The sequence below is a fragment of the Alosa pseudoharengus genome, unplaced genomic scaffold (genome assembly GCF_046254945.1).
Source record: "Alosa pseudoharengus isolate Yale_2024_CS ecotype anadromous, Long Island Sound unplaced genomic scaffold, YU_APseudo_1.1 YU_APseudo_1.1_scf_5, whole genome shotgun sequence".
In the NCBI taxonomy this organism is placed as follows: Eukaryota; Metazoa; Chordata; class Actinopteri; order Clupeiformes; family Clupeidae; genus Alosa; species Alosa pseudoharengus.
Genome location: NW_027468837.1, coordinates 26,900,570 through 27,042,904, shown reverse-complemented (window position 1 = coordinate 27,042,904; position 142,335 = coordinate 26,900,570). Strand labels below are relative to the sequence as shown.

At 41.0% G+C, this 142,335-nt stretch overlaps 11 protein-coding genes, 2 non-coding genes and 1 pseudogene across 18 annotated transcripts in view; 4 read left to right on the top strand and 10 right to left on the bottom strand.

Annotated features, from left to right (window-relative positions):
• The window catches only part of LOC143104867 (ly6/PLAUR domain-containing protein 1-like), a 2,258-nt gene extending 1,643 nt beyond the window's left edge, over positions 1-615 (top strand). The window contains exon 2 of the mRNA XM_076269200.1: positions 368-615. Coding sequence (XP_076125315.1) covers positions 368-615 — 248 coding nt within the window. The remainder of the gene's footprint in view (positions 1-367) is intronic.
• Positions 616-1,784: 1,169 nt separating this feature from the next.
• On the bottom strand, positions 1,785-4,123 carry LOC143103758 (N-alpha-acetyltransferase 80-like). Of its 2 annotated transcripts, none has more exons than XM_076267570.1 (2): positions 3,912-4,123; positions 1,785-3,246 (listed from the first exon to the last, which is right to left on the bottom strand). In XM_076267570.1, the coding sequence occupies exons 1-2, from the start codon at positions 3,926-3,928 to the stop codon at positions 2,379-2,381; spliced, it is 885 nt and encodes a 294-aa protein (XP_076123685.1). In that variant the 5' UTR covers positions 3,929-4,123; the 3' UTR covers positions 1,785-2,378. The 2 variants fall into 2 exon arrangements, 1 of the variants encoding a protein (XP_076123685.1); XR_012982942.1 differs by having other exon boundaries at positions 3,130-3,246; positions 3,828-4,123.
• Positions 4,124-5,814: 1,691 nt separating this feature from the next.
• On the bottom strand, positions 5,815-17,300 carry LOC143103917 (interleukin-5 receptor subunit alpha-like). The gene is made up of 11 exons (XM_076267784.1): positions 17,263-17,300; positions 15,492-15,632; positions 13,565-13,668; positions 13,362-13,482; positions 13,023-13,140; positions 12,588-12,775; positions 12,311-12,447; positions 11,928-12,072; positions 6,737-6,854; positions 6,424-6,496; positions 5,815-6,268 (listed from the first exon to the last, which is right to left on the bottom strand). The coding sequence occupies exons 2-11, from the start codon at positions 15,583-15,585 to the stop codon at positions 6,203-6,205; spliced, it is 1,164 nt and encodes a 387-aa protein (XP_076123899.1). The 5' UTR covers positions 15,586-15,632; positions 17,263-17,300; the 3' UTR covers positions 5,815-6,202.
• Positions 17,301-26,371: 9,071 nt separating this feature from the next.
• tmbim6 (transmembrane BAX inhibitor motif containing 6) lies at positions 26,372-42,436 on the bottom strand. The gene is made up of 10 exons (XM_076268973.1): positions 42,326-42,436; positions 39,259-39,361; positions 37,448-37,556; positions 34,613-34,733; positions 34,339-34,387; positions 33,342-33,439; positions 31,629-31,708; positions 29,601-29,701; positions 29,362-29,437; positions 26,372-28,306 (listed from the first exon to the last, which is right to left on the bottom strand). The coding sequence occupies exons 2-10, from the start codon at positions 39,312-39,314 to the stop codon at positions 28,283-28,285; spliced, it is 714 nt and encodes a 237-aa protein (XP_076125088.1). The 5' UTR covers positions 39,315-39,361; positions 42,326-42,436; the 3' UTR covers positions 26,372-28,282.
• A 1,486-nt stretch (positions 42,437-43,922) lies between these two features.
• LOC143105301 (small nucleolar RNA U13) lies at positions 43,923-44,019 on the top strand. Its single transcript, XR_012983417.1, has one exon. It is a non-coding gene; the product is annotated as a small nucleolar RNA U13 (small nucleolar RNA).
• LOC143103845 (uncharacterized) lies at positions 43,954-48,897 on the top strand. Its single transcript, XM_076267686.1, has 6 exons — positions 43,954-44,910; positions 45,697-45,846; positions 46,143-46,229; positions 47,218-47,305; positions 47,590-47,695; positions 47,988-48,897. Exons 1-6 carry the CDS (start codon positions 44,821-44,823, stop codon positions 48,397-48,399), a joined length of 933 nt encoding a protein of 310 aa, XP_076123801.1. The 5' UTR covers positions 43,954-44,820; the 3' UTR covers positions 48,400-48,897.
• Positions 48,898-48,939: 42 nt separating this feature from the next.
• On the bottom strand, positions 48,940-62,939 carry avil (advillin). Of its 2 annotated transcripts, none has more exons than XM_076267938.1 (20): positions 62,686-62,939; positions 61,579-61,749; positions 61,116-61,190; positions 60,159-60,355; positions 59,812-59,920; positions 59,425-59,535; positions 58,600-58,805; positions 58,100-58,178; positions 57,650-57,748; positions 57,221-57,374; positions 56,374-56,474; positions 55,719-55,856; positions 54,643-54,801; positions 54,057-54,236; positions 52,140-52,291; positions 51,717-51,861; positions 51,041-51,229; positions 50,318-50,386; positions 50,114-50,224; positions 48,940-49,726 (listed from the first exon to the last, which is right to left on the bottom strand). In XM_076267938.1, the coding sequence occupies exons 2-20, from the start codon at positions 61,636-61,638 to the stop codon at positions 49,613-49,615; spliced, it is 2,448 nt and encodes an 815-aa protein (XP_076124053.1). In that variant the 5' UTR covers positions 61,639-61,749; positions 62,686-62,939; the 3' UTR covers positions 48,940-49,612. The 2 variants fall into 2 exon arrangements, with proteins under 2 accessions (XP_076124053.1, XP_076124052.1); XM_076267937.1 differs by having other exon boundaries at positions 61,579-61,684.
• Positions 50,568-50,664, bottom strand: LOC143105303 (small nucleolar RNA U13). The gene has a single exon (XR_012983419.1). It is a non-coding gene; the product is annotated as a small nucleolar RNA U13 (small nucleolar RNA).
• A 1,457-nt stretch (positions 62,940-64,396) lies between the features above and the next one.
• ctdsp2 (CTD (carboxy-terminal domain, RNA polymerase II, polypeptide A) small phosphatase 2) lies at positions 64,397-83,602 on the bottom strand. Of its 2 annotated transcripts, XM_076268299.1 has the most exons (8): positions 83,003-83,602; positions 75,616-75,767; positions 74,087-74,125; positions 72,928-73,029; positions 70,918-70,974; positions 70,071-70,163; positions 68,818-69,003; positions 64,397-68,610 (listed from the first exon to the last, which is right to left on the bottom strand). In XM_076268299.1, exons 1-8 carry the CDS (start codon positions 83,061-83,063, stop codon positions 68,485-68,487), a joined length of 816 nt encoding a protein of 271 aa, XP_076124414.1. In that variant the 5' UTR covers positions 83,064-83,602; the 3' UTR covers positions 64,397-68,484. The 2 variants fall into 2 exon arrangements, with proteins under 2 accessions (XP_076124414.1, XP_076124415.1); XM_076268300.1 differs by lacking the exon at positions 74,087-74,125 and having other exon boundaries at positions 83,003-83,599.
• Positions 83,603-89,304: 5,702 nt separating this feature from the next.
• Positions 89,305-92,392, top strand: LOC143104613 (HIG1 domain family member 1A, mitochondrial-like). The gene is made up of 4 exons (XM_076268738.1): positions 89,305-89,415; positions 90,149-90,241; positions 90,599-90,733; positions 91,065-92,392. Exons 1-4 carry the CDS (start codon positions 89,322-89,324, stop codon positions 91,127-91,129), a joined length of 387 nt encoding a protein of 128 aa, XP_076124853.1. The 5' UTR covers positions 89,305-89,321; the 3' UTR covers positions 91,130-92,392.
• Positions 92,393-92,458: 66 nt separating this feature from the next.
• On the bottom strand, positions 92,459-108,762 carry slc11a2 (solute carrier family 11 member 2). Of its 3 annotated transcripts, XM_076268735.1 has the most exons (17): positions 108,415-108,762; positions 108,086-108,178; positions 105,783-105,919; positions 104,952-105,071; positions 104,442-104,561; positions 103,699-103,805; positions 103,508-103,578; positions 103,101-103,168; positions 102,549-102,704; positions 102,112-102,270; positions 101,136-101,222; positions 100,757-100,876; positions 100,142-100,291; positions 99,701-99,774; positions 98,164-98,317; positions 97,932-97,985; positions 92,459-94,215 (listed from the first exon to the last, which is right to left on the bottom strand). In XM_076268735.1, the coding sequence occupies exons 1-17, from the start codon at positions 108,467-108,469 to the stop codon at positions 94,144-94,146; spliced, it is 1,797 nt and encodes a 598-aa protein (XP_076124850.1). In that variant the 5' UTR covers positions 108,470-108,762; the 3' UTR covers positions 92,459-94,143. The 3 variants fall into 3 exon arrangements, with proteins under 3 accessions (XP_076124850.1, XP_076124851.1, XP_076124852.1); XM_076268736.1 differs by lacking the exon at positions 92,459-94,215 and having other exon boundaries at positions 95,973-97,985; positions 108,415-108,753; XM_076268737.1 differs by lacking the exons at positions 92,459-94,215; positions 108,086-108,178; positions 108,415-108,762 and adding an exon at positions 107,018-107,226 and having other exon boundaries at positions 95,973-97,985.
• A 13,652-nt stretch (positions 108,763-122,414) lies between these two features.
• LOC143104042 (EEF1A lysine methyltransferase 3-like) lies at positions 122,415-124,206 on the bottom strand. The gene is made up of 3 exons (XM_076267954.1): positions 123,883-124,206; positions 123,682-123,793; positions 122,415-123,185 (listed from the first exon to the last, which is right to left on the bottom strand). Exons 1-3 carry the CDS (start codon positions 124,036-124,038, stop codon positions 122,791-122,793), a joined length of 663 nt encoding a protein of 220 aa, XP_076124069.1. The 5' UTR covers positions 124,039-124,206; the 3' UTR covers positions 122,415-122,790.
• A 2,671-nt stretch (positions 124,207-126,877) lies between these two features.
• Positions 126,878-132,680, bottom strand: cyp27b1 (cytochrome P450, family 27, subfamily B, polypeptide 1). Its single transcript, XM_076267793.1, has 9 exons — positions 132,465-132,680; positions 131,656-131,846; positions 129,690-129,886; positions 129,173-129,373; positions 128,783-128,946; positions 128,224-128,390; positions 127,751-127,832; positions 127,179-127,376; positions 126,878-127,054 (listed from the first exon to the last, which is right to left on the bottom strand). The coding sequence occupies exons 1-9, from the start codon at positions 132,675-132,677 to the stop codon at positions 126,941-126,943; spliced, it is 1,527 nt and encodes a 508-aa protein (XP_076123908.1). The 5' UTR covers positions 132,678-132,680; the 3' UTR covers positions 126,878-126,940.
• Positions 132,681-136,214: 3,534 nt separating this feature from the next.
• Positions 136,215-136,311, bottom strand: LOC143105294 (U2 spliceosomal RNA; annotated as a pseudogene).
• Between the last annotated feature and the right edge of the window lie 6,024 nt (positions 136,312-142,335).

Sequence of the window (142,335 nt, the reverse complement as noted above, 5' to 3'; positions counted from 1 at the left end):
ACTTTTAGAGGGCTGAAATGTGGTTAGTTCAAAGATGTTTGTAACCCGGTAGAAAGAAAAAACAATATTCTAGCCTCTGTAACTCTGTGCCAGTACATCACACATTAATTCTGATTGTTTCCTAAGGAACTACAGGGTCTAAGTTTTCTACAGAGGTCAGGCATTTGATGGTAGGCTAAAATAGGTGGGAACAGTGCCCTCTGAACTAGGCATAATGCAATGTCAGGGGGAAAAGCCTAGAAATGGCCCACCCCAGATGAAGTTAAAACTGTGTTTTGTGCTTGAAATCAAAGTTCACATTGTTTCATTGTTGTCATGTAACACAATGTTGTCCCCTTCTTCCCTGATTGCTGTCTCTCTCTGGCAGGAGTGGTCACCTACCGTAAGCAGTGTGCGTCCTACAGCACGTGTCTGATCACCTCTGCTGGGTATCAGTCCTTCTGCAGCCCGGGGCGCCGGGGTTCCATCTGCATCACCTGCTGCAACACGCCGCTGTGTAATGGCCCGCAGCCCCCCCGCTACAACCCCGCGCCACGCCACGGGCCGCCCGCTCCCAGCGTCCTGCTGCCGCTGGCCACCGCCATGGCCGCACTGCCCCCCCTCTTCCTACTGTGAGGCCAACTGGCCGACTGCAAAGCCACGGCTACACTAGCTTTCTCTGTGCTTGTCAAGAAAAGGCAGACGAAAGAAAACCACACACATGCTCTCTATCTCACACACACACACACACACACACACACAACAAAAAATTCTGTTCCTGTTCTGAAATGTCTTTTGAAACTCCTATGTTGTCTTATCAGATCAAGCTTTTTGGAAGCCAGTCCTGTGGGAAACTAACAGAGATTTGACAGAATCTGTTTTGTGGGAAACATTTTGACACCATTGGAGTTTTGGGGGGATGGGGAAAATGCAACCCACTGGAAGCCATTTTCACACTGTAGCTTACTTTGTCTCAAGACTACACCATGGCGGCAAAGACATGCTTTTCACTTTTCCAGCACTTGTTTGAATGGCCAGGGACAAAAAAACAGTACATTCTATAAGTTTCTCACTCACTCATTCATTCACACTAAATGTGTCAGTAGCCTCTACTTCAGGATGTATGTTCCCTCGTTATGCTCTGTATACATCACTTAAAGTAACACCAAAGAGTTTTGTGTATCTTAAAATAATGTTTCCAAAATCATTTCAGTGGTTCATCAACTCCTAACAGGGTGAACTGCACTTCTGCATTCGCTTCGCGGCCCTCTATCAGCTATAACCGCACTATGTAAGTTTGCCAGATCGGATAGCGAATCTGTAGTTCGATGGAATGAGACATAAGAAACTACAAATTTGACTTGCATCTGATGTCGCAATACATCGTACTTTCATAAAATCATGCAACATATTCTACCTTATCTGTGGACATCGTTTTTTGCAAAGCCAGTGCTGGATAAACAAATAGCGTGCGTGCGACAGAGGAAAAGTTATTTGGTGTTGCTTTAAGAGCCCATGACATGCTGTTCTAGCCTCGTCTGACATGGAGAATGTTGACATATTAAGAGTCATTTGTGAGCTTTGTTTTGTGTATATAGGACACTGGGTTTATTTTTGACTATGTGTAGTCATCTGCTTACTGTACCAACAAGGTACATTTTGTTTGAAGGAAATATGATGTCATGAAGTTTGGTGTGAAATAAAAAGAAATATGTCTGCTGAAAGCAGTCGCTGACAATGTGTGTACAGTGCTGGTGACTACGAAAGCAACACAGTTTTTTTAGATTAGCTAAAAACCTGAAATGTAGAGAAATCCACTTTTAATGGACAGCCCAAGGCACATGCTAGGTTCTATTCCATGTTCTATATTCTATTGCATGGTTCTATTCGATTGTCATTCACTAAAAATAAATAAATCCTTACACTAAAAGCATGTTTGGCAACAAGGCACATTCACAGTCCTTAGGCACACTTGCAGTAGGGCCTCTAAATAGCAAAGTGAGTACACTCACTGTGTCCGTTCTCCTTGACGTGAGAGACTGGCCCATTCATTTGTTTTCATTCACTTAGTTACCTGGTAGATTTTCTTTGGAAGGCCATACAGTATAAATGGTATGTGGACATCTTTATAAAATGTACATACTGTGCATGTATAAATATAGTACAAGGGTGTGTTCAAGTATGTGTATTTGGGAGTGGCATCTGTTTGAAACCAGTCCAGAGGCTTAAGCCACAATTAAGCATCGGAAATCAATGGGATATCCAACCCACAAAACTTTGGCTCTGCAGCTACAATGAGCTCAATTACAGTGATGCTCCACAGCATGGCTTTGCTCCAACCTTGTGTTGTCAAATGGGAGTGCAAATAGTGGCTCAGCAGTCCAGTGCAGCGGTCCGTGTCAGATGTCTTTGTGCATCCAGAAGATGGCCATGCCTTTGGCGTCTCGGTACGGCGTCACATCGAGCGTCTGAGCCCTAGGAGGTGATGTGGAGGTCTTGTGGGAAGTGTGAGGTGGTGGTGGTGGAGGAGGAGGTGGGGGGGTTGCAGGGGTAGAAGTGAGAGCAGAAAGAGAAGGTGGTGGAAGACCAGGAGGAGGAGGAGGAGGAGGAGGAGGTGGTGGGGGAATAGAAGGAGGGGAAGGAGGAGGTATAGAGGGGGGAGGTGGTGGAGGAGGAGGAGGAGGAGGGACAGAGCCTGGTGAAGGGGCTAGAGGAGGGAGGTTGGGAGGATCTGCTCTCCTAAAGGGCGGTTTGGAATGTCCCTCCTCCGCCTCCTGGTGCTGCGGCACCCGGCAAAACTTGTGCAGGAGCTCCGTGGGCATGATGTTGCCCAGGTTGCCCACGTTCTGCACGGGCGTTGACAACACGTAGCCCAGGTGCGCGTAGAAGTACTGCTGATCGTGTGTGGTCAGACACAGCCGTGTGTACCCCTTTGTGCGCGCGAACGCCTCCACCTCCTCCATCAGTGCCCTCCCAAACCCCTTCCCTCTCTCCGCCTGCGATACAACCACCGACTCCACAAAGAGGCTCCGAGAGCCCAGGACCCGGGAGAGCCGAGCGTGGCCCAACAGGGCGTCCGGTGTGCCCGCATCCAGAGGATGGCGGCGCAGAAGCAGCAGGCACACGGGGAAGGCCGGGCAGGACTGGCGCAGGGAGTGGACACGGGCTCCGTGACTCCTGGTCCACTGGGCGTTCAGGAGCTCCGCGCACGCGTCCACCAGCTCCCAGCGCTGGTGCAGTGGGACCACACACAGCTCCCTATCACTCCTGGGGTGGCAAAAGGGTCACAGATGGGTGAGCACAAAGCTGATTAGACGTCACCATCATACATTAGCTCTCAGTGCAGTTTCTGCAGTTGGAAATAGGCATGATATGCTTTTGACATAATAGCAATGAATCTGTTTGTACGAGTCTAACTATTTATCCAGTTCAAGTGGGTAGGTCAATACATGTGTTCGAATATGTTGTCTAAATTGTTCAAACTGTTGTAACGTTCATTATATAAGTATTAGATGATTAGTCAAATAGTCCATAGTTTCACACAACTTATTACAACATATTCCCACGTTTTAGAAACCATCTGAGCGACTAACATTCTATACAACTAACAAATCCGTTGACAGCCACATAGCCAAATAAGGAAACACACGAATGGACGTCTCAATCCAACACGACCACTGGCCAACTGCATGGTAACGTTAATAGCCTACTAGTTTTTGTATCAGTTAACCATTTAGCCTACGTTTTGAGACCTATGCCATGCAGAGTATACGCGTTAGCAATGCTGATATTTCAGCCAATTTGTGTACAATAACTTTGGTAAACCCAGTATGTTTGGACTTATCTACCTGTAAACCTGAAAGTTGCTTCTGGGCTGATGTTAGCTAGAAGGCTAACTGGCGTGCTAAAATAAGGTGCAGAACATTACATACATGGTAGTCTCTCTCATGTAGGCTAGTGCCGCTATCGCAGATGGAAAGTAGCATTAGAGTGAAAAGGCCGTAGATATATTAAACCTCGTCACTTGAACGCGTTCAAAGTTACTTTTGGCCATTTCTCTAACCAACAGTCGGCAGCCGTGTCAGCTGTATCTTGTATCTTGCACGTCTGCTACGGTACATTTCATGACTGGAGACGACCAGACGACGACCTCTTGCTTCCACTTTCAAGACAAGCTTGCAGTTTGTCAAAAAGATACAGAGGAAGCGTATTGCCATCTAGTGGAGAGAAGAGAATAGGACTTTTTGGTCTTTGTATTTTCCAGATGTTCATCAACTTATCTACCAGTCATCATCATACAAGTTTTTTTTCTGCACAAAATACTTTTATTTTTTATTGGTTATTGGTTATTTTAAGAAATTCATGCAAGTGCAAATTTCATGCAAGAGCATGATAAAATTATGGTAAAAGAAATCTTGAATCATGAAGACACGTGGGCACTTGTTGCCATAGCCTAAAATGCGGAATACTAGCCTAGGCCTACATCTATGCTGGCTTTACGTAAATACAGCTACCCTGGCTGCAAATTACATGTGCTGTCGCTGGGGTGTGTCTAGATTTCTAGGCTAGCTAACAGCATCAAGGCATGTAACATGTGAGCTGTTTGAGTTTATTTTTCACTATGTATGTTGTTGCCGTGTGTTTTTCCAAGTCAAAACACAAAATAGCAATTTCACTGAGACAAAAAAATCAGTCTACATCGGGTTGTCTCTCTCAAAATTTTGTCTACATCACATGTAATGTCCTAGTTCAAGGCACCAGGGAAAATATATTCTGGAATGCCGTATCCAGGCCTGACATGACAATATCCCCACATGTAGACTGATTTTTTTGCCTGTAAAAGGGCTATTTCTTTCTCTTCTTACCCTTCCTCTTCCCCCTCCTCGTCCTCCTCTTGCTCCTCCTTATCCTCTTCCTCTAACTTCACCTCCTTGTCCTTGTCATTCTCTCCCTCTCACTTCTTCACCTCCGCGTCCTCTTCCTCCTCCTCTTCACCTCCACATCCTATTCTTCGGCCTCCTCTAATTTTTACTCTTCTCACTCTTCCTGCTCCCTCCATTGTACCCTTTGTACATTACCTGTGGCTTATTTAGATAGATAGATAGATAGATAGATAGATAGATAGATAGATACTTTATTGATCCTCAAGGGGAAATTCAAGAAGTTATATTTATAGTGCTTAGGCTGATTGCAAAGTGAACTAATCATCTAAAACAGTTTTCACATGAGAAAGTGTGCCAGAGAGTTGGCAAAATAGTCTAAATAATAGCTATACATATAGCCCCCCACAGTGAGTTGTGTTTACAGTTCCGAAAAAAGAGTGCTGTGCAGTGGATTGGGCCTACAGTTGTGCAAAGTGTGTGTTACAAAATTGCAAACTGAGTGCAAAGCAGTGTTTGTGCTTTTAATTTTGCGAACGGTTTTGCTATAAGTATTAATAGTTTTAGAAATTGTGCTATAAGAATCACGGTTGTGTTTAAGCATTCAGAAAAAACTGTAAATAATAATCATAATAATAAAAAATAAAAGGGGAAGGTGGAGGGGGGGGCGGTATCTCTGGTTTGGAGTTGTGTATGGGATTGGGTTGAGTTGAGTTTGCGGGAGCAAGGAGCGAGTTAGGTTTGGGGAGCCACTAGGGGAGAAAGCTCAGTGGGGCTGAGGGAGGAGAAGAGGGACATAAACAGATCCCAACTTGAGTGGAAGTGGTCTGCTTTATTTTGTATTCTGTGTCTCATTTTCTCCAGGTGTAGGAAATTCAGGAGGTGTATAAAGGACGGTGGCTGTGGGGATTTCCAGGCCGTAGAATCAGCCTTTTGGCAATTAAAGTGGCAAAAGCAATGCATATTGTTTTTATAGGTCAAATCAAAATCTCAGGTGAAAAACAACCTTATAAAGAGATCGCAGATAAAGTAAAAGCAATTACAACAGAATTGTGTATTACAAAATCACAGTTCTCAACAGAACAGAGATCACTGGCCAACCCTTCCTCAGAAGATATCTTTAGAGTGCTTCACAATTCCCCATTTTAAAAGATGAAGGCACACTTAAAAATTCATAATCCATGCCACACTTGCTTCAAAATTCACAGAACATGATTAAGCCACTATGACGACACACCCATCAACATGCTTAGCAACATCAATACCAAAAATTATTCATTGTACGCTATTTTTGGAGTTATTTGGTCTTGTTATTTCCCCTCCTTCAGATGTCAGCTCATGGCTTATCTTACGTCCATTTCAGTCACATGCTCAATGCAGACCTCCTCAGCTTGTTTTTCCGGCACTTCCTGTGTGAGAACAGGAAACCATTTTAAGATACCATTTCCTCATTTCTCCTGGATAGTTTTGTGCATCTGTTGAACTCATGGGGCAGCAAATGATGTTAATTGTCAGAGGCAGTTGTACAATACAATCTTTGACATCATACATCAGACATCTTTACCTGGATGCCATCATCTTTCTCGAGAAGAATTTTGACGCGAATGTGAGGTCTTGGAATTGGTGGACAAATAATCCTAAAAATAAAATACAATAGATACAATTCGTGATAAATAGTACAGTATTCTGTGAACTCCAAACAAAAGCATCACCAGATACCTCATGCCAACATCTGACAGACATATATATAAACTGCAGTGCATTTGTGTATTTTGAGCAACTGTGTCTGGCCATGCTGAGCTCAGTGCTTGTATCAAATTGGTCACATCATCCTTCATCTGTCGCCTGCTCTGAGAGAGAATACTACTTCACCTTACCTGTGCAGCTTACAGAAAACAAGAAGGAAGACCAAGAGAATCATGGGTAGTCCGAGGACAATGGCCAGAATCATCACAGTGCTATATTCAGGTTGGGGTTCCTCGTCTGGCCCCACCACTGGTAGGACATAAGCAAGCATGACAAATAGGAAACAGATTAAAGACATGTTCATGAATATATTAAATACTAATATGGACAGGGGCGTCATGCAAGGCAAAATTCAGAGGGGGCACAATCAGGCAAATTTTTTCGGGGGGGGGGGTTCCTGTTAGAGGGGGGCCGGTGATTTCTCCCCCAGTATGCTGCTAAACATACCATTTCAATGCAGTTTGGGAGGGACAGAAATACCTTAACAGAGCAAGCAGCAACCATCCTCTATGCTAAAGTATCTATTTTGTAAGTTAATGTAAAACACATAGGTTGGTGAAAGAACTGTAAGCTCGAATTCAGCTCATTAAAGCATGTTTAGACACACACATTTACACTTAGGCCTACTACACATGATTTTAAAAACAGTATCATGCAGTTGTTATGATTTGATTGATATGTGACCTAAGAACAATCTTACATTAAAAAAAGTTGCTGAGGTCTGACTTTGTGGTGCTCAGAAATTGTATTATTGTAATCTTAATTCATGTGATGAAGGACTTTGAAAGAAGTTTGACAGGTTTCAGTGCTGAGTAAGGTTAACCCTAAATATTTGAATATTTTACTAGTAGGCCTAATATATTTTCCATGACCATTATGGCAAGCAATTAGGCTACCTCATTTGTAAGTTGCTATCTGCAAATCATGAGCAAGTGACCTGATAATAACCTAAGTTATGAGCACGAGAGAGACTATTATACTTTCTTGCCCTCTACATCACGGTCATAGCGATCCTATATAAAACAACTTTAAGCCTCTTGAACGGGTAGCCTATCCCTTTTCATTACATGGATTAGCAGCCAGATACGTGAAGAGAACAAGTGGAGAAACATCCAACGCAATTCCTTGGTAGGCCTAATGTTATTAGGTTGGATTTTGTAGTCACTGCAAATCTAACACCCTCGTTTATGAAACTGGAAACAATTGAACCAGGAGACTTTGCCAAATATTTGTAATATTTGTAAGAGTAGCCTAGGCTACGTTATACTGACACCATGTAGGCTAACGTTAACGGAATGCTCTGAATTCGCGGTCAACATCAAATCCATAGTTCTATTTGATCAAGTCAAAATTTCCTGGTCAACTACAAATAATTCCACTACTTTTTATTGCTTAGCTAGACTACTTACCACTTCAACACTGTATCTGTTTAAACTGTAACTATAACAGTTCAACTGTTCAAACTGTAGCCTAAAGTTAACTGTAGCTGCTAACAGTTCAACACAAGCAAAACATTGCGAGCTGAATGCACGTGTGAGTTGTTACGGGAACATACACAGACAGCAATTTTAGGAAAAGGGCTGTTGACTGGTCTTCAGCTATTTTGCTACGGGTTATTACACATCTAGAAGAATACATTTGAGTCGTTATAGGCTCTGGCTTATTATGGAGCATAATAGGAACAAAGTTATGATCAAAAAAATTATCAAGGACGAAAAATCCGAGGGGGCACGTGCCCCCTTAACTTCAATGGGCATGACGCCACTGAATATGGATGTAATGGACCAGTGGAACAATCATTTGAGATAATTATGTAGCAGCCTGTTAGGCCATATTCTCATGAACCTTACACTGGCCTGCAGTCATTTCATTTCCAAACACAAATTAATCCTGTGGCTGAACCATGTTGCAACATAGGTGCCAACTCTCACGCATTGGCCGTGAGACACACGCATTTGATTAGTTTCACACGCTCACACGCCACACCCCCGATTTCTCACGCTGAAGTGTCAACCCGGTCGGTCAGATGCCTGAAAAATGAGTTTAGCCTATCTATAGATCTAGGCTACCTGTTGAGCCACGGTTATGCTTTCAGAGACGGTGAGAGGGTTCAAGAGCACCCCCTGTCTGTGGAATTTTCAAAATTTTCTCTCATTTGCGATGCTACTTCAGAAGCCATCCCAGGCGTATCCGCCCCGCATTTCCCCGGCTTCAGGTATGCTTTGAGTATTATTGAGTATTTTTCACGCTGAAGTGTCAACCTGGTAGGTCAAATACCTGGCAGATGAGGTTCAACTAAACTAAACCTATACATATGATATCACACATCACGTGAACGTGCGGAAGCTAAGCTTTCCAATGATATTGGCGACAAGTTGCTGTGATAAATGGTTCGCGAGAGAATTAACATTGAACCGACGTGCAATTTAGGCTAATCATATTTGCATTTACCCATTACTCTCGGTTTAATATTTCACTAACCCTTCACACAACACGTGGAAAACCCTATTTCACAATAAAGAGCAAACCTACCCAATACGAGGATATAAAGCATGCCTCTGTGCAATAAGTGGTCCCTGAGTAATCCGGTTTTGAAATTGCAACACATTTCTACATAGCCTCATTGGGGCGAAATTATAATGTATTCTAATGTAAACTATTTGTCAGTAGGCCTACATACATTTTTGTAAATTGCTCAGCCATAGATTATCCCACTATCATGGTTCTTATATTGTCAGGTTCCAGCCAATCCCATTACAGATAAATGAATATATTAATATTGGCATGCTTCCTTGTGACATTAATGCAAAAATATGAAAAAAAATCAAATAACGAGACACAAATATTGATATAAAGCCTGACATAAGCCATATGCAAACATTCACATCATGCAGATATGGGTACATCCTGAAAAAGGAATAGCATGTAGGCTATAGGCTATGGCCATTACAATGACCAATATATTATCTTAAATAAACTAGCTGAATAACACAGGTGACCACTTCTGCATAATTTCATGGAGTGCTGAAATGTACACACATTTTTGAACATTTCTGAACTGTGAAATGTAGCATATGTTTTTGTGGTTGTGAACTTATTGCAATATCACCATAACTATTCCACCTGTGTGTGCATGGTTATAATTCTGAAGTGCAAAATAGCTTTTTAAAATTGTTAGTTTGGACCCCCCCCCCCCCCCCACACACACACACACACTTTTGCCGTGCGAAATACCAGTGCTGTTTTCAGCATCTGTTTAGTGCTTCATTGTCATTTTCATTGGATTCTCCCATTTGCGCGTAAATCGCTCATAAACTTTTTTTTTTTTTTGTTACACGCATTCTCCCATTCTGCTTCTGTCACACACACACAGTGACAAGCGCCAAATCCCCCGCAGTGTTGAAGAGATCACTTTTGATAAGGTAAAAAGCCTTATAGGTACGCCAAATAAATAATAACCTATAGGTTTATGCTAGGCTATGTAAAACTCCCCATTAACAGCATCACGTTACTAACCACAGCTAAGACTGCACAATCTCTATTCACTCTGTTGGATATCTGAAGCCAGTTTGTCTACTTAGATACTGTAAATCCTCAAATTATGGCCGGGGTCTTAAAACAAAGTACAGGCCTTTAGGGGCAGGATTGTATTCGAGACAGCCCTTTATTTCTTATGCGAGTTTTATTTTGAGACATGCATTTCTTGGAGCGGCATACTGGTAGGCCTTCAAAAGCATGACATTTTCGGTTTAGTTTGATATTTAATTTACTTTTGGACTGTTTGATTATATTGTTAAATGTTGGGACTGATGGGCACTGAAATCTGGGAAGGTATTTGATGATCACTATTGCGTTCCATGTAGTTGAAAGACTGTCGGGATTTCAAACAAACCATCCGCTTTCATGCGTTCATTGAACGTCCGCGGTGCTGTAATGGAAACCTTATTGCGTAAGTAGCCTATTGAGTTATTTTTAAATTATGCATGATTTACTTTTTATTAATTTCGTAGGCTGGCTTTATTTTGTTATATAGAAGTATCTAAATAACCTGTTAAAATGTACCAGAATTGAGGAAATTGCATCTAGTCCAAAAAAAAAATTCTGGGGGAGGACCCCCATACCCCCCGCTGAAATGTCCCATCCACTTTCACAATGCCTCAAGTAGGCTAGATCCCTTTGATACCAATGTTCATATAACTCTGGGACCCTGGTCCCAGGGATGGATTACTGCATGGGCCTTCCGGGCCCAGACCCAGGGGCCCAAGGTGTCAGGGGGCCCTGAAGCCCAAGCCTTTGCATGGAATCATTGCCTCAATATCAACACATCAGGATGTAGGCTATGAATCTGATTGAATTTAGTATTGCCCATCCCCAAAATGCACCAGAATACAGGAAATCACATTAAACAAATAAAAAAAATTCTGGGGGAGTACCCCCAAACCCCCCTTCCACATATGCGACAATTAGTGGGGAGCCCTTAATACATCTGGGCCCAGGGGCCCGAAAGCTCATAATCCGTCCATGCCTGGTCCCTACACCTGAGAACCACTGATGTACGTTTTTTTTACTGTACGGTATAATGCTGAATGAGCCAAACAAAAATGTATGCAGCAAAATTTTGGTTGGCCCCACCAAATCTCACTCCAAGGTTTTTTGAAAAGTTGGCAGCCCTGTTGCAAGGATCTTACAGTTTTTAACATGAGGGAAAAACAATTCTGCAAATAATCACCCCCTCATCCCAGACTGCAAGTACTGACAAATCATTTGTGAGCCCTTTCTGGAAACAGAGTGAACTTCTGACGTGCTAACCATATCGCTTTGACAATCTTAACAGTTGATGATGATGGACTAGTCTATGATTATAGTCTTCTCATACTGTCAAGGTTGTCAGTTATGTCATCTCACATACATACACATAAATAAACATAAAGCCAACAATGCCATAAAACATGTAAAATGTATTATATTCAAATGAAAGCAAAATGTTAAGCCCTCTCACTCTAAAACCTGTTATAAAATGCTCAACTGATTATTTATCACACAATGGCGGTAATCCAGCATTATAAAACCTCCACAAAACGCCTTCTAAACAATGTGTCATGATAGGGCATTGAAGAATGTGCTGAAGCATAAGCATTACTCATATGGAAGAATGCTAACCGTTTAACAAAAAAATCAACAGTGTTTATCCATAAGTCATATTTATAAAACTCTGCAGTACGCATAGAATCAATATTTTGAATGAGGTTACATAGCAAGCAACAACCGCAGCCCTTTGTAGCTGATCTGATACAAATGTTCAGAGAGCATTCACAATCTCACCTGTTGGTTTACTCCAATCACTCCAGGGACCCATGCCCATAGTCACGCAGTTCCAGGCCACTCTCATCCATACAGTGTATGTTCTGGTCTGGTCTATGTTTGGCTCAAGGTGACTAAACTTCTGAACTTCGTTAAGGCTTATATCCTTTATAAATATAAACAGCGTACATGTTATAGGCTACTCATGGTGTGTTGCAATGGTAATCCCACTCAGAAGAAAAAAACACTGGTTCAGACATACACATAAACACATCAACATCCATACATACAACTCACCCACAGATTATATATGTATACATAGTTATCAGTTTCACTCCTCACATACACATCCCTTGCAGTGTGCTTGTGGACAGACTGCTTAGACAGTCCTGCTTATTGCGTACCTTATCATTTATCTTGATCTCATGGTTGAGGCACCTCGGGGGTGTCGCTCCAGGGTTGTCCCACTGGATTTCCAAGCTGCGATTTCCTGACAGCCCTTTGAAAGAGGTATTTGTGATCTTTGGTGGATCCAGTTTTTCTATGAAACACATGAAACACATTTTAAGTACTTGTCATATATTAATATATTGATAGCATTTTGATATGATTGAAAATGAAGTCTTTTCATGAATACAGGCACATTATTGTTTCAGTTAAGATATTAACAACACGTCTCACCAATCTTCTTGCTCTCAAATAATTCAGTGTGGATATACCAGAATCCACTGAGAGACACATTGACCCGTATAATTATTTTGGAACGGTCTTGATGTTCAGCGGTCTTTCCATGACATCCTGTGAGGTTTCCCAGGCTATATGTAGTACAGTTCCAGGACGTCAGGACTACATCTTGCATATTACAGAGTCTAGAAAAGCATACAATAGAAATTTGATAACAGAAGAATACATTTAAAAAATTAAACGCCACCTACTACATAGTACTACGACAATGAGCTTTTTCTTGTAATAATTCTGAACTTTCACCTTTATTTAATTAGCCAATGTAAATGTTACCTCTACAATCTCCAGAAAGAAAAAATGTAAACAACTACATCATATTGATAATAACAACTATCTAATAACCAATAACTACGAGAAGTGTTGCGTCCTTACAAACCAGAGGAGGAATACTGAGCATCATCAGGGATGACTGCTGTGTCCCAGCTGCAGTTCAAATCATTCTGAGACTTTAGCAAACAAGATATATTCAGAAAAAAGCCGCCACCAACACCTGAAAACACCACCACAGAGACAAAAAATAAATTAATTAAAAAATCAAAGACAAAAAACGGAGTGCAATAAAATTATATAAAATAATATATTACTCATTGCTATTCTGCAAAAGTCTAAAAATAAGTGCAAGGACTGAGAACAGTTCCATAATGTCAGTTGCTTTCTATGTTTATTAAATCATGCCCTGTCAGAGAAACACCGAACCAAAGAGCAACCTACTGGCAGGAAGGTGAAGACCACTGTATAAGGATGCCTCTTCCGGATCTGTCACGTCTACATACTCACTTCTGCCATGTTCCATCTGTCCACTGCAGCTCTTTAAAAACAGAGTGACTGCACTCTGTAACACACACAGAGCTCTCATCCTCTAAGTAGTCATGTCTTTCAACAGAAAATATTTAGAGGTTGGATTTGTACCATACCTGTTCATCCAAATACATGTTTTCACATTGTTCTTCTAAATTCCGTAGAGCCTTGTATTTTGTATCGGAAGTCTCGCTTGGAGATGGCATAGGCAGACATGTATCTGTAATCAGTACAACTCAGATTAAAACATATTTGTCCAAATAAAAAAATTTCTAAAACAAGTGGGTAATATATAAGATAGCAAATGTCTGACTAATGACCAATGTATTAAAATACCTTCACACTCATGCAAATATTTAAAGGAACCATATGTAGGATTTTGGCCAAAACTGGTACTACAATCACTTTCAAAATACTGTAGAGCGGTGTACACCGCAGATGTGGTGACTAGAGCAGAGCTGGCAACCCAAATGCTAAAACACTACTGACTTTGTGATTACTAGATAGGTGGAGGGTGGCGGATCAGGCTAAAACACAAATATGTAAACATCAACATCAGTTGAGGGCTGCAACTTCACTTTTTTAAATGACGATATCCTGGCCGGACTACTGTTGTCAGTGATATAAGTATTTGAAATTAGCATGATTTCCTAATGTCTAGTGACAAATCAGAGCCATTTTATGATTAATTGAATTACATTTCTTACATACGGTTCCTTTAATACTCAACAACATATTTCTACAAAATAATCAGTAGTAGTATACAATCCCCCTTTCACATGTTAAGTCAGGGCTGTCTATATCATGTATTGATGAAGATCTATTGGCAAAGAACAAACTTGTAGAATGAATAGGCCTACTTATTGGGTAAGGACCTTGCTATTAGGACAGCAGTTCAGTACTGGAACACGGACCTGAGTAAAAAGGGTCTAGTGACGCCCCTGCTAATGTAGAACAAAATTCTGGCAGAGGACATGTCTGGGGAAAAGAGTAGGCCTACGTCTGGTCACCTTAGACTAAAGGTGTGAGAGAGGGAGGTAACGTTAAAGCTATTAGATTGTAGCTCATGCTTTAGGCTACTTTAGCAAGAATCGAGTTCACTAGGCTACATTTGTTTTTGTATTGGCAAGTAAGCTGTAACCTATTACCTGCACTGGTAGTTTAGTTACCCGTTCATCACCACTCACCTCCACAGCCAAGCAACACTATTGGGCTGGGCGCTGAGTGGAGCCGCCTGTCTGCCTGACATAAAGCCTGGCTATGACTGCGTGTGCTCATAGGTTTAGTCAGAGTTTTCTTTTCTTCCGGGTTTTTGTTTTTTTCTTCAGTAATTTTGTGTCAACGATTCCCGGGACACTGAAAGACCGGGGTGCACAAAACTTATTGGGCATGTTACCCCACAAGGATGACACCAAACCATTGTTTTTCACCATCGGGCCCCCCGAAAGGAGGGTAGTCCGGACACATAAACACACCCACACACACACACATAAAAACATACACACATGCAGGCAAGCAGGCACATGCACACACACACACACACACACACCATTACCCCCACATACACACTCACAAGCGAACACACTCTGAAGCACACGTATACACAACAACAAACACTTCTCACACTATGCACACACTCATTTACATACACAAAAGTTGTAAGAGTAGGGGCTGGAGTAGGAGATGGAGACAAATTGACAAGCATGATTTATTTTTGCAGAGATAATATGCAGGACTGTGCTGCGGTCATATTTTGTACCGCTTTGCAGTACATCTAGTTATTTTCACAGATAGTGTTTAAAACAGCACACCTCTTTGCTCATTGTTTTTACCCATTCTTTCAAAGTCCTGACACTTGAACTAACCATTGAGTCCCTGGAAAGCTTAAAGAGACAGAAAACTATGATACGGCTAAATGGATTTTAAAAGATATTCTATCCAGAAAGCTCCTTTAAAAAGTTGTAAATTAATCACTCTATATGATCTTCCATTGGAACCTGGCAAAGAAATATCTGTTTCACTGAAAGTAAGTATTTAACAGACCTGCATCTGAGTCTTCTGCCTGGATGTACATGGTGCTCCCCAGTAGTCCCAGCAAGAGGGCACAGAGCTGGAGCGTAGCTGACCTGAAGGACATTAATTTGGCCTTGACCCCAGAACCTTTCTCTCCAGAGCTCTGCTTTCCTGTAGAAACATCCATTTTAGGCCAACACTTATACAGGGGATTTAATGAGCAGGAAGTCACTTGAATGCCATGTGACTCACAATATATATACAGTTTATATATACGGAGTGTTTATTTACACCCCTGGTACGAATAGCCTTGGCCACACAGCTGAGCTATTCATACACTGTGACATAACAACAAAAAGACGTTCCTCACATGCACAAAAAACATGGCGGACATTTGTTTATTCGTAAGCAGAAAGAAGAATTCTGAAAGGTTTCGGCACTATATCTGTTCAGATTAAGTTTTAGATTGAAAAGTTGTGTTTTATTTTCATAATCTTGGTTCAGTGAACACATACAACCGTCAGTTTGTTAGTTAACAGAAATTTCGTGAATATGACGTTCAGGCCTATAAACTATAAGTTTACCTGCAAACACTATTTCCTTGTGGAAGCAGATAGTACAGTGGTCACAGACAAGGGCTAGCATGCGGGAGACCGGGATTTGATTCCCATGTGATGCATTTTGGCAGATTGAGTGTGCATGTGTACCAACGTGTCTGGAGAGAAGGCACGCAATTTGAACAAGAAATTGGTAATCAAACGGAAGTTTTGATTGCAACAATTGGCTAGTTTATGCACCAGGGTGTAAATAGCATGCAGTAGCCTACTATAAACACCAGGGTACGAATAGCATCCACATCTAACTGTACATTGATGAAAACAGCATACCTTATTCAGAGTGTCTATTACACAGCTGAGCTATTCACACCCTGTTACGTAACAACAAAAAAAACATGTTGCTTGTTTTTTTAAAAATATATATATATTATTACATTGTGTAATCAATATGCCAGAATAAATACACAGGGGTGCAAATAGCATACACTGATATTTGTAACAGACGGGGTACTAATAGAACACATTGCTGTGTGCACCGGGGTACGAATAGTATACATTGATATGTGTACCAGATGGGGTACTAATAGGACACATTGCTGTGTGCACCGGGGTACGAATAGAATTCACTTCTTATTGCACCAGGGCACGAATAGCATACACTGCTAATTGTACCAGGGGTGCAAATAGCCCCTTTCAACAATAAAAACAAAAACAATGCTTGAACGTTCTATTTGGGCCCCAATCTACTTCCTCTGCATTAAGATAACATATGGAATGTTAAAAAGGAAGTCTTGTGGGGCCAACGATGATGCTGATAATGGAACTCTATAGGGTCTATATATATATATATGTGTGTGTGTGTGTGTGTGTGTGTGTGTGATACACAGTTCAGTAGCAAATCAATTTAATGACATTTACTGTTCCTCCTCACCATCATTAGTATCACCGCCCCCTCATCCCACAGACTCTGTCAGTACAAGGCTGTAAATGTCACACCTCAACCTACATCTACAAGATTCAACAATTCAAGAATAACTAATAATCCATCGAAGATGTGTTTCATGTGAGAGTGTGCTCCATATACTTTAAGATACCCTTTCAGACTCAAAATCATGAACACAAAACCTGGTCTGAGGGAGGTGGCTATCTTCCCAACCATTACATCTTCACAGAGCCTCCTGAATATAAACTCTCCTCTGACTGCTCTATTAAACTGTATTTGCGACACTCTGAAAACTGCTTACCTGTAAGAGATTCTGAGACCTAGTGTTGTCCTGAAGAGGAGGCAGCATAAGCAAACCTAATCTAGCCCATGGCTTTAATGAGGTCAGATAGGAGGAGGGGGCGGTGAAGGTGACATAAACAGGAAACATTATGTCCTCTTTTTTTATCTCTTTCTTCATGCGTAGGCTACTCTCATGTTCATTTCTTTCTATAATTTGGATTTCCCAAAGAACTTGATTGTTGTATACAGAGGTGCTCTGCAACATGTACACACAGCAACAGTAAAATCTGTGTTGCCACTTGTTTCATATAAACTCAATTTTGTTTAGGCGCTCTGCCTTGCGATATCACAGACATAAGGGGGATTTTGGGAGGATTTCAAGAGATTAAATCTTGATCGTCTGTTCATTCTGTATAACAAGATACCTTGGTGGCTGTTATACACACATCTTTTAATTAAAGTATCCACACAATTGCTCCCAGTCTCAGTGCCTAGAACAGTGTTTTTCAACCACTGTGCCAGGGCACACTAGTGTGCCGTGAGAGATCATCAGGTGTGCCGCAGAAAATGTCACTCACTGGTCCAGAAAAGCAACTGTTGCATCAAAGAATTTATAACCACATGCTCTCATTGATTGTATGATTGCACTATTTGTGGGATGCAGGCATTGTACAACGGGGGCCCCATATCCAGTATTCACAGAATCATCACATATCCAGTTCATAACAACAATTAAATTAGATATAGTCACCTACAAATGAAACAGAGGGCGCTTGTTTTATTGAGCAGGTCTTGCATAGAAGCCATAATAAGGCCATATCTGTGTATTATTTGAAATTTTAGGCTATGGTATGTTTATTTTTTCTTCACAAAGGATGTTAGTGTGCCGTGGGACATTTTAAGTGTCAAAAGTGTGCCGTGGCACAAAAAAGGTTGAAAAACACTGGTCTAGAACACAAAACTCGGCATTTAATACAATCAAACCTGTTACACTCATCGCTAAGCTGGAAGATCTTGGACTGCATTCATCTCTGTGTAAATTGATTTTCAATTTCTTGACTGTTAGACCCCAGGTGGTAAGGGTGGGTAACCACACCTCTTCATCACTGATTACTTATTGACATTAACCATTTTGATTTTCAGTAATACTAACCCACTCTACATCTCTCTTTCTTCCCCCTTGCCTCACTTGTGAGGTATATCATCACCAGTCATCAGCCATCCATGTGGTTGGCCCTCTTCTCATTCATCTCACCTGAAGTCCCATCCCTATGACTGCCCTATCATCGCCTATTACTGTCCCCCTACCTGGATTCCTGGCCCGTACAGCCTAGCGACCCACCACCTGCCTATGACAACTCCTATTCCCCTGGACAAATCAATTTCCTACGCTGGACTATTTGAACTTTCTGACACTAAATTAGGATTAATGCATTATCATACCGGATATGTAATCATCCCACCTCTTGTAACTTTCACCTCAGATGGCTTTAAACACCATGTCCTATTCTCTACACCTGACTAACATATGCATTTGTCATGTATACAGACCTTACTGTCCTGTATCTGACCCTAGGCAGATGGGTCAGTCCCTTGAGTCGTGGATCTGCTTGAGGTTTCTTCCTATATGTATCTCCAATTCTAGGGAGTTTTTCCTTGCTCCTGTTACCCATGGGCCTTCTTTTCTTTTCTTTTCTTTTCTTTTATCTGATTGTCTAACACTCTATAAAGTGCCATTAGACATGTGTTACGTTTTGGCGCTCTATAAGTACAGTTAAATTGAAAATCCCTTACCCTCAACACAGGAGCACCACAGGGCCGTGTTTTAAGTCCACTGTTGTATTTCCTTTACACACATGACTGTACGGCAGTACATGACTCCAACATCATTGTTAAGTTTGATGATGACACAGCAGTAGTTGGCGTCATTTCTAAGAACAATGAGCAGACTTACTTGAATGAGGTAGACAGACTTTAAAACTGATGCCAAGACAACAACCTACTCCAGACTAAGGAGATGTTTATAGATTTCAGAAAGTTTAACAACCACTCCAGATCAACAAAAGGATAGAGTGTTTTAGGTATTCATATTTCTGAAGATCTGACTTGGAAACATGTTGATTCACTGGTGAGAAAGGTACGCCAGCGTCTTTTTCACCTCAGACACCTGAAGTACTTTAGGCTACCTCAGCAATTACTTCAGAACTTTTACAGAGCCACCATTGAAAGTATTATTACTGGGAATATAACAGCTTAGTATGGAAACAGCCATCAGCAAGACTGTAAAGCCCTAAAGAGAGTAGTGAGATCAGCTGAACGTACCACCAGGAGTGCACTACCCAACCTAGAGGAAATATACACCAGGAGCTGAAATGTTATCGCTGCCTGAGGGCCAACACAGAGAGAATGCAGAGAAGTTTTTATCCCCAAGCCATCTGGATACTGAATGAGGAATGTAGCAGGAGCACAAGCATGTTGAAAACAATAGGTCATGCACTTTAGACATTTCTTCTTCTCCTCCTCTTCTTTTTCTATTTATTTCTTTATTTATGTACACATTGCACAGCCATGAAGACAGTGGACAAAGCATTTCACTTCATATACTCTGTATAATTGTATGACTAATACATTTGAATTGAATTGAATTGAAATCTACATGTACACCCAGCTTTATATGTCGACCAAACCGACTGCCTCCCTTCCTCCTGCTGCGATAACTGCCTGTCTGCATGATATAAATCTGTGGATGACTAACAACTACCTAAAACAGTAACAAGACTGAATTACTTGTTGTTGGATCAAAAACAACGCTGGCAAAGATGGAAAACAGACTCTTCCTATCTGTAGATGGCTCCAACATTGCCTGCTCCACCAAGGTGAAGAGTCTTGGTGTTATACTAGACAGCACACTTTCATTCACTGCCAATATTAACAGTGTGTCTCGCAGCACCTTTTTCCATCTGCGCAACATCACAAGACTGCGCTCCCTCAGTCAGCAAAGTGCAGAAGTACTTGTAAACGCCTATGTTACATCCCGCATTGATGACTGCAACTCCATCTTCTCTGGCATTCCACATAAATCACTACATCGCCTCCAAATAATTCAGAACTCTGCAGCCAGGATAGTAACAGGCACAAAGTCCACAAGCCATATAACACCTGTACTGTTGCAGCTACACTGGTTACCAGTTACCCAGAGAGTCTAGTTTAAGATCCTACTGTTGACATATAAGGCCCTGCTAACCTTGCTCCCAAATATAACCCCTTCCCGCTCGCTGCGATCCTCATAAGCTGGTCTGCTCAATGTGCCCAAAATGAACCTCAGCACCATGGGAGAGAGAGCGTTCTCCCACACAGCCCCAAAGCTATGGAACTCACTTCCAAATGACATCAGGCAGTGTGAATCCACTGCCCAGTTTAAAAAGGAACTGAAACTATGGACTTCTGAAGAGATATGGACTAAAGGCATTTTTAAATAAAATGTATTATTATTATTATTATTATTATTATTATGTAAGATGATATTTTAAATTATAAGTAAATTCCACTGGTGGAATCAGAATGTAGGGGTAAGAAAATGTAATCAAAAAATAAAAAACAAAGAATCACTGACATTTCAATAGATTTGGCTAATTTGATAATCCTATGTGCTTGCAATTACATGTAATTAATATAGTCTTACTGTTGGCATGGTTGCTGTTTGTTTTCTTTGTCTGAGTTGAACTTTGAGCCAAATGCACTCTTGAGGGCTTAGAATGTCTCTTCCGTAATTAAGTCATGAATGTGATGCAGACAGTAGTGGTGTAACTGCAACATTGACAGATTCTAAACCACATTCACAACCAGTGTTGTCCCTATCTGGATATAGAGATGTGTTAAAAACAACACAAGTTGTGTTATTTTCAACACATTTTGTGGGAGGCCTTTGATTATTTCAGAATCCCAGGTAGCATTTAAAGTCTAGTTAAAGCATACTTTCTGGATATTCAACTATGTTTTACTACAGCTGAGTACACCACATGGTGGCAACAGGTTGCTGGATAAGTTACAGTTTTTCTCAGTCGCTTTGGTGCTTTTCTATTACAGTAAATAGCAATCTGCAATGGGCCAGAATGAAGGTGAAGCAAAGTAAGTCTAGGAGTCTCTCAATTGTTAAAGGGAAAGTAAAAAGTTTGCTATAAATAAAGAGGTGATTCCCACAGTTCTGGAGAAACCAGTGACGAGTTGGGGAAGGTGGTATCATGGCCCAACTCGAGGGGCGGCACCAAGCATGAATTTTTTTTATTTTATTTTTTTTTCACTGCACGCAATTGGATAACACTACGACCAATTACGCGTTCATGGACATCGGAAAAACCTTTTTCCCAGTGAAAACGTCATCATTCCGCATCATTCACGTTATGTCATTTGAGAGTCAGAGGTCGGAAACTGGGGCTATTTTGCTAACAGAGTTGCCCAGATAGGGGCTCCACTTTTGTTGTACGTTGTAGTTCGTTTGTAGTCCATGTGTCCAATGTATATTTAGTATTCAGTTTTTCAGTATCATGTTTATCTTCTACTGTCTCTATTGTACAGTGGAGTTTTTTTATTTGTATATTACTTTTTCTGCTGTAAGTGCATGTGTGTGAAGTCTGTATGCTACTGAGACCTTGAATTTCCCCTTGGGGATCAATAAAGTATCTATCTATCTACCCTATCTATCTATTAGCCGAGGCAATAAACCAAACTGCAGACACCACAACTTAACTTTACCTGGCAGTCCTGACTTGTCAATTCTTGCAATAATTTGCCTAGTGTCCTGTCTCAAGTCTTCAACCTGTGACTCACTGAGGCTTGCGAGCACCCCTAAAAATAGCCTAAACTCGCCTGTGGTCTTGATGCATCGTAGGCTAACCATACTTTTTGATCACCACGTTAAGATTTCCCAGTCAACCATAAATCCATGACTTTTCAATATCTTTTAGTGAACTATGTATCGACGCTCTATCGATTATGGCAATATAAACTATAAACCGATGTTGTTTTGATATCTCTCTTATCGATATTCATGCACTGTCGGTTTTTTTTAGGATTGTAATGCTGATTCAATGTCTATTTGAGATTTCAAACTCAACCAAAATGATGATTTGGATGGAAAATCAACATCATATCAATGTCACCTTACTATCTAGGACTTTTTTTCGCTTAAGACAAAACATGAGTGTAAATTTCGTGAGTATAGACATTTTTGATTTTTCTCACGCTGACCTGCACACAAACGTTGACCCAGTTCCAGCAGCAACACCATGATTGTATCTGGGCTGAGCGCAAACTAGTGTTGCACGGAAGTGCCAGATAAGAGTTATAAGTAGAATCTGAAACCATTAGTTTTTTTTCTGAATGCTTAAACCCTAACCGTGATTCTTTTACCACAATTTCTAAAACCATTAATATTTGCACTCAGTTTGCATTTTGTAACACACTGCAAAACTGTAGGTAGGCTACAATTCACTGCACAGCACACTTTTTGCTGAACTGTAAACACAACTCACGGCTTTACACTCAATTTCCAAATGATCTACACACTCCTAGCAAAACTACACATATATGGCTATTATTTACACTATTTTGCCAACTATCTGGCACACTGCATGTGAAAACTGTTTTAGATAATTAGTTCACTTTGCAATCAGCATAGCACTATATAAGCAAATTGCAAATAATTCCATAAGGCTATGAGAAATGCAGGTGTGCAAATGAGGATATCACCACCTTCCAAAACATACACAATGTTAGCATTTCTGTATTATGTTGTGTACTTGCCCGCAACAGAATCTGAATTAAACAAATCTACAGACTCCCTTTTGAAAGAAACATTGAACGTGTAAAACAACTGCAATGTGACTATGTGCAGGTAAGCTATAGTATCATTGGTACTGAATCTGGAAGTCCATAGGCCTACTGTAGTGCTGTGCATGGGCCTGCAGTGCTGCATTTGTTTTGTCTTGTCCAGAGTGATGAAGCTAGAGGCAGATGCCATGGGTCATGAGCTGCTTTTTGTGGATGAGGTTTTACAGTAACTTCACCAAAACAAGGAGACGTGGCAGGAACATTACTGGACACCGTGCCATAATCAAAGTCCCAAGACAACGTGGTGGTAACATAACTACCGTAAAACTTCAAATAATCGCCGAGTCCCTAAGAGACGCCTGTCTCTTTTAAACGCCTGGCGTGGCTACAGGTTTGGGTTAAAGGCCGGTCTCCAGTAAAAGCCTGGTCTGTTTTTTTAGTTTCGGGTTGTATTTAATGTTCTAAAAACCCGTCAGATCGTCTGTTTAAAGATTCGCAATGACACGAAACCGTTACAGAAAGGAGGTTACAGCAGTGTGAATTAGATGTTGCACGTCGTTACAAGCGTCGCAAAGCATTCACATGTCACAAGTTGCAAGGTTTTAGAATGTTGCATCAAGTTGCTGCTCATCTCGTTGCGAATCTTGGGTGTGATTTGGGCTTAAGTATGGCGCAGACTGCGCACGTTATGATTAGATGGCATTAAAAGACTGCGGTGGGGAAAAGCTAGAGTTCCAAATTGTATAACTTTTTTTCCAATATGAACTATGCCTATATGTCCGACTTCGTCATCGTTCAATTCATCCCTTATGTTAATTTGCGAATAGGCCGATGGTAGCTTGTTTTTATGCTGGCAGCAAAACCAGAACGGTTCGCGAACGTTATTCTTTATTCTAAATGCCATGGCGATAAAGAGAAAGAAGTCAGAAAAGGAATTTACCTTAGACTAGGCTATATCAGAGCCCGTCTACGGACATTCTCTGGCTATATAACCTACTGAAATAGATTAATGATGTAAAGTCAAGTGCGCTTCTATGGGACTGGTGTGTGCGCGCACAGTTTTTATTGATGAGTCGGAGTGGCAAGTGCTGCGCATAGTTGCAGTGGAATGTGGCTGCCCAGGGCATTATAAAACTTCTCACTCTTAGACCTACTCATACACGGCGGTGAAATGGCGTATTTAGCTGTCTAAATTCGAATCATATGCTGGGGGAGAAATCGTCGGACATCCATGATTATTTTGTTATTCAGCACCCCTGGTCAAAAATATGTTCCCGTGCGCCTGGAAGTAGGCTAGGCTATGATTTGAATGTAGACTGTTGTCAAATTTGGCAAATACAAAACGGGAGAAACAGTATGGTTCATGCTTTCTCATGCTGTTTCATTCCTGCCGAAAAGGAGGGAGAATGAAACATTAAGCACGTTCCACTTTTGCATAAATAATTCCTGAACGGTTTTGGTCTGGGCTGATAATGCAACTGTATTTGACAAAGGACCAATATAGGCTATTTGCTTGTGACAAAATATGAGCTTTCAGTGTGATACGATCTCTTTGTAGATTACGTTTAATTAAAACGTGTTTCATCTGTTCTGGCTATCCCAGCTATTTGGATCTTACTGTATCTCACTCAATGAACAACATCTCAACACTAAATGAATGATGATCCGTAATTGTCATCAGATAGCCTAGTCATATAGGTAGACATTCAGTGTGTTTGAAATAATGAATTCGATAATATTTTCCATCTTTGCAGAGGAAAAGTTTTGTGTAAAGGGAATTAAAGGCCTGTCTCTAATACTAGCCGGTGCAGTTTGGCGATTTGGGAAAATAAAAGCCCGGGCTATTATTTGGAGTTTTACGGTATGTATGCAGCTAGTCAAAATGGTGTTGTGCACCATCATGCAACCCTAGGCCCATATAACACTCCACACATTATTACATTCCTGGACACCTTGCATGACGTGCTCACTAATGTTCAGAGACCAGAGCAGATGACATTTTCAGGCCCATTGTCTGACCCTGTACTGGTTCAGTGGGCCCTGTGTTCCTCCTGTTTCACAACAATGGCTGGCCACATGTGTGCAGGCAGTTCCTGGAGGATGAAGAAATGAAGGAGCTCAGTGATGGCCGTGTCAACATCTGGGAGCAGATCCCCCAGGACACTATCAGCCGTCTCATTAGGAGCATGCCCCGACGTCATCAAGCATGTGGGGGCCATACAAACTACTGAGTACCATTTTGAGTTGCTGCGATGAAATTTAGGCAAAATGGACTAGCCTGCCACATAATATTTTCACTTTGATTTTTGGGGGAGTCTGAAATCAGCCCTCTTCCAAAACACGACGTGGCATCCTTTTGTTCCGAACACATAACCCAGTCCATATCAGTATAGATATCCAGCATTATGTTTTTTTGCCATTGAGATCTGATGTGTTTTCAAAGTGTTTCTTACATTTTTTTGAGCAGTGAACTTCAAGATACCATTTCAGACTCAAAATCATGAACACAAAACCTTTGGTCTGAGGGAGGTGGCTATCTTCCAAACCATTACATCTTCACAGAATACTGACTGCTCTATTAAACTGTAGTGGTGACACTCTGAAAACTGCTTACCTGTAGGAGATTCTGAGGCCTGATTGTTGTCCTGATGAGGCAGCATAAGCTAGTTGAGTCCAAGGTCAGGTCAGGTTAATGAGGTCAGATAGGAGGAGGGAGCGGTGAATGTCAAACAGGAAACATTTATCTTTATCTCTCTTCGTGCATAGGCTACTACTTCATGTTCATTTGTTTCTATAATTTGGATAATTTCCCAAAGAACTTGATTGTTGTATACAGAGACGCTCTGCAACATGCCCACACAGCAACAGCAATGAAATCTGTGTTGCCACTTGTTTCATATAGACTCAGTTTTGTTTAGGCGCTCGGTCTTGCAATATCACAGACATAAAGGGGGATAGGTACCTTGGTGGCTGTTATACACACGTCTTTTAATTAAAGTAGCCAAACAAATGGTCCAATTTTCAGTGTCTAGAACAAAACAAAAAATCACAACCTTTTCAGATACTGAAATCTACATGTAAGATGACATTTTAAATTATAAGTAAATTCCACTGGTGGAATCAGAATGTAAGGGTATTCAAAACTAAGGGATCATGCGAGGAAACTTTCATCATATCAAGCTTTCAATGTTTTACTGTGCAACCATCTTTCTCTGCGGAAATCATCCCTGATAGCTCCTCCAGTCTGTAGACTGCTTGAATATTCTAGTGTGTTAACCACAGGTGATTTGACACAGGTATCATGTAATCAAAGTTTATTTTAACAAATTTTAACTCTTACATTAATTTATCTGAATTACAACAGCAATCCCTGGAAAAGCAAATAAAATAACAATTAATAAGGATTATCTTCACAGTTTAAGATATGCCTTGTTCACTGAAAGTCACTACAGACACTACAGTTAATTAGTAATTTGCTGATGATTCAGTAATTCAGATTCAGTATGTTGTTGTACTTGGCACTTTCTAAGAAAATAAAGCCTTCTGAATGAGACAATCACTTATGTCTACTGGGTGGATAAATAGGGCTGAATTGGGTTGGTATCAAAAATTATTTGTGGATAAACTTTACAACCCATAAAATAAAAACGGAAACAGCTGTGGTGACTGATGCTTTAGCAACTATGCACAGCGAGTGCAGTGCAGTGGTGGTTGAACAAATCCTCTCAAATGCGTCAAATAATTGGTCAAATTTACAGGATAAACATCTGGAAAAATATTACACTTTTCAAAAAAAAACGTGTTATTTCATTTTCATCACTTTCTCTACAGCATTGTGGACTACACCAATGGAAATCTTCACAATAACCACAGACATAAGAAAGTCCACAAAGTTTAAACAAAAAATAAAAAACAAAGAATCACATTTGAATAGATTTAGCTAATTTGACATTTCTATGTGCTTGCAATTACATGTAATCAATATAGTCTTATCAAATGTTGGCATGGTTGCCATTTGTTTTCTTTGTCTGAGATTAACTTTGAGCCAAATGCACTGTTGAGGGCTTGGAACACTCACACGGTGCTCAGTGATTTGAAGGGGGCATAAGTAGCACACAGAGAGGACTACTCTTCGCCAAATAAATAGAATGTCTCTTCCGTAATTAAGTCATGAACGTGATGCAGACAGCAGTGGTGTAACTGCAAAATTGACAGATTCTAAAGCAGCCTGTGAAACCTATAGGTTATGAACTGATTGGTAAAACTGTAAAAATATATATTTCTAGCTGGAAAAAAATGGTTGTCTTAAGTTGGTTACAAATATTAATAATGATATTAACAAGACATGGCAACAAAGGGTTAATGTCCTTCATTATGTATCATAGAATTCACTGTTCGAGACATTTTGGTCAAGCAAATAGTTAGATGAGACTGCACTCTTAAAACAAATGTGTTAGAAACAACACAAACAGTGTTGTCCCTATCAGGACATAAAAATTAGTTATTTTCAACACATTCGTATTAAGAGTGTGCTGACAATAATTCGTTTTAAGAGTGTGCTGACAATATTTATTGGATTTGTAAGGTTGGATGGCAATTGGAAGTCACCAAATTGCGGTCAGACGTGTCCTTGATGTTATATACAGTGGCAAACAACAAACAGAGGCCTCTAACTACACTAACTGGTTAAGGTGTTGGTTTTTAGGATCCTGCTATACAAAAAAAGAGATGTTTTAAATATGATTTGAGGCATTATTGTCCTACTCAAGGTTAGGATTAAATAGAGGCATTTAGATGTTAAGAGCTAAACTGTTCTGTTTGCGTTTCCCCTCAGAGGTCTCATAAAATAAAAAAACTCATTGGGGAGAAACACCATTAGTAGTAGTAATTCAACTACCCAAATAATTTTGCTTTAGTTCACATCATCATTTACACCATCCCTTCAAAAACAACTTTAAAATGCTACATCACAGGGACCTTTTCACATCATTACATCTAATCTCAGTCATCAACCTTAGCCTAAAGCTCAAACCCAAATCTTATCACTGATAATAATAATAATAATAATAATAATAATAACAATAATAATTAAGACACTATATTGAAGTAATTCAGAAGAATGAAACTCATAATGAAGCATTTAAGTGACTGCACCAGCAGTGTTCTCTGATGCCACGTTGGCTCACAGGTGGCCTTGATTCCAGTGATGTCTACTTCTTCTCCTTCTTCTTGTCCTTAACGAGAGAATAATTAAAACAAAAATTAAAACTAGTCAATCAAGAAATCAGTGTATTTACCAGTAAATCAACTAGATGTACTGCAAAGCAGTACAAAATATGACTGTTGCTCAGTCCTGCACATTCTTTCTGCAAAAATAAATCAAGCTTGTCAATTTGTCTCCATCTCCTACTCCAGCCCCTACTCTTGCAACTTTTGTGCAGTGTTGGGAACGTTACTTTAAAAAAGTAATTAGTTATAGTTACTCACTACTTGTTCCAAAAGGTAACTGAGTTAGTAACTGAATTACTCTAAAAGTAACTCGTTACCAGGGAAAGTAACTATCTGCGTTACTGTTACAACTGTTCAATCAATGCATAGTAACGCACCGCATTTAACGTCCAGTAACGTTAACGGCGTTGTAACGACGGGAAAAGTAATTAGTTAGATTACCCCGTTAGTGAAAAAATAACGTCGTTACCTAACGCCGTTCTTTTAAACGGCGTTATTCCAAACACTGCTTTTGTGTATGTAAAAGAGTGTGTGCATAGTGTGTGCTTGCCTGCATGTGTGTATGTTTTTATGTGTGAGCGCGTGTGGGTGTGTTTATGTGTGTGTGTGTGTGTGCGCGCGTGAGTGTTTGTGTGTGTGAGCGTGTTTATGTGTGCGTGTTTATTATGTACCTGTGATTATAACGCCTCATTTTTGCTTTTTCATTTTTAACTAGGTGGCGCTATACCTCAAATGAGACCAACATACGAAAAACAGTTGTTCATCCTAGGTGCCAGGTGAGCGACAGATAAAAACGAAAAACAATGGTTCCATGTCATCCTTATGGGGCAACATGCCCACCAAGTTTCGTGCAGCCTGGTCTTTCAGTGTACCAGGAATCGTTGACACAAATTCATGGAAGAAAAAAAAAAGTCCGACTAAACCTATATGACCACTACGCTAGCTACACTAGAGGCAGTCATAATGAATAAATGGATACACTGACAACTCTATAGTATCACATAACCACACAAAAACCATATTACTCTTAAAACAACCAAGCTTCAGAACAACCCCATACCTTCTCATTCATTGCCAGGATGACCATGAGCTTCCTAAAGATGGTCACAAAGTCCAGGAACAGATCCACACAGTGCCTGAGGACATGAAACATAACATGTTATCTGTCAACGTATCAGTAGGAATGTCAGACTGTATCAGATAGCTACATAGTATTGAATATGTCATATGTACTGAGCCCAGCCAAGCTACACACAGTGCACAATCAGCACTGAGCCCAAAAAGAGATGTCACACACACCAGATGTAATCCTTGTCTCCCATCTCAGCTTTCTCGATGATGAGTTGAGTGTCGAAGAGCACAAATCCACACATGATGGCCAGGCCTAGGTACACATGGGCCTAGATAGGGGGAAACCAAAATATCAGAAAGTGGAGTACGCATTCAAAGCAAAGTAGGCATATGTGCAAGCCAACACGAGCAGAAGAGATGTTGGTGATCAACAGGACGACTCGATCAAAGCCCTGGCATTGAATTGAAACAATAGTGGATTGAGTATTTGCTTGAGTGTAGATTTTTTAGACTTAGACATCTTTAAATTTTGCTCACGCTGACCTACACGAATTTCCCCTGGGGATCAATAAAGTATCTATCTATCTATCTATCTATCTATCTATCTATCACACATAAACGTTCAGATGACTCAGTTCCAGCAGCCACACCATGATTTTATCTGGCCTGAGCGCAAACTAGTGTTGCACGGCACAGCCCGGACATGACATGACATTTCACTTCTCTGGCATTTCAAAGTGATGCAACATTGCCAGATAAGAGTTATAAGTAGAATCTGGAAAAACCCCAAGACTTCCAATGCCGCTGGAACATTAAAAAAAACCTCACCCTCACTTCCTGTGGCTCATGCACACATGCCCCGGTAATGACGTGGTAACAACTAATGAATGGTACAAAATTGCCATAATCTTACAATCAAAAGTTTGCATCTCTGCAGTTTTCAGCTGAATTTGTAATCTTGATGATTTTGTGGGACGTGGGATGCATGATACATCAACACAACAGTGACCCCAGGAGGACAGCTCTAGGATTACACAGCACCCTGCATATTCAAGGTTCTGCTGCTATTTGTTTGTTTGTTTGCTTGTTTGTTTATTAAGGCCATTTAAGGCAATTTCAGCAACTAAGGCCATTTAATGGCCAGAGCATTGTGTGTTAGAAAAGTTTAAATATGTTTTTTTTTATTATTGCTAGTAAGATATTCTAAAACCTTCAAAGGTGGGACCTTATTAAAAACATCAGCTATAGAATTTTGATGAAAAAATTGTTGTCTTTTGGTTTTCAAGGCAGGACAACAGATCAAAATATGTCTCACCGACAGGGGCATTTTGGATAATGGAGGATCTTCACCACTTAATTCAAAACTATGAGTGAGAGTGAGTATAAACTATTTGATCGTGTCTGGATTGAAAAGAAAAAAAATAGTCTCTTCTTTACAGTAGGATGGATATTGTATAGCTTGTTGTTGGTACATTGGTCCCATTCAGATTGCCACTTATCTGTAATGTAAGAATTCCATATAGATTGAAGGTCTGAGGCAGGGATTTGACATTCTGTGACTTCTTCATTGAGGGCTTGCTTAGCAACACTGTCTCATTTCCCCTCAGACCACCTTGCTGCTGTAAACAATTTGCATGTTTATAGGTCATGCTATTGTTTCTGACCTAATAGGGGTCAGCTCAATCCTTTTACAGTGTTGGGTGGCATGGGTAAAGGGTAGAGATGGCATGATATCACTTTTTCATGCCCAATACCAATACCAAAACCTTGAGTATATGCGGATAGTACTGATATAAATGTGATTGTGGGCAGCCGTGGCCTACTGGTTAGCGCTTCGGACTCGTAACCGGAGGGTTGCCGGTTCGAATCCCGACCAGTAGGCACGGCTGAAGTGCCCTTGAGCAAGGCACCTAACCCCTCACCTCTCCCCGAGCGCCACTGCTTCACCTCACTGTGTGTTCACTGTGTGCTAAGTGTGTTGGGTTAAATGCAGAGACCAAATTTCCCTCACAGGATCAAGAGTATTTATGATATTTATTATGATGATAGTCTTTTCACAGGACAGGACTTAGCACGTTTTCCTAACATTAAGGAAGAAATAAATGGCTAATCTAAATCTAAAAATGGCATCTGGTTCATTCACAGCAGCCACAGCATAGATACCAGTTCACCAAAAATAGTTGATATGAAAGCATACCATTTTTGGTTTGTGTAAGCAGTAATGGAAGTGGTAGCAGCGGTGTGAAGGTCTCCTACCTTGAAAAGCATGACTGAGCCTAAGAACATGTTGAGGAAGGACACCAGCAGAAGAATGGACAGACCAGACATCAGAGAGCCTGCAAGAAGGAAGAGCAGTGTTGGTGTTTGGAGTTGTTGGTAAAACCAGTGAAGGAACTGGGCTGCATCACAGCATTATGGGTGTACACTGCGTCATTAAGAATCATAAGGCCAGGAGAAGGAACCATTTATAGTGCATCTATAAAATGTAGATACTGTATGCTTTAATCTCTGTCCAGACAAAGGCATTTTGCACTTTTTCCACTTGGTGGTTTTAAATAAAGCAACATCTTAACTGTCTGTACTAGCATTTTCCATATAGGGGTTGGACAGATCCTGGTGATATTTCAAACCCTGTATTGCCTAAGTCTAAGTTTGGACATAAATAAGAGTCCCAATGGTACATAAATCTTATATACACTATGGGCAAAAGTATTGGGACACCTGCACAGGAACTTCAACGATATTCCACTCTAATTCATTGACAATAATATGGAACTTATGGAAGCCTTCCGCCAGCCCAGTACATAAATAGAGAATATGCTAAATGGCTCATTTATTCCTCGCAAATCTGACTTCTTTTCATCGCAATTGTGAGTTTTATTTTTCTGTTCTTCACAGGAAAGTTTACAAAAATGTCAGCAACTTTGCAAACGTTAACATCACATCATTATTGGCTGATTTGTACGATAGTCATGCATTTTTACATACAGTATGTTCATGTCTGATCTTCAGGAACCAGGTGCTGGCGCTTCCCCAATGCCCATCCCTTGTCCCCTATTCCCCTTGCAAATGAGTCACCACTAACCTAGGCTACTATACTGTTATTTCATGATAAGTCGTCACTAGCTACCTAGAAGCGATGAGTGTTTACCACAACAAAATTCCAAGATGCATTCGGCAGCTGTTAGCTTATGCATTCAGATCAGACGAGAGGTAAAAAATGTTTCGGATGGTATGCTGTTCTCGCGGGGCATCTGTCATAACAGGGGGAATACTGATTTTGTCTTGCCTGTATCTGTGTGTGTATCTGTGTGTATCTCTGTGTGTGTGTGTGTGTGTGTGTGAGAGAGAGAGAGAATGAGTGAGTGATGACGTGGGGTGTGTTTGCTTGGCAACAGTAAACTTCTGCTAAGTATGTTCGACCTGGGGTTCAATAAAGCACTGGAGCTGGATTGGGAAGCGTCTTGGAAATTTTACTTTTTACTACATTTTAATTTTACTACATTTAATGTTGAGGTTACAACAACATCAGACATGGAACTATGTAAATATGCATGACTATCATGCAAATAAGTAGTAATGATGTATATGTTTGCCAACAGCACTTCTGAGGCAGAGGTGGCCTACATTCAAGGAATGAAGTCACAATTGCAAGAAAAAGTCCCAATTACGAGAAAAAAAAGTCAGAATTGAGAGAAATAAAGCCGCAAATGCAAGATTAAAAAAAGACAGAATTGCGAGAAATTAAGGATTTGCAATGGGATGTCATTGAAGTGTGTCTAAAGTCATGTTAGCATACCAACACAACAAAAAACGACGAATAACTCAGGACTGAAGGCGAAACTCAGTGACAGAAACTGTATGTTCAATAACATGGTGTGTCCATTATATTGTCCAACCTGTGTATAAGCAATTGATTATCTTTCAGGTGATGATTGTGTTCAAATGAAATGGTGGGTGTTTGTTTACCTCCCAGGAACAGGTAACTTCTGCGCTTGGCATAGAGAGCACTCAGGGTGAAGCAGAGAAAGATGATAGAGGTGCCCAGGAAGGCTGTGACAATGATGCTGCAGAGGGATAAAAGGGGAGAACATCAGAAAAATCACAAAATCAAAATGGCAAAGGGTCCAATCACAACACCTTTCCTGGCTACAGAGCCAATCAGACACCTGAATTGGAGCTGAGCGCCAATCAAAATTATGCTTTGTTTCAAAATCATGTTTGACACACATCTGATGGAAAGTTAAAAAACAGGGTACAACGCTTCACCATCACTAGACAAAAAGACAGGAATAAGGAAATGGGGTGTCCGTGCTCAGTCTGGACAGAGAAAGAATGTCTCTACTCTACCACATCAGTAGTCTGGTTACTGGCATATCTACACAACTGCTACACACACACACACACACTGCTACATGTGCCAGCACAAACACACAAGACCAATGACACAAATCACCCCATTCACTGCAGTGAGGTTGTAAAAGTGGCACATGGCACGTGGCATGAATAGCCTGAGCACATGCCCTCTGCTGTTTTCCTCAGGCATGGTTAATGAACTGTCGGACTGAGCAGACAGATATATGGCAGATAAGCCTCAGTGGACTCTGGCCTGGTTTCCTGCAGGAGGAGGGTGTCGTTTACACTGCCCTCAGGTTAACACCAGTATTATGCAACTTAACCGAGTGGATGTCCAGATCAGTGGGCAAGACTGAAGAAGTTAACCTCTAAAACCGCTGTACTTGGGAACATCAAGCATTCTAACGGTGAGTGTTGTAGACCAGTAACTGCATGTAGACAGCAAGCAGCTACTTTTACCCATATTTATACCAACCATGCAACATTTGGGGAAGCCAGAGATTCTGCATTCTAATTTGAATTGTGTACACAACTCTGTTGACACAGTTCAACAAGCTCTCCCCATACATTTGGCCTCAACAAATCACATGGAATTTCACCATACTCTTACCTTGGGTTAATGGTGATGACATAATCCATAGCAGGCCCAAGACCAACTCCTACAGACAAGGGAAAGAAAGACAACATTGAGACACAGCTGAGCAAAAGAGATCAGCCAGATGTAAGGATCTCTGGATAACCCTAGGTTAAATGTCCTTAATTAACCTATGCACTTAGTAATGGGTCTGGGACAAAAACACAAGCAAAATGAATAGATTGTCAATGTTGGATGATTTGTCTGACTCCAGCCAACCATGTGGCTTTTAGGCAGGTGTTGGTCTCACCTGTTAAGAAGGCGAAGCCGGCCAGGATGGCCAGTCTCTTCTGCTCAGTCTGCGGTGTGTGGGGAGTTATGGCCAGCCAACCAATCAATGCCAGCGACCCAAGCATGGACAGGATGCCAGCCTGTGGGAAACGAGATCAGTAAATTAAACATGTACAGATATGTGGCCAGAAACAAACACAGCATCATTACAAAAATGCACACAGAAAGATTTCTAAAAGGCAGATACAACCGATATAACAAGGGAAAACCAAAGTAAAGGTTGCTTTATGGATTACGGTTGTAGTACACACTAGAGTGTGGCTACCCGACCCGAGCCCGACGGGTCGGATCGGGTTCGGACAAATATTTAGAAATTGTAGTCGGGTTCGGACACATGGGGGCGATATGCATTGGAAGCTTTACATTTAAAAATTCCTTATTATGTTGGGTAACCAACAGGTCTGCTTTACATGATGCAAACGTTTGTTTTTTGAGAATAAAGTAAAATGTAAAAAAGACCTAATAGCTTTCTTCCTGTGTGCAAGATTTGTTTATCGTGACAACGCATTTCAGGCATGGCGCCTGAAATGCACACGCGTTGTCACGACTACATAAACAAATGGTTATGCACATTTTGCACATATGCACATAAGCACAGTCTTGGGTGACGTTAAAAAAAGTTGTTAGCTATCAGAAGATTTTAAGCTTATTTGCGTTGCATAGGCTACTGTGGTAAAGACAAAGGCTACCGGTAGGCTATAAGGTCGTCTCGTTCAACTGGATGAGGATTTCCTTGAGTTGCCCCAATTAACGTCGATATGGATCAGTGACAGAGGCACTGTAGTTTCAAAGATTGTTGCACTTCATTTCAAGACTTTTCGTCAATGGTAAGACAAGAATTCTATTTCAATAGGCTATGCTTGCTTGGGCCTTGTGTTAGTGTGCACTGTGTGTGACCTGCATGCGTGCACGCTCATCTGATTCTGTAGACAATTTGTTGTGCGTTTAATCACTAGCATGGGAATAACTGAGGCATCATCTGCGTCGGGCTCGGGTCGGGTTCGGACATAAAAAAGAAAATGCCTGTCGGGTTCGGACGCAACTCTGTCGGACGCGGGCCGGGTTCGGACAGAAATTTGCGGCCCGCACAACCAATTATTTATTCAAGCAGTGTCTTTCAGAAAATAAAATGAATGTGCTGTGCACACTGCTGGCATAAAGTCACCAAGATGGCTGGACTTGGTTGGCTGGAGTACTTCTGAGAGACATTCCTTTGGTTCTCACACATGCCAAAACTAGAATGTTATCAGGGCTCCAGACTAACTTTTTGCACTGGTTGCACTGGTGCGCCACAGCACAAAAGTTAGGTGCACCCAAATTTTCAACCTCATTGCATTTAACACCGCAGCAGGTTCACTTTTTTTCCCTAATTACTGTCCTATATAGGTTGTCCTATGACTTATGATTTACAATTCTACAAGAAAAGTAACTTAATGAAGTGTTGGTGCTTAAAGTGCTTCACTGAGCTAAAATTTAAACTTAAAACATCTCAAGATGTATTAAATAAAAATAACAGTGAGTAAATTAACTGTGCACGTCTTTTAAGGGCTTCAAACTGCACATCTCATGGCTCAATGTTTTACATACTATCCTTCATGATCTTTAGGCCTTGGCTAAACCAGCTCGCCATGCTAGCATCTTCCATAGAAATGTATTTGAGCACAATTTAAAGAGATGTTCCAAGTAGCCTGGGGGATTTCTATGTGATTTTGCAATGATGATTGCAATAATCATTTGACAGCGCCACAATGCAATTTACTTTTTAATTTTAGTATTTTTAAATTTTCAATAAGAACATGGTTAATGCAGTAACGAAATGGTAGGCCTATTATTATAGGCTATTGCAATGACTTGCCATGCTCGATCTAAATGTGTCCATTCAATTCACCGTACACAATGACCACTGTATACACGCAGGGAATATTCGGGCTTTAAATGTAGCAGCGATGTTCGGTTTGCTCCAAATACCGGATTAAATTGATTGATGCCATCAGAATGAGTTTACACAACTCGCGCGCAAAACGAATATTGCTGTTGAAAACCTGGTTATTCCCTGCATGTAACTGCGGTCAATGACACACTCCCTTTTCGGCGATATCTGTATCTCTGTCGTTCGCGAAGGCCTTGTATGCATTGTTCACAATTTTAAGACGTCTTTTCATCTGCAATGACTCCTACAAATTTGGCGCAAGTGGCATTCCTGTACGTCGGCTTTACGTTCAAACAATTTTTCTGGTGAATAATTATTTCGGACTGAACTTGGTGAAGGGAAGTTTCACTAGGCCTATCGTAGGCAACGATAAACTTGATCATCATCTCGGGCTCGTCTGATCGGTTTGCTGCTGCCAGCCGCTGAAAGGCAGTGGGGAGAGGGGACATTTATCTCGGCCTATGTGACCACACTGTATGCAACTACATCCACTCTGTTTATCTGACGGGTCTCTGACCTCCCTCTCTCTCTCTGCAGCACACACATTTTCAAATTTACACACAGGCACTGCCACCGCCAATCAGAGGGGAGGTCCCGCCCTTCCCGCCCTTGTTTAAACCACGATATTGGCCAAATATGTGTCTGTTATTGAAGCAAAGGTAGAGTTTCAATGCGGACACTTTTTCCTCTCTCGAATAGCTGGTCGCACCGGTGCGACCTCCGATTTTTTTTAGTCGCACTTCTGAAAAATTTGGTCGCACTCTGGAGCCCTGGTTATATAAGTGCATTTCAGATTTCAGACACGTTGTGAGGGTGGAGGTGTAATCTAAAGAGCCTGGTCCACTTCACGCAGTGATCCCGTACCTGGAAGATCCTGGTGACGACGTGCACATAGGCTCCAGCTGCCGCCACAAACATGCACACGGCCAGACAGGAGTACACATTCTTCAGGTGCTGCTGTGTAGAACGAGAGCTGCAGTGAAAGACAGAGAGGGATATCATGAGATACAAACATAGAAATAGAAAAAACAGGAAGGCTTTTTTTTTTTATTTGTAACTGAGTGAACTATTTTTTCTCCAATTTAAATTCAGATCAAGCCAAAGCAGGTTCTTGGTCAACACCCACTTTTCTCCACTCGGTGTGTGAAATATGACGGAGTCATGCAAATACAGCACAGGACAGAGCATGTATTCATTACTTAACTTATTGAGTGCCAAAAACGTAATATTACGTTTTTTCTTCCCATGCGTTGAGTGCCAAAAACGTAATATTACGTTTTTAGCTTTTTTTTTTAAATTACGAAACTAGACATTCTAACACACCTTATATGTGATTTTGGGAACTCTGTGATGAATGGAAATTAAATATGTGACGATCGCACAATCTGGACATTTTATCTGGACATTTTATCATAACTCGTTGCTGCTTTGGGTCGAATCACTGACGCATGCACGTCAGGTCAAAACCAGGCCATTTTCATGGGTCTATCACTAGGTGGCAGTCTCGCCAGGTCTCGCTGATCACTTCCCGGAAAGTTTACAGGGAACACTTCATATTTCATGAAAGACCATATCTCCATTTCTAAAAAAAGAAACAGCGATTTTGATGAAAACTAGCCACTGTTTAGCTTGGGATTTCTCAGGAACAGAGGCGTGTAGAAATACACGGTTTGCACCCACTGAGAGCTTAAAGTCTCACCTTTTAAACGAGCCATTGTATGTGTTCATAGCTATAACACAGAATATGCTGTGGCTGTACAAAAATCATCAACAACGGTCTAGATTGCTGGCACTCTAGGACAAAGCTTCCGAAAACAGCTTGGCATTCAATGAGTTAAAACTCTCAGGGTGCGCATAGCCTCTGCTGTCGATCAAAGTCTTCTAACAGTCCAGAAGAAGAAGACAAAAACAACCCATCACATCAATCAAAACATCTGCCACTAGACTGCAGTCTTTTGTAGCTGTGTGGGTCCTAGAAAACTTCAAGTCAGTGTAGCTATGTAAGAAAGTCAAAAAAGTAATGTGTAGCTGGTTAACTCCTTAAAGAAAGATTTCAAAGTAGTTAATGAGTTGTTAATGCGTTGAGTATGAGTAGTTAATGCGTTTTTAATGCATGATTAGGCTATATCCTCTACATTTACATTTTATTTACATGTATTAATTTAGCACTGTTGTCCAAAGTGACTTACATGTCAGCTATATTACAAGGGATACTTTTATATTACATTATTATTATTATTACTACATTACTGTTATATTACATTGACCCCAGAGCAACTTGGGGTTAGTTAAGTGCTTTGCTCAAGGGCACAGCAAGGGAAGCCAGGAATTGAACCTACAACCTTTCAGGGTACTGCCACTAGCCCAGCTCCTTAACCACTACACTACCACTGCCCCAACATGAAGCAGGTAGGTGCAATATTGTTCTATGACATGTTGTTCCCTTAGAATTATGTGGTTCTATTTGTCAAAATTGAGTCAATGCCATATTCTTACTCTGTAGCAACGTCATGAGGGGAGATAAGGTTTTTCTTGAAATTATATGCATTTTTGGACATATCTAAAGAGGCTTGTTCAACTAAAAATTTGAAGCTCAATATCTCAGAACTGGTTTGAGTACTTGGGGTATTTTGCTAATGACAAAAAAGTGTCACAGTTAACAAGTTCACACTTACATTTGAGAGAATTTAAAAAGGGCATCAAAGTTGATGTTGCGGTCAAATACATTCATCTTGGCTTTCCCTCTGGACAGGTTCACCAACGTAGAATTGAAGCAAGCTGGATACAAAGCAAAGACATTACCTACATATAAATACTTTACTTACAATGGCAAAAACTATCAGTCAATATCAGTTTCTTCTCCAATAACATCTACCTTATATACTACAACCCCAAAAACAAAAAAAGTTGGGAAGTTGTGTAAAATGTGAATAAAAACAGAATGTAATAATCTGCAAATCTCTTAAACTCATATTTAGTTACAAAAGGGACACAGACAACATTAAATGTTGAAAATGACAAATCTGACTATTTCATGGAAAATATATGTTCATTTTGAATTTGATACCAGCAACATGTTTCAAAAAAAGTTGGGACGGGGGTAACAAAAGGCTGAAAAAGTTGTGTAATGATAAAGTAAACTAAAGGAAAAAATTTTCACAACTAATTAGAGTAATTGGCAACACAATTGGATATGAAAAAGAGCATCCCAGAGAGGCAGGGTCTCTTAAAAGAAAAGATGTAGGAGTGTTCATCACTCTGTGTAAACCTGTGTGCACAAATGATGAAACAATGTAATTTTCATGCTTCTTAACATGAAATTGTGAAATATTTGGGGAGTGCATCATCTACAGGACATACTATTATTAAAACATTCAGAGAATCCAGAGAAATATTTGCAAACAAGGGAAAGAGCTCAAAAACAAATTGGATGGCCGTGGTCTTTTGGACCCCAGATGGCACTGCATCAACACCAGACCTGTTTCCAGATCAGTCATTGTATGGGCTCAGGAAAACCTTGGATAACCATTGTCTATGTGCACAGTTTGATACTCAGTTCAAAAACTCCAACCAAAATTAACAGGTAAAATTGTATTGAGACATGATACAGGAAATACCACCGTCTCATCTGGGCCTGAGCTTGTTTAAAATGGACTGAGGTAACATGGAAAAAGGTCCTGTGGTTAGTCCAATCTTTTTGGAGATCATAGAGTCATCTGGGCTAAAGAGGAGAGGGCCTATGCAAATATCCAACCCATCCAACTTGTTTTAGTGTTCAGTTCGAGACCCAACATCTATGACGGTGTGGAGGAGTATTACTGCCTACAGCATGGGCATCTTGCACATTTGGCAAAGCACAATCAATTCTGAATGATGTATACAGGATTAGAGCAACATATACTACAATCCAGACAATGTCTTTTCCAGGGAAGACCTTGAATATTTCAGGAAAACAATGCCAAGATGAATTCTGCACATATTTAAATATTATTTCTCCATAGAGGAAGAGTCCATGTGCTAAAATGGCCTGTCTGCAGTCCAGATTTGTCAAATTATGTGCATAATGGAATGAAAAACATGACTAAGAATATCCCATGTTGAGCAACTGAAATCTTATATCAGGGAGTAATGGGACAACATTGAATTCTCAAAACTAGCAAATGATCTCCTCAGTTCCTAAACATTTACAGAATTTTGTTAAATGAAGAGGTTAAGCAGCACAGTGGTAAACATGCTCCAGTCCCAACTTTTTTTGAAACATGTTGCTGGCATCAAATTCAAAGTTAATATATATTTTCCATGAAATAGTCCAAATTTTCATTTTCAACATTTGATATGTTGTCTATGTCTTTTTTGCTGCTAAATGTGAGTTTACGAGACTTGTATTTTATCACATTCTGTTTTTATTTGCATTTTACACAACTTTTTCTGTTTTGGGGTTGTAGAACCGGTTGAACTTGTCATGCCATTCAAGACTTGCTGTTGTTGCCTTTCAAGTTTTCTTGTCCCGCTGATCTTGAGGAAATCAAGTATGCTTAAGCAGGAGAGATAACTGAACCTGGATACGCATATGTAGTATCGTACACTTACACAAGAACACATATTAATTCCTCGCGTTTAGATTAGGCTACATAAGTGCGACTGAGTTATGATTTCAATGAAAAGCTGGATTGGTCTAGGCCTGGTCTCCCTTTACAGAGCTAGCAACCTGACCTAGCAAATTATTTAACTGCAGTCTCCCAGTCCAAAAGCTTAACGTAAGTCAAACATTTAAAGCAATGTCAGCAATGCTTAATTTAGAGGCAAAGATAAAGAGTAAAGTTAGTATGTGTTGATGTTCTCAATCGATCTAGTAGGAACCAACACACAAATTAATTTTATGTGCAACTTTCACCTTAGGTTTGCACTGCCGTTGAATAATCTTACAATACAAGCTGAAGTCGTCGTCCTCATATGTTAACAGTTCGTTACCTTAACGCATTAGTCAAATATATTGTTAACAAACTGACAATAATTCAACTATAAAAGATTCGTATCTAAATGTGAACTATTTGCATGCTAACATTAGCCATAAGTTCCGGGGGGCGGTGGTGATGATTACGGTCATCAAGCTTCCTTGGGAGAGGCAGTTGTTGTTTGCTAATCGACATGCTAAAAATAATAGCACTCATATGCTAGTTAGCGTTACATTTAAAATACCCAACCTTATCCATCACGTCGTGGTAATACTCAGATGATTGTGTGATGGCTAAAAAAAGACGTACCGGTAGTTAATTCTGACAAGTTCCGATGTGGTTGACAACGTATCGCTGACCTCAAACAAACTCAAAACGAAGGCAACTTAATGCTAACGTAACACCCACCGCTCGCTTGGCAAGCGAACGTAGTTTAGGCTAGAAGCTAGCTAACAACGCTTTGCGTAATAGCTGACACACATGGTCAACCAAATCGTCGTTTACAACACATCTTGGACACTAGAAGGTTGTTTTTTCAAGTAAATCGGACATTCACTTCTATATAATGCTGCGGGTTAGGCCTGTTAACTTAACTGTCAGTCACGTTAGCTTACGTTAGCTAACCTTCGCAAGCAAGCAAGTGTTCACAAGCTAACGTTAGCAAAGAGATTCGAGATTCATCCCTTCTAAATGTACGACTCGTGCAAATCAAACAAAAAACACAAATCTATACCTTTACAGAATACTTAACTCGTTCTAAATAAATTGTGTGTCGAAGATCACTTACACGGGCGAAAAAGGCCTTTCTATAAATCCACTTTCGACTGTTGCTCCGTCTGTTCTTCTTCACCGTCTTCTTAGCTTGACACGTATGTTTAGAGTGTACGTGATGACATCATAATTATGTGCACGATGGAACTAGAGGCAGAGCCGGAACACTCCAGAGAATGTACTCCCAGCTAGTGCAACAGTTGATGCAACCACATTCTCTGATGCAACATAACGTCAACATAACATAACAAAGTTGAATGTTCTTGAACTTTCGCGAATTGGAAATAGCTTGGCTTCAAAGAATAGGTAACATATAGGCCTTTGATGAATCTAATCTAATTCCATCTTCATTCATCTAATTTTGGTAGGTTTAGCCTAACGCTGTCTGTTTCCAGATAGAAATTGTGATTTCAGGATTTGGACAATTTCCACAAAATAGGCCGTTTTAAAACATAGGCAGGGTACAGTGTCATGAACAAACAACGAGTCGCGGAATTTTCTAAATGTAGGCCTACTAATATGGCGAAATACACCACTACCGAAATTGGTAGGCCTACAGTAGGCTACTGTATGTTTGATCTAGGCTATGAGCATTTACGAACCAACAATCCTACAAAAAAATAACTGCACTATAATCTACGGCAAGTGTCAAAACAGCAGTTTTGGAGAAATTATTTGCAGTATGCAGGAAATGCAATATTTTGGACATTAAAATATTATTGTAGGCAACTGCAGTATATTTTGAATAGTAAAACTGCAGTTATTTTTTTGTAAGGGGTAGCCTAGGCCTACTTTTCCATACAAAGTAGCCTACACGGACACGGAGTGGGGGCATGAGATATAGCCTAGTCCTAAAGTAAGCTCGCTCTAACGCCTAAGTTGCATCATAATTGAGACATTTTGTCAATCTGTGATATCAAGTCATCATTTGCTTTTGCATTCCCAGAATAAATGTTAAGGTGACGAAAATACCATGCCATAGAGCAGTGTTTCTCAAACTTTTTCAGACCAAGGACCACTTAATCAATAAAAAAAACCTCACGGACCACCTAGCTAAAAAAAAGAGTAGACCTACTTAAATAGTTACTTACACAATAGGCTTACTCACTGAGCCACGTTGCTTATTTTCTTTGCACCTTGCTTATTGTGTCAGAGGATTCATATGATTTAAACTGGCATAACTTACATAGGCAGCGTTGCAGAACTGTTTGGATTTACATACATGTTGGTTCAATATGGCAAACAACTCATCTATATTATATTTTACCACGCCTGCTCGCGGACCACTTGGGATAGCTTGCGGACCACCAGTGGTCCCCGGACCACACTTTGAGAAACACTGCCATAGAGCAGCGAGCAACAGAGTTGTCCTACTCGTTATTGGCCAATCCTGGCCTCCCACAATGCATCTGTTTCTGATATCTGTTGTTTCAGACCACGGATCTCTTCTTTAAAATTCACAATGTCAGCGAACTCATTGTGCGTAATGTTGAGAATTATACATGGTAGCATGTGTGTGTACTTAGACCTTAGTATTATATAGATATAGAATCACCCTTATGCTGACGCTTATGTATTCTTATAAATATGTCCTCAGCCCTAGCAGTCGTCCGATCCTTCTAGGTCATACACGTGATGATTGGTCGATACACGATGTTTTCGTGAAATGTGCAGCCTTCTTGTTACGCTTGGCACACGACCCTTCTGACTTAAAATGTGAAAGGTAATGATTTGTGAGGTATAATGTGTAGGTGTAGATTAAATCTTAAAAAGGGAAGTAAAAATGTTTCCGTTTTTACTAAACGTTTAATAGCACTCTACCATCAGTGGGCAACCTTTTCCCTGTTTTTGTCTGTCACTGATATTACGCGAATGAAGATAGCCTATCAATACATCGGACAGAAAATAATGTGGCATGAATAAATAACCAACATGTTGCGCTTTTGTTTTCAGGCATCCACTTTAGCCGCATCTTTCTTAGTGCACGGTCGGATCTTCTTGTCGGCTTAATTTAAAAACGTAAAAAATGTAGCCACCAGGTTCAGAGAAAGCGGAGATAAAAAGTCACCTGGCATTTTGCCTTTCACTTTGCTTTTCACTGACTTTTGCTTTCTGCCCGCAACATAATGCTCGTGTTTGTGGTGGGTGCCTGCTGACCTTCCAACTTCCTAAATAGCCTTATTTCATCTATTGCTCACATTTCCATCAGCATGACAGACCACCGTTGCCTGAATATGAAGACTAAAGATATGCATCTTTATTCTTTCATTCTTTAAGTCTGTCACACCCCCCTCTTAAGTGCACAAGGAGAGCCCTCTCTATAGTTACAATACAGTAAAGGAGTGGATGGGAGGGGGAGTCTGCTACTCTATCCTTGCTTTCCTGTGATCATGTGTATGCTTTCATATTTGCATGAGGAAGTGGAAGTAGCATCATTCATCTGGGTTTGTATTAGGCCTTGAAAGGTGCAATTGAGAAACAGATAGAGGGAGTAGCATTGAAAAGACAAACATGTCAAGGTCTGGATTAAGGGGGTTTAGCACATATTTGTCAACCAGAGAAAATGGCCTCCTCGTCAGCTTAATTGGAGCAGACTGCAGTGTGAGTATCACCAATTCTGTCTTCTCCCTTTTCTTTTCCTTATCTTCTTTTCTTCTCAGTTCCTCCACAATCTCATTTTGGTCAATACTTTCTTCTAAATGCAACATTAGAAATACTGATTCACTAGTTGTTGATTAGTTGTAGGGGTCAATCAAAAATCCAACTATTACATGAAAGTAAACCACTGTGCTTTCTGTTAAACAAATAAGGAATTGAACACTAAAACTTACATTTGAATTAAACACATAGGGTCCGTTAGAATTTGCTTTTTATTTTGTGGCCTACTAATAAACTTGTTATAGGCCTATCTCAGTTTGCTGAGGCAAAACCTGTTGGATTATTACAAGAACAATAAATCATAACTTTGTTAAATTCCTTTAGAATGAATGTGATACAAGTTGTCATATCCCTTTCTCTTCTGCTGATCTGTTTTTGGACCTAATTTGCTTACTGATTAGTTTGACTTCCTGCTTGTCTGGGTTTGATCATTTAACTGACAAATAGTTTGACATTTAAATAAACTGATGTATACTTCCATCAGAACTGAACACTATTGCATTCATATATCTTTCATATGTCTATATCACGTATAGGATAGTCTGCTTGTACCTCAATTTTTTCCATTTCTTTGTGAGTATAACTTATTGTTAAAGCAAATGTTTACCACAGACTAGATATTACATTACCACATGGGTGGATGTATGAATGGCATGTTGGCATTTTTGTAAATATGTTATGGGGGTGGGGGGTTATCTGCATTTGTAAACCTTTGCATATGTTTTTCAGATACTGGCATCTGCAGTAGTCCAGCTTGTATTGGTCAGCCCTGCTCATAAAGGTCAAAGGTTAGCATGGAAGGTCCATGCCTGCGGGGTTGCATGTTTAGTGCAGGATCGAAATGTGCACTCTGCATTCATACGCCTTTACTGTGTCAAGGTCAGCATACTTACTGATACTTACATACTTACTGGTATTTATATTCATCCGAAGCTTAAGCTGTAGAAAAAGCATGCCACAACTTATTAGCACTCAGCGTATAATGTTATGTATCAGCACTTTGTAACTTCAACATTTTGTAACTTGGTTTTTGAAAAGTGCTATATAAATACAGATTATTATTGTTATTATTATTATTATTATAATTGTTTAGTTACTATGTGTTATTTTGTGTTCATGGATGGTAGCATAAACTATATGAAAATCATTGACTGTAACTTTCTATTACCCTTTAGAAAGCTAAATTGCTATGGGAACAGGAGGTCTACACCCCTTTTAAGTACTCAGCACCACATCCGTATTTCCACAGTTTCCCGGGAGACGTGAGTGACATACTTCAAATATCAATGTAACAACACAAAAACAAACAAGGAAAACAAAAATGTCTCAGTCTAGCCTGGGAGAACTCAGACGAACCTGTTAGCAAATTTTAATTTGCTCTGCAGGTCAGTCTGGCAAGGAGGCCATTGACACCCATTTCCAATGTTCCAAAAACCCAAGCACCAATCACAATCGCTTATCTGGCATGGGGCGGGTTTTATATGATTACATTACATTACATTACATTACATTTAGCAGACACTTCTTGACCAAAGTGACTTACATATTATGTCAGCTATATTACAAGGGATCACATTGTCCCCGGAGCAACTTGGGGTTAAGTGCCTTGCTCAAGGGCACAACAGTGGAAGCCGGGAATTGAACCGACAACTTTCAGGCTACTGCACGCTAGCCCAGCTCATTAGCCACTACACTACCACCGCCCCCATATGATGACAGATAGAGCAGTGCATTCAACACAACCAATGACAGCACTGATGGCCACAGGGTTAAAAAGATATGGATGTGTATTTTCTTTTTAATTGAGTAAACAACTGCCTTTAAAACCTTTGTTTACAAGAGAGATTTAATTGCTGCACTTCTAAAATTATTTGGTAGGAGTTAAATGCATCAAATTTAAAAGTTTAATTTCACTGCTGTTAAGCCCCTGGAAGTCGGAAGTCAGTGAAGCCTTTCCAGACCCACGTTCAATCTCATTTGAGATTTGAGAAGCAGTCTGGTGTTAGCCAGGCTAGTTTCAGTCTCTTCAGAGTGCCTATCAGCATCACCTTCGTTTTATCTCACATTGTACACTTCTGTATATGCTGCACATTGTATATTGCTTGTGCATACTGTTTGTATAGCAGCCTATAATACGTGCCCCAATTTCCCTCACAGGATCAAAAGAGTATACTATACTTTTTATATTTTACTATTGTGAAGTTGTTGGTGATACTGCCATGTCAATTTTCAACTGGGTTCTATGGGCAGGACTGCAATGCTGGATTGAACTTTGCAGATGAGGAGGAGGCTGAGAAGTTCCTGTCTGCTGTACAAACATATGTCGACAGCTGCATAAGTCTGTGCACACCAACACATATACACATATCCAGACACATTTACATGCATTTGTTCTTGATCATCTATACGTAAATTGTATACAATATCAATATCATACACAGTTATGCAGTAACATGATTGTCCAATCATGTCACAAGAATTTATTTCATGAAATCTTAGGACTTTTATTCCATCTGTGACAGCATTTGAGGTTCACATCTCTGAAGTTATGTCTCTCTTTCTTTTACAAATACCTTTTGATGCTCATGGCCCTCTGTATTTCAATACTGTTGTGTACTGCAGCTCGGCCTCAGGTGCTGATAAGGACCCAGAGTCTGGACTCCACATCAGGACGACTTCTGTGGGAGAACAGGAACAAAAGTCAGCTGAATTCACCAACAGACCACATGTGAGCATCGCTGTCACTGCGAATATGTGCGAATATGTGAAACATAGTCTTGTAGATAAATGCAGTCATAACCATGCATCATATTTACAATATTATATTATCTCATATTTATATATTTATAGTTTCAGGTGGAAATCAAAATAGACGTGTACACATTTGAATTATTGATGTATCATGCAATACAATCAAACACCCAAATATCTTATGCCTTCTTGATTTGTGACAAATGTCACTAATATGTGATGTTACACTTAACAGTATAATGGGTGGCTGTATGTCTTGTATTTTTAAGGCCAGCACCTGCTTCACCACAGAGGAGAATCGTGTTCACTCTCCCTCCAGATGTCACAACAAGAACACATTCTGTGGAACATGTTCTATCTAAACCCTCCACACACCCTCCACACACCCTTCCCAAACCCAGGAGAGAGTCTTTGCCCTTGGCAATAAGGAAAGGCCCGCTACCCTCTGTGCCAGTCCATGCCAAAGAAGCCTCTGTGGGCAATAGGAACAGAAGAAGTGAAAATGCTCAGAGCTCAGCCCCGGGGAGCTCTCTGCCCTTGCCACAATGGGTGCCACCCCCACCCTCTCACCAGGCACCTAGGGCCCCATGTTATAGCCTGCTGCTCAGCAAGGACACCGGTCACAGGGCCCTCACTGGAAGGGATGCTTTCTCCATGGTGAAGCGTTTTGACAAGGAATGATCTGCAGTAAGTAAGGAGCTGAAACTCAAGTGAGTGAAGTGAGTGAGGATCACTAACCCTCTCAGTCACATAAAAGTAGATACACGTTGACCTTATACTGTTATGTAACAATTAAATCAGCAGTAAGGCTGTGCATCCATGCTGAGGATAAGAAAGAGGATTGACCTGATACATTCTTTTTTTATATTGTACACAAATAAAATTACATATTTGTTCATCTTTTTTCTCTCTTGAACCCTACAATTTGTCCTGTTTCTCTACACACAGAAAATTATTTTAAATAACAGAAGTCAAGACCTATAATATAACTTCAGCTTCATACACAAGAGATACCTTTATTATTTTGTAATGGTTTTATGAAAAGTAATAGTTGTGCTTGCTTGCGTAGTCCTTGTGAATGAAAATCATGGTGCTTTGTGTAAGAAGTTTTCTGTTGAACAGAAATTCATCTATGCCTGTTGAATGACTTAATGCTACTTGAGAAGACTAAACAGACCTCTGCTTATGTGAACAGAATAAAGCACCATATCACCCAACTGAATCTTTTAATTCTAAAATACTTTATTTGTGTAAAGTGGAATTATCCATTTGATGGGCAGGTGAATTCACAGTGTGTAGCGCATTATAAAGTTATCACTTTTCTGATATTCATTGTTTCCATAATTGAAATGGAGTTATGGGATCAAGTGCAGGTCGTTCAGTGGACCCTCCTCAGCATTCATATTTCAGTAAAATAATACATATATCAATCCAGATGCAGTTTTATTTAATTATATTAATATGATTCTATCAACAAAACCTGAACAGAATTTGGCAAAAGTAGGCTAACAAGGAAATCATTATTTAAATGGCAAATTCAACTATATCACTCCTAAAACTCAGTCACAACATATGAGAAAACATAATGTAGGTTGTTAGGGCAAAGTTATCTCTGAAGCTAGGTGATCTAACAAACATGATACAAGATGATAGAATAATAAGGGAATATGTTCCATATGCATTCAGTTAAAACATTCATGCATATAGTTATTGGCATGTTGGTATGAAGAGGAAAGAGGGAAATATCATTACAATAATGTTGGCTTTACATAATGAAAAATGAATCTCTTGATTAAAATAATCAAAATGACATAGAATTACAAACACATTAATAATTAAACATGGCTGTCACAAAAAAAGATGAATTGACAATGTTCCATTACAGTGCATATGACTAGAACAGTCCTTTCCCCTTCTTCAAGCTGATCTTCTTCCACTGTGGAAGTTTGACAAACTGGTCTTTAGCCATTCCAAATATAGCCTTGAAGTCCGTGTCTGAAAGGTGTTTCTGTGAGACAGACAGAGGTTGAGAGAAGAGAAAACAAGTGTTTGAGAGGGGAAGAAAATGAGAATTTTAAATAATAAATTGGTTTAGAATTCATGCTTTTGATGCACAATGCTATACAAAGACATTCAAATATAAATCCTTCAACCATGCGAAACCAAAGTCCATGCAAAAACTTTGACAGGATTCACTCTCCTATCAGGAACACAAACAAATGACTAATACGAATTGCTATCCAAAGGATTATTAATATGTTTGTTGCTTTATATTCAGAGTATCTGGTCAGTTCTCAGTTTGTCAGTCAGCATAACCTTTTGCTTAATCAATGTACCAATTAGAAGATTAGGAATAACTGTTGCATCTCCATGAAATGAAAATAAGAGAGCTGACCTCTTTCTGGGCAGGGTCCACTCCCTCAGGTAGCTCTTCGGCTAGCTTGTTGATAAGATCATCAGCAGGGAAGCTCTGGTAGGTGATGTTTTCTGTGCTGCCATTCTGTTCCTGCAGTTAGTATAGGTTGTAATTACTTTGTTTACATTCCTAATTGTGTTTTAAAGCATGTAAGTGTTGCAAAATGTAGTGGGGTGTCCTTACAGGTACAACTCTGGTCAATGATGTAACTTCCCCAAGTTCCATCTTCAACTGCTCATATGTTTTCCCTCCCTAAGAAAGCAGAGATAATTTTCAATCAATTACTTTGATAGGGTTGAGAAATTTTACCACCCACACACACACAATCTCTCAAATCACCTCTGTCTTTTAAATAGACACACACACACTGACATATTCATACGTGCATACACAGGCATGCACATACTCTCTCCATAATGTTTCACATAACATTTATCAGATAGGTCTTGTGCGTGGCGTAACAATAAGGCAGCACATATCATGAAAAATTCATGAGATGACCAATCATCATGAGTATGACCTAGAAGGATCAATTGATACCAGAGATCGGGAAAGTCTATGTAATGATATGTGGGCTACTACATAAGGGTGGTTAAACACAAACACTGGTTTCAGTATATAAATTACTGATGAGTTTTATTAAATCATATATATTATGTCTAATGTATTCAAACTTGTTGAGAATTTTAAAGAGGATCATTTTGTTTTCAAACAACTCACAGAACAGATGCATTCTGGGAGACAATGACTGGCTGACACAATTGATGGTTCAGGCACAGAGATTCTACCAATCTGCTGCATGATTCAAGTCTGCTCTCAGTATAGGGTCAGGCCTGGATATCAGGCCAACATCCCAATCTCTAATGCAGTCGCAGGCTCACTGAACGTGGACCCTTATTGACTCACGCTCCATATGGTGGGGTCCCAGGCCATGAACCAGCCAGTGAAGGTGGGGGGCTCGAAGCCCTGCTTGACCAGCAGGATGGGGGTGTCAGGATCGCGGGAGCCAGGGTGGGTGCGTAGGTACTCCTGGCAGGTCACCACTGACTCCTTACGCTCCTCCTCATTGGCCTGGTTGCCCACCCACAGGAACACCTGTGGCAAATGGCAGCACAAATCACAATGGAGACCTCTGCCACAAAAGGATCATTTAGAAAGATACAGTTCTGATAAGCATAGCACTGGTGCATGTGTGCATTATCTATGCCAAATCATGGTTGAATTTATTTTGAGCATTATACTGTCTGGGAGTGTTTTACCATTACACCATATGTACTGACCAGTAAAGGCTATTTTTGTATCCATCATCATGTCTAACTTTTTAAAATAAACCACTTGAAAACAATAGACCGTTTACACTCTGTTCTCATGAGAGCTATTTTGGAGGCCCAGTGGGATTATAAAGAGTTTATTCACAGGTAGTTGAAAGATAAGCGAAGTGGACAGAGAAAGGCTACTTTCTTAAGTTAAGGGAAACATGGACACAAAACCAAAGATGATGTTAAGTAATGGTGGTTTGTAATTCCACTTTACTGGTTATTTGGAGGTGATTTGGCATAACATTTCTTTCAGCGTGACATACCTGATCCCATGTGTCTAAAAGCATTACGTCATCCTCACTGAGGTCATCTTGAGTGAACTGCGTAACCTCGGAGACAGTAAATCGGCCTGTCTTATTGGAGCATTCAAAGAGGCGTGGTTGATGATCCATCGAGGTCTGCTGTAGTCTAAGGAAATGAAGAGACTCTTTTGACTAAATGTCTACTGACATCAGACCTCTAGATCACTTGATATAAAGTCTGAAATTAACAAACTTTTAAAGTTGTCTTTCTAAAAGAGCCTTATATCATGATTTAAAGAGACTTAGAGTAGAGATAGCTACTTCCAATTAGTAACTAAATTTCCCTTTTGAAATACTCAATGTTTTTGATACTTGACTCAAACTGAGGTAAACCTAAAAAGCAAATTTGAGGTAATTCCTGCACCTGTCCATCAGGCAACGTACCTCTTATCATTTGCATATGGAGTCTTGCCTCCCAGCAGCGTCCAAAACTCTATGGGCTCCTGTCCCTCGGCGATTATCTCCACGGCAGCAGTGTCCGGTCCGATGACCGTACTGACCTCTTTGGCCATGGCTCTCTCGTCACCACTGGAGCCCTGCAGGGTGGAGGGAGAGCAGTGAGCAGTGGAAGGAAGTGGAAGTGGAAGGAAGTGGAAGTGGAAGAGGCAAGCATGCACTGATGCAGCTGCAAGCCTTCATTGTCTGCATATGAATAACTAACAATAACCTCTCAAAGTGCTATAATGTTAACTGAAGTGAGCTCTGACCATTGACTGAACTTCTCAGTCTCACACAAACCTACATGCTGAGTAACAACATTTGAAAAGTCAATTATAAAATAATCTTTATCAGATGGGTCTTGTGCTTAGCATAACAAGGAGGCAGCACATATCATACAATCATCATGTGTATGACCAAGAAGGATCATAATTCACAGGGATCAAGAATGTCTGTGTAATGATATGTGGGCCCCTACATAAGGGTGGTTAAAAACGCCAACACTCTGGCTTCAGTATACAATTTTTGATTTTTGTTTTTTGCAATTTAATCATATCATAATGCAAAATGTATTCAATCATTTTGTGAATTTTAAAGAGGATCATTTTGGATCATTTTCAAACTACTCCGCGAACAGATGCATTCTGGGAGACAATGACTGGCTGACACCAGTGGGGTGTACTACGAACCTCGATTAGTGGGTTAGCGAGGTATGTTGCGCTCAAAGCCAGGCTATGCTGTGACACGAAAGTGGATCTGTTTTAGTGTCGCTATATCACCATGGTATCTTATGCTGTCAACCAAACCTGTGGGGTGTACTACGAATCTCGATTAGTGGGTTAGCGAGGTATGTTGCGCTCAAAGCCAGGCTATGCTGTGACACGAAAGTGGATCTGTTTTAGTGTCGCTGTATCACCATGGTATCCTATGCTGTCAACCAAACCTAGTCGTTATGTGCTAAGTTATAGCTCAAATCGTGTAATCTACCGCACACTGACCAATCAATTGTCTTAAAAACAAAGTTATCTCACGTGTAGGATTCTGTCATATATCTTACAGGTGGAGCTCCGCCTCTACTAACATTTTGGATCTCGAATGCGCTTTAATAGTGCTGTGCATGCAAATATCCCACTATGGACGTGCATACCATACAACAACTGATGACAATTGATTTATTTGATGTTATAGGTTAGACACAAAAATCACGGCAGTGTAGATTAAGCTATCGCTCATGAAGTAATTGTTTTTAAATAGAGGCGGTCTTGTGCGTCTCCACGTTACACGATTGGCCAAAGTCATCCCAACACCGAGAACGCGCACAGATCTGAGCTGAAAGCCTAGTTTGACAAATATATCACATAACTGCAATCGTAGTATCACTTAACGTATACCCCTGAGTCAAGGCTTTGTCAAGCCTCGATATGTCTACATAGCCTAGATATGTCTAACGTGCTTCGTAGTATACCCCACTGCTCTTTCTCTCTCTCTCTCTCATTCTCTCTCTCAATTCAATTCAATTCAATTCAATTGGCTTTATTCGCATGACTGTTCTTTTACAGTGTTTCCAAAGCAGTGCTGTATAAAAATAATAACATAGTAATTGCGATAATAACAGTAGTGATAATAAAAATAATGACAGTGGAAAAAAACAACAACAATAACAACCAGCAGACAATAATAAACAACAAACTCTCTCTCTCTCTCTTACATACACACACATACACACACACACACACACACACACACACACACACACACACACACACACACACACACACACACACACACAGAGAGTAAAAGTTGGCTAACAAACAAAACTCATATAGAAAAGTCACATTCAGTCACACACGTTCCTGCTCGCACCTTTCCACACCACACGTAAACACCAGTCTGGCTCTTCAGCAGAAAAACATCATTGGAGTTGAGGCAACCAGCCAGGGCAGGGACCTCGATGGCTTTGGTGTTGGACTGGTCAGAGCCGCTGACCTGGAACAGTCGCACTGGCGGCTCCGGATCTGAGCCCCCCTTCCTAGAGGTGCCACCCTGAGAAAACATGCAATAGATAAATTAAACAGGATCCATTAAACAGGACCTGTGGTATCTGATGCCAACCGCATATCAAACAAAAGGCTTACAGTCACACTTTGGAACTGGTTGAGAAAGAATTCAAACTTTTGTCACACAACCTCTGATGACAAAGTGGTCACATAAAGCACATATGGGCCTCTCAATTCCTCTTACACAATCTATGCATTATTAGGCACACCAGATCCAGTGTAACCAATTGACATTGTTGTTAGTTTAGCAAAATTAGGTGTATCTTTCTTATATATAAGAGTGCCCCTGAGGAAATCAGACAATAGAACACACAGAGCATGGGGGGCGTAGGAGCAGAGTGCAGGACCACTGAACATTTAGGAAGGTGATGGTTTAATGCTTCTTCACTCACCTCAAATATGACCATCTTGCCCTTGAACATGGCCATGAAGTGCCGGGGCTCCTTGCCCATGGTCACTCTCACCTGGACAGGCTCGTCGTTGTACTTCTGGTCGAGGTCCACAGCCTGGAAGGCACTGGCTGCCAACTCATCCTGGGTAGCATGTCGGCCCTGTAGACAAAAGCCACCATCTGAATTCCATTTTGTGAATTTTGCATTCAAAAGTTCCCACATTGTGTCATTGTGCCACCCAACTCCCTGTATCCCTGTTGAAATGGTTGGATTCAAACTTGTTTGGATTTACAACTGTTCAACAAATTCAAACATGTTACACCCCAAGTGGCAGCGGACACTTGAAAATAGCTGGCTCAAGAACTGGCCCTAATGCATCAGCTGCTGTCTGTGACCTCTCTCATGTGGTGTTTATTTGTTTACATGCTCAAACTTTTTTGCAGTAGTGCAAGATCTGGACTGAGGGTTCCAAGCCTAACACGAGTAACTAATCTAAGCTCCTCTTTTTGGGGTCATGACTTGCACTGACTTCTGCTAAATGAATAAATGTACAGTACACTACCATTCAAATGTTTGGAGTCACTTAGAAATGTCCTTGTTTTCATCATGTTGTAAATTTCTGTTGTAGAAAGAAATTGCTGATCTTTAATGCAATATCTACATAAGTATACAAATGCCCATTATCAGCAACCATTCATCTAATGTTCCAAAGGCACATTTTGTTTACTAATCTGATTTCATTTTAAAAGGCTAACTGAGAAAACATTGGAGAACCCTTTTGCAATTATGTAAGCACATAATGTAATCTGAAAACGGCTACCCTGATTAATTATTATTAATGGAGTGGAATGGAAAGTTTCTAAGTGACCCCAAACTTTTGAATGGCAGTGTAAATGTAAAAGTAACTTTAACTCAGGCCAAAACATTACAAGCCTAAACTTAATCTCATATTAAAAAAAAATGTTTAAAATTCAACTAAAATTTTTTCTTTTATTTCAATGTTAAACCTGGACTTAAATATATCCGAAAAATAAGTTTTTGTGTCAAGTGCATATCCAGTGGAAGTGGTCTGTTACCTGCCATATGTACAGGATGTAGTTCCTCTTGTTGTTAACTTGGTAGGTGTACAGGATGAGGTAGCAGTCTCCGCCATAGAAGTAGCCATGCCACTCTGGCTCCACTGGGACCAGCTCCAGATTCTCTATTCGCCATACCTGTGTTACACAACAGTGAGGCAGAGGAAGGATGTTACACAAAACCACTACTAGTCCTGTTTCTGCACTGTCACTTCCTCTGCACTGAGTGAACTTTAGGGTCACCTTTTTCTGTTTACCATCTTTCAGCACTCACACGTCTTTTCTCAGTACAATAGTTTTCTCGGAGGATCTTCCTCTTGGTCTTGTGCATCTGCTCTTCTATGTCTCTGCTCTTCCCCTCCTCACTGTTCCCCTCCTCACTGTTCCCCTCCTCACTCTTCCCTTCTTCACTGTTCCCCTCCTCACTTCTGCCCTCCTCACTGTTCCCACTTTCCTGTTCCCCTCCTCACTCTTCTCCTCCTCACTGTTCCCCATTTCCTGTTATCTCCTCTCAACGCCCCTGTCCCCATTTCTGCTCTTGCTCCTCGCTCTCCCCATTTGACTCCTCTTCTCTCCTCATCTCTTCTCTTCTCTCCTCTGCTTTTCTCCTCTCTCACCCTCCTCTCCTTTCCTCTCCTCCGCTCTCCCCTCATACCTCCACTGTTCCGTGTCCATCGTCCACCATGCGCTCTTGGGCTGCCACCTCCGGCATAACGTGCATCCTGGAGGCATCAAACTTCTCCTGGGTCACTGTGGCTGCAGACGTAGAAAGGCTGAAGTGAGCTCAGCATGTACAGTGGTGTAACTGCATACATGGCTACCATACATGAATACAGTGATCGTTGAAATGTGTAGATGTATATGAAAACATTAACTCATTGGACCACTTTAAAAAAACATGCTTATCAGTGCACACACACACACACACACACAAACACACGCACACACATGCAGACACACACACACGCACGCACGCACGCACGTGCACGCACGCACACACACACACACACACACACACACGTAAGCAGGCTGTCATGGTCTGGGAGTAAAGTATGTGGGAGATGGCCATATGACAATGGAACATGTGTTGTGCAAAGCCCATGACAGTGCAGATTCGCCATGTAGCAGATGACTCCTGCATTATCTAGCGAGGGAGCCACACACACACACACACACACACACACACACACACACACACACACACACACACACCAACACACCCGTAAGCAGGCTGTCATGGTGTGGCAGTAAAGTGTGTGGGAGAGCTCTGTTCCGGTACGTATGGCACCAGAACATGTGTTGTGCAAAGCCTGTGACAGTGCAGATGTGCCACACTGCAGATGACCACTGCATTCTCTAATGAGAGAGCCGCACACACACACACACACACACACACACACACACCAAAAGTCTTATGTTAACCATACCAAACCTCTCCTCCTTCCTAACAAGTGTGCTGCTGTGTAAAAGCATTCTCCACTACCACTGCCCTGCACACTCACCAACTCTCCCCATGGTGTGGGTCTTGCCAAGGCCAACTGTCTGGTCTTTGACCCGCCAGCTTGGAAAGAGCTGCTTGAAGAGGGCCGACTCTGCCCCGTCGTTCACCGTCTCGATGTTGGTGGTGTGGGAGTACCCCTTCAGCTTGATAAACTCCTGTTAAGACAGGACAGAGAGACAGAGGCAGAGAGAAGTCATATCATGTCTGACCGTTTTATTTTGTGGTTGGTTATAGACTTCTTCCCCTTTTTTGAGTTGGGTGAATTATAGGCGCTTTGTAATGTTTAATCAAAATATACTGTGGTATAGGGAAGATAATGACAAACAATGTGTCTAATTCCCTCTCACAAAAAGGAACTGATCCAGGGACTAATTCATCCATTCAGTATTTGCAGTTTCCTCATTCTTGTACTGATGTCCAGTAGACCTACCACAGCTCTGGACATGGCGGCCTGCCTCTCTGCCTTATTGGCTCTCTTCCCTTTCCACACAAACACCTTCACTCCTCCCTGGTCCATGAAATAGCAGTCCTGGAACACACAACATTATAATGATTATCACTGAGCTCATAGGACTATTTGGATAATGATCTGAAGTAAACAGCAACCAAATGAAAAACAAATTATGAAAATGGATATGATCATGGATCAAGAGATCATAGCTCGCTGAGTGGAACAGCCTCAATATCACCCTTATTTGCTCTACTGAAAAACAAACCAAGGCTCCACTCCATAAATAAACTATATTGTTAACGTTAATGGGGTAGAAACTGTTTGCATTCAAATAATTGGATGCTGTATGGCATTACTATGTTCTAAAACACTAACATATACCATTGTGTGAATTATAGAAGAATAAAGTGAATACTTGAGCATCCATACATCATGATTTAATAAATCCTGCACTAGTGGCCGTGTCCCGATTTCTGTGACCTTCATCACGCCATCAGCATCTGAGACACTGGGAACAGAGAAGAAGCACTTTTCTCAGACATCATAACACAATAGGTCACTATCAAAAGTAAGCTGTATGAAAAATATGTGTTGACGTGCTGTAGTTTTAAAATAAAATGTCAATTTGATTATGAAAATGACTAAAAGATGTGTTTTGTGCCAACAAATAGTGATCTTGCACTTTTAAGTCCAGTCATTTATAATAACACACAGCTATCCAACATAATCACATATGTTGACGTAGACAGACATGTATGTGGATAATATCAAATGCTTACTCTGATCTGACCCATGTAATGGCCAGTAACAGTTGAATTGTATATCCAATGACTCAATAGGCTATAGTAATATGGAGAACAATAATTTGAGATGATAATGTGAATGCGTTAACGTAGACACTTCTGAGCAGACTCCCACACTTCTCTTACTGGTAGAGAGCGAGCTGGGCCTTCTGCTCCTGGTCAGGTGTGTCATCGGGGACTGCACTGGACAGCTTGGCTTTCCGCTCTCCCAGAGTGCTTTTCAGGACCTCCATTAGGTGAGAGCTGTCCCCCTCCGCATCCCCCTCGATCACCCCGATCTCCGCCCGACCCCCCCTCTCTCGGTCACGGATGTCCTTGGCCAACTGCATGCCCTGGAGGTCAAGCAAAGCAGTGTTGATAGTTACAGGACAGCTTTGCATTTTCTATTTACATACATTTACATTCCATCCAATGCAAGCTTCTCAAATCCCTACTGCCATTCCACGGCGTTCCAGAACATTCTGAACCTGATGTGCTGCCAAAATGGCAGCTGATCTCTACACTGTGGCAGCACAAATCCCATTATGAAAACTACACCCCCACCCCCCCACCGTGCCTTCTGTAACAGGTTACACTCCACTATTCTAAATATCTGGTCAGTGGTTATGGGAGAGGAACAAAACCACTGTGCTAAACACTTCGGTTAGGTGTTATTAGTTGCTCTCACTTCCCCCATTGGGTCTGCTTCTGTATTCTACTCCAAGAGCCAGTCCTCCTACTTAATGTACTTTTTGGCATTAACTGAAAAACAGATCAATGACTCTATTGGAGACTACTGCATACTGAGTGAAGCAGTTTGCAGGACAGTACAGCATTCTGGACAGCCTAAACTCATTATGTTCGATAGGATTTGCTTTCGGAAGTTCTAATATACTGCAGTGCCCAGACTAAATGGCTGAGGGACGGCTTGACTGAGATGGAGCAGGAATCAGGAAATAAAAAAGCCGTCACCTTCAGCCTCTCCTGTCTGTTGCTCTCTGGGCCGTTCCACTGGATGATGACTTTGCCCGTGTCCAGCAGGAAGACGTCTCCCAGGTTGAAGCTCTGCCACGTCATCTCCACCTGGTCAGATAAAACACAACACAGGAGAGCAGTACAAACAAAGTCAGAGTGGTCCACTGCATGTGAATAAATGCATTTAGTTGACCATTTGAAGAGAATGTAAAGTGATACAGGGCTAATTTAAGTCTAGTTCTGTAGACTGTCCCACTGGGGTTTTAATGGGATGTCATAATGCTCTGGAATCAATAATCCCAATAATAATGTACGGGAAAGTGGAAGGTTTGGGTTTTTTTTACAGAAAGGAGATGGAGAGTCATTGAGTCATTCCTGCTGTACCTCCATAGCAGTCACCCTTCTCTTCCCCTTCACATGCAGGAGTCTCTGGACGTCGTAGGAGTTTGTCTCAGTGTGCCTCATACCTGATGCTACACCACCCTTCTTGTAGCTGATGGAGCAAAGACAAACAGACACATCCTCAAGGTTCACCTGACTTGACTTGACTTTACTTGACTTTATAGACACACACGATAGCCATGACTCATTTTCAGAGATAGGGAGTGTAGACACAGCGTGAGAGCTCATGTCCTGTATTTGCTAAACAAAAGCCTTTTTGCATTCTCAAAAAAAAAAGAAAAACACATCACCGTGTCAACGTATGCTCAAATTCACCCCAGAGGCCTTACATGATGCCCTGTTTGAAATATCCTCGGAAGCTGTCGGATTCATGGCTCTGGACCTCGCGATGCTGCACCGGACCGGACCCCAGGAACTCGTCCAGCTGCACGGTGTAGACGGCGGCCGCCCCTTGCTCATCTTGGCTGGACTCGGAGCCGATCCAGTAGTGGATGTCATAGGACACAGCACTGCCCACTTTACGAGTCTGAAGGGTGGTAAAGCAAAATAAGAAATAAGTGTGTGTGTGTGTGTGTGTGTGTGTGTGTGTATGTGTGTGTGTGTGTGTGTGTGTGTGTGTGTATGTGTGTGTGTGTTGTTGTTGTAAAAGTGTGTGTGGGTGTCTGAAGCGAGAAAGATTCTTTTTTACAGATCAATATATTAATGAGTGTGAGTGTAAAGGTGTGCACACATACCCAGGTGTACACAGGTAGGTATTTGGAATAGGGAAGACACAGGCAACATGGGGAAATAGACCAAAAGAGGAAGAGAGAGAAAGAGTGCTAGATGTAGAGAGAGAGAGAGAGAAGATGGAGAGATAGTGGGGAAGAGGAAGACATTAATGAGAGAGAAGCGAGTAGAGTGCTACATGTGGAAGTGAGGGGACTGCGGTGAGATAAGAACACATGAGGAAGAGACTGCAATTCAAATTGAGATGATGAGAGAATACACATACAGACAAACGCATGAACTGGGGTCAAAGTGGAGCAGGACAGGTAAACAGCTACAGGGAATGGGAAGATGGAAATGAGGAGTTGGGAGAAAGGGGAATTACAGCAGAAGATGGTGGGAGAGAGAAGCACACTGCTGATATAGATCTCGGGCTTCTGGATAAGCATGCAAAGCAGATGGAAATACAAACAACTACAATAATAAGTCTTTCCTCCGGTCATTGTAAACTAACATGACATATTCACATGTCATGTTCACATTTTATGTTGCCTTAAAAGGTCACACGAGGCACTTACATAAAGGAGCACGTAGCAGTCACCCTCAAAGAAATTTCCATGGGATTTCTCCGGGACCAGAACCAACTCCATTTTCTATCAGATATATCAAGACAGAGATAAAGCTTCCATAATTCTCTTAAGCAAAGAGCACTTTTGGATGTTCTATGTCACAAAGTAGTGAAGTGAATCTGAGGAAGACTGCAAGGTTGAAACGTCATGTGCCAAATGAGAAAATAAACTCAACAAAAGAATACCAAGGAGTGTGCAAACTTTTTTCCTAAAAAACTATGTCACAAAGTACCCAAGCACAATATCAAAGTTGATGAAATGTTGTGTTGATGAAATGAGTCTTTGGTATAACATTCAACACTGACTTTTTAAGCAATACTATGTAGTCACATGGTTCTGTATAGCCAAAGCATTACAGTTTTCCAGTTTTTGTTGGAGACAAGTATTTGATATGGTGTCAGATGAACTGTACCTCTATTCGCCAAATAAGAATCCCAGGAGACTGGGTGACAGCCCGAAATGTGTACTCCATGATGTCTTGATATCTCAATGTCCTTGACACGGCCTGTTAATAGTTCCTGTTGAAGTCAGAACCCAGAGAACTTTGATCAAGGCTGTGTGCCGAAGTGAACCTTGATAAAGGCTGTGTGCAGAAAAGTTGGTCTTTAATAAATATATTAAGAGATCAGACTGTGTGGCTACTCTATCTCTATTCTGATGACCTCCTGGCCAGCACTTGGGTGTACGTTCCTCTTCCTCGCTTTTTCAAAGACCCAAACAGGAAATTAGTCATTGCCACCCTGAACTCCACTAACCACTAACCAACCTGTCAAGCCAATGCAGAAATATTCTCTGCTTTTCACACAACGATATCTGATTACTTTGAAACATCTTTTAGGCTTTTATTTCAGAAAAAATATCTAAACTGTAAAATTACATTAATGTTTGGGATGAATTTCATATTTACATAAATTCTGTTGCAGACGGCAAATATCCATTAGTAGCACTGTCATTCAAATGTTCTTTCCCATCATGATGAGATTTGACCTGTTATAATTTCAGAAGTGACTCATCATCACCAAAATGACCATTGTTAATTTAGCGAATGGTGGATTTCAATCAGATGATAGCCTGCTGATAAAGCATTAAGCTCTGTGTCTGTGATGTGTGTTAATGCTCTCCTGCCAATCAGGGTGCAGACATTAAGAATTTGCAGAATGTCATCTATTAAGTAAAGGCAGTATCATTCATGTTAATTAAAAACAAAAATGATGTCCCCCATGTGCTGTCACAGGGAAAGGTGATGCCAAATTCAGAAGAGAACTATTGAAAACACCCTGGGGCACCAAAACAGACATACTCTCAAGCCGATTTCACATGGAAAACATTAGTGAACACTGATATGTGATCCCAACAAATCAATGTCCTGAATGTAGCACTTCACACAGTGATGATACCCTGCAGTTCATATCTTCAGCTTAGTAGCTGTACACCATTCAAACAGCAGTGTGGTAGGAATCGAAGCAGAAAAGTCTAGGAACGTCAGCTTTAAATCAAAAAGTGGAGAGATGGAGCTTACCTTGGAAGAAAAGAGTGATGGGTCCAGTAGGTGTAGAGCAGGCCTGTGCAGGACAGTGCTGGATAAATCCTATCTGTCGCTTTGGCTCTCACACTCCCTCACTCAATCTCTCGCTCTCTCTGTCTGTCTATTTCTCATTGGTTCTGTGGATTGGAACACGAGAGTTCTGGATCTCAAGGGTCATATTCAGAGCCCATCATCTTCCTCCACCGCTGCGCTTCAGACACCCACCCACACACACACACACACACACGCACACATGCACGCACATGCGTGCACACACACACACACACACACACACACACACACACACACACACACACACACACACACACACACACACACACACACACACACACACACGCACAAACTCACTGCATTTGGTTGGATTTGCATGTTCCAGGTTCCTCTCTCTATCGCCTCGTCCAATCACGGAGCAGGTTTGTGGGCAGATACACAAGCCAGCAGGCAAATGAGACCCAGGGTGGGGGTGGGGTGGGGGCATATTCAAAGGATGGGGCCAGTTGAAGAGCAGTATTAGCAAGATTGGTGGCCAAGTGTGGAGAGGAGAGGAGAAAAGAGAGGAGAGGAGAACCGAACACCCTCTGGGAGAGGGTGGTGGCGGGCAGCTGGAGCATCCTCTGCCAGTAAACTGCACTCTACAGTGCGGGAACGTGGCCAGAGATTTATTGATTTTGTGTGGTTATATAGTCGGTTGGCAGTGGATTTAAAGGGGCAATACATACAGAGAGATGGAGACAGAATGCCATTACAGCCCATTTAAATCCGCTTTTGAGGCTCCACTACAGCTGGCTAAAGCGTCAGCCAAAAGGAAATAATCTATGCTTCCTAACATCTAACATCCACGTATTGATCTGAAAGAATCACAGTGTTTTTTGTTGGGTTTTTTTTTGTAAAACATGTGTAGGGTATGTTGAGTAATCATATAAAGCCAAAGGAGAATGAGAGCCCAAGCTTACACAAGCAGCAACGGATGTCAACTCAACACACTGTGAGAGGGGACATCTGAGCAATACATTTGCCAGTCAAATGTTAGGGATTTTGTTTTGTGAAGCAAGATGTGTGTTGTGATACCCCCAAAAGTATCTATACACATTAGCAAATGAAATGATGAATTAATTTATTGTTAACCAAATATATACTTGAAGAGCTTTTGAATTTACTATCACTTTCAGTTCTAATTGAGTATACATATGAGGAAAACTGTATGTTGAGCAATAATTCACTGTGTGGTTGGTGAAATTGTTTTGATGAAGAGTTATTGAAGATCCTTGACCCAACAAAAGAGCAAATTGGAAAATAAACAGTTAATTTCATAGCTACAGTCTGGCATCTTGCGTCCTCCAAGGGGGATATTTAAACACCACAGAGGATGACCGAAACAGACTGGATGGGCCAATAATGATTCACATCGGAACAGTAAACCTTCCTTTAACATTGAATCATGATTTTTTCAATGTGATAATAAAATCTCTAAATGAAATGCCGTCTTTAGCAAAACTACATTGAACATTTACACATTCCATGTCAATAGGGAGACACTTTCATCACATGAAATGTGCAACAGGTCACCTCTAATTTGTTTATGAGCTTAATTATTATACCAATGCAAATGTTCTGTCAAAAGTGAATGTGTTGGGAAACAAATTATGTCTAGTCTTTGTGGAAATCAACAGACAGTGGGAGCTCAAACAGATAATCAATGTTTTTATTTTCAATTTTCAGAGTTTCTAGTCGAACAAAGGAAAAAAGAAAACAAAAATAAAAAAAGAAATATGTTGAAATCTTGTGTACTCATCTTCAAGTTTTTAAAAATAGTATATTTGCAAAACAAAATTTTGAACTGAAAAAGAGAAGAGATTAATAAATGATTTTCTTTTCTTTTTTGTAAAGTAATGTACTCTTTCCTTCTGCATAGCTATTATTGGCATTATTGTTCATGGTGCATACCTTGATCAAATATTTATATAAAAAAAAAAACTTGACAGACTCATGACAAATTATTTTTTCCCCCTCTAAACTAAGGCTTCCTCTGACCAGGCACAGGAGAACATCTGTAGGTCCTGGATTTCATTCATCAGATAAACACTCATGTCCACAAGCTTCAACACTGAAGTAGATTTGCAGGACGTTTACATGTCACAAATACAAACCATGGGAAGGGAGTCACCTCTCTTGCAAGAAACAAAATGCCCATCAATATCCCTCGAGACACTTTTTATTGGTCCACTTGGCAGCGCCATGGAAAACGTAAATTCTGAAGTCGCCAGAAACCGAGAGACAGGTGTTTCACCTGGTTCCGTGGTAGGTGGAAAACTAAAGGCAGCACCCCAGAATACCTCAGAAAGCGTGATGGAGGGCAAGGCCAGCTTGCTGGTATTTAATCAGTTAACCAAGTCTATGTGAACACTAGGCAGAAGAAAACGGCATAAATGCCCTCAGAACTCATGACATCAGCATCTGCTGTTAATTAACTAGTGACTGGTCCTTAATACCGGGTTACAGTTTGCAAAATGCAATGCAACACAATGCAGTACCAGCTTAGGCTGAGAGCTGCCCCATGAATTTGTAAGATTGTTCTAGCTATGTGTCGAGTTAATGCTACCACAAGAGGAGGTCAAAGTTGGTGACAAAAAGCACCCTTGATAGCAGTGGTGGGTTAGTTACTGCAAAGGACTGAAGTGCAGATGTGATTTTCCAAAACTTATGTAAAATTCTCAAAGGAGTACCAGAACTTAACAAATAATGTCACAGGCTCCAATGAGTCAGAGATACGTGGTTGAATCTGACACCAGACAGTTTAAAAGCTCAGACACATCCCCTGCTTTCTTTATAGTCCTGACATACAATAACAAGTAATACAACAAGAACACATGTAAGAAAACAAACCTGTGTGTGTAAGCGTCAACCAGCCCTGAAAGACAAGACACACCAACCGACATTCGTTTTTTTTTTCATAATTGCACATACAGTAAAAACCAGCTTCTTGTATCATTTCCATATCTGGGTTGTGTTTCCCCTAAAGTTCTGTTGTGCTACCACCACACAAATGAGAAGATATAATTGTGAACGCTTTTTTGTTACCGCTCAGTTGTGATGGGTCAGAACACTACAATACCCAAGGGACTCCTAACCCTGTTCCATTAAAACTGAGTATCAAAAACAACTTTTCTTACTCCCCCATCTCACCCTGACTTAATTGTCAATCATACAGTAAACCTGTCTTAATTTGTGGATGCCCTCGAAGTGGGTTCATTTGGGTTTCATTTGGTATCCAAGGCCAATTTGAATGCAGAGCCTGTGGCTAGTAATTCAGGAGTCATATCAAGAGGCAGATATAATTTTCGCTCCAAAGCTAATGAAATCAAGGCAAAACTCAATCATTGTGCTGTGTCCGATGCCTCTATAGATTAGTCTGGAAAATGGCTTTGGCAGATTTGTATCTCCAAAAGCTTTAGTTTATCAATTCAAGATGCTCCAGCATACACACAAAGACAAAGAGATGAAGAATCTAAATGACCCATGAATTAGGCAAGTGGATATTTTATCCTCAGGAATATACACAAAAAGCTAGATGAAGAATGAAATGGAAAGCTAGAAAGAAAGAATAACAGAAAAGAAAGACAAAAGGGGGAAAGCAAGAAAGAATGATAAAACAATGAATGCAACGACATCCAATCAAAGACCAAAACAAAAGATAAAAGAAAGCCATGGGTTTATCACTTTGGAAAGAATTATTTTATGGAGCGATTCATTTGCTTGAATATGCAGCGTACAAGTCCACAAAAATACACTAAATCTGATGGTAAAAGAAAACAAAAGATTTAGGAGTGGAGAAAGAGTCCAATTGTGCACAGTCAAGGCACTTCATTTGGGTATTAAGAACAATATTGAGGCTTTTGGCAAACAAAACAAAACAAAACAAACAAGAATGCAAGAGAAAGAACAACACAACAATGACAAGAGAAATGCAGCAGATGGGGCTTGCCTGGGCTGGACATACTTTCAAGCTCGGATGTTCTCACATCCACCAAAACCAACCAGGCACCTTCTCCGAACGGAGAAACAAACAGGTCCTTTGCTTTAATATGCTGTTACGCAAATTAATTTTCCTGCCCTACTACAATTTGTAATTCTATTCTTAAAGGTTGCTTTTTTTTTTCTTCTTTTTTTCAAATAAGCAATACTTTACAGTTAAATGCTGACTTGGTAGAAAGTAATGATAAAGATCCACGTTTGGTTTAGCGGGGTTTGGGTGGTAGAATTACACCCATATGCATAGCACTAAGTTTTAACAACCATCTACACCCAACCCTAAAATAAAATCAGATTGCTCAGAACAGCCATCTAAGATACATACTTGAATACTGTGGCTGCAATGCGTCAATGGCAAATTTAAGTCTAATTCCCAGTAGGATCTCAAAATAATTAAGGCCTACGAATAGGTGAATTGGATAAAGGCCAAAAAATGCTTGAGAAAGACTGAATTGAAAAGGTGTGACAGGTAGATTTGCATATCTAGGCAAAGTGAAAGGTATAAAACTACCAGAACACACTGAGAGTGGTCTTGGAAAAGGAACTGATTGCGATGGTCCCTATTGGCTGAGGATGATGTCACCACTGGCAAAAAACACTGAGGTTTTCTTTTTTTTTTTTAGACAGATACAACCAGGAAGAGAGGCTATCAAATTGTATGGCTGTTCTTCCTCAACATCAGAAAAAAAAATACAAAAAATATCTATATTTTTTTTAACATAGAGAACATCAAAAGACATTTAGAAAACATATATAGAAAAAAACTAACTATTGAAAAAGAACAACCATCTCTTTTAGGAACAAAGCTTTTTTTTCTTCTTTCCTTTAAAATTTGTCCTCTTTGCTTTTTTTTCCTCTAAAAAAAAAAGGCACGATGATGGAGACTCCAAGCTCCCGAATAAAGGTCTGGTCGTAGGTCACTGTGTCTTTTTCGTTGAGTGTCGTGCTCGGTCAAGTTGCTTGGGTCTCGGGCGCCCGTGGTTCAGCATTAAGGGCGTTTCCTGAAGATAAGATTTCCCAAGGGAAACTAGAGCAGTATTTTGCTTTTCTAACAGGAAGTCTTTAAACAATGTTGCTGCGTGCCAGTTGGCATACATCGATGAGGGTACTGGGTTATTAGGGACTGTGCGTTCCTATTGGAGAGTTGCAGAGTGAAGGTCTGTGGGAGAGATTTGGCATGGGTAACGTTCATACAGTAAGAGAGTCACCAGTCACGTTCAGGGGAAAGAAGTGTCGTGGTGTTGTGGATTAGTGCTATATGAATATAAGGTTCATTTGGAGGAGGGGAAGAAAAGGAGGGGTTGCTTCCTCCAAGTAGGAGTGTGTGTGTGTGTATGTATGTATTTAAATGTGTGCATGTACGCAAGCGTGTGTGTGTGTGTGTGTGTGTGTGTTTGTGTGGGGGAGGGGCTGCAGTGCTCTTTATTAGTGACAACCTGTCCGATTGTTACCGCTTCTGGAACTGAAAGCACCAGGCACAGCATGGGCAGTCTTTGGGGGAGATTTTCTGTGTTTGCGCGGGTGCGGGTGTGGGTGTGGGTGTGTGTGTGTGTGTGTGTGTGTATGTGTTTACATGTGCCCTCAGTGTATGTGTGTATACTGATGTGTCTGTCTGTGTTTGGCTTTGTGTATCCTTAGTGTTGCCTCTATGCATACATGTTTTTTTTTTGTGTGTGTGCAAACCAATGTGTGGGTGGGCAGGCATCATTCAGACGGGTCGGGTGCACAGGTGCGAGTGTTTGATCAGGGTTCACGCAGCTGCTTTAGTTTGGCGTAGACATCGTCCGCATCACTCAGCTCCTCAAACGCGGGCAGCAGGTTCAGCAGTTCTGTGTCCTCTAGGTCGTCAAACCAGGACACCACAGGCACCTTGTCACACACACACACACACACACACACACACACACACACACACACACACACACACACACACACACACACACACACACACACACACACCAGAAAAGTATGTTACCAATCTAACTTAACATCTGAATAGTTTCATGGAAGACTGTTATAACTGTTCAGTGACACAGAGCAGCCGCCCGGTGATGGACCTGCGCGGTGTGAACTCACAGCATTCTCGGGGTGGAAGATGTAAGAGGCGGGGGAGTTGTCCAGGATGAGGATCCTGTTGAGATCCCGGCCCAGGCGGCTCAGGTCCTTAACATAACAGCCCTGGTGGAAGACGCAGGACTCCCGGAAGAGACGGGCCCGGAAGACCCCACACTGGTCCAGCAGATCCGTTACCGGATCTGCATACTGGAGCAGAGACAGACAGAGAGAGAAAGAGAAAGAGAAAGAGAAAGAGAAAAAGAAAGAGAGAGAGAGAGAGAGAGAGAGAGAAAGAAAGAGAGAGCTAAGTATAGAAGTCTAGCTTTCACACAAACTGAATGTTCAAAAACAAAATCTCAGATTAAATCATACACTCTTTTCTTGTTTTCTTTTTCTGGCTATTGCAGAGTATCGCTCTTTGCCGACAAGTCTGGAAGAGTGAGGAAATCTTCCCTTTTCACCTGCTGAAAGACTGTCTGATCACCTAAAGGACTTTGTACTCAGTTGCTCACCCTATCCTTTTTTCTGTTGAGGGTGGTTTGACTTTTATCATGTTGTGTATGCATTTTTTATTAGATTATTTGTAGTTAAATTGAAAATTGAATAAAGTAAGCTATATTTTGTACTGGGATACCATCTCCTGTTCTTCCATTAAAGCAACACCAAAGAGTTTTTTGTACCTTAAAATAATGTTTCCAAAATCGTTTCAGTGGTTCATCAACTCGTAACAGGGTGAACGGCACTTTTTGCATTCGCTTCGCGGCCCTCTATCGGCTATTACCGCACTATGTAAGTTTGCTGCATCGGGTAGCGGATCTGTAGTTCGATGGAATGAGACATGAGAAACTACAAATTTCACTTGCATCTGATGTCGCAATACATCGTACTTTCATAAAATCATGCAACTTATTCTACCTTGTCTGTGGACATTGTTATTTGCAAAGCCGGTGCTGGATAAATAAATAGTGCGTGCGACAGATGAAAAGTTCTTTGGTGTTGCTTTAACACAGGGAGTTCTATTTTTAGGGACTCACAAGTCAGAGACCAGTAGCAGTGCCTAGGTGTGATGTTGAAATGATGCATTCGTTTTGAAATGCAGGGACGACAACAACAACAGTGGCTGTGCTAGAGCTAGACAAAGTTATTCACACAGAAGTATGATCCCTAACAGGTGCAATGAAATTTAGAAACATCACTTTGTGGGGAGTTCTGTTCTGTTCTGACACAGGAAAGCATTTCATCCTCAAGACTGACCAAACACCACACCACTGTACCTTGGCTAGACTGGCAGTGAAAAGGACACACTCAAACATTTCCCCCATTCTCTGCAGAAACTCATCTACGTGAGGTCTCTTCAGAACATAGACCTGAAACACAGGGTTAGGTACATTAGCATCAGAAGATAATCAAGTTCAAAACATAATAACATTTCTTTGACAGACTAAATACACCACTAAAACATGTTCCATGAGCAGACGTACAGTTTGTTCTCATGCACCCGTGATGTTCCTCTAATAAACATTCCTCGCAAACCAGTTCTGGAATCCAGGTGTCGTCATCTGTCCCATGGGGTTGTGTGCAAGAGGCCTGCTCCTGAAACAAGTAATCGAGAATAGGCCGCACTGGTGGAAAACAGCCTATCCTGGATTACTTGAACCAGGCCCAGGCCAAGAGATGAGGGAGAGAGCGAGAGAACATGAAGAGTGATGGCTAAAGAGGTGTGAAGAGCCAACCTGCTTCACCGGATTTCACAGAGATGGAAGAGCTTTCACTGGAGTTTTATCTCAGTCAACTCTACAGTACGCAATAATCTAACGACACAAGTGCAATTACATACTCATAAGCAAGGCAATAATGGCAAGAGGACCATTTTGTAGCTCTGTGCTACATTGTTCTTTGCCGTTCCATACTGGTAACAAAATTCACAAATGCAAAAGGATCAAAACGAATACACTTAATCTACACTACAGTGGTTACATAAGCATTCATTGCCTCATGCTGATTTCCTCTTGAGAGATTGCAGTACTACAACTGTCCAGCAGAGGGCATGTGGCGACCATCCTGTTTTTGAAAGATACATGTTCAGTGACACGAACAGTGCTTCAACACTACCAGCCTCACCTGGTGCGTCGTCCCCTCAATCTCCACAGGTACAATGAAATCAGCATTACTGATTGGCTGGAGAGAGAAAGAAAAGAGTTTTTAAAAATGTATGTCAAAATCACAAGAATACCCCGATGCATTCCCTGTATCTGACAATTATAGATATTCTTTCATCTGTGATAGAAAATAAGTTTATTTAGATAATGGCGATAACAACTTGGGTGGAGAGTTGTGCAGCACTAAAGTCATTTTAAATGAGCATTGGCAGTACATGTAGGTTGTGCCGTTTCATTGATCTGCACAATGATTTGTTTACGTTCAAACAGTCTCCGAGGCCAGCAACAGCCATAGCGGGCACCACACCCGGCAGTATCTGAGATAAACAGAGCTAGCGTGATCACAGCAGAGCAGCAGCTCCCAGGTCCACCCACACACTGCTTCGCACTACAAGCAGGAGCACATCTGCACACTCAGGTATTATATATATATATACCATTATATGGTATGTCAGGACCCACCCAACCAACATTAATCAGAATGTACAAACCCACCACTTGTACTTCAGTGAGACAGGAAAAGCACCATAAAACCTTCAGACACATAAGCTGTAGGTTGGCTAGTTGCAAAACACCTGAGGTGCGTTCAAATTTGGCAAACAGTGGTGAACGTTCGTGGTAAACATGTTTTCTTTGAACAGTTAAATTTTAACGATTTGGTGTTAACATTCCATTGTAACGGTAATTGCATTGTTGCCTTCGTCAAACTCACGTCCAGTTTCACTGTATGCTCGCGGAAAACTGCCTCTTCAGACTGCTTGCGATTGTTTGCAAAGATTCGCCGAAAACTCAAGGCTAACGGAAAACTGTTTGCAAACGTTTGTCTATGTTTGCGAATTTGAACGCACCGATTTACCCGAAAGAGAGGGGCAGCTAGTAGAGTACAGATCCAGGTCTTGTTTGCTTTGCAATGAGAAAAATGCCTCTGCAGGAATGCTGTCATACGACAGGCGCAGATACAGCTACTGATAAAAACGACGGCTCCAAGCATCGTCACTCAAGCAGCAGATGGGATAGATAAGGTTAAAGCTACACTGACACGTTCCACTTCTGTAGTACAAAGAGCTGCTTTGTTTCGTCAAGTGGGAGCCAAAGCCATCTCCCTGGGTGTTCTATATAGACCATGTCGCTTTAGAACTGCAGGTTTGTCTTTACTCCATGACCCCTTTTCTGTTTGCAGCTTGAGCCATGTTATCAAATTACTGTTTAACATCTTACGAAAACGCTTCTGTAACTGCATTATCTGCTTTACAGGTCGCTCGTCTCTATATATCCTAAATCCAAACTGCATCCCTGAAGTAAGTCATGCAGGCATGCCCCTCTCCGCCCAACAGAAGGTTTAGCATACCACAAACTGGAATTTTTGATTCTTATCAAACTGCTGTAGAAATCCAGATTTTAAAAGGTGCAACAGCTGCCCCGAGGGAGACATTAAGCCATTATCCATTTTACTTAACAGACAGGTAACGACACTCACTGAGATCACCATCAGCTACTTTAGATAAGCAATCAGACTACAGCAGAAGGGTGGCCACGGCCAAACTCATTCACTAAATAACTTCTGGTATTTCTCCAGAGGTTAGGCTGATATCTGATAATTCCATGATAAAGTAGCTTTTAACAAGGGCTGTGAAGTGAATCACTGCCTACAGAACCAGAGGGATCTGGATCTGCTGTACTCCATCCAGCCCCAGTTGTGCTCATACTACAAACCTGATCACATTTTAACCTCTGTCCACTCTGACCAGTGTTTCCCTTTTGAGATCTACATAGCCATTACAGTGATGACCACTGATGGCTGACCAATTGATTATGTATTGTCAATTGGCCAGGCACTGCCCTCCTCCCCAAATATCTGCATCGGGAGCTTAAACACTCACGTTGACCTTTCACTAATTACCACCTCCGGCTACCCTGTGCTTTCAGTATGATACCACCATGCCCTTCAGCTCCTTCCCCTGCACTCACTCACCTTGAAGGAGCTGTGCACCAGAGTCTCGTCCAGGTCGATGACCACGCAGATCTTGCCCTGGTCCTGAGGGGTCACCTCGGGTAGCAAGCAGGTCCCTGGGATCTGTGGAAGGTGGAGGGGTGGGGTGGGGTGGGAGTGGCAAGGAGGTGGAGCAGGGGGAATGGGGGTAGGGGTGGGGTGGCACAGAAATATGACAGTCAGTTTCCTGCATCTCAACTGTCACACCACCCACCAAACTGGACTACACTAATCCAGAACTGTTTTTATCACATACTTCTTTGCAAGGCCTTCTACACTAATATTACAATTATGTCGCTCTATAGGGTCCAAATAGTTTGTATGAAATAGAAAGGTAGGATGTGTACAGGAGATACTTAAGGTTTGGTACATAAATATTAATAAAATATTAATACATTCAGACTCTCACATTTATCCTTCTTATTAAAGTGTGTCAATCCAAGGTGTATTAATCCATCCTCTAACACTAAAATAAACAAAAAATAGTTTCAGAACCAATTCATTACTACATTTACGTCACATTTACGTTTTGCGGGAAACCCGAAAGGGACCAAGACACTAAAAATATATAATGTTCCAATGAAGCCAGCAGGAGGTGCTGTTTGCCGAAAATATGCTGACTGCTTTCAGGGCCCCAGACGTAAGATGTCAGGTCCCTTCAGCACATGTCTAGGCTCCATCAATCGGAATGATCAGGACACAAACTGATCCTAGATCTAAGGACTAGGGCAATCCATTGGCTGACTAGACCTGAATTGGAGCTTATTAAAAAATGTTCATGTCAACTGCAGCCATGAAATAATTACACAATTTGATTCAGAACTGACATGCCAGAGGCTAAATTCCAAATAAACAAACAACTTTAACAGATCATAAATAAAAGAGGAGGCATTTGAGAGTTGTGGTCAAGGCACATTCTAGTATCAAGAGTATGTGAAGACAATAAATTCTAAAGTAACAAGTTGAGTAGAATAGGGCATGCATACTTTAAAAAAAAACAAGAAGCTATTAGCTATAAGGTTGTTTAGTGCTAACAGAAAAGAAAAAAAGAACAAGGCATTAGCTAGCCTATATCTCATCCACTTGGAGCCTGGCAGAAGTTCATACACGTTTAAAGTCAGTGATCTGGGCCTTTACGTACTTGGTGATACTGGTAGCGAAGAGTTTGGAGCAGATCATACTAAACAAAGAGACGAAAAGACAGTTAATGACATTTCTCCCGCCCATATCCCCAATCTGGTGTAGACGCCCACCCCAAAACTGAGTCCTACGCCACACACACACATCTTACAGATGAACAAGGTCCAAAGTTTCACACAGAGGCTTGTACAGCACTCCATGAAGACCGAAGTCATGAACAATCAAACGAACACACACACACACCCACACACACACCCCTCTACCCTACAGGCTGTACTCACACTGAAGTAGTGACAGGAGAGTGACCTGGAGTCATATTGAAAGTAAATCTCAAAAAGTCCCTCCAGCTGGCACATACCAAGCACAGCATAGCAGATGCAAATTTATGGGAATATGTTTTTGCTTTAAGGGACGTTACCACCAAGCAATTCCTTTGGGTCCCCTTATAGGATTCAGGGTGCAGAAAGCGAAGCACCACAAGACTTTGAACTCGCAAGATGTTCAACTTGGTTTAAAAAAAAAAACATTTTTTTTTTTTCACATCTCTTACATAACACCATAAGTAATAAGCCCATGTAATAAGAATAGTTTCTAAATAATCTCTAAGGGGGTGTATTACACAATGTCCTACAAGGAGTTGAGTCTAGCTAGGTCTCTACTCACAAACTACTGAGTTACTCTGAATCCCTACAGATCATGTCTTACCACAACCCATCTGAAAACTTTGGAGGGGGAAGGAGTAGAAAAAATAAAAACAAAACAAAAAAACATTGATGTTTCAAACATAGGACCTCAGAAAGAAATCTAGCTGCTTTGCAATCAGGGGACATCTGATGGCATACTTTATTTTAATACTTCCAAGACATTTTTATTGCTAGTCCAGGGTTATAATAATATATTTCAATTATTCATGTCAAATCAGATATAACAGCACCGCCTCAGCTTCCTCTCAGTGTAAAAGCACAGTGTTGTGAATGTTTCATAAGCTTGTCCTGTCGTGCGTTCTTCTGCGCCCAGTGAATTTACACAAACGAACAGCGGGGAGTCCGGGCTGGATAGCTAGTCCAATTAACAAGGACAGTGATCTGGCTCCAGGGCAGACTGCTCATAGGCCTACTAACCCAAAAAAGCACCCGTGCCTGTGCACGGCTCTCATTAGCAGGTGTGATGAGAAACTGCCTGCGTGGTCAGTGTTTTTGGCTGCAGTGCGAGTGTGAGTGCTGTTTGGCATCTAGTGCGCCAGCACCATGGAGTGAGTGAGAACACTTGAAAGTGTTCTGGGTTCCAAATGGAGATAGAGCCAAAACAAAGGCCAGGAAGATGAGTTTCTTTGCACTTCCTATTTAAAGTTCTGGAATCCTAAAAGGAGAACACTATTAACCCATCAGAGAACTTCTTTGAGCATTCCAATGATGCATTATAATCTTATATTCTTGCTTATTCACATTTCTGCCTGGGGCACTGAAAATCTGGTACATACAGCCCATCTTGACACTGATTGGGAAAATGAGGAGGTGTCAGGGGTGTTACCTTGGCGATCGTCCCATTGTCCTCAGGAGGCAGCAAAGTATCCTGGGAAGGGGGAGGAGACTGGGGGACATCCTGTGCTCGGAGGCAACAGAAGAGCGCTTTGAAGATATTCCGGCTCCGAGGCTTCTTGGGGGAAGATTTGCTCACCTGGCCTGTAGAATCAAGAGCACATGCAGAACAATCAGGTACAAAGGTAGGTACACACACACGGTACTATACGACACTTTTAGGACCACACGTAACAGCCATCCAACACACACACACACAAGACTATCACACAACCTGCAGTTTAAACTTGCAAACACTGTGATTGCATATGCACTCATTTCCTATGGGATAGACACTAGTCAGCCAACGGCTACTTCCAGTGCTGTCACTCACAGATCCAACACACACACACACACACACACAGGATTGTTTAATTGAAAACACAAATTGGTCACCACTTAAAGGATGAAAACTGCTACAAGCTCCTTCCACCCCTCCCACTTAAAAACTTAAAAAGTTTAACCAAACTAGTTCAGAGCATACCACCTAGTCATCAAATCATAATTTCCTCCAGGCTTGCTAAATAAAATAAGCAGATAGAACGCTAAAAAATGCAAATGAAAAACTAAATGAAGCATGTTGTTGCAACTGCAGCCAGCTCTATACATTCAAATGTGACTTCAGCGAACCGCCACCAACCACCCATGCTGTCAGCATGGGAGGAATTCATCAGGCTTCTGCAGCCTCCCCCCTGTGTCTTCATTTACCATCACAGGCCAACAACATGAGAGCAAGGGGGAAAATGGAGACATGTCCACAGGATCTATTTCTGTGTGTGCCTGTCGGTCTTTCCTGTCAAACAGATAGCTGTGCTATTCTAGGGATTGAGTGGTTTTAAAGGGAATCTGCAGAGTGGCTTCTCAAAGCACATCTCTCTTCTGGCATTTATTTATGTATTTATTTAATTATTTTGCCGCCGATTGAAATACTGAAAAAGCCTAGCCTACCTACAGCACCTAGAAGCTGACATGTCTGAGAGAACAGGTGACATTTGATCACAGGTTTAAAAAACTACACTAACTAAATGAAAATAACGACAACCTGAAATGGAAACTCAGAGTGAAGGCAGCTTTTTCACAGGGGAAGACCTCAATAGATGTGTTTTTTCCACATGAATTTACTAGTTTAATTCAGCTTCTAAGATAAAATGACAACATGTAAAACTGTGTGCAAATGCCTGATTGTTTTTCTAAAATGTTTGGAATGAGTTTGGGTTTATACTTCTATTTCCTGTGGAAGAGGTGGAGTCACCTGTCAATCAAATGTCACAGTTATGGAACAAAAAAGCTCAAGAAGCTTACTATTAGCCCTTTTCCACTGACAGAGAACTGGCTCTGTTCCCCAACATTTGAACCGGTCGGATCATTTCGACCAAACAAAATACGGTTCGGAGCTTGAACCAGAAAATAGTTGTTTTTTCCTGCGAACGGAGTGGGTGTGTCACTTTACCGTTCAGAGGGGAGAAGGCTTAAACCATGTGTTTTCCCTCCTTATCAACTGTTGCCATGAGTAAACAAAACTAGTCAACTAGCACTAGTCTGCAAATGTTAAATAGCATTAACACAACAACTGGACAACTGTCATATCATCCTCTCATTCATGCATATCATTAACTTTTGTTTTGCATGCAACACCCATTGTTAATGACGCACAATTAGTTTGTTTCAAAACTGGTGGAAATACGGGCTGGTTCACTAGATAGTACCAAGGTTCAAATAATTCTGAACGGAACCGGTTCGCTGTCGGTGGAAAAACGTCTTATATGGGGCATATGTGTGATATTTTAAAATGTTACGAATAACAACCGCACAATAAGTGACAAAGAGCCTTATCCCTTTGTTTGTTTGTTTATTTGACATTTTCTTGCTGGAAGGATTGAAGCCTGTGAGGCTACAGCAGGTTTTGTTTCACAGTCTCTCTTTTCATCTATTAGTTAGGTAATCTTGCTTGAGTTTCTTTTTATATTAATTTTTTTCCCACAGAAAAATTCAGCCTAAAATCTCAAGTAGTTCTGGGGATGTGTCTGATAACAATTTAATAATGTTTATCTAATAAATTGCATCCATTTTTTAAAAGCCCTGACACAACACTGTAAAGCCAAGTCTACTACATTTTTGTGAGATTAAAATGTAATAATAGATGTGAGAAGACAGATTTGAACAGACAACATAATTCTGTTGCCAGACAGACACCCACACAGACAGTAAATAAACCAAAAGAGTAGTTAATTAAATATCAGCACAAAAAACAATGCAGCCTTGGATGTCATAACAAAGGAACTTGGGAAAGAGCTGTAAGTCAAGGCATTCAATAATTCCCAAACCAAACAAAATCTCCCATTTCACATAAAGAAAAAGGTTACTTCAACACCTGCAATATGAAAACATGAAAGAGAGAGAAAAAAACAAAAACAAAAAGGATGCACAGATGGTCTTCTATCTTAGCACCCTGATATGAAACCATTACTGCCCTCACATAAGCCTTCCTCTCCTTTTGGGATTCCACAATAGGTGACGCTGCACAAACAAAGTAACATACCTTTTTTTCATACACGCATAATAAGCAGTTGTGAGATACGCGTGGGTACCTCCTCTAAGACTGAACATCTGCATCTGATAACCTCAAACATACCAATGTGGGTCTATGCTTATTTAATGTTTACAAATGCTGACTCCCATTGAGGAGGGAGGAGAAAGGAGCTCGACAGGAGTCTGGATCACTAAATCTCTCTCATACATTCAGATTAATTGCCACTGTGCAATAAGATTAAAAGATTATGGGCTAAACTGGATGGTCGAAATCCCAGTGGCCCAAAGATGTGATTTCAATCAGAAGCCACACAACAATGGATCAGGACCAAAGTGGAGAGAGGAGACTGGGGTCCTCTCTTATATCAATGTGAACGGGCACATTTCAGATGTGGGCTTAAGCGACTGCATAACCCCGCGCTGCAGCAGGCGTGTGGGTGCGGTAACCAACGGCTTCCCCCCCCCCCCCCATCTTCGTCTTTTCTGTCACAGCTACACTAGAGGAGGATCTCTACTTTGAGCTCCGGAGTCAGTGAAAAAACAACAACAACAACAAGTACTTCTGCCTGATATCGAAAGGGAAAGGAACATTTTACTATAAGCAATTCTGGCAAGAAACAACTACTTAATAAAAGCTTATGAAAAAAGATGCATCAGCACCCTACAATTACTATATTAAAGCTTAACAGAGTCCAGGGAGAAGGTGGAATAGCAACAGTAAAGCATGTTTAGGTAGAGCACTGACGATTTAACATGCTTATAGATTATTTTAATGTGCTCATTTCATTTAGATTTTAGTAAGGGGCTTATAAAATGATAGATCATTAACGTTGTAACATTGCTGTACAGAGTTATCCAAATCGATTGTGGATATCTACGAAACACACACACGACAAATCATTCTGCCATGTGTATGGCAAATGTCCACCCAAATAAAACCCTACTACCCTCAACCTTCTGTTAAGGATTCACACTATTTGATGACACCATTATTTCTCCTAAGTGATGTGGTAATTAAAACCACCCCAGCGCGAAGTGAGGAGGTGTGAATGTGAACACAGCAAAGGTGTTGGAAAGGCGACCACAGGTCACACTTTCTCATCACACTCCGACTGGGGCCTTTTAGCTGGCGTCGGTCACACCCTCCAAACTACCACTGACTGACCAATCGGCACCAGCAGCTGGTGGTGACTTCATAAAGGAGGCATGGGAAGTTGATCCATTTCATTTTCATCAAGAGTGAAAGGAGACACCTCCTCAATGACACCTGAAAAGGCCAAATGATGATGCCAAGTTTTAGCCACTTATAGCAGTTAAAAGGTGAGGTCCATGATACTAATCCACTACACTTAGTGCGATAAACAATTCCAGCCCATCAACACATAGCTTCAAAAGCTAGAAAGGAAGAGGTGTAATTTTATTGGCTGTAGAGCTCAAATATCAACAACCTTTTGCCAGAAATGCAGACTTCATCTTTAAAACCTCTCCCAGCATGAGAACCTGTGCTTGCGTTGCTACAGAGCTCCATGAAAACATACTCAGAACCTGATCAGGCAGATACTTACAGAGTTACATGACATACTGTAAGGAAGTCATGCAAATACATCATAGCCTTTGAGACAATCATACACTGCATAGGCTTCTTTGAAGGCCTGTCTAAAAATGTTCTGTAGATAACTGGGAAAGTCCATTTATGTACACCATTGGCTTGAAAATCAGACACATATTTTTATGAGAGTGTCCCAGATTCTTTCAGGATTACATTGGTTTTGTGAATAGTTTGCAGACCCACTACAGAAAAACTAATCTTTCTACATTGTTATCAGACAATATCTTGCCACAGACTGTTATATTTCAACAAATATGCAACAGGAAACAGCCAACTCTGAAGACATTTCCTTTTATGAGGCTATAATAAATGTTTGTTTTCTTATTCTCTTTAAGAGGACATGCACGACTGCTTATGCATTCATCATGTGTACACACAAACAAGCCTCAGTATGCTGCTGTTATAGTGCAAAATAAAAGACATGCATAGTAACAGTCCTTATAAAATCATTCAGATGTATTGTAGCATGTTTCTGCATGGTAAGAAAGGGGGAAAAATTAAATCCCATGGAAGATAAGAGAACAAAAAAGAAAGAACAAAAAACAGCAGCAGTTTATCATCAGATAAACATTGTGGCTATGGAAGACTGAAAAAAAGTGATACCACATATCTGGAATAGGATCAGAAGAAGAATACTATACGTGATCAAAGCAGGTGCAGAAACGTCTAAATGACATGGTGCTGCTCGAGCACACTGACGACATCTATAAAATGACTACAATCAAATGTGTCCGGCAAACAACAGCGCTCGGTACAGCAGCCCTCCAGAGGTGTTTTTTCTCATCAAACAAACACTCTGGATGTCTGATTAGCGACTCACTAGTCAGCATCAAAGGCACTGTTATGTCATGTTATGTTTGTTTCCTTTCCGGCTAATTCAGCAACGCCCTGAAAGACACACAGGCAGAGTCCGGCCAGTCTCTCTCTCACAGCTGGCAGGGTCTGTGGAGGTGTTTTTTTCTGTTTCAGCTTCACAGGCGCACAGCAGCTCTGACTAATGTTATTATGAGGGAGAGAACTGTATGTCTCCAGTCAAAACAGAATGATGACATTCAGTCAGCTGTTTCTGTGATCACCACAGATACAACCAGCAAACATACCTAACGTCTGTGATACGCTATTCTTTAGATCTGAAATGTTCCAAATGATACACTTCTTGAATTACTGGGCTACTAAGGTAAGGTGTGCTAATCTAATCACAATGTGTACCAATCTAATCAAATGTAGCTTAATACAAGTGGCTCACTAATCAAGCTCAGGCCAGCAAAGTCTATCTCACTGCCTTCATCTGCTCTTTGCCATTACGGAGTGCACAAGGCAGTGCGAGAATGTGCAGAATGCCTTGCTAAGTAGAGCTCAGCAGGTCACAGGAGTCTCAGGCACAGGCCCCTCTTAAAAACAACATTCAACTTAAGGACTCTTACATATTTGTACTACATGACAGAAAGTCTTCATACTGTGAGCACAGCATTCACTTCATATTTCACTGTGTGTTTTATGTCAGCTTTTAACAGCCAAGAATGCACTGAAATGTAAATGGAACAGAGCAGATTGTTTTAAATACAATACCCATAATGGGAAGAGCTACCGATACAGTCTTTGATCCAGTGATCCTAAACATGAAAGAAAGCTAAAGAGATGCAAGATTAGCCTTAGCCTAAACTTCTACTCTATGCCAGCTGCAGGTTCAATCAAAAGACTTGGACTGTTTCATGATCATACAGAAGAGGTCCACAGGATTGCAACATTTCCATAGTAGGAGGGGAGGCAGTGGCCTCAAGTGCTAACGATACATCATAGGTCCATCATTTCGAGACAGCTGTGAATGCAAAAAGGTATGACTGCAAGGAGGGGGTTGCAAGAAACACACCTCCACCTTTGAAAATTGGTAGCTTGTTGTGCCTTTCTGCAGGCATGCTACTGACTTCTGATATCTAACGTTTCTTTAAAGCATCACTACATAAAAACGAATAACAAGATGCAAAGGACAAATAATGGTGAGGCAATCATTTAAGCGATAAAAAAACAACAGTGCATGTCACAGTACCATGGAATAAGACTCTTAAGATATAGTTTTAAAACTGCAGTAGGTCTACCTGGTATTCAGCTTGTTGCCTGGTGTGAAATACAATGGAATTCAAGTATAACTAAGTTAATCATTAACAGATGCTTTCTTGTATTTTTACTTCTTGTTTATCCATACTAAACACTTAACATTATCACCCCAACAAAACACCAACCACTGACCGGCAGCACCTGTCCCACACCAGAACAGAAATAGCTGAAATTCTGTACGGGATGTTGTAAACCATTACTGATACATCAGGGCGGCTTGGCTATAACCATAATGAACCCAACGCAACCCAACCCCTACTTATATACTCTCCATGCGGTTTATATAACCCCTACTACACACCATCATGAGAATGTGCTACAATTATGATCTAGGCTACATAAGCTTTCAAAATATTTTATTTGTTTTTCGATGTAGCATATTTAATAAAAGTATTCAGGTGCATGTGGCTATAAAATTAACTAAATAACGTTAGTTAGTTGCAAAAGACCATTTACTCATATGCACATGAAACTTAATAGCCCCGAATAGAATATAAACTGAATAGCCTAACTGGGCAGTGCAACAATTTAACATTACATATTGACAGACTTACTAACTCTTAACTCAGCCAAAACAAGTCACATCAACAAATGTGCCAAATGTGTATTTTTAAAATGGGCAACGCAATTTGTACAACAGCAAAGCCTTCTCTTACTCGCCTGATTTTCAAATACAGATTGAAAGTATTGCGTCTGATAAGATGCGTAGCAAAATCAGCCATCACAGCTGAATCACGTTAGCTGTGAGTTAACAACATGTTCGTTTCTGCGCGCGCTAGCTATGCTTTTGTTGAAAAATATGTTATTTGAATGTTCAATTTAAAAATTCAGAACAAAACCTACAAGTATTTTACCTCATGGGTAACTGTAAATGCGACTACATAATATTTCCATAATATAAGTAGTATAGCGAATAAACTACGGTTTTAAAAACAACACAACTTAGCCACCCTTGGTTGACGTTGAGTAAATGAACTAGTGCGAGTTAGCTCGCTAGCCATAGCTTACGCGTCTCCGAATCGGCTTCGGTAAACAAGATTAAACAGAGAAAGTAATCCGAACGAACACAACTGGCGTAGAAACTCACCTGTCTTGGACGGTAGCTGAGTATCTTCTTTTTGCACTTGAGTGATGATAGAACTTTCCATCTAACAAATGCGCAGCCCCTCTAAATCCAATCCGTTCCCCCCAGTCACAGGCACTTTCAACATTCAGCTAGCTAGCTGTTAGCTCTCGCGCTTGAGGCAAGCCGTTGTGGTCTTCTCTTTCGCTATAATCCAAAAAGCAAATTGTTTTTCTTCGCTTCCTCCAAGTTGCAACGGACGAAACGTATTCACTAGCTGTTTTTGTTGCTTAATACTGGCTACCTTTTCCGCCACATATATGTAACAGGATGTAAAAAAAGTAATTGAACGGTAGCTCCACTTGCTAGTGACACTGTGAAAGACCTCGCTATTGCTCCAACATGGAGAATCCAGGCGAAAAAAGCAAAACAACCGAGGAAATGGGACAAGAGCGGTTTCAAGTTCCCCCTACTACTGATAAACAACCTCTCAAAACGGAATCCGATGCCGGAAAACGGTTAACTAATCGAACAAACGAGTGCAGGTTATGTTTAGAATGCAAATATACAGTACTGAAGACTTGAAATAATTACATTTTCGATATATTTGGCTTTGTTTTCCTCCCACGATTTTCGGGTGCCTTGAAACCGTCGCGGTCTCGGATTGGATCGTGTGGAAGTGGGAGTAGCAGAGGCATTCTTTTCTACTCGCTCCATCCTGAACACATTCCAGTGTAAGCTTAGCCTACAGTCGCAGGTAGTGTAGACAAGTCTCAGGAAATACATTTGTAACAACAACTATTTTACAGCAAAGAAACAATATTGTCTTGTGACATGTTGAAATGGTGTGAGTAGGCCTACTACTCAATTGAGGTTGAAAACACGTGATTTCAATGGCACACCTACAAGATGATGGCCTATATTTTGTTCAACACTTGCGACGAGGTAAACTGTAAACATTTCGTGACGTATGCGTTTTGTAGGCTATCGATGGAAAAAGCACCATATTGCATCTGCAGCAGAGAAGAACAAAAGAATAAATTATTGTCCTGCATGGGTAAATGTAGGCTATCTCTGCGCACATGTACTTCAACTTTACAATATTTAGAAATTATGAAAATGCGATATAAGTGCACAATAGCCTAAATATAATTGTAAAACAAAAAAATAATAAATTCAGCTCTATTGAAAAATCATGTTAGTAAGCTTACTGATTAGGACACTCCTAATATTTTTAAAACTGCATTGCAAAATGTCAGCACCAGATATATTTAGCATTTGATCAGTTGATTACTTGATCCTTGTCATTATTTGTTTAAAATTTACTTTAAAAATCATTTAGGCTATACCCTTAACATGTAACATGAGGCTGTTGGGACAAATATTTCATGTTTTAGGTGAACTAATAATTAACAAATCTGAACATCAAGTGTAATCATTCATTTTCTCTGATTATTAGGCCAAGTGTCTTGCAATTTATTTTACATAGGCTAATCAGCAGCCATATTGGTGTTGTCAATTCAGCCCATATATCTGCATGTTTCGGATTCTGTTCTGAATGATACTAAATGCTTTCGGCATGCAAGAACTGCTCTTGAAATCGCCTCTCAAAAGAACAGTCCAACTTGTTTTATTTTGGAGCGATCACTAAGCCATATAATCAAATAAGGATGTAAGGATTGGCACATACCTAGTGAACCAATGTTTGTATTTACTTTACCAAATTCTGTATTCCATTTTATTATTTTAAGCTTTTATGTCATTGTTGCTGCTCATGGATTTCAACCTTCACACAAACCAAATAGGCTACTGATTCCCAAGAGAAGCGGAGTTGAGTTGACAGAGGAGACAAACAAACATTAAGCATGCATTAATTATGTAATGGCTCTTTCACTTGATCAGTATGGCATGTAATTAACATAACACGTTTGTGTGGGTGTGCACACACTATCAAACAAATACATGAGTCTGGAGTGTGGTTGACAATACAAATTCCCTTTTGATAGGAGGATGGGGATTGTGTTTTGATTATCAGGGTTTCACCCATCTGTCATCTGCAATGACACTATCGCGAACCACCACACAGTGCAACTGGTGACACAGCTGCATAAACACAGTTTGGTAAAAACAAATGTAAATCTAAACAGTCTATTGCAGAAGGGCAAACGAATCTGGAGAGTAAGCATGCATGTTGACACAATAAGACACAAAGGGGAACACACAGTTCTTTACGCAATCATGCTACAGAAAACATTATAAATAAATGAACACACTTTTTGTTCCCTGATTGACTAAAGTAATATGAGAAATCAAAAGGTACCACAGCTATTCGAATTGCTGTTATCACTTAAACGCCTTTGAAAGGTGCACAATTGGAGCAATTGATGTGAAAAGACTGACAAAAATATATTTGCAAAAGGTAACCTTTTGAATAGAAAAATAATTTTCTTAAGCTATCACTTGTAAAGTTTCTGCTAGTTCCCGGGTTTTCATGTAGATGCGTATCTCCAGGAGGACATAAGCTTGTTCTTGTTCTCCTTCTCCATTTGATGCTTTCTGTATGGTTTTTCACTTTCATGTATGATGGATATTGTCATTCTTCTGTGGGTCTATAATACAGCTATACATCTGTCCCATATACCATCATTGTTTTCAGTCTTTTAACATTTTTACTTAAAGTATTTGTTTGTTTACTCCCCTGGATAGAAAGTGCCAAGTCCAAAGCATTGCTCCCTCTTTCCTGGTGTGTTGACGTTGAACTGGAATACTTTGCGGTGTGAGTATGCAGCATTCTGCTGCAAATTTACACACACACACAAACACACACACACACGGCCCAATGCACATTATGCCCACATACACAAACACTTGCAGGCAAGGCAAGGCTGAGGTAATCAGGAGTCAAGGATGGGGGATTTACTAACTCTAGGTTCTCATTGGCTTAAAAGGAAGAATGTATGGAAAACCTCTGTGATGGTCACATGTCAGAGGATAAGCGCAGCATATATAGCTGAACAGAGTGCCCAAATTCTGGGATCCAATACCAAACACAGCAATAAAAACAGGTGCAGTTGTTTTTAAGAATGACATAATGATAATCACAAAATGGAAAATAATCAATGGAAGGTAACAGATCACTGACATAGAGACTATAAAATATATGAAAATAACAAAACTGTTTTTGATGAAATATATGTATGACATGGTTTTAATTTGTAAATGTAAAAGTTCATAGTGAATCTTTGAATGATTAAATCAAACCCTTTTCATTCCTTATTATTTGCATGAGGGCATGCAGTGTTTAAATTGGACAAACTGAGACAAACCGACTTCTTTTCTTGCATCAAGGCAATTGCCACAAACTTTTGCCTACTTGCCAAATCTGAATGCACCTCTGTATAGGATCAACCACAGCTCTCTGTATACGGCCCTGGGCTCAACATGTCTCATTTTGTAGTATACCCATCTGGTCTTCATGAAAATATTATTTATTATTTATTTTGTACCATGTTTCTGTAGGTAGAAAATCTACAGTGTGTGAGTGTGTGTGTGTATGTATATCTGCAGCAGAACGCAAAGTATTCCAATTGAACATCAACTCCAGGAGAGAGGGAGCGATGCATTTGGCATTTTCTATCTTCTGTAACATGACATATTGTGTTATTGCTCTGTGGTATTCTTCTACTTCTCCTTCAAGCCTATTTATTTATTCACTTCCTTAGAATTGTGAAAAAGGATTATGATAATACTTTGAATGTTTTGAACATAAAATACAGTACCCTTCAGAATTATTGGCACCTCTGCTGAAGTTGACTAAAAACCGGTATAAAAAACAATCTGTTGGTCATTTATTGTAATCTCACAATGAAAACAATTAGGAAAAATCCAACCTTGAAGGGAAGCAAATTTATTTTGAGAAAAAGGAAAAGAAATAAATATTTTTAACTAAAGCACATTGCTCACAATTATTGGCACCCCTGAAAAATCTTATATACAAAACCTAACAGAAGCATTTTTTTTTAATCTAATTTCAATTTACTTAAGTTAATCAGAGTGTCTGTGAACTTTCAGAAGTAGTTCATGACTTTCTTTTTCACTATGGTATGAAAATAAAGTCACACAGAGGCTAAATTCTCCAGTCACTTTTCAACATCGGAAAGACAAGAGAATACACTAAATATATGCACACTCTGATCCTCAATGTTCCTATAAATAGTACATTTAGTTTTCTTATTAGCAATAAGCAATACTATTAATCGATTAATTGAGATTAATAAGAGGTTCTTGAAGACAATTAAATGCAACTTGCAGATCACCAATGTCATGTTGAGGAGAGTCAGTAGCCTAATACTCTGAAAAAGAGACAATAATCTAAATTGAGGAGAACTAGACTCAAAATAGATCCCTGTGGAACACCCTTTGTAATTGGCGAGAACACTGGACATTTTCTGACACTAAATCCTCTGAGATAGTTCTGAAACCAGCAGTATCATCTAAACCAATACTAAAAAGATCAAGGGATGATCAACTGTATTAAAGGCTTTTCACATATCCAAATTCTTCATACCTAAAGCAGATATTATATATTAATAAATTATTTAAAATCTTTGCATCTTACACCCCTATTGTATAAAGGAGACACAAGGGCCAGTTTTCAGACATTTTTGGAGAGTTTGTGGTATACCCAATTGCGGGATGCCTTTAAACTCTTTATCAAATTATAAAAAACATTATCAGTAAATAATGATTTGTGATGTATTTGTCTTTTGAGAAAGTTGTTGTCTTTTGAGAAGAGGGCTGAGGGGACACCTGCACATTGGTCGTAAGTAACAACAGAAACATGATAAAGATAAGAGATGCATGTTACAGTATGTCTGCTTGCTCTGTTTCTCAGATCACACTGCTTACTGCAAAAGTTTAGAATACAAAACAAAAAGCATGTTAAAATATACTGTCAAAAGAACTTTTAAATAAACAATTCAGCTCCTTTCTTATATAATTGCAGCCTTTTTTTTAAATTCAGTTCAAGTTCCAACTTGTTTTCATGTATAGGCTACTTCGAGACACATTCTTCAAAATCCCAGTAGATCTGTACATATCTTGAGCACTTGAAGTTATCGAACTGTCTATTATGCAAACATAAATAACAATAAGAACTATTGTTCAAATGCCCTTTTAATCCTTCATTTGCCCTGGTGCTTTGATATCCCAGTACAATTGCTACACACCAGACCTTTATGCTCATGTTTGTGTGTTGTGTTTTGACATAATTTATATCAGGGAGACCTCTACCATGTGACTTTCAGGAAGTTCCCCCCCCCCCCCCCCTCCTATCTCCATCCCCTCCCACCTCTCCAGCTTCTGCCCTAGGGTGGCCTCTGCCACAGGCTTGTGTTTCCAGGAAAGGGGCCTAGTGGGCAAACTGATGCCTATGTGAAGAGAAGGAAGGTGGAGGCGGTGGGGGGAAGCAGGGCAGAGGCATAGACTGCACAACATGTTCACCAGTGTGAGTGAGACAAACAAAATGGAGAGGGAATGGCAATCAGGGGGGAAATATCTGAGAATCAGAGCGACTGAACACTGGTGAAGGGGAGAGGGAGAGAGAGAGCGAGAGAGAGCGGGAGAGAGGGCGGGAAAAAGCTCCCGTCTTACATAACTCATGTAACCTGGCCTGTAATACCATTTTGTGTTTTCAGTCAGCCACTGGTAGCCATTTTGTTTCAGCCATATTTGACTTACAGCTTTGAGCATCAGACCTATAAAATAAATGTGAGTCTAATTCAAATTTGAGTTAAAGAGGGAAGTCAGGTGGTTTTAAAGGCTATAGGCTGTAGAAAACATTATATTCTGATAGTTCTACAGAATAACTGATACTTAGCCTACAAATAAACTTTTCATAGGTAAATTAATAAATAGAAAAGCTGTAAAGCAGCTAAGAACTTCATATGCCGTTGCGTAATGATCTGACTTTGTCCTAGATTTATGTCAAATTGCAGATGGCTCTTGGGTGTCACCTTGTGGATATATTTGGTAGTCCATGACGTCTGTACGCATCTTACGGTAACGCAAACAAAACACTAGCTTTTTAAAGCGGCATCATAAGGATATTACTACCTTGGACTTGGATATTAGTGTTTTTTTCCGCATTCAGATATTTTATTTCAGACTATGGTGCTTTTAATGTTGTATTAGCTTTTTTTATGAGTCTACAATTTTTGCTGATCAAAAATTGCGTGTCAACCAGATCAACAAACAAGATACAAGGGCGCATTACTTCTGTAAAGTACGGTAGTAGCCTACTGGTCTTCTCGCGATAGTGCTATAGGTCCCATTCCGGTGACAAATGAAACGTCGGTTCTTGGCTGTCAGTGACACATCTGCCGCAACATTGACCTGCTGCTCACTATTTGTTCTGTCAAGATTGTTTAATTGTCCAGGTAGGAATTATTTTGTCAATAGCATTTTTTGCTCTTTAAATGCCTAACTGCCGGTCACATTTCACTAATGTTGTTAACAAGTTACATCACTGAGTTCTCTCATCGAATGCGCATAGGCTACACAGTGTTTCACAAACCCCTAAAGGTCATGAATAGGGCATAATAGTTCGTTCGTTCGTATAAGAGTTAAGTCTGTGCTTTGGTTGTACAGTTGGAATATCCTCGTTATGTGGATGTCAAGACTATGCATTTTGTAATAACCAAAGACCTTAGAGCGGAGCATCGAACAGTTTCTCGTTCGGGATGCCTCACGTACACGGAAGCTAACTTACTGATAACTGGGCCCTGCTTTCTGTATCAGTCGGATTTATAATGTTTGTTTTAAGACACAGTTAGAGATAGATAGCTATGGTGTGGTGGGTGGCTAGCTCACCGACTGATTTCTTAACAGGCGAGGTTATAGCTTACATCTATCAAACAGAAGACCAGGGTCGGACCAGATGACCTATGCTCAACCCTTGTACAATCAAAATTAAGCCAGTCAAGCTGGGTTCCCTAGTCGTAAACCGGGAACAGCCATTTACACCACAATTGAACCTGGTCGGACCCTGGTCCAACTCAGGGCGTGGGTTACAGTTGGTGTGAACGTGGTAATAATAATACAGTGTTAGTGGCTGAATGAAAGTACAGGGAAGCTCTGCCTATGAGTGCCATGTCTTCTATCTCCATACAGCCATCATCATGCCATCCAACAGTAATTGGGAGGATGAGGAACACACATCCAAATTTATGAGGAAGGCAAAAGAATCGCCATTTGTGCCTATAGGTAAGGTGAACACTGGTCAATGATACTATCTTTTTGCATTTTAGTTCATTAGGTTCTTATATTTTCAGTTGAATTAAAACTACCTTTAGTGTTGTGCTTGTGTTTCTCTTGCTGAACTGGTAAAGTCGATAGACCATGTTATCATGGCTCAGGAAAATGTATCTATATGCTATAAATCGCTAATAAAAGTTACAGGATGAAAACACCTGATAAAATGAATATATGTAAGTATTTGTACTATTTAAGCCTATAGAGAGCAGTTACATGCTTGTTGTTTTAGACCAAATAAAAAAAAAAAAAAAACATCACCGTGCTTTTGACATGTGTATGAATTTGTGTTTGTGTGATGCATTTCAGGTATGGCCGGGTGCCTTGCAATTGTGGCATTTGGACTTTATAAGCTGAAATCGCGTGGGGACACAAAGATGTCTGTTCACCTTATTCATATGCGTGTGGGAGCACAAGGATTTGTGGTGGGAGCAATGACATTGGGTAAGAATCAGCCAAACAAGTACACAAGGCATAAATGAAGGTTCAGAAGCAAATGTACATGCTGTGTGTCCACTAAAAAGGGACTTAATGAAAATCAGAACCCTGTCCATTGACTTTGCATAGGAATGACAAACTATTACATCTTTTAATTGAAGTTATATTACTTGATGTCCAAATGGTTATTTACTTAAAGGTTGACTTATTGAGAATAAATAAATTTAATTATGCATAAGATATGTCATAAATGATACAATATATCTATACAGAATATTGATATTTATCCTGAAATGGTGTCAATATTTTTGTAAACAGTTGTCTTGTTTTGTGGCAGGTGTGGCATACTCCATGTATAGAGAGTACCTGGCTCCCAAAGATTCAGGAAATGACAGCAAGTAAGCCAATCACTGCTCAGCATGGGTGTAAGGTGACCAGAACCTTTTCTATGGCTGCTGTTCCTAATACCTACTGTACTCTTAAAGAATGAAATGAAAAAATTTAATGGATGTGACAGTTTACAGAGAAGACACATGAAATGGCTCTTGGTGACACCAAGGTCCAAATCACTGCCACAGACACACACACAGGGTCCAAAATTATATGAATGGCAACCAATGGAAAACCCAGAGTACAATGCATCATCCATGTCACTCAAGTGCTCTGTTACACAAGCTCAAAGGATTGGAAGTCTTTTGCAGCCTTGTTGTCACTGTCCACTAAGGTCTATGAAAACCAAATGCAGGAACTGGGCGGCAGTAGCTCAGGAGGTAGAGGAGTCGTCCAGCAACTGCAAGGTTGCTAGTTCGAGCCCAACTCTTCCTGACACTGTCGAAGTGTCCTTGAGCAAGACACTTAACCCCAGTGCTCCCGATGAGCAGGTTGGCTCCTTGTTTGGCAGCCTCCGCCATCGGTGTGTGAATGGGTGAATGTGAGGCATGACAATGTAAAGCTTTGGGTGCTCACAGGAGTCGAAAAAAGCTTTATATAAATGCAGTCCATTTACCATTTAGGAACTGTAACATCCATTTCATTCACTCATTGTTTCCACAAGAAGCCTTTCCTTCACTCATGACATAGGTATACCCCATGACAAGAGCCTAACATGCAGAATAACCACTCCTACCACTGTGTTAACTTCACCTGTTCTGTGTTGCTACTACCTACTTACTTGCTACGTATCATACAATAGAGAAAACTTGAAAGTGAATGGTAGCCTACAAGTAAAACAGGCAATCAAGTTGGACTGCTATTACTTTGAAGCACCAGTTTTAAAACCAGAGATCAGCAGTTTTTGTAGTAGACAAATTGATTAATATATTTTTCATCATTGACAGAAGACAAAATGGTTGTTGAACTAGGTCAGACAAAGCCTCTGAATCGATACACTTCAGTTTGGGCCATTACATCAAAATACCTGGATTCATTTTCATTTCAATCTCGAAGGCATTGGTTGAGAATAACTCTTACACGAACACCTAAAACAGGATACCAAACCAGGATGCACAGTCACCTGAAATTTGATAGCTGAAGTAATTTGATGTCTGATGTCTCCTCATATTGAGGTTTTTTTATGATTTATTTTGTTTCTAGAATTGTATAACTTAAACAAAGTGTGGTCCACGTAAAGTATGTACAAAACAAATAAACTGTATTGTAGAAATATTTATTTGTTTGGCATGATTTACTTTTCAATTAAAAAAACATAGAAAATTGTATTCACAAAGTAACAGAGTTTAAAACAGTAGACTTTGGCTCTTGTTTGGGGGTTGGGGATGTCATATGAACAGCTAGAAACTTAACACTGCTACAATATAAAGAAATTATACAACTGCATGTATTAATTCCAGCAAATAGGCTCTCTAATAATTCATAAGTTACAATTAAGTCCTGAAAAGTACATGAGTTCACAAGATAACAGGTAATGCATTTTTATTTAGAGCTTCCCTCTATCCAGCGGTGTTGGACAGACTTGAGCGCTGCGCTGTGGTTTAGTGTCTAATGCCCTAGTGACCTCTCATTCCAATACCATTTTTAAAGATGACAATGTGCATACAAACGTTATAACATGCAGAGAGTCCATGAATATAGTGCAATAAAGGTGTTTGCTCTCAGTTGTAGGACAGACAAATGAACATACTGCAATAGCTTGTAATACCAGATAACGTGTTAGAATTACCCGAAATTACTGATACACACAGATTTGGTTCAAAGCAGCAGTCTCACGAAATATGAACAGCATTTATTCTAATTTAGTAGAAAATTTGCTTTTGTTAACATTTTAAAGTTTTTTTTTTTCATGACGTTTTAACATTCTTCAACACACTATGTTTCTGCTTCAAGACAAAGTTCATCTGATATAATAAAAAACTGCTTGAGGCTGGTAGCAAACTTAGACAAATATGGAATAAATATTATTTTGAAATGTCCCACATCCCTTCAAATACACCCCTCTGTAGTACCTGCAATTATACTATTACATTGAGTTAATATTTAAATATGAATAAAATGCATTCTATAATCAATACCGGTATACTGTCTTAAATATTATGTCCTAAATAAATAATTTACGACATTCCAGTTTCTATCAAGTCTGACCAATTATATTAAGTGTGCCAAGGTGCTTTCAAACAGAAGGTAAATAGATTCTGAGGCACAAGACACAAACCCACTATAAAGCTACACAGTGACTAGAATTTCACCAGAATATTCTAACCAGTGTATTCCTCTTTTGTCAGTTACTGACAAACTTGTCTTCAGGTACTCTGAACACTGAATAGAACTGTAAATCTGAAGAGTAAACATCTAAGCTGCACATACAGCCCGCTGGAGTTGTTGCATTATGTTTAAAGTTTGTAAGTGTTAAAAGTTAGAGGCTGTTTTCAAAATAAAATGTAATCCATGACCTGATTTAAACTGTTGAGTTTAGAGAATGTTGAGCTGTTGGAAATCCTGAGATAATACAATTGTTTGTTAGTGCAACCTAGCAAAAATGTAATGAGAAGGTACAGGGATGACTTTTTAGCTGATCTTAAATATGAAATGTTCATTTTTAAGGGTCCGTGATGGAAATATCCCTTTGATAAATTGTGATGTAATCAGTCATATTGTAGTCTTGGAATGCCATTGTCAAGTCATTGTCGGATGCACCAAACAAAAGAACAGAACAAAACAAAAAAATCAACCGACAGTCACAACTAAAATGTCAGGCATTCTGGAATGTCCCATATGTGGAGAAACTCCTTTGTTCTTCAATATGTAAGGTCACTTAGGATACTTTGGGCACATTTGTGGACAAGCCATGGCATACTGGTCTAGGGTAAGGATCATGTGGTCCCACCATCCAGCCCACCTTCAAAGATTAAGTCATATCCCTTTGGCTCCTTGACCTCCACTAGCTTTACCTGCTGGTCCTTCTATCTTTCCACCAGCCCATCACTGTCCATGTCATTCAGCAGGTAGAGGTCTGTGTGTCCCGATAACCCCATCTGTTTTGCAGAAGAGAACAGAGAGGACAGAGATCAAGACAGATGTTCAGAAGTTCTTGAAGCTTTAGTGACATTAGTTTAGCAGTCACTTAAAATGCCACATTAGTGCAAACCCCAACATCAACCCCCAACTCTTATCTGGTCATTCATGGTTAGTAAGTAAACAAACATTTTTTTTTTAATGATTGTCATGTCACATTTTTTTAGATAGATAGATAGATAGATAGATAGATACTTTATTGATCCTCAAGGGGAAATTCAACTTATTATACAACATAGAATTATGAAAATTGGATTTGATATTTGATTCACATTACACATTGTGTCTAATTGCAAAATAATTATCTAAGCAGTTTGTAATTTGTACATGTGCCACAACTGAACTAATGCTTAGTTTGAACTCACCCGTGAGTCAAACTACCTCATGACAAGTATCCATGACAAGTATCCAACATGACATATGTGTTATGAGTACACATGAATGACATGGGTACAGATGAATGTCTTTGTCTCTATTCCAGTGCAGTGACTGTAAAATCTAACTGGCAAGTCTACTAGAGTGGTACCGGTATACATGACAGAGCATTATGCTGTATTGGTTAATCATCACTTCTATCTGTGTACCTAGTTATAGATATCCAAGTTGTTAATATTTTGAAAGCCAACCACAGATACTGTCTCCAGCCCTCCTCTTCAATCATTTAGATGGAGAAGATATTATATGTACAAGCGCAAAAGACAAAAAATAAGAAATAAAAAAAAAAAAAAAATCAGATGTTTAGTATTAGAGAAAATAAAATACAGGAAAATTAATAAACATTTTGTAATACTGTATTATTCAATCAAAATAGGAACTACGTCCACCTTTTACACATAAACACCATACACAGTATGTAGTTTTTTTTCTCTCCAAAAAATAAAAATCCCTCTGGACCTATAAGGGTGGTATGAGAGTCTTTTTCATGTTTTTGATTACATCCTAACTCTTTATTTTCAGAAAATGTACAAAAAAACATCCCAAAGTACAACCGTGTTATTGTAGTAGGATTAGAAGGGTTTAATTTTTCCAACAACAAAACCACTGACTCAGCCTTTGTTAATGTCAGTTTGGGATGCATGTGTTAGGAATGTGTGTTATTACGGTCAAGGGTAAATTCTTAGTTTCTCAATATAATGCAGGCATGATGGTAGTACCTCTGCATGCCAAAATAGGAAGTTGACTTTTACACACTCCATAAAACGTCTTATGGCTTTCTTGAGTAGATTTGTAAAGGCACTTCTATGAGTGATATCAAAGAAGTGAATGACATCGGGGGCCTAGAATGGACATGTTGAGAAAGAGCTAGTTCTACCACAAGTGCAGTTCACTTGGATTATTACAACTTGTAATGACTATAATACAATCTATGCAGGAATTATAACCCTTTGATTACAGCATGAACATCCTCAATGTCTCTACTGATGGAGGAGAGAGAGATTCAAGATCAGAATGTACTTACTGAGTAAACATCCTGTGCTACAGCCACGGCCAGCTTGTAAACACAAGATGAAAGACAACAGCGCTATAACAGTGGACTCATGGGAAGCAGAGTTCAAAGGTCATTGTTCTTTGCCCTATTATTTCCACTGATTCTACGCAAGTTTAGAATTGATAAAGTTTAGCAATGCATATGATACACGGTGCAATTATCACAGCTGGTATCTACAGCACCGCACAAGAAACAGCAAATGGGATAAGACAAAAGACAGCTGAAATCCTTGTTTACGTTTTCATTTATTTTTTGAATACAGTTTCATTCAGCAGAGAGAAGACACGCACATCTACACATTAGTCTTATGCTTGTGTACATGTTTCAAGTTAAAACTCAAAACCAAGATGTCCGTCTTTGTTCATCATTACACTGCCATATTCAACAGAAGGAGGCAGACTGTGAATATGGACACATTGATTAGCTATTAAAATACAATATGAACAGCAACATGGGACATGTTACATTGAACACAAAGTGTATTCCAAATGGATTATCAGATATTCCACAAAAATCAGCAGTGCTTCTAGAATCCATGACAAGATGTTAGAATTTCCTTTAAACATAGTAGAATGAAATGAAAAGTAACCAATTTGCCATCAAGAGGGAGAAATAACAGTAGAAGACCAGCCCCTTGTAAGACCACGTTGGGTTCAAGAAACTCAGGTTGGAAAGATGGTAAATGAAGGTTGCAGGTTTGAAGCCCATATATATACTTGGTGATGTGGTCAAGATAAACTTCAAATGCATTAGACAAAATAAATTAAGTTCACCTCTTCCACAGAGCTCTTTGTTGTTTGGAAAGTCTCCTAAAGCAGTGATCCAGTTAAGGACACATGACATTTTACACCGGTCTGAATCAACATTTAATCTGTACGGAAGATGTGCATTTTCTGTAACTGTATGAAAATCATTAAAAATCTGCCTAAGAAACATTATGTAGTCAATAGACATAACATTTAAAAACTCAACAGGAACAATGAGAGAATCTATATATAGATATATATATAGTACCAGAGCACAGCATTAAACTTAGAAGCTAGTGCATATGTTAATGCTCATGAAAATAACCCTTTCATGGACAAAATGTTTTCATGGCTCCTTTCAACTTGGTTTGAACACTCATGACATGAGTTCAGGTAGTAAAATAATAAACAGCACACCACTAAATCCTCCCATAGCATAAGTCTTCTTCAGACTTAATTTTAAACTAATACTAGGACTCCTCTCCAGGAGTATAAGATTATAACACAGGAGAAAGGTAGCTACAAGGTAATGGAATATTGCAGAAACTACACTTAACCCAAATTCTGGATACATAAATATGCAATTGTATGCAGTTCAGGAAGCTCCCAATGACAAGAAAGGCACAGAACATATAAAAGAAAGCTTAAACATAGCTGGTTTACAACAATAATTCCTCTATGGAGGTTTGTCATCTTGTGCGATGTGCACATTATATAGATGAGTCTATCGTGCTTTTGTGCAATGTCATCACAATTCATTCTGAGTCATGTGGAAAAAGTTTGAATACTATCAAACACTAAAAAATCATTGCCTCCATTAGGATTTGACTTTGGTCCTTCACTATGTGAAAGAACTTATGAAAAAGCTAGTCTATACAATAGAACTTGTTTTATAACTCTGCCATGCATTGATGTCTTTGATAAAATGAAAAAAAAAAATGGGCTAAAACTGAAAAAAAAATTAAGGACATGCATGTTGAATTATCTAATTGGGCATGTTTGGTCACAGATGTACTATCCTCAGTCATACCAACTGCCAATATCTGACATTTGAAGTAGACCCTTCTGCCCCAGTCTATCATGGTGTAAAACAAATATTTCAGTTCAGTTTACTGTTCAATTTAGATATTAACGAAATAAGGTAAAAATGGTTCCACAGCTTTGAGGAGTTACAGGGACAAAAGCTGCCATTTATTCTAGTAAGGGCACAGTTCTTTAATCAGTCTCTTGGGGGTGTAGTGAGTTCTTCCCACAGCTATTTCAGTGCAAAATACACAGCCCCAAAGAGCTGCCTTTGGGCTTAAATAACCCTTCACAGCCTAAGACAGGAGCTTCCTCTGGATTCTAAGAGCAGGTTACTTTGTATAAGTGAAACACATGCTCAGTTCTAAGTGTCAAACTCAGGCTCTTCCTCTATGAGAACCGCTGGCGGGTTCCTTACCCTGCTGCAGAGGTCTGGACACGGAACACCCAGAGCGATCAGACAGTGCCACGCCTGAGAGAGAGAGAGAAAGAGAAAACCAATAAATTACAAATCATAGATTGAGAACCATCAGGCTGTGAGATGATAAGTCTCCAAAACATTGCGATATTGCAGTAATATTTCCAATATTTTCTGTTGACCAAGACAGCAAAAACATGTTTGTGAAGTAGTAGGATTGTGGAACACTCACCAGGTAGCCTACGAAGCTCAGGTATGCAATGGACAGCAGGGCAGAGAGGACGTAGAGGGCTACACTGTTGAGTGCCGTGACGTACACCACCACAAAGTACGTGTTGATGGCACACACCACCAAGATGACCACACCACCGCCAATCTTCCAAAACCTGTAAAAACACAAAAAAAATTAACAAATATGCAAACTGTGTGGTGGAGAAATGTGAGACGAATCAGAGCTCTCTCCCATCTCACTCTCAAATGATCACCCTTCTGTTACAGTGTAAAGCAATTTAGCTTCTCTAATTTCTCTAATCCCAGCCTATGAGCCTTTTATGTCTTCACAACACATAAAAATAACCATCATTTTCTCTTTTGTAGGTGCATCTTGTGACATGGTATGTATGTTTGAACTGAACAGAAATCAGCTGTAAAAAAAACAACATCTTTATTCCTAATTCTTATCACTGTTTTTGCAAAAAGTGCCACAATGACAGTTAAAGATATACTATGTAGTTTCAGGTATTTTGGCGACTCTAGAGCTCCCCCTAGAGTCATGATATATTTTTATTTTACTTTGCCGTTGTAAATAGGTGAACGATTCCCCTATTACAAGTTCGTTTACCATCAAATTGGCTTCGTAGAGGTTATATTAAGGTAAAAAATCTTGCCTAGTGTACATTTAACAGCTGATGGCAGATATGGACCATAGGGTAACATTGGGGAGAGGGACTATCAGAGGTGTGTTGCCACGTATTTCAACAATATTCATTGTGTAGGCCACTGGTTTTGAAAAAAAATACTGACACTCCAAAGATCTGCACTTAAGTAGTCAAGCCAGATGAGAATAAATAATATTTTTATCACCTATACAGTATGTAACCAACACTTCTGTTTACAAGGTTCAGAGCTCTAAAGTGTTGTCCAGAATTTAATGTAAATGTTTCTAGTTTCTTTACACGATCTTAGCTCCTCTGTCATACCATTATCACTGCTCTCAGAATATTGGTGCTGACGTTGTGCATATGGGGCATCTTTGAATTAATGTTTTTAGATAAGTGTCTAACAGACCTCGGACTCAGGAGAGTCTGCGCTTCAGGCCACTGTTCTATGCTAGCTTTGGGCTGTATAACTATAAGTAAGTATAAGTATATATACTCTTTTGATCCCGTGAGGGAAATTTGGTCTATGTATTTATCCCAATCCGTGAATTAGTGAAACACACTCAGCACACAGTGAGGTGAAGCACACACTAATCCCGGCGCAGTGAGCTGCCTGCAACAACAGCGGCGCTCGGGGAGCAGTGAGGGGTTAGGTGCCTTGCTCAAGGGCACTTCAGCCGTGCCTACTGGTCGGGGTTCGAACCGGCAACCCTCTGGTCCTAAGCGCTAACCAGTAGGCCACGGCTGCCCGGCACTGAAATGATGTGGCAGAAATGTGTCAGGTTGGAGTGAAACCAAACTGCTACGGTAGATCAGCAACAATGATAGTCCAACGGTCTGCTGTTTATTAGTGATGTACTATTTAGCATCGATAAAGCGTGTCCCACTTACAGGCCATTGGCGAAGTCATTCATGATGGAGGGAAGGCTTGTGAAGGTCAGGATGGGGATCAACGCAAACGGCAGCTGGTCAGAAGAGGGAGAGGATGAAGAGAATAAGCAAATTTAACCCCCCCCCCACAAAGGTAGATAAGATGCTAATATGGCAGATTAGGAACAGATGCACATGAAAGAAGAGTGTTCAAAAGGCACAGTGACGGCTGGATCACTCTGGCTTCTCTGGCTGTAATTGTACCCACCTTGCTGGGGGTAGTGGTGGTGGTGGTGAAGTCTGGCTTGTAATGCCAATTTCACTACCGTGCTAACGCTAATTAGCCATAACAATCACAATTTAGTCTCAGGTTCAATGAACTCTGTATTAACAAATAGGACCGAGTCATGTGACTGGATGCAGATGCAGTGCTTTAGTCTGAGTTGTGGACCTGAAACTGACCTGCATGCTTTGCAGCACGTTGAGGAAGTCGTTCATGCCCGTCAAGCGGTGCACATCCTGAAAGATGGCAACCAGCAGTGTGGGGGTGATGGCGATGGAGCGCGTCAGCAGGACCCGGGCAAAGCGGGACCAGCGCAGGTTGAGGAAACCCTGAGGGAGACAGCGAAATGGAAATGGGAAAAATGTTGGTGAGTAATAAGGTATATTAAAGTCAAGTCAAGGTTTATTTCTAAAGCACTTTAAAAACAATACCAGTTGACCAAAGTGCTATACAATTAAAAAAAAAGTTAAAGCATCAAACAATAACAGAGACGTTTGTACAAATAACAGTCAGAGCACACAAGGGCAAGGGGGAGCAGTAAAACAAACATAAATGAAAGCAGTAAGTTATGTAATATAATAATAATAATATAGTAATTAAAAATAAAAACAGAAAATGAAATACATAGAATAAGCACTTATATACCGATATTTATACTCCATATTTAGGGGAGGAAGTACAGGATGATCTGAGGTATTTTGATACCCATAAATAGTCAATATTGCAGAGACAAAACAGCAGACAGCACAGGAGACAGGAGAAACTCTGCTCGTCTGTGGAGGTTCCACACTAACCTCCATGACGAATTGGCCAGAGTAGGTCCCCGTCATGGTGGAGCTCTGCCCAGCAGCGAGGATCCCTATGGCCCATATGTACAAAGCAGCTGGCCCAAAGAAACAACCCAGGACCACCCCCTACAAAAACAACCATTACATAGTATGCTTACTCTCCACCATACAGTACAATTAACTTCTAATGTTATGACATTAATCATCACAGTTCACACCGTTTATTTATTACAGATTATCAGTCGCTGAAAAAACGGAATGAGTATATGAAAATACTTAAAATGAACTTGTAAAACATTTTTTCCAGAAGTAAAACTTATTTCTCTCAGGAGAACACATCAGAATATAAAATTAACGCAAAACCATAGAGGAAACGGAGACGTACCCCTTTGTAGATGTCCACCTCAAGTGTTTCGTTGTTGAGGGGGAAAAGGTCGGTGTGAGGACTGCCTGTCTCATTGCATTTCTCGTTCTGCAGAGGAAAGGAAGCAGACACACCAGCCACAGCCACATCAAACCTCTAATCTAATAAGCTTGTTACAACTACACACACAGTCAAACAAACCTGGCTAGTGTCTGAGGGGATGCATGTCATAGTCCCATATCAGTGGACTCAAACGGATGTGTTTAATGGTAGCAGCTTTGTGTTCTATTATTATTTTTATTACACTGTAAAGGGGGGTTCAAACCAAAGATTCGCAACGAGATGAGCTGCAACGTTCTAAAAAACCTTGCAACTGCGACTAGAGGGGCAGCCGTGGCCTACTGGTTAGCACTTCAGACTTGTGACCGGAGGGTTGCCGGTTCGAACCCTGACCGGTAGGCACGATTGAAGTCTTGAGCAAGGCACCTAACCCCTCACTGCTCCCTGAGCGCCGCTGTTGTTGCAGGCAGCTCACTGCGCCGGGATTAGTGTGTGCTTCACCTCACTGTGTGTTCACTGTGTGCTGAGTGTGTTTCACTAATTCACGGAATGGGATAAATGCAGAGACCAAATTTCCCTCACGGGATCAAAAGAGTATATATACTTATACTTATACTAGACATGGTGAATGCTTTGCTATGGCTTGCAACAGCTGGCAACAACGTGAAACATTTAATTCTCACCGCTGCAACTCTTTCTGCAGTGATTAAGTCTCTTGCGAATCTTTGATGTGAATTGGGCCTAAACAGTTAGAAATAAAAGAAATGCTATAACTGTGGCTATGGGTTGTTGATTACCCCAGAAAGTGAATTCTACATAAGGAAGTTGATGAAAATTACTAAATGAAATAAAATTATACATTTGGTATAATGAACACTGAAGCAAGGTAAATTGAATGGTAACGAAAAAATGAGCAATGGCCATTCTATATACGCACCACTTGAATGTTTGTCTTGTCGTAGAATGCCTCGGCGAAAACAGCCACAACAAAAACATTGATGAGGAAAGAAACAAAGAGGGCGATGGCGGACTCAATGAAGAAGTACTTATTGGCTTCCTTCACCTCCCTCTTATTCCCACGATCCACCTGCCTCGACTGCAGAACCAAAACAGTAGGCATGATTAAGGCATAATTTTGGCAAAAAAATAATTATCAAAAAGTACCCTCAACATCCACATTACTATACATTAATACAGGCTGGAAGATGGCGTGAGGAGGTTACAGTCAATAAACTAATTGAATTACCATTTTAGTCTGTTTCCACTAACGTAAAAAAAAAAAAGTCAAAAGTTATGGAAAAGAGAGGCAACCGGCATTCCTCATGATTCATGATTCCCTGCACCTGCTAATAAACACCAAAGCAAGGCTGTTACCTTGACGAGCGCAGAGTGCAGGTAGATGTTATGAGGCATTATAACGGCTCCCACAATGCCCACGGCCTGCAACAGCTGAGGTGACCCACAGCCGGCGCAGTACGGGACGAACATGCCCTTCAGCACCTCGCCCTGGTCAGGTGCCACCATCACGTACTGTTCACAAAACAACGGAACTAAGTTACTGGCACAGATACACACAATTCCAGCCAAATTGTTTAGGTTCTCGTCATAAACTTTACAAGACCATAGAGAGGATGTCTTAAATGAGACAAAACAGCCGTCCAAAGTCCAAAGTGTCTGATAACACGCACACAGAAAGACAGCAGGTGTCCCTAATTAGTTACGTGCTGTAGTATGAGGCAAGGGTTCATTTCCCGGCTTTCACCTTGAGCAAGGCTATTACCCTGAGTTTCTCAGAGGACAGTGGCCCTTGTAATATAATTGAAATGTATGTTGCTTTGGATGAAATGAATAACATTCACATTACATTTATTTACATTTAAAGACACACACCGTAAGACATAACAGAACAAAACATGAGGAGTTTACCTCATATCCAAAGCTGACGGCCATGATAGTGATGAGGAAGCCAAAGAAGGCCTCTAGTTTCCTTAAACCTGATGACAGCACAAACACCAACATGTACTTTATTAACCAATCTTTTTTTTAAGTAGAAATGCAATAGAAGGGCAATTCTACGCAAAACTGTCACGTCTATGGCATTTGTATGATGTGAATGATTATGTGAAATGTTTTTCATGCAAGTTCTACAACCAAGAAGAGTGAATGCTCAAATTTCAAGTGATCATACCATACCATGGCATTGTGTTGGCGTTATGGACGTGACAGTTTTGTGTGGAATTGCCCAGAACTGCTTAGAACAAAAGACAATCCCTGCAGTACCAATCAAAAAACAAACATTGCACCAATTATACACTAATGGCACAAAAACCTACCATATTTATCAAGAAAGAGGAACACAAATGTGTCAATGATGGTGATGAGAACACCGCCCCACAGAGGTATCCTGAAAGATGTAAGGCAAAAGTTATTTGTTACTGTAACTGCAAATTATCTGTGAACAGATCCCGCTACTCATATAATACCCATAAGCCCCTTGGCCCAGGAGGTACAGTGTGGGACTTGCCTGCCTACAGAGAGCAGGTTGAAAGCGATGGCGCAGCCGATGACCTCCTGCATGTCGGAGCCGATGATGGCCAGCTCCACCATTAGCCACAGGATGATACGGGGGACCTAGGAGGCAGAGAAAGAGGAAGAGCCTACCGGTTGAGTCTCAGTCACACAACTACGTATGGTTACACTCTGAGGACAATAAATGAGGGATAATGGCCACCAAGAATCTTTGCCTCTATGCCTCCACCTTGGCCACATAACCGTATAACGGAGCACCTCTTGGCCCTTATCCCTTAATTATTCCACTGTAAAGGTCTTCCAGCTCCCCCTACTGACACAGATAAATCACTGCCACTGGCAGCAGACACAGCAGACAACTCTCCACTAACAAAGCCCGTCTCTTAGATCCATAGATGGAATAGAGTGCTTGCTCCGATCATAGCTATCCCTAGTCTTTGTCTCCTCAGGGGAGTTGAAGAGCAGAGGCTTTAAGGGTTTCCAGGTTCAGGTTAGAAGGTTAAAAGCCCAGAGCAGCATGAGGGGGATTACTGTGGCCTGACTGGTAGAGCTGTGTTTCAGCAATACCAAAGTCACAAGTTTAAAAGGAAATCATCAAAGGTAAACCTCAATGAAATGAAAATATTTACACACTTCTGCTGAAATGCAGATAAAATTCACTTATGCTGTATTAGCTGGTCTGGGTTAGGCTCTATGTTTCGGGCACAACTGCAAAGGCGAACACAGAGGTGAACCTACTGTAGGGTACTGCCGGTTGCAGACTTCTGCGAGGTGCATTCCTGTGACAACACCAAGGCGAGCTGCCAAGCGCTGCAGCAACAGCCCAATAATGGTGGCTCCCAGAAGTATCCACAGGAGCTGAAGAGGAGCAAAATGAAACATTAACTAGGATTGTTAGATATATTCTAAAATGCTAAAATGGTTATACATAAATAAATCAAAAAACTATTTTTCTTTCAACAAAAAACACTGCCTGACACACACATAAGGTTTCCTCAAATGACACCCAAAATATCTCTAGGATCTCTCGCCTTCACCCATAACACTGTCCCCTGTGAACAATTTTAAGTAGGACAAAACTGGAGCGACAACTATAAAACATTATTCAGTCCTGCTCCAACAGTAGTCATACAACATTTTTTTCTCCCACAAGGACATCATTAGAGAAGTGCATGAGCTGTTCTGGGCCAGCAGAACGGAGCACATCCTGCTGTTTTGCCTGCCCTTTCTGCCTGATGGAGGGCTCACCTTAAAACCAGCTTTAGCTCCAGACTGCAGGTCGGACTCAATGTTCCCTGGATCCAGGTATGCGATGCTCATTAGGAAACCAGGCCCGGTGAAGGCCCAGAGCTTCCGAAAACTGAAAAGCTTTAAAAGAAAAACAAAAGAGGAGTGAGAACTAAATCCTTCAACTGCCAACAGCACCTTCTCCATATAACTAGGAAGTGTAATTCATATCCTCAGCATGGCAAGGAGTCAAACACGGAGCAAAACTCATGGGGTTGTAAGTGAGTAATGTGTATGATTCAATCGTTATTTAACTATTACGTTATATGCATCAGAAACATTTTTGAGACGTGTTTCCATCACAATACACAGAGGTCCCCTGCAGGGTACCATTTACGTATGCTCTTGTAATGGACGCACAGCCAAGCAATCAAATTCAACAATACGTTTGTGGTCGGACCTTTTCTCCACGCGTGAGTGGCTTTTGACTCTTAACACTCTTAATCCATTAGTCACATTTACTGGCCAAAGCTTCCTCTTTCACTTCCTGTTCCATTTCGGATATACCATCAAGTAATCCATGAGAAAATCACTGCTCAAAAGCACACTGTTAGGTGTGGTCTAGCGAATTACAGTTTTCACTGCCAATTATTTTAAGTTTATGATAAAGGATTTTTTCAGTGCCCTCAAAATGATGTAGACATATCTAGATTTAATAACCAAGACATCCATTACCAGTCACATTGATATTATGACTGATTCCTGAGATCAGAGATTATCGATAATATATTTCTTAAATGTCAGAGACTGTAAAATAAGTGACACCAGGCATAGACCACTCTGTGCCCTTACCTGGGTGGCATCATCAGGGATGGGCACCTTCTCCTCAAAGTAGGTGGAGAAGGGCTCATCCTGCGCCACGGGAGAGGCCGGGGGGGAGATGGCACTGTACTGCGTCTGGATGACCCCATTCTCCTCAGGGCAATCCTCTACAGATGTTAGAGAGAGGTAGGGAGGGAGGGAGAGAGAGAGAGAGAGAGAGAGAGAGAAAGAAAGACATAAAGAAAGAAAGAGAGAGAGAGGCCAGGTAAGCAGGTTTTTAACATCTTTGTGAAAAATCTGTCATGACACAAGGAAGGCCAGGAGTCATGTGGTAAAGGATGGATGAAGGAGTCAGACATACTACTGGTCAAAACAAGAGCAACTTGATCGCATTTATGGTTTCTTAATCTTTGTTCAAGACATCATGCACACAGAAATTCATGGTTACCTTAGGGTTTATCGTCACGCACATTGCCTAATATAAAACATTCCATAATGGAGTCTGCTTAATCAACAAAACATATTCCACGACGGAGTCAAAAGTCCCACTATGACGACAGATATCAGACATTGGGCAACCTGCAGTCACTTAATGCAACAGTTAGTGCTAATGGCATCTTTAAGGGACTGGCTTCAGATAGAGGGTGAAATAACGTTTATGTGGTGATGGAGATGTTATTTAAGTAGAATAAATCCTAAAAGGAACAGAAGCGATCTTTTAGGCTGTGTTTTCTGCTATTCATAAACAGGCCATAAAACGTACACCTGATATCCACCTGATGAACTCAGTGACATATCTCATGATATGTGAGCATGTGCAACAAAGACATTCCTCAAAGCTACACTTTTTTGCAGAACTGAATCAAACTCATTCAGTTCAGTTCACTTCAGTTCATAACAAACTGGTGTGCTTAAAAAGGGTTCATAGCACACATACTTGATTCAGTCATGATCTGGCTAACCTAAAAATGTCTGTATAACGGCATGACAAACCTTAGTAAAAAGCACACCCACCAGCCGAAGGGATGAGTTCCATCCACACCCTGTTAGGTGCTTTCAGGTTGAGCAGTGTCTATTTTAAATTTACATCACATCACATACCGGTGCTTCCAGTTTGAGCCCATTTGTAACAATGTTACACGATTTACATCTCAGCTCCATCCCCCTAGCCAAACTCTTTTCCCCACATTAAACTCATCTGAGCCACAGGCAAACCATATTACCACAGACCCACTAGGGCATACACGAGGAGTTTGAATACTTACTGAGTTTTGCGTGCTCTCCTAACGTGTGCTTCTGTCTGACCATCTCTGCTCTGTTCTCCAAAGTGTCAGATTTATGGCTACCCTTTGAGCCATCTTTATACTCTAAGTGTGTGTACGTGTGTGTGTGTGCGCGAGTGTGTGTGCTCCTATAGACTTCCTATTTTCAGTTCTGACTCACACCACAGGGTCAGCACACACACAGACACCAAGACTATCTTTAAAAAAATAAGAAAAATGCTTCATCACAATTGCGTTACTTACTTCCTTTGTCATCCTTTTACACACTAATAAAAAAAAAGAAAATTAACACAGAAAATAAAGCACACCACATTCACTTCAATAAACTCAATGTATGTAGCACAGCTACCAATCCCTCTATAACCCTGAGGTGTGGCTGTAGAATTACAATAAGACTGGTTATTACCAGTATATACCCGTTACACAAGTATAACAAGTTTTCTTAAATTCAACCAAATTACAGCAGTCTGTCCCATTATAACAGCCACACACCTTGCATGTTAAATGTATGAGCAGCTATTCATCTTTGGTTTTGAGAAAGATAGAGAAGTTTGGTAGTAAGTCAGGACCATTTGTACAGGATCTCCCATCCATAAAGACTAGAGCATCTGTCCTGATTACAGACAAATACAGCAGATGTTTATCCTGATGGTCACAATGAGTGTGATGAGTACTCCTTGTGCAAAAGCTCAAGATGTCTGAGCACACACAGTTAGGATGGGAGAGTTCAGTCAATTGTCAGTTGTGTCAATTGTCAATAGTGTGTGTGTGTGTGTGTGTGTGTCCTGCATGCACACTGACTTTATGACCCAATGACTATTTATAGTCATTGGTATGACCTTGTAAGAATCTGTATCTTTGTGTGTGTGGAATTTTATTACGAGTGATGTGTCGGTGAGGGTATGCTAGCATTATGTGTGTGTCTTGGGTCTTTGGCTGCATGTTTGTGGGAGAGATACAGTGAGTGTAGGTGCACCTCGCAGAATTAAAATCAGAAGCAGTGTATATTCGGCAAGTATGGAAACTGTGTGTGTGTGCGTGTGTGTGTACCTTCCATGAGGTCGGGCTCCCTGTCCGTCTTCATGACTGAAGCCTGAGCAGCAGGGGGAGCAGCAAGGGGCTCTGGAGGAGCTGAAGGCTGGCCTATCAAAACAAAGGACACAGGAGCCCATTACAATCCCCCTTACTGTACACACCACTCTCCCACTCGGCCAGAGAGACGACCGCAGTCTCCTCTCCACTCCACTCCCTGCGCTTGTGACTTTGCATAGCTAGGAGAAAAGAATGCAGAGCACTGACCACAGCTACAAAGACATCTAAATTTGGCATGGAGAGTAAACTGACAAAATCTCCAAACTGCCAAAACACACAAGGCCTACCATTGCTACGCATGTGACCACCAGTTGTCATAACCAGTTCCTCAAGCTTTCTCATGAGTCCAGAAAGAATGGCTATTTAAAGGCGGATGAATGTCTGAGGAATTTCTTTCTGATGGAGACTAAATAGGTACAGACAACACAAACACGCACAAAAGAAAAAAAGAGCAAGAAAAAATAGAGAGAGAGAGAATGATACAGAATGGAAACAAGACAAGGAAACAATGAGAACAAGACAAAGCCAAGAAAAGTGAATCAAAGGGGGAAAGGCAGCAAGTGCAGAAAAGACGGAAAAGCCTGGCCCACCTGCACTTCGCCCTCCCCATGCCAGCCAACCAGTGTTTAGGTTCGTTCAAATCCCCTCCCACTCTGCACCGCAGCAGGAAACAAAATGGTGGCTGGGTGCCAGAAACCATGACCCAATTCCTGTTAGCCCCCAACTGCCCTAGAGGTGTCAAATCACAGAACTAACTTTCACACCGCGCTGATCTTAATGGCCAAAAGAAAACTAAATAAGTAAACAAATAAGCACATCTGTATCACATCGCCCATCAACAGATAGGATGTAAACGAAAATGTTGAATGTCCACTAAACTTAAGAGGTCATGAGGGTCCTCAAACATTGTAGGTTCTTCCTGAAATAACTAAGCAAAGGGCCTTAATTTTATAACTTCAGTGACAAAAGCTGCCTACTACATTCAAACATTGGGGCAGCCGTGGCCTACTGGTTAGCGCTTCAGACTTGTAACTGGAGGGTTGTCGGTTCGAACCCCGACCAGTAGGCACGACTGAAGTGTCCTTGAGCAAGGCACCTAACCCCTCACTGCTCCCTGAGTGCCGCTGTTGTTGCAGGCAGCTCACTGCGCTGGGATTAATGTGTGCTAGAGCCCGACCGATCTATCGGCGGGACGATATTATCGGCCGATATTAGGCATTTTCCAAACTATCGGTATCGGCATTTATAATGGCCGATAAATTAATATTTTAAAAATAAAATAAAAACGGACGAAACACCCTTCAACCATGTCATGAGTGTTGGCGTTGTATAGTTTGTCCTCCAGAGGGCACTCTACACCGTCCCTGCTGGCAACACTCGTATATAACGCGCCACACATCCTGCAACCTGCTGATCCAGCCAGAGTCGGGCATAGAGAACCAGTTATCCGCGAGTGAGATCATCAGTGAAGTGTGTTCATGGTGATTTGGTCACGAGACATACATTGCTTGAAATAACAATTAAAAGAACATCCCCATCAGTTCTCTTAACTCAAATAAGCATGACAAAATTCGTGAAAACAATGTCCAGTTTTGCTGCTGTTAAATAAGCCGAGCGTGAAGCAATTAGCTAGTAATTACGTTACGTTGTTACAGTGTAGTTGACTGTCTGTCCTTTTAACTTTTGACAATGTGACTGAAGATGTATTTCTTTAATAGCGTGACAGTTATAGCAGTGAGACGTATCATCTCTCCCCGGTCTGTTATTTTGAAAGCGTATGTTTTACAATTTGCAGTATGACGTTATCCATTGCTAAATTAGGGCTCATCATAGACTAGCTAACCACAAAGCCATAGATATATACACATCTATGACCACAAAGCTAGCTAATGCTATGAATATCAGTGGAAGACCGCTAACGTTAACATTAATGAGCTTGGAAACCACAATGAACTTATTCTGCCTAAATAAAGTAATGATTTATTACTAGTATATCTGTAGTTACAGTCCCTGCATTGTAAAATGTAAATTAGACGTGAGAGGAGTGAACATTTAGACATAGAGAAAAAGTATCAAACGTAGCTTGTGCAAAACGTAGCTTGTGCATAAAAGTTAGCTTTTCTTTTACACGTGTGTGAAATCCAATGACGCCAAGTGTGCGCTTCAGACTGTCGTTCAGCCGCAGCAGAGTTACATAATGGATTTAGATCACTAAATAGTAGGTTTTAGAAGGCAGGCAGCAACTGATGATTGAAAATGGTTTGATGTAGCTTGATGGAAATAATTTTAAAAGTGCAGGTAAAGGGATAAGCAAGCTGACATTTTAATTATAAGGTAGCTTATAAGGCAATAGGGACTAATTATTACACACGCACACTCAAACATTTAAGAGTGACCTTTATCTTGTTTAATGATAATACAAATGATGATGATAGTAATAATGTCATCATTATTTTTTGTAATTGTTAAGTCTTAGTTCAAAGTTATATTTATGAAACTTGTTGTTGTTATTGTGTTTTTGTTCAAAAAACTAAGTTTCATATCTTAAGTTTCTATTTTTATACATTTTATTTATCAGAACTTATATTATTATTATATATTTCGATGTTCCTCTGTTCCACTGTGACAATATTATTTAAAAATAAACAAGTTTGTTTTTGAAATGCATCATCATATTATTTTAGTCAATACTCATAAATAACTACAAATAACTAATGTTAGGGAAATCTGTTAATGTTTTGTTGCGCGTTTCTGAAAAAATATATATATATCGGCCGATATATCGGAATATCGGATTTTTAAATCAACAAATATTTGTATCGGTATCGGCCTTCAAAATCTTTTATCGGTCGGGCTCTAATGTGTGCTTCACCTCACTGTGTGTTCACTGTGTGCCGAGTGTGTTTCACTAATTCACGGATTGGGATAAATGCAGAGACCAAATTTCCCTCACGGGACCAAAAGAGTATATATACTTATACTTATACTTAATCAACGATGAGATCATTTTTCATGGTACCTGACCTTAGATTTCCATTTGGCCTGCAAGTTTCAGAATTATGACAAAGTTTCCCACAAAGTTATTGTTAGCAACTATCTACAAAACCCTAATACTACTGATGACAATACCCATAGATACGCATGACTGGGTTAGGTCCACATGTCTCAGCGAGATTTTGCCTGAGATCACCAGCCGTTGCCACAGACCACACAAAGACACATGTTCAGACACATGTTGCCAAACACCATATTGAGCATGTGGTGCAAGACAGCGGGCTACAGATATCTGCTTTGATAAGGACCAAGAAGTCCAATTAGGTTTTTGTCTTTATTTAGCCTATATTTCTTCCATCAGAACAGGGATTCCTAAACTGTGGTCCGTGTATAAAAAAGGCAATGTCGGAAAGGTGTTAATAATGATTTTTAAAAAAATCTTAAGCCTATATTTTCTTTGTGTTTCATAATGTTGTTTTCCACACTGATTTTTTAGTGTGAGAGCTCATAGACCAGTTCACATTTTGATTTTGTTATCTGTTATCATGTAGGGCGGCTAATTAAACATGATGCCTGGAATGTGTCAATAGAATGTGTTACATTTTTATGTGTCGAGCGGTGGGGGGAACGTGACCCAAGTCAGGATGTAGGTATGTAGGTAGGATGGTGGTACCCGGGAAAAAAAGTTTGGGAACTGCTGCCTCAGAAGATGGATCCAGCTCTACACCACCCCCTTCCCTCACCCACTGCGGTCCTCTGATGAACGTCACAGTCAAGACTCTTTTCCTCTGTGGTTCCTCATTTGTGGAATGAGTTGCCTAAGTGTTCTTCGTTATTGTGATAGCTTTGAGACTTTCAAGAAGTGAAGACTCATCTGTTCACTATACACTTAATCAATTAATTCTCTTACAGAGTTAGGGTTGTATGTTTATGGTGTTGTTATGAAAAGTCATTATTTTCACTGTTGATATTGTTATCAAAATTGTTGTTATTATTACTATTGTGCTTATTTTAGGCTTTTTCAACTGTATTTTAAACTATTATTTTTAATTTATGTAATGTTCATACTCTGACTGACTTTGGACAAAAGTGTCTGCAAAATACCATAACCATAATAACCATAACCAAATCCATAGCAACCAGAGCTAACATGGATGCACACTGGCAGCGCTATTAGCCAAGCAGAAAAAACTGTTTCATAATAAATCAGCAGCAAATGTGAAAAAGGCTTGTGACAAAGCATAAAAATATGCTGAGTGAAGTTCACTTATTTTAAAAAATGCTGTCTAAGGGAGGTTTACCTCAAATGTGTTTTGGTTAGCCTACTACGAGGGGACTAAAGCAAGCTCCTTCTTCCTTTTCGGTTTTCACTTCCCAAAAGACTCAAAACAGTTTCAGTGAAATTCAGCTATAACACAAACAAGAGAGTAGCACTGAAACTCATTTAAACACATAAACAGAAATTACAGCATTTACTAATATCAGGGTTGCAAATCCTCACTTTTGAGAGCTCTTATTCAAAGTAATGGCATGATTACAGGTGTCTGGAAACTGAGGATTAATTGTGAGAGAGTCTAGTCATGAGGAGACTTATAGGCCAGCCCAGGGGTGCCAAAGAGAGCAGGAATGTATGGAGCAAAGGATAGCTTAAGAGTCAGTCACATGACTTAAACTGCAGACAGACACCCTGGGAGAAAATGAGAAAGAGAGAGAAAGAAAGAGGGAGTTAAAGAAACACAGAGATTTGAGATGAGGGAGAGACAGACAGATAGACACACACACACACACACACACACACACACACACACAAGAAACAGTGTAACAGAAAAAAACAAAATACTGTACAATGAGTAGAAGACAGAGACTCCAATGAGTAGAAGAATGAGACAGAATAAGACAAGTTAGTTGAACTCTTAGGGCGGGAAAGGAGGGTAAGGGGCGGGATGGGGGGTTAGAGGATATGCAATCAGTCTGATCACGCTGAAGCCAAGTTTCTTCACTAATCTGTGAATTCCAGCACACTATTATCTCCATATCGCACATAACGGAACACACATTAGCCTTGTGAACACACCCAGCATCAACAACGAACTCAGCACAATATTGACCACATCAGGGCAATTCACCACATCATGTACACATTCACCAAATTCAATTCAATTCACCACATCATGTACACATTCAGCAAATTCAATTCAATTCACCACATCAGGTAGGGTAAGCGTACCCAGCCCACCAAAATCTGAGTTCAGGTATTTTTCATACTGACATAGTTTATTAACATAATTATTTGTTAAAATGTAAGATTAATCAGGTACACATTCGCTTGTTCATTTATATGTCTATTCATACATCTTCAGACAACTTTTAAAGGAGAATCATGCACAAGGCTAAATGTCACAGTACAATTTCTTTACCTCTTATTTGCATGTGTGTCATGTGGTAAATAGCTGCATAACAACAAAACTACATCAGTGATCCAAGTGACCACTGTGTCAACCCACACACTCAACACACATTAACTCAAGAGTAACCAAAAGTTACGTCTGTCCCCTGCAGCTATCCCCAAACACACCACATCAGCTCAGTTTTCCAGCCTATGACAGCAGACTGAAAGAAAGGGGCATTAAGGTCAGATGGCAGGCAGACAATGCAAATTGTTTCAGAGAAGCATGCCAAAATGTCACAGAGTAGAAAGATTGATCAGCAAATGCACCAATGCCTTTCAACATGTCACACTTCTCATCACAGCTCAAGGCTTTTATCAAAATTGGCAGAGTGGATGTGTGTCTGGGGGGAGTGGGGGAGGCAAAGTCCTTGAGATTTTAAAAAACGTGGAAAAACCTACAGTATGCTGGCTTCCCAGTCTGGAACATTAACCACAAAATCTGATGCATAATGACTTAATGTAAATCAATGGGCTCTGGCAAGCACAGATATGCCTCTATTTAAACTTACAACACGTTATTCAGTCTAAGCAACAAATGTATGGAAAGTGGAAGCATGCAAAAACAACAAAACAATGTGTAGAAAAGATAGGCCTACTACCAATTCTGAAAAGGAAAATCCTCCCAGACCTGCTGCTACCTAGGCCAGAGGATCTCAATCGTTTAAGGTCTAATTAAGGCACACTAACGTTCAAACCAAAATACTAAGGCACACCTATTTATTATTGTTACTATGATTACCAGGAATACGACACACATAATTATAGGGTACTAGCATCTCCAGCACCACATTCATTTGTTTCTATACATTCAGTTTTTTGTTGCTAGAACACGAAGGTGGAAAAGTTTCTAAATCAGGCAAATGCAATCCTAAAAACCGTGTGTATAGGTGGATGACTAAATATATAAGTACTCTACACTGCCTCTGGTTACAGTTTGATAAGTAACGTTATTACGTGTCCTGAACTTTTTCACATGGCACTCTCTAACGTTAACCTTGTCGGCAAATGATTCAGCGCCTACCCCATCAGTTCTCGTTAACATAGCCTTTACTATTCTCATAAGACATTGTCTGACAGGGTAAGGTCACTGAAGTTATCGTTAGCAACTCTCTCTTTGGATCAAAGTTAACAGACCCACTGCCTAGCAGGGCCATTAATCGCGCAGGTAAGCTAGCCAGCTAACAAGCATGACCTAACGTTACGGGGGAGCTGCCTGGTGATCTTACGTCAACATTAGCTAATGTGGCGAGATGTCGGTTGTACAACAGTGTTACATTGGGTCTTGTATATCAAACATTAACTGCCATACATACACAAATCTGGCCACCAAGCTTTGACCGTGGAAAGGCAGGTTAGCGGTACTTATTGCTAGAAGCTAGCTAGTCAGTCAGTGATACATATTGCAAGGATCAATGTGGAAAAGAAAGCGTGATCACAGTAAACATAGTGAAACAAGACACTTACCTGAGCGTCACTTATGCGCATATATAGCTGTTAGTTTGGGGCAACTGTTGTAGTTAGGCATACTCGAGAAAAATGTCCATGACACAAGCTAGGGAACGTTAGCTAGTAAAGTGCCGAAGACATGACACATTTTCCATTAAAACCACGCCTCCATTTGATGTCAAAGTTAAGGACCCGGAAGTCTTGACTTTAATTCAGGCTCGCATGATTATTTTACTGTAGGCTACAGAATTAGTCAACCCCATGTGCATGTAATATTTGATTAAATGTACATATAGAAATTAATGCTTATCAAAAATAATATCAATCTTTCGAATTACATTTTACAAACTAATCGCAAACGAATACAGTCGGCATCTAGTGATAATCGTGGTTACCGCCATGGGTTTTCAACTAAAAAGGATTCGTTGACCTCTAGTGGTTTGTGATTGCAATTGCAGGGGATCCATTCATAGACGGTAAAAGAAGGATCACACGTTTGAAGGTGGATTCTGCACATGAAGATAAAATAAAAGGTCAGACGATTGTGTTTAGAGACATGGTATTGAAAACATGCTTACACAAGATGTATCAGTTCAGTTGTAATATTAACTTATCGAGAGTGTCCCCCCTTGAAGAAGGGAGAATAAATGCACATGCATGATGGGCTATTTATGACAGATGACAGCTCTATTTTATTAAAAATTGCTCATAGATCTTACATAAATATTATATTCTGATGACAAGTGTTATTATACACAGCAAAGAAACACGAACAAGAACAGGTCAGGTGTATTACAAAACACTGCAAATATGTGCTTTTTAATGTATTCTCCTGTTAAAAGCATGTGAGTCCCTATTCAAGTCCACTGTTCACTGTTTTGTATTATAATGACTTTTAAAAAATGAAGCCAAACATTATTGAAATAGAATATTCTACACCAAATATTTAATTTTGGTCATAGCTACCTTGTGCATACATTTCATACACTTCAATTACTATATATTAGTTAGCTAACTCTGGTAGTGTTGAAGCTGTTTCCAGCCATTTGCAATATGAGACTCCTGAAATTACTTCCACACTATTTACTATATTCTGTTATTTGGCTCAGTCACCATTCTGTCCTCAGTACAATTATCACCTATGTCTTCCTGTGCATCATCAGTGGCAAGGCTCCTTTATGATTCAGTTAAATCCTCTGGTTGGCCCCTCTCCCCTTCTGAATGACAAAGAGACTCTCTCGCATCAGTATGGTCACCCAGTTCTTCATAATCAGTGGTATGAATTTGGGTGCACTCCATGTTGCCCTCATTTCCGTTGGACAAAATGGTTGCCTGTGGCTCTATTTCATCATTTCTCCAGTCTCCAGTGATGTCTGTGGGTGAAGCTTCAGTGACACCTTTAGCCTCATCTTCTTCACTCTTACTCTCAGTCTGGTCTTGATGGGTTATCAAATCCTCCACTCTTTGTTCCTCTGCCTCTGTCTCCGACAGTTTGTCCTCTCCCTCTCCCATGATGACTGTGTCTCTAGAGGCGTGGCTATCAGAGCTGCTGACAGATAATGTATCTTCTTCTGTAGACCTTTTGCTGTCTTTCTCACTCTGTGCCACCAAACTAAACGATCCCACATCGTCCTGTCTAACTGTCCAAGCGTCATGCTCTAACAGCGAGTCTTCATCCAGGCCTAAAGCTGTGACATCCGAACAAATGCTCTCTGGATTTTCCCATAATTCTACCACTTCCTCCTCTTCATTTTCTGAGTCTGGTGCGGTGTGCTTTCGGATGCGGTGCACGGCATCCCAGAGAGACTTTGGGTACTGCGGCTCCTCTCTGAGAGGAGATGGTTCAGATGGCACAGGGGCAGCCGTTTCAGTGAGGGCCTCTGAGTCCAGAGATCCAGGACGCTTGGGAGGTGGACTTGAGGGAGGGGATGGAGCCACAGCGGGAGATGTGGGAGAATGACAGGGAGGTTGGGAAGGGCTTGAGCCAGCTGGAGGAGAAACAGAGAGAGCAGGAGGCGGGCTTGAGGGAGGAGGTGAGATGGAGAGCGGTGGAGTGACAGAGCAGGTGGTGGAGGAGTTTGATGGAGGCGGAGGAGTCAGAAGCAGAGGTGGAGGAGAAAGAGGGGGTGGGGGAGGAAGGGTTGGGTGGGGTAGAGGGGATACAGAGGGTGAGAGGGGCACAGAGGGAGTCGGGGGTGGGGAGGGAAACCTACAGTCAGGACATTCTGTGGGAGAGGCAGGGGTCACCAATGGACCAGTTTCATCAAAGGTTGGGAGCAGGTCTGTTTCTGAAAGACATTCAGGATCTGTAATAGGTGGAGGCGGAGGGGAGCCAGAGGGGGCTTCTGGGACTGATTCAAGCAGGTAATCACAGGGAGTGTTAGATCTGGGTGTTGATGATGAGGAAGAGTTAGAAAGTAATTGTGGCTGACAATCAGAGTTGTTCTGAGCTGAGGTTAGACACATGGTTACAGAGGGTACCAAAGACTCTTCAGTCAACTGATCCTCTAACTCCAGGCTATCTTGAGGAGTGAGGTCAGGGGAGGTTCTGTTTGGAACATCTATTTCTTCAAGGGTGTTGTTTTTTGTATCACTGGAACAATTAATGCCTTCTTCTTCATGCTCATCACTATGAAGTGGTTGATGAATAGTGAAGTCACTGCAGTCATACATTTCGGTTGTAAGTGAAGCCACTATAGTCGCTTCATTTTGCTCCTGAAAGATTGCTTCAGAATCATGTTCATCAGTGTCCAGAGTTGCTGGCAAACCCTCCATGGGGCAGTCAGAACATTCTTCTTGTTTTGTATCAGGTTGCCATGACAGTGCACCTTCCGTTTCTACCTGATTAGAAGATTCCTGACTGCTGGATTCTAAACATGGAATTGCCAGAATTCTGATTGCCCTTTCCTCCAATGATTCTTTTTCTGGACTGATTGGTAGAGATGGTGCTGGTTCTGAATCCAGAGACTGCCTTTTTTCAATCTGATCTGTCAAATCTTTGGGTAAGTTTGTATCGGATGTCTCAAGCTCAGATTGAGTACCCTTACATGCCTCATTTTGGTTTTGAGAATCCCATAGCCCTTTGCTGAGTGTATCATCATCATTAGACGGTGGAGAACTCTCAGCTACATCATTATGCTCTAGAACTGGAAGGCCATGGCTAACAGGCCTGGGGTCTTGGACCAAATTGTCATTTGTAGCAGATTCATGCTCAGCCTCAGATGGACTGCAAGGCATTGAGGAAACATACTTAACATGTTCCTTTTTAGGCGGGAAGATGAACTCTACTCTGACGACAACACAGGTTGCATCAATGACTAAAATGCCATTGCCGTCATCTGAGGTCAAATCATTTTTTACTTCATTTTGCTTTAATTCTTCATTATTTGCTTTGTCATTTGGGTCTAGCTTGCAGGAAGCGCCTATACCATCTTTAGCTGTCTCCTCCTTTTGCTCTGTAGTGCACTTTGATTGGCAAGGTGCCTTTGGTTCTCTCCACAGAGGGAACTTAACTGACGTCTCACTCTGTGGTGGCGTGTCTGCCTGTCGGGTTTGGGGCGATGATGATGATGCCGGGTTGGTGCATTCTTTTGAGGAAGCCTCTGAGCTCCTACTTCTGATTGGTAGGCTATTGAAATTTCTCCTCCCACCTGGAAGTTTTGAGCCACATTTCTGGATGGCCCTAAGCAGTTCCTCTCGATGCGCGGCTGCTTTTTCGTCATCCACCCAGTGCTGGGCCTTTCTCAGTTTTGGTTTCGGGTCGCTGTTTGTCCTGTAAACAGGTGTGTGAGAGGGCACACTGGGCGTAGAGGAGCTGGGTAGATGGTCAGGGGCAGCTATTCCCATGTCAACTTCGTCTGGTAGCTGTGGTGTGATTTGGCTCTCCCCTGACCCCTGTGGGTTCTTGTGTGTCTGAACCCCCTCAGCCACACCAGGGAGGGGTGTGACGGCATACAAGGGCAAAGACTGGGCTTTCAGCGGGTCCTCTGGGGAACTGGACAAGCCTGCTAGGCTACCCATGCGTGACACCAAGCAAAAAATGGTTTCTCCTCCTCGTCTTTTCTTCACCTTGGTTCGGGTGTTCACCAGAATGTCTGGAGGTATCCCAGCTGAGGCCTCTGTGAGCTGAGGCAGTGTTTGGCTCTGTGGCGGAGCATACATCTCAGAGAGTTGGGGGGGTGGTCTACTGGTGCCAGCTGTGCTGTCCCATGATCTTAGCGTAAGTGGATCTTGGTGTCCACTGCTATCATACGCCAGATGGCTCTCAGTTCTTCTTCTCCATTTCGTCTGCTCCATGTCCTCCACGCTGTTCCTCTGCAGTTGGGGTTGCACAGTGTGCTCATGCCTTCTCATGACTGGCAAGGTGCAATAGTTCTGTCTGCCTCTGAACTGTTGTTCCCAAACAGGGTCCGCTATTGCCATGTTTTCTTTAGTCACTTGGGGCCGAATAGGTGGGTGCTGCGGCAGCATTGCCGATGGGCTTCCATTTTGTGAAGGGCCGTATGGAGGCGGCGGAATGTAGCAAGGTGGGTAACTGAATATCCTTTTCTGGAGGTTTTCCTTCACATTCACCCCGGATGTCTTTTGGGGATCTGGGAGTCCCGGAGGAGCCTTGTATGGAGGAGGCTGGTGGGCATCCGGTCTCTCCCAGTGCCTATATTCTCTTGTCTCATAAGGTAATCCTGTCACGCTGGTCATGGGTCTTTGGTATGTTTCACCTCCGTAACTGCTTGCTGGCCACTCCCGGGCCGGTTGGCTTGTCCTTGCACCCTGAGCTGCGCCCCACAGGCCGGCCTCGAGCCGCTTCCTCCTGGGGAGAGAGTGGCAGTAGCGGGCGGCCCAGGCCTCCAACTCCCGGTAACTGCTGCTGCTGAGGCTTCTCTTGGCACCCTCTTTCCGGTAGTGTACGGGTTTTTGGGAATGAGAGAGGGACTCCCATCTCTCTCTCTCCCTCTGCATCGCTCTCTCCCTCTCCCTCTCACGTTCTCTCTCCTGCCTCTCCCTCTGTGCTCTGTACACATCTCTAGACAGCCAATCCCTCTCTAATCTCTCTGGTAAGGTCTGTTCTCCAAGTCCCTGTCGCCGAGCTTGGCTCTCTAGGGTGAAGGGGAACTGGTGAGAAGTTCCTTGCTCTGCCCAGTTGCTGTAGTCCTGCAGCACCCCTCCTGTCCGGGATCCTGGCATTGTCCAGTAGCTGGGTTCACACACACGCTCGGGCTGCTCATATAAGTACTGATGATAATCTGCAGCATGCCTCTTTTCTTGATAGCTATCAGGAGGAAAAAAAGGTATTCATATCTCTGTTGACACTGTAGTTTTATCTGTCTATTGAAAATCAGGTTATATTGTGCTAAGCAGATATCAGACAAATTAGTAAGTTTAAATATAATGCTGAATATAGCATCAATGCATTACTATGCAGTCATAACCCATTTCAACTCTTATTTAAATTATCAGGTAAACAAAAAAAATTGAAATTTCTGAGCTTGACAACTTACGGTTGTGAAAAGTATCGTCCTGGAACAGTTCCAAATTTGCCATGTTGGGTTGCCTGTCCCTGAGTCCCTGTCCAGAATGCCATCTGTTAAGTTTTAAACCCAAAGATCAAACTCTACAACCACCAACTTATTACTGTTGATACTGTTGGCTACATACAACATGTTATAAGTGTATTATACTTACATAAGGCACACAGAAGCACTCACATGTTAAACTCACAATGATATGTATTTCCCATTTTGACTCTCAATTACAATTGTAAACACAGGGAAGTGATCTTAGAAACGTCCCTGTTTTACTCTTTTCTAATAGCAAAGAATCAAGTTTAACACAGTTTTAAATATCCTTAACTGACTTCTATCTTTCACCTGTAAAATCCATCAAAACACAATTTGTTCCATAAAATAATTTAAATTACATCAACACAATGACTATCAGTTCTTATTTATGAAGACATTCTAAAATGTGTAAAGTTTTTACTTTTTTTTTTTCATTTTGCCTTATAATGATATCAACACTAAACAGAAAAATCATACCCACCTCTGAGGTGATTTTGCAGATATAGGGAGCTCTTATCCACCAGAATGTGTGCAACTCTCCAAACTAAGCTGGCAACTTGCTTTAAAAAGTGAGTGTTTGTGATGGCTTCTCCGCCCCTTGTGTTCTTGGCCTCCCTCTCTGGCAGCCTCTCCCCCACATTAATGTCCAAGGCCCCCTAGGGTAGTTTGTTTACATTCAGATTCTCCAAGGAACTCTTTAATTAAGTCTACGAAGTAACTGCCGCCCTTCATGTCGCTATAGGTCTCTTTTGAGTGATAGGACTGCAGAATGTGTGTAAGTGTGTGGATGAGAGAGAGAGAGAGAGAGAGAGAGAGAGAGAGAGAGGGAGAGAGACAGAGAGATGTCACATCTATTGTGTTGACCTGGTGACATGCACTGAATCTGGATACACAGAAGCTCACACAGACGTGTGCACGCACACACACACACACACACACACACACACACACACACACACACACTCACCAGGCAACCCACACCAATGTGACACAGCAGAAAAAAAAGCAGCAAATGCTGTGCTCAGCATATTTTGAAGTCAATTGTTGAAGCAACAAAGCCAATGTGTCTCCAATGAGTTTATTGGGCAAATGACTTAACCAATGGAATTACACAGGAAATAGTTGTGAATAAAAAGGGTATGTACATAGTGCACATGGTAGGTCTGAGAACAAAAATCATTTACACTAAGAATATTTGAGTTCCAATTTACTTGACATTTGTGGGAGCCAACAAATAAGCCATGTTTTAAAGCAGGCCTCGCATTCACATTCAGAAAATATGACACACACAGACACGCTTAACAGAACTTTATGTTAGAATATAACGGGCCAATTTGTCCAATATTTTAGTGTTGTGTTAATATCCCAATGATGAACTCTGAAAAATATCTGAATAGAGGTATATGTATATAGGACCTCTGTCACTCTCATAATTGTGTACTGCTTGCATCAATAATCATATTGGAGGAGAGAGCACACAGTTTGACTGTAGATAGGGATCTGTTGTTTTCTCCTCTGAGCGGTAGTGCATGGGGAGGGGGGGCTGCTCTCGCTTTCTTTGAAACTCCCCAGCGGAACAAACAGGCTTTTCTTTCTGAACAGAAATTCAGTGCATCAGCACAGAGCAGGAGGATAAAAAAACGATGAAAGGATGCACTCGTTTAGCAACCAGGGTGCCACTGATAGCAAAATCTGTCTGTGTGGACAAAAAAAATATTTGCCTTTGGACGGAACCACTGGCTGTACTGTTTATTCATGTCTCATTGCACTTTCAGTCAATTAAAAACATACCATTTGAAGTTGAAAGATATTTTGTTTATTATAAAATCCTGAAGCACCATATACTCTATAAACTCTAATTTCAACAATAATTCACTGAAAATGTTAAACACAAATGTAAAAACAAAGAAAAGGGCAAAAATGTGTAGGAATTAAACATAAATGTCATTGTCAATGCTTAAAAAGTAAACTTGTCACTGAATGATTCAACATGAAAATGATGGACTCAATGGATTCGCTTCAGTTGTATGTATGTCTGTATGAAGCACTACAATAAAAAAAAATCCAATTTACCACTATATGCGCTGTTATTCCAAAGTGTAAAAAAATTGTAACTTTGGTTAAGGTATTAGAAATGTGTACGTTCAGTTGTGGTTCATCATTGAAACCTTAGATAGGAAACATGGAGGAATCTTTTTGAACACTGATGCAAGCAGTCATACATCTCTCAGTGTGGCCCGGTAAATATTTATGTTCTGCTCTTGGTCACGTTGCACCAACTCAACTTGGAATTTCTGAGGCAGGTCATTGTCATAAAAACAGGGAGTTCCATGCTCCTTACGCATCTTGGATGACAGGTACACCACCGCTCCATCCTCGCACAGGTAAGTGAGAGTCTCTAAGAGAAGTGGGTAAGTGTCAGACAGGTAGACGATGTCTGCACCTAGCACCAGGTCCCAGTCTGAGGGGAAGTTCTTCTGATCCTGACCCCAGGACAGAGGGATCACAGTGGGCTCGACAGAGGGCCAGCCCCCTGAAGGTGTGTTGGCAGAGACATTGCTCTGGAGTTGTGGGACAGCAAGTGGCAAATCTGTGATTGTTACATCAGCTCCTGTGGAGGAAAAAGAGAGACCTATTATAGAAACATAATTTACAACTTTTGACCATATTTCCAAACGCTTGCCATTGTAGACAAATATCTGGCAGGTAGGCTACATACAGCATTCATGTAGGATGTATATGAAAGTCTTGTGTCAGAAAAATCAGAGACTGATCAGAAAGAGGAGTATACTAAATCCAAACAATTATATATTATCAACCTGATTTTAATACAGCTAAAGCACATATTCACAAAATGAAATGTTCTAGTTCCAAACCTTCCTTTATAGCATTTGAACAAGAATCCAGGCAATACATTCTTATTCTCTAAGAACTCCAAAGCTCTCAAAACCCTTGATCTATGTGTATTATTCAACATATTTCTTTCCTAACTATGATTTATAAGTGATAGGCTACCACACAGTAGTGTAGTTATGTCCCCTACTGGATGAACGTGATAATACAGTTCAAAGATCAGATCAGTATGAGGAACTCGAGGGATGATTTACCTAACCGTGCTGCCAAGATTCCCACAATTCCAGTTCCAGCACCTAACTCGATTATCTTCTTTCCCTTCAAAGGAAAGCGCTTCTCTTCAAAGAAGCGACATAAATGGAGAGCCTAAAACAAAAACATTAGATAACTTGACAACTCAGAACAGAATTCTTCAGAACTTAACAGAAACATGTAATATTATATAGCCTACTTACAGCATCCCACACTGGAGCAGCCACCCCCAAGTTGGCGCTAAAAGCCTGATTGATTTTGAACTCCTCGCCACAAAATGTATAGACACAATCCGCTGAAAATGTTTCATCGAATAAATCGTCATCAACAGGGAAGATGTTTTCTTGATCTTCGTTCATAGCAGTATGCTATAGGCTTTTGAGTGGCGAAAGCGGTCGGCAAACTGTTATGGGGTCTGACATGAACGTGCAAAGCCTTTCAATGAAAGTGTTTATATATCGATATGTGAAATGAACTGTAGGTAACGAATAAGCCGAATGTTTACTAAATGTACACGTGTAGCACCATTTGCTTAGCCGACTGGGTTGACGTCACATTCATGCGACAAGTTTAACAGCTGACCAGTGTGCTTGCTTCTTTTAGTAAGTGTTAGTGCATTTTTCATTAAATGTTTCAATTCACACACCAAGTGGCATAACGGCAGCTTTTAATTTAGCAGCAGTTCAGTGAACTTGTGGCAGTGACGGATCTCTCACAGAGAGATATTTTGGATACATTAAATTAGTATGATTCAATAGGCTATCTGAATTTGACATAGGCCTAGATATTTTTTCAGGTCTAGGCCTATATATTTTGATATAGTTGTTGTTATGAAATAGTTTTTTTCATGTCCATTTCAGGACATCAAGTCGTTGTGATTTGTAGCCCAGGATCCTGTCCTGATCCTCTGCCTTGACTGCAGTGCTTTCTATATTTAGGCCACAAGATGGAGCAAGAAACACTGATCAGATAGCGGATCAGATTTCAACAAAGTAGCCTATGTGAAAGAGTCCACAACGATATTTGTTAAGGTTCACACTATCAAGAATATGCATTAATAGAGTGAATGTATATCATATGATGTGCTGAAGTAGAATTGCGATCTAAATTAATTGTACATTAGATTACCACATAGCCTACATATGGACACATGCAGGCTTATGATAATACTTGGAGACATGAAAAAAATATTTAATCAGCTAAAGATCATTATGGGTAGAAAAACAGGTAATCATTCCACAACAGATACCTTTTACCTCTCTTAAATCTTAAATATACGCATGCACGTTCAAGCATGCATGCACACACGCACACATACATTTACAATATATCCACAAGTCACATGCACACACACACATACGCGTTAGTGTATGATTTTGGAGGGGAGAGGAGAGGAAGGGGGAGGAGGGGTTGAATGAATGTGTGATGCAAATAGTTGGCTGGAAATCCTCTTGGCCAGAAACTCTGGACGGCCTCATGATTCAGCAGACTGCTCCCAACGAGAACCACACTACTCAGCAGTGGTGTTCTGCGAAATTCTGCTGGAGCGCATGTCTAAATATTAGTTCATCTGTTTGAACGACAGGCAGGAGCAGACCAACCAGAAATTGGGTTACACTATCTGGGAAAAGGGAGAGGGTGCACAGAACAGATATTCATTTTCTCAGAAAAGAAAACCAGCAAGTCCAGAGTGATTGTTCTTTTTTTATCATTAGTACAAAAGATAATAAATATATAACTTTACCAATGTATAACACACTGTATTGTGGGGACACATACTGTATGATACATTACAAACAATGTGAGTTATGCAGTGTTTTAATCTGTGTGGCATATACTGTAGGGCACTATTACTGTAATAACGGTTCTCAAGGAGGGATATAATGTAAATGAGGGATATAATGCCTATGTGGTCACAGTGTAATGCAAAAATGTTTGGTCTACATTTAATACAAACATTTCAAGTTTGATATTGTTAGAGCAATCTAGGGAATCTACAAGTTCACACAATGAAGGAAGACATTGTATTAGTGGTCCATTTCTGTAGGGTTGAAAACTGTGTGTGATATTTCTGAATTTCTGCACAATTGCCCTGATGTTTCAGATAGTAGCACCATAATATATCATTGAATGGCCTGCAGTCTATTTTAGCACCAGTTTATAAGCAATATAGCAGTAGCACCAACGTAGTGAATGTCGCTCAATTCACTGTCCTGAATGTATCTGAATCAGAATGTTTCTTGATATCTACAGTGAACAATGTCAATGTTCTATGACTCACTGTCTGTCTATGTGAGTAGCCTACTACACATGTAAAGACACCAGAAAATCAACCAGTAGATGCACGCTGTTACAGATGTTCATAATTTTAAAAAAAAGCACCATTAGAATTTTACCTACGGCCCTACATTTTATAGACAGACTTGACTCTTGACTTTTGAGTTTTAAAGTTAAAGAAGCACAGCTACAGAAGTTCAGAAGTTAGGATTTCAGGTGACTTTTGGATATTCTTTTTTTTTAAGTATTACATTCGGGTCATTTTGGATATTCTTTTTTTTTCCAAGTATTACATTCTGGTCTTCAAGTTGTTGGGCAGTCAAGTTTTTCCTGTCACCAGAAAACTATAGTTTTTTAAATGGAGATTAAGCAAAGTACTGTGAAGACACTGCCATGTTGTATCATCTACAATGATACATGTCCGTTTCTTTACATGCATCATGTCATCACAGCACTTTTTGTTCATCACTTTCCTTCACATAGACATTTTGGCGCAGTGCTCCACTGTAGAGCAGCTCCCCTGAGAATAGCAAGGATGGCCCCACTGGCCTCTTCCCTCTACCAATTTAGATTTTGACCAACCAGCCACTACCTTAACCACACTCAGCTGTAGCTGTGATGACATCAGCCTATACCAACACACCAACAGTAAGTAACTTCCACAAGAGAGGGAAAACAGGAAGTGGGGAGCCATGCATGCTGTAATGTCTCTACTATGTCCGTTGGCTCCTCGGCCTGAAGAAGCAGCTCTGTGCTGGGTATCTCTCAGTGTCACAGCACATTCTGGAACTGGAAATCTTATGCTATGGGCACCCCCCAAACCCCCTGCTCATGTTGCTATGGTAACAGGTCTACCAGGGCTCATCTCCCCTGCAGACCTTGGCACCAGGCAACCTAAGGCATGGTGGTCCCCTTTGGCCCTGGGGTTTGTGCAAGGATGCAGTGTTCTCTTTTCTGGGCAGTTCCAGGAGTGCAGAGCGGGCCTCATCGCTCCACGAACTGCAGGTTGATCTCGCTTTCCGGTACCAGCAGTGTTCGGGTCATGGGTCGGACAGCACCGCCTTCTGGGTCAGGCTTCACATCAAAATGGGTTACAATCTGAAAGCAAAAACACATGATGGACGTGTTAATATAGGGATAACCACTCCAGTAGTAACACTGGGCTTTAAAAATAAGGAGCGGGAGCACATGCATACACACACACACACACACACACACCTACCCGTGCAATAGCCAGATACAACTCAAGCTCCGCGATGCGGCGGCCAATGCAGCTGCGCTTGCCCACCCCAAAGGGCACAGAGGCATACGGATGGTGCCCCTCATCTCTGGTCAGCCAGCGCTGAGGCACGAAGGAGTCTGGATCTGGGAACTGAGCAGGGTCCCGCGACGTGGCAAAGTGGCAAAGGGTGATCAAGGTCTGGTGAGGGGAAACACAGGCCATACGTTCCATTATACTGCACTGACACTGGAAGGGTTGGCTTCACGATGTCTGATTAGCCAATGAGGTTGTACCAACCCAATGTGGGACATTACACAAACTAACTTTCTAGGAATGTAAATGCAATGAGTTGATACAGACTAAAATAACACCTGCAAAGCTCTCTGTGTGCACTATTTATTGTCATTCCAATCTGTGCCAAGTCTGCACTTTTCTAAATCTACACCTATTTCTGTCCAATCGTCTATGAGACAACTATGAGCATCAGTTAAAGTATATTATTTTACACTATGAACCTTACAATTCAGTCAGTGCTCAATGTTGGTAAATGACAAAAGATAAGTAGATCTTACATTTTTGGGGATGAGGTAGCCTCCAACTTTAATGTCACGGCCAGTAATAACTCTTGCATTAGCTGGAATGACAGGATAGAGCCTAAAAACAAAAACAAACAATGTAGTATCAAAGGGAAGAACACATATGGAAATATGGAGTGCTGACACTTTAGATCCTTACTTTATGAAGTTACCTAACCTAATATTTTATAATCTGATAAATCAGTCACGCTGACAGGAATTCCATGAATATGGAATGAAGAAAATGAATAGAAAATATTTTGAATGTTCACTCGTAAAGGGAATAGGATTTTGCTCCAGAATTCTTTGCCTCAGAACTCCTGCTTGTCCTTATGGCTTCATGATAGCACCTAATCGTCTAATGTTTCAAAACTGCCAGATGTGAATGAATACAAAATGTGTAGTGTGTATTACCCTGTCGTATATAGTATATAAAAACAGAGACATGAATTCAAATGAGTGTTGCACACCTCAGCACCTCCTTCACCACTGCTTTCATCAAAGGCATGCGGGCCACGTCTGCCGCTCCAGGGACGACTTTGTCGCCCAGCACGGACTGGACCTCCACCCTCAGGGACTCCTGCACGTCGGGGTGGCGGGACAGCTCGTAAAGGGACCAGGACAAAGTGCTGGAGATCTGAGACAAAGGAGACAAGAGGTGGCACGATCAGACAAGAAAGATCATCTGGTTTTAGAACAGCATGACCATCTCATCAACACTATGTCACTAATACAACTGGATTCTGATTCAAACCTTCAAACCCTCTAAAATTTCCTCCGGGATGAATAGTATCTATCTATCTATCTATCTATCTATCTATCTTTGACTGTAACTATAGAACTTACAGTACGTGTTTGCATGAGAGTAAATGTTTGGAATACTTTGCCATTTGCTATCTCTGGACTGACATAGTGTGTTACTATACTCTGTTACGCCGTATCATGTGACAAAACAATACATGAAAGTGACCTTCAGACAATGTGCTTTTAAAGGGCTATCTTGTGAGGATGAATACGAAGAGGCCTTACCGTGTCCACTCCAGCCAGCAGCAGCTCAGTCACATTGCTGTAAACAGACTTCATTGGCATGCCGGCTCGTGACAGGAAGTAGGTGAGGTACCGCCCCTCGATCTCCTCTCCCCGTGCCACCTTCTCAGCCTCCTTCTCCAGCCGCTGGTCAATGTGCCCTTTGGCTGCGATTGGATCAAAGAAAAGAATTTCTGTTATTCAAACATTAACGGTCACCACTAGGATTACAACATACGGACTAATCAGACCTCTGCTAAGCTACATGCAATCTGAGAAATCACATTTTTGAAATAGCTGATGAAGCTGTTGCTTGAGCATAGGCGACCTGGCATAACAAAGGTGTAAGTATTGGCAATTAAATCTGTTTATGATGTTCTAGCCAGGGCTCACCAAATTTAAACATATAGTCCCAGCACTGGCAGAAGGTGTCCCACGGTTTGGGGAAAAGCTGGTGCATCCATCTAGGCATCGCCATGGTGAGCAGGGTCATAACAAACATGTTGTTGATGGACTGGATGAAGCGTTCTGTCTCCATGGGGACAACAGCCTCCAAGCAGCCTAACCTGGAGTTAAATAGCACAGAGGAAATACCTGGAGAGAGGAAAAGAGAGACAGCGAGAGGAGGAGAAAGACAAGGAGAGAGAGAGAGGATGGGAGAGAGAGAGGTGTCACAAAGTGTTTGTACATTTGTTGAATACATCATGTGCTGTTCTCTTTGTGGCCTTGTATTGCTCTTTGATTGCCTCTATCTTCTAATGATCTTTTAAAACTTTTTTATCATCTAATGATATTTTAATAAATGTTAATATCTAATAGTACAGACAATAGCTTTACTGAATGACTTGGAGACTACTGGATGTAGAAGCAGACCCACGGTGATCACAAGACAGACATTGACCTCTCTTACCCTCGAGACCGAAGCGGTAGAATTCGGCTGAAATGTCACTGATGATGCCTCGTGGGTTCTGTTGGCGGCGTGTGTGCAGTTTGTTGACAAGTTCAGTGACGACGCCATTCAAGGTGCCATCATAGGTCTCCACAGCTTTAGGCCGGAGCATGTGCTTCCCTAGGAGGCTGCGCACGGATTGCCACTCTTCCCCCTCCCTACACGGAGAGAGAGAGAAAAAAAGAGAGTGTGTCATTAAGTGACAGCTATGAATTACTATGAATAACCTAAATGAAACATTTGAAGTCAAGCACTACAGTTAAACAATGGAACAATGACAATTGGACTTTGGGTGTGCAATTTGTTTTACGTCACAGTGATGATGATGAAGGTCATGAAGATTTGAAGCATGATTAATTTTATTAGCACCCCATCCTACAAAAACAGTTTTGTTATACCTATTATGCACTTTTTATGTAAACAGCATAACAATTATTTAAAACCTGTTTCCTGACATACTGCATGCATGCTGTTTCTGTTTCTGTATTTGTGGTAAAACAAGTCCTACACCCACAGCTTTCTTCCAGCGAAATGTCAACATTCCTTATTCATTCATGTTTTACGTCTTTGCTGTTGTTTTTGTTCTGCTTTTTTAAATTCAATTGTTGTAGTCTGTCTGTCAATTGTAAGGGAGCAAAATTGGTCTGTCTGTCTCCCAGCTGTTCCCACTGACTGCTCACGTACTGCAATGTAGCATCTGCGCTCAATTAACTTTCAACTTACTAGAATAGATGAAGTTAATGGGCATAAATGAATAATGGGCATGATGTGCGAGCTGGAGTGTCTCTTGTTCCCTGACTTCCTTGATTGAGTGTCTGATGCTGCCGTGCTCATCTGTCTTGTCTGATAACGCTCATTGTCTGGTTGCAGCTGGCACGTCACTCTCTGACGTCAAAAACCCTGTGACGTGCCTGGTATGAGTCATGCATACAGGCAAACACATGCACAGGCTCACACACACACATACACACATGCATACACACATTACCCCCCCCACCCGTCTGCAACACCACAGGATACATTCATGAAGATAAGCTTAGCAGTAGTGAAAAAAAAAAACTGGCAAGAGACTGGATATAAAAAAAGGGTAGCATTCATATGCTTGGAGGCCATTTTCCATGTTCTGCATTTCTGTGCGCATGACACACACACACACACACTCACACACACACACACGCCTGTCACACACATACAGTGACACACGTAAGGTCAGGTCTGTTTGTGTGTCAGTCAATATGTTTGTGTGTTGTTTAAGTGTGTGTGTGTGTGTGTGTGTGTGTGTGTGTGTGTGTGTGTGTACAATGGCACATGATATGGCTTATCCCTTCCTGCTCCCATAAGTAACCATCAGTGTGTATTCCCAAAAACTTGGAGAGTAAAGCATGACTACATGCACTGATAGTATTCTGGAGAGTTACAAATTACACATCACACTCATATACAGTGTGTAGGAGAGGGAGCATGCAGAGACTGCCAGAGGCAATAAACATAGGAAGTTTACAGGAAATGACCCAATAACCCTTTACCAATGCATGTGATGCAGACATACAAATACAGAGAAATATGCTACTTTTCTCTCTCTCTCTCTGTCTTCCTGTCTTGTTTGATGGACAATGTTGAGTTGAGAGGTCAAAGCTCTTTTGGGAGCAAATTCTATCTCTCTATTTCCGAGAGGGTGTGTCATCAAATATCTGGTTACCAAAGGCCAATACTACGTGTCCTGTCAGAGTGTGTGTGTATGAGTGTGTGTATGTGTGTGTGTGTGTGTGAGAGAGAGAGGGAGAGAGACAGAGAGAGAGAGAGAAAGAATGTGTGTGTGTGTGTGTGTGTGTGTGTGTGTGAGAGAGAGAGAGAGGGAGAGAGAGAGAGAGAGAGAGAGAGAGAGAGAAAGAATGTGTGTGAGTGAGTGTGTGTAGGCTGTACTCACGCAGTCAGGAGCCCATAGCCGTGGCCCCGGAGGTTCCGGTAATCCTTCCAGGATGAAAGGTCCGATCTCATGGGGTGCTGGCCCTCCTGCCTCAGAACCTGCTCAATCAGCTCCGGTTCCGCCACATGCACTGTCAGGATCGGACCAAAGCTCGCCTTCCACATCGGACCATAGCGCTTGCGTCCATCAAGCTGGTGATGCAAGGTCAAAGGGTCACGTCAGGCAAAAAGGACAATGCAGTAATGCACCAAGTCAAGCATGCAGGAGGACCCTGCATCAATAAGTGTGATGTGGTGAACAGTGGATAGAAGTGGCAGCACTGTGTCAACACTCAGAGAGAGTCACACTGAATCTAGGCTAACTCACGTCAGTCTTTCCAGTGGTTATGGGTCTGACTCATAATCATGGATAATCGTGCAATCATACACACAGCAAAACTCAGCCACCAGGCAAGCCGGGGCCATGTGACGTAATACTGAGATAACATGCTAAGCCAAGTGTTGGTATTGCAATGAGCTGCAAAGTATGGATTGCAAGGCATTACATTCTCCCAAAACTCCCAAAACCATCATATGCACACACACATGCACACACACACACTGATGCACACAGAGTAAAAAACACTACCATCATGTTAAATTGATCTAATTGGGATTATCTCGCCACTGTTGTTATATGACGTTAAATATGATTAATGTTTAACTTTTCCCGAGCCGATGAGTCTCTCAATACCATGCTTTGCTGACAGCATATGCTTGACATGTGTGTGTAAAGTTATCTGACGCCGGTGGGGGATGCATGAAACCTACCTGTAATTCGTGAAGACGAGACAGTCCCCGCTTCCCGAAAAGATCCCATGCGAAGCTGAACAGCGATGGTCCCGGCATCTCTTCTAGCGTTCTCAACTGATGATGATCATTATGCTTGGCGCATCCGACGGAGATGCCCTCAACGCACCGTTCCATCCATTTGAGGAGAGGAGATGCACTCCTACCGGACACTTTGAGAGCTTGTTGCAGCATTACTCTCAAATTCAAAGTCATAGAATGCTTGAGCTGAACTGTATGGGTGGAGGACCAAGCTCATCTTCTCCAGCGGCACAAGCACCGTTTTTATACAGCAAGCCTCAAGCTGAGTTTGGACCCACCGAAAAGATGTTGCGTAGCGTGTCCACCCAATCATAGCGCGCACGCAAACGAAGCCCGCCCACTGATGGAACTGGGATGATGTGGGCGTGGCCGTTGTGGAGGTGTGTCCAATCAGATTGCAAAACGCAAGGCAAACCCCAAATGGGCGCGCACGTGGAGCAAATGTGAACACTTCTGAATGCGCTTGCGATAGGCAGCACTGCCCGGAACAAGCAGTTTTTGAGAAGTTGAGGCGGTCGTGTTCTTGGTACAGTTTGGCTCACTATGCAGATGCTGATGCCGCAGTGAGCAATGCGCAAATCATGATCTTTTTCAGATTGGCCCTTGGTGATATTAATTTGCTGGAAACATGGATAGAAGCATGTTCCCACCGAGTGGCTTTGACTTTGAGCGACATTTCGTAAGCTTCTATAGAATCAGTAAATCGATGCACTATGTGGAACTTGGCTTATCTTTCAGACTCGACAAAATGTTGATTATCCAACATTGGCAGGCGTGCATAGTATCATGAGTTTGTAGAGAAAACAACTTGAGAAAAAGGATTTTGTTGAATGACTTGTCAGTTATGTTGAAAGGAGTTGGCAATTGTGGTGCGCACGTTTACTCGATGTATTTGAAGCCATGTGATGTGAAGATTTCAGACAACGTGCCTTCATAGATACCACACACTGCTACGTGTTCTGCAGTAATATAGAACAGTTCTGCTGATTCGTTGCATTGCTCACGCGCGCGCTCGCACACACGCCACATCCTGAACCGATTCCAATAAATTTGGCAGGTGGCCAAAATATCATGTGTGCTAACTGAAGTAATTGCAGCAGTTCGGAGAATTTTGTTTGACTCAAGCTTTCAAGGCGTGTGTGATCGATCGCCAATTCAACATCCTCGCTCGTTTTTTGTGTGCTTATGTTTCATGAAAATGAATGAGTGAGCTGAGAATTTGACCAAAAGGATGCTTTCATAGAAGGGAAGTCAAAAGTTGAAACGAGGACGTAATAGGGTAAACAACATTTTCGTTTTTAGTCTGATTTATTTTTCGTATTATGATATCTGACGTCTTATTATAGTTTCGGTGTCTATGTACCTAATATGTCTATGTACCTAAGATGGGGCCAGAAATGCTGTTAGAAAATGGAGCGCAAAACTACAATTATTTGCATGACTCATTTAAAATAGGAAAATTGGGTTACTTTTAATCAAAGCCCTACCAACTAGACTACTCTCAGCAGAACACACAATACTGTCTAATGACGCAAGTTCTATAGATCATGGTAGGCTACTTCAGAGACCTTCTCCATTCACAATAATAAAAAAAATAATAAAATAATGATTTGTCCGCAGGAGTAATAGTTATACACCCCCATTTCAGCTGGATACTTCCAATAGGCAGATTTGATCAATTTCTTCCAGCAAGTGAATGAAAGTCAGTCTCTATCTATTTTATGCATTGCAGACAAAAGCCAAAGGTAAAGCCTTAAAGAAGACATCCACCTTGTGATCTCATGACATCTATCAAGACACTTCCAATACCAAACATGCTTTGTTCTCTCAGAGCCTCTCATGTCCTTTATTTAAAGTATGTCATATCTGGAAGCCAGTAGCCTACACAAGGAACAACATTTATTCCACATGTGCCTAACAGTAGTTTAAAGGGATATTCCACCATTTGGGGTGTTCATCCAGCCATTATCTGAGTCTGGCCAGAGAGTATAGTTCCATGTCAAATCAGCCTAGAAAATCGCCACGCCACGCTGGAGCTAAAAGTGGTATTGCCAGACTCAGAACGGCTGGATGAACTGGAGAAAGGTAAAAATCAATTTTTTAACTCAAGGGGAGGTGGAAAATGAGTGTAATTCCCCAAATGGTGGAATATTCCTTTAACCAAATTCCCATACAGCCCTTACAGAGTGCTTTAACTGACGTTTTCACACACTTATCCACAGAAGAAATCCCATCTGAACAACATTGTGTTCTCTGGGGTGACATGGATTACTTACGAACATCTCTTCTCAAGGCCACTTCACATCAAGCTCAAGGCCACTTCAGATTTGGAAGTGACACAGACACTTTTATGTGTTTTTTGCCTTGTTTGCAAGAAGCTTAATAGCACAATAAACTAAATAAAATCACATGTCCTCACAATCGGCTTATGTCCGCCCCCCACCCCCTCCCCAAGTTGTTCTTGAGACGCCAGTCTAGATAGCAGCTGTGTACAGGGATCTGGCCCTGGCCTGGCAGAGGTCCAGTGGACTTGCACCCATATCTGGGCCACATCTAGACCAGGGTCAGATGATGAATGTAATGCTCCATACCCTATGGGTGCAGTGACGGGGTTTTAAGATTGGGGAACAATCAGTGTTCAGCAGTGTTTGGGATATCCTGAGATATCTTACCTCAGCGCAACTTGGCATTGAGCCATGTGTGTGGTTGGCATATTTATCTGTCTGCCCAGTGTGTGAAAGTTCATTACACCGTGGGTGTGTGCTTGTATATATAGTGTGTGGGTGTGTGTGTGTGTAGCGTGTGTGTCTGGCCTTTGCAAGCACCTGCTTGTGTTGGCGTTTGCCTATTTATGTTGACGTGCACCATATATCCTGACCTACCATTTTTCTTGTCATGTTTGTGAGCCAGTGGGTTATGTCTAGGTGTCTGAGTTATGTGCTTAAAGCACTTGGGTCTGGGTATGTGTGAGCAGGTATGTGTGTATAAATGTAAGTTTGTCTGACAGCACCACTTCACACGCGGGAATGCATGTCTGCAGGCGTCTGAGAATGAAACAGCAGAGTTATTTTTGTGCCTGTCTCCTTTTTACTGACAGTGAAGTTGTTTATGGGGCAAGATTAAGCGTGTGTGGAGCGTCTATTTTTATTGGAAGGACTGGATCTCTTTGCTGCACATGATCGGATGGAGCGCTCACAAGGGAAGCATCGGGTGACCATCATGTCCAGACAGGGTGCAATAAAACTGCAAACATCAGTGTGGTAACGATGCTGTGTGGAACAGGATCACAACTGCATTGCTCTCTTTCATATTGATATGCTGCTATTGCATATCCATTTGGTACATCAAGTAACAATTCATTATGTACAAATGGATATCAGGACACTCTAGAGCCAGAAGAAGTATTGGAGGTGCGTGTGCAAGAAGTATAAGTATATAAGTATATATACTTTGATCCCGTGAGGGAAATTTGGTCTCTGCATTTATCCCAATCTGTGAATTAGTGAAACACACTCAGCACACAGTGAACACACAGTGAGGTGAAACACACACTAATCCTGGCGCAGTGAGCTGCCTGCAACAACAGCGGCGCTCGGGGAGCAGTGAGGGGTTAGGTGCCTTGCTCAAGGGCACTTCAGCCGTTCCTACTGGTCAGGGGTTCGAACCAGCAACCCTCCGGTTACAAGTCCGAAGTGCTAACCAGTAGGCCACGGCTGCCCCAAAGTATCATATTAAACTGATAAGAACAGATGCTACACTTGATCTTAACCAAAAGGCTGAGTGGTAGCATCTTTTTCTTCTCTGGTGGCTTTGGAGAGTTTTTACATACATACTTCTACTGGTTTTGTATTTGTCCTAAGAGAGAATACCATTTTGATTGTTTTTTTTAAGTATGATAGCCTTTGAAATAATAGACTAGACTTTGAAACAGATTTCTAAGTTTAGTAATTTTGTGACACAGCATCCACACTTTGTGTACTTGACAAACAGTCTTGACCTGCTTTAGAATGATGTGAACAAGCAAGCACATGCTACATACAAGCATTCCTATTAGATGTCTTTCTTTGCCTCCTAAATGATTACCGTTAGACGTTCATAGGTCAAATGTATTTTATGTTAAGAGAATGGTCAGATAGGTGAACAGGTCATGTTTGTTTTTGGTCTTACCCCCACTCACAAGTTATGTAAGTGGTGTAAGTGATCATTTTACACCACTTAGATTTTATCTGAATAATGTTGACAAGCTGCAGGCCATGTAGTATTTTGTGGCAAGTTCTGATGACATGCATAATACATCACGGGACAGGTGGTGTTGTAAACACGATAGTGGGGGGCAAAGTGCAGCTAGGAAGGAAATATGGATAGTGGACAGGTCAGCTGCATCTGAAAACAAGAAAACAAAACATTTGTTTTGATGACATCTCCATAGAGCATGTTAAAACAGACCTGTATTCTGACTTGCTATTTGCGCTTGACAAAAGCTAAGGTAATACAAAATGTTTGTGGCTTATTTGTATAAGGGTGCAAAGGTGATGTCCAATAATTGTTGTTATTTGCTGGGGGTGAAAGTATACCAGAAGATGCCAACTCACCACTGGGCACACAGGGGCATTTGGTTTAGCTTTCCAGTCAGAAAGTTGGCAGAGATGGACAAAGTGGAACATGACTGAGGTATCTGGTACGGTTACCAACATGGCTGGCTACTTTGGTGACACAGCTGGGAAATCATTAATTTGAAAAATTTTGGCCCATTTTCTCTTCTTAATCTAATTTGTACATTCACTGTGGTTACAGTCTTGGGAGCAAATTGGTGTTTTATCTTCAGCCCACAGCAAAGGCTCTGAAGATTATCCTTAAAGGGGAGCAGACGAGCGAGCATGCTGTGTCTGTCCTTGAAAGCTGCAAATAGAGGACACGGACTTCCTAAGACCCACTGTGGTTTGAGATACTTCACTCCATCTAATGATACTGCACAGTGCATTAGTGACTGGTTCTTAGGTAAAAAGCAACAAAAATGCATAAAAGGAACAGTGAAATTGGCTATAATAATACAGCTCCACACCAAGTTTATAAAAGCTGATAACAGTGATACTGACACAATCTAAGAAAATGTGTAAATCCACAATGGTAAATAAGATATAATGTAGTCATTAGTGTTGCAACGGTTGCAGGATTTCCCAATAGTGTAATCCAGTGGTTCTTAACTGGTCTGGCTTTGGCATCCACAATATTCATGTTCGTTAAGTTGAGACCCTTATATTTTTTTAGTGTTAAAGCCAATGGATACGGTGAGCGACATAGTAAGACATGCAAAGTGCCTGTAGGCCTAGTTTGGAACATGCTGATGTTTGGCATTACATGCGGGTACCAGGCTTGTGCAAAATTCCAGAATTGAATTGAAACTGGCTCTTAAATTCCAATTGAATTCTTGAATTTCACTTGCATTTCAATTGAAGTAGCAAACAGGAAGCAGAATTACAATTCGAATTGTGCACAACCCTGGTGGATAGGGATGGGCGATATGGACAAAAAATAATATCGATATTTTTTGTGATTTTGACGATAACGATAATTAGTCGATATCCTTTAAAAAACATTTTTTGTTAAAGTCTGAGTTACTTTACAGCTCATTATTTATGAATGGCATCATTACAATAATAACCAATAACCTAACCTGTGACTTTTTAACCAAATCAACCAATGCATTGTCACTCTGACACATTTCCAATTCTGCCCCCGACTTGTGTGTGTGTGTGGCAATGACATGGTCTAGCCAGCTACATTAGAGAAGATGAATAGGTCTAGTTTCTCAAGAGAAAGTCTGAAGCTGAAGTTCCTTTCAAACCTTTACATAGGATTCACTGTAAAACTAAGAGCAGACCAACAGAGTAGCCTACATCTCAGTTATTTCCTTCTATGTTTTGTTTTAGAGCAATCACATAGGCTAGCATTCCAAGTTACAGAATATAAACTAATGCGTTAGCTTATGGCTAATGTATATGAGAAATCCCATAGAGATGCTAACGGTTAGCATAATCGGTAAACGTAGATATTTAGAGCGAACTTCAGTCCATTTACAAGAGTTAGGCTACATGAGAATAGTTATTTGTTTACAACTGACTATTAAAATACTCAAAGGCTAATGTTTTTTTCTCCATATAATACCATGTAGGAAAAAACGTGACTGTCTCATCAATGCTAGGCTACTTGAACAGAAGTAGCCGCATAAAATCCCAATTAGGCTACTCTCCCTAAACAAAATAAACATTAGGCTGCGTGGGACAATGTTGTGACCCACTAGTGATCACGTGACACTTGCTCTTCTCCCGCATAGCCTACCTCCTGGGTATGTATGAGTCTTCAGTGCATGATTTTGAGTGTTTTTTCCCCATAAGTAATTTAAATACTCGATAATGTCAATTTGCACATCACGATATTATCGCAGACGATATATATATGCGATATATATCGTCCACCCCTACTGGTGGGTAGGCCTACTCTTTAACTCCTGATGTGACCTTTCAAACTTGACAGGTTTGTCTGTGACGGGTTATTTCCATGTGCAATTTAGTTTTGATGGTTTAAAGCTCTCATGTGGCAGCAATTCACTGCACACCACACACTTGGGTTTCTGTCCCATTTTGTCCTCAATCCATATCCTACTTCAAATATTCAGGGTTGTAGCCTACTTGAGTTTACCGCTAAAATTATGCGGCCTGTACATGACCTGTCACATAAACATAGTCTTTGTCCATGGCAATGACTGAGATCAAAATAATGGTCCAATATTAGATCAGATAATAATCTGAATTTCCGATCTGATAGCAATTTTTTTTTAAACTACAAGCTCCCAGAATGGTTCCCCTACCCACCAGTTAAGAAACACTGGTGTAATCAATGCATCATTACCAAAAACAATCACACACTGACTGATACCCTAAACCTCAAACCATCCTATCAATCAAAGTCAATATAACTTGCATATTCGCATAATGCACAGTAATATGATTAACAAGACTATTACATAAAAATTTGAGTGAAATGGACATTCCCCTTTGCTTTAGAGAAACCACAGAAAGAAAGAAGTGCAAAAAAGAGAAATGAATATCTCTGTGGCCCAGAGTAAACACATTTGGCTGTGTTTCATGCAGAGTGTCCATGCTGGAGTTTAACCCACATGTTGATAATGAATAATGACATGTACGCAGAACTAACAAGGTGGAATGGGCTCGCTCGCCAGACCTCCCATTCAGGGAAACACAGATTGGGTTAGGAGAACAGCAGTGTGATCAGGCACGTTTTCAGGAGGCACACACACACTTATCATTTTTAAATCAAATTGCTTCTCCTGCAATGACCAGGTGAAAGGTCTTGTGAGGACTAGCTGTGTGTGCCTAGTAGGTGTACAGTTACTTGTGTGCATGTGTAGTGCATTTATATTTAGGGTTCCCACTCTAAGAGAAATAAACTGATACCTCAGTTTAGCATGACACATACATTCATAAAGTCAATAAACTGAATTTCTATGACCTATTATATAATGAAGGGTACAATATACCGACCAAAGATTTCAGAACAGTGTTCTGAACTATCGTTCAAAAATCAGATGATTAAATGGGCATTAAATAAAAAAGTTGGACTAACCACAACTACTCAAATATAAATCAGGTTTATAGGCCAAGTATACTTGCATATAAGGAATTTGGTCTCTGCATTTATCCCATCCGTGAATTAGTGAAACACAAAGAGCACACAGTGAACACACAGTGAGGTGAAGCCCACATTAATCCAGAGGAGTGAGCTGCCTTGCTACAGTGGTGCTCCGGGAGCAGTGAGGGGTTAGGTGCCTTGCTCAAGGGCACTCTAGCCATGGACGTGGGCATGGGAGAGCAGTGCTCAACCACTTCCCCCGCCTACATTTTTCCTACTGGTCAGGGATCAAACCGGCAACCCTTTCAAGCCCGAAGCCCTAAACAGTAGGCCACGGCTGCCCAGAATTGGTGTATATGATTATTAGCTTTAAGCAAGCAGTAATAATCACATATACACAAATTCTGAGTGGAAATATATTTCTACTAATGTATTTTGGCAAGTAAATTTTAAACTGCTACAACAAAATTCTTTGACTTTCCCGCAAAATGATAAAATTCCCTGACTTTCGTGTCTGGAATAGACTTTCCAAAATTCTATGATATTCTAGAAATTCCATGACCCGTGAGAATCCTGTATATCACCTGGAGAATCTCTGTCAGCAGAGCGAAGACATTCATGAGGTGAGCACAAAACCACCCATGCTATATGCATGTACATTTGAACTTGTACATAATCAGTGTTTGCATTCAAGAGTAGAACAAACATGAATGTGCATGTGTATGTGTGTGTTCATGTGCTCTCGTACTTGTGAATGCATTGTTTGCACAGGCATGTCAAGCATGTGTGTGTAACCTAAGAGTAATGGGTGAAAGTCTACGTACTGTACTAAATGTCTGAGATGACATCGTGTGAAACTTAGCAAAGTTGGATCCCTTCAGCTGGGCCCTATATATACATATGGCTAATGTATACAAGAGAATCTGGGCATGGATTCAAAAACATAATTGCACTCAATTACACACCGGCAAAACCACAAGCCCGAGCATCTGCAAACTACCAGCATAGACTGGTCAAATTATCACCTTATCAAATAATTCTGCTAAGATCATTTGGGGGTGATATCCCTTTCATAGGAAATGGCGCTGTATGTAAGTAATACTGCCATTTCTGCATCTCTTTACTACAGACTAAATCTGAGCTGTTTCTAAAGAAGTCTGGTGGTTGGGAGTAACTGAATGCCTTGCATAAATACATTACATTACATTTGGCTGACCCATTTTTAGCCAAAGCTAAATTAGGTCTCAACATGTCCATGTCTAAATTGCAGTTCTCATGAAGTGTTCCTCAAAACCACCAGATTACCAAGAAACAGAGCTGTGCTCATATGGCAATGTATCCTCATAACAGCGAAGCTACACCAGGCGCGTAACTGAAGCGTTCCGTTTGCGACGTGTAAAATCCAATTTAGATTAATGGTCTATTTTTTCCGAACGTACGCGCCGCTATCACGTCTGGTGTAGCTACTTCCATTGATTAGTGGAAGCTAATTCAAAGTCCTTTTAGGCAAGTCCCTCCACTCGGCGGCCATATACCAATGTTAAATGGGCACTCATCGGGCACAGTCTTTGGGTCGAACTGCGCGTGCGCAAGGCTTCACGACACCAATCTGGCTCCAGCGGCGAGATCACAACACATGATTGGCACGATATCTTCACAACACACCATATGATTGGCTCAATGTATTCACATGTCGACGTTTTGCCGCGGAAGGGGTGGGATATGTGTAGACAACGGTCATATTGGCGTGACAAACTAGCCCCATGCATTTCTATGGAGTATTTTTTGAGTGCTGTCTCCTCATTAGAAAGTCTCTGGCTAATTGTTGCAGCAGACGCAACGCGAACGGAACGCTTCAGTTACGTGCCTGGTGTAGCTCAGCCCTAATGTAAAAGACCAACAACAAAGATCTTGCCTTGTTGACACCAGACCGCATCTCAGTTCAGAATGAGAGTGGGTCTGGAAAGGGTTTATTGACTTACGACTTCCAGGGATGTAACTAGCAGTGAAATTAAACTTAAATTGGTGCATTAAACTCTTACCAAATCGTTTCAGAAGTGCAGCAATCTTGTAAACGAAGGTTTTAAATGCAGATTTTTCAATTCTAAAGAAAATACACGTCTGTATCTGTTTAACCCTGTCACCATCTGTGCAGCCATTG

Coding starts and splice junctions, on each gene's coding strand:
- LOC143103917 (XM_076267784.1), bottom strand. CDS start 15,585: ATGTCCTTCAGGTCAGCTACGCTCCAGCTCTGTGCCCTCTTGCTGGGA. Junction 12,776..13,022: donor CAGTATTCCTCCTCTGGTTT/GTAAGGACGCAA, acceptor ATGCTTTTCTAG/ACTCTGTAATATGCAAGATG. Junction 6,269..6,423: donor AGAAAGATGATGGCATCCAG/GTAAAGATGTCT, acceptor GTTCTCACACAG/GAAGTGCCGGAAAAACAAGC.
- tmbim6 (XM_076268973.1), bottom strand. CDS start 39,314: ATGAATGTATTTGACCGCAACATCAACTTTGATGCCCTTTTTAAATTC. Junction 29,438..29,600: donor GGAGACAAGGATTACATCTG/GTGTGTGTGACA, acceptor TCATGTCCTCAG/GCACTGTGTGGATCTGTTCC. Junction 28,307..29,361: donor TCCTGGCAATGAATGAGAAG/GTATGGGGTTGT, acceptor TCTCTCGTTAAG/GACAAGAAGAAGGAGAAGAA.
- LOC143103845 (XM_076267686.1), top strand. CDS start 44,821: ATGTCAAGGTCTGGATTAAGGGGGTTTAGCACATATTTGTCAACCAGA. Junction 44,911..45,696: donor TAATTGGAGCAGACTGCAGT/GTGAGTATCACC, acceptor TATGTTTTTCAG/ATACTGGCATCTGCAGTAGT. Junction 47,696..47,987: donor AATTCACCAACAGACCACAT/GTGAGCATCGCT, acceptor TGTATTTTTAAG/GCCAGCACCTGCTTCACCAC.
- avil (XM_076267938.1), bottom strand. CDS start 61,638: ATGGAGTACACATTTCGGGCTGTCACCCAGTCTCCTGGGATTCTTATT. Junction 59,921..60,158: donor TATTTCAAACAGGGCATCAT/GTAAGGCCTCTG, acceptor TTGCTCCATCAG/CTACAAGAAGGGTGGTGTAG. Junction 55,857..56,373: donor ATGGACACGGAACAGTGGAG/GTATGAGGGGAG, acceptor TGTGTAACACAG/GTATGGCGAATAGAGAATCT.
- ctdsp2 (XM_076268299.1), bottom strand. CDS start 83,063: ATGGAAAGTTCTATCATCACTCAAGTGCAAAAAGAAGATACTCAGCTA. Junction 74,126..75,615: donor ACAATGGGACGATCGCCAAG/GTAACACCCCTG, acceptor CTCTTTGTTTAG/TATGATCTGCTCCAAACTCT. Junction 70,975..72,927: donor TGGTGCACAGCTCCTTCAAG/GTGAGTGAGTGC, acceptor TTCTCTCTCCAG/CCAATCAGTAATGCTGATTT.
- LOC143104613 (XM_076268738.1), top strand. CDS start 89,322: ATGAAACGTCGGTTCTTGGCTGTCAGTGACACATCTGCCGCAACATTG. Junction 89,416..90,148: donor AAGATTGTTTAATTGTCCAG/GTAGGAATTATT, acceptor ATCTCCATACAG/CCATCATCATGCCATCCAAC. Junction 90,734..91,064: donor GGTGGGAGCAATGACATTGG/GTAAGAATCAGC, acceptor GTTTTGTGGCAG/GTGTGGCATACTCCATGTAT.
- slc11a2 (XM_076268735.1), bottom strand. CDS start 108,469: ATGAGAAAGCTTGAGGAACTGGTTATGACAACTGGTGGTCACATGCGT. Junction 105,920..108,085: donor GGAGCCCGACCTCATGGAAG/GTACACACACAC, acceptor TAACATCTGTAG/AGGATTGCCCTGAGGAGAAT. Junction 103,806..104,441: donor GCAACCGGCAGTACCCTACA/GTAGGTTCACCT, acceptor TCTGCCTCCTAG/GTCCCCCGTATCATCCTGTG.
- LOC143104042 (XM_076267954.1), bottom strand. CDS start 124,038: ATGAACGAAGATCAAGAAAACATCTTCCCTGTTGATGACGATTTATTC. Junction 123,794..123,882: donor CTGCTCCAGTGTGGGATGCT/GTAAGTAGGCTA, acceptor TTTTTGTTTTAG/GCTCTCCATTTATGTCGCTT. Junction 123,186..123,681: donor AATCTTGGCAGCACGGTTAG/GTAAATCATCCC, acceptor TTTCCTCCACAG/GAGCTGATGTAACAATCACA.
- cyp27b1 (XM_076267793.1), bottom strand. CDS start 132,677: ATGCTGCAACAAGCTCTCAAAGTGTCCGGTAGGAGTGCATCTCCTCTC. Junction 131,847..132,464: donor CTCGTCTTCACGAATTACAG/GTAGGTTTCATG, acceptor TTGCATCACCAG/CTTGATGGACGCAAGCGCTA. Junction 127,055..127,178: donor TGTATCTGGCTATTGCACGG/GTAGGTGTGTGT, acceptor TTTTGCTTTCAG/ATTGTAACCCATTTTGATGT.